The following is a 134,557-nucleotide window of genomic DNA, read 5'->3' as shown; positions in this document are numbered from 1 at the left end:
CCCAGTTTTTGAGATCTAAATGAAGTTCGAAATCGCCGTTAGGGGCGCTTGTGATGATTGGGATACTAAATACACAACTTCTTATGGCAAGAATAACTATTTTGTTATAAATTATAGAGCCAAGTTAATATTTGGGCATATTTTACCAGAGTTAGCTTTTAGAAACGTGGTTTTCTAATTGGGCAATGTGCGTGGCTAAAATTGTGAATACAAAACCTTAAATTTGAGTTTGAAAGGTAAGTTAGAAGTTAGGTTATATTAGATACCGGTTTAATATATCCTTTTCCTAAGTTGATATTATAAAAATGTTTTATTATGTGGTTCTTTTTAATGCATACACGACCGAAGAAACATATAAGCTGCTAAAATAAATCTTCCCTAGAACTGTTGTACAAAAAGATAGAAGTTCCAGCAACAAATTTATCACCAGTTCAACCTTTGATTTGATGTAAACAGTAATTGTTTCTTGATAGAAATACCCGAATGAAATAGTTTATGAATTGTGATTATTGTTAATTGTTTATTAATAGTTTGTTGATTAAGTTTTAAAAGGTTCATGGTTTTCATTAAAACATTTGAAATTGACATGTTTACATGCAGTTTAGTGTGATACCATTTTAATAAAACATTAAAATCTTCGAACTAGTAGTGGTTTTATGACGATTGACAGATTGAATAACGAAAATTAAGAGTATTTTATCAGGAATAACTTAATCATAAATGGAAACTGAAGTCGAACGTTACCATTGCACCCTTTGTTCGGTGTTATCTATTCCATAACTTTTTATAGCTGAAACTAGAGAGTGGGTATATTGAGCTGAAACGTTTCCTGTGTTCAATAGCGTTTTTTCTAGCGTTGAATTGTAAGTTTTAATGTCATTAGCAAAGGTTTGCAAATTGTCACTGTTTTGTGAACATTAAATTTCAAGATATATTATATTCAATGTCTCAGAATGTCACCTAATAATAATTGTAAAGGTTTTTCTATTGATATTCACTTTATTAATATAAGGTGGGTTTGTAAATAAAATGTTAATGGATAAATGAAGTAACCTCAGTTTATCTTCAAAGAAACACAAGAAAATACAGGTTGTGAATATGTATATACACTGACTTATTTCATCAATATAAATATTTATTTAGCAATATTAATACATTACAACTTTTGTTTCTATTAACTAATTCCACTAAATTTAATAAATAAAATATACAATATATAAATTTAATATACAATTTAGCACTTAGATATTAAATATCTATATGTACTATGCCAAAAAATAAAACAGGAACATCATATTATATCAAGAACTTTTCCCTTTGATGATATTTTTGTTGTTGACAGATTAGACTGATAGTCAAAAACAAAAAATCAATAATATTATGATAGTTGAAACCATTTTTTTTTCAATTTGTTGCAATTAGATTTATTAGTAGAGGTAAAAATCAAGTGTAACTTTTCATACACAGCTGCTGTGTGCATCTGCCATTTGTTTAATTCCATTCCAGTCAATGGTCTTCCATTTAAATCGCTTCAATCTGCAAACCTAAAATTTATTTGTTTTTTGAATGCGTAATTTGAGACAGTGGATAAATAATTAAGACGTAAATAGTTTGAGCCACATGGTTGCTTTATTTTCAGCAAGTCTTTACCTACAGCATACTTCAACTCCATGCATTATGCTAACCATAAGAGAAAATAAAAAATGTATATATTACTAGTCTAAATATTGAGAATTAGGTATACTGAGAATTATTATATCTAATAAGTAAAAATAAAAACAACTAATAATATTACCATAGCTTAATTTCAGAACAGACTCCCATTCTATTGACAGATATTAATATGTTTTCAAGTTCTTCAAAACTAGATATTTCTGAACTTTTCTCTTCAAAAGTAATTTCTGTTTTCCCAAATAAAACAAATAGAGTAAATTAAAACACAACTTTATACCAACAAAAATAAATACTTAATATCTACAACTTATAGACACTTATCAACACAAATTATAATTTTTTTTTTTGGCAAGTAAGTATCATCCCACTCAGCAAAGACTATTTCATTTGAACCTGAAATAAATGTACCTGCCCATCGCTTGTTTGGTGTGCCAACTGCAGCCAAACTATTTTTCAAGTGTGAACATAGTAACTCTACTGTCTGTAACATCAACTGGCACATTAGTAATATCACGAAGAATTTCATTCTCATTCTCAAAGTTAGGTTCTGAAGTTTGATTTTCAACATGATTAATAGGCAGACCTTTTACTTTTTTGAATTAGAAACTTTTTCAGTTGCTTCTCTCCTTACACATGGTGGTTTCCTCTTTCTTTTATTACTGAAATGTGAAGGCGGAGTTAGGAAAAATTATTGGAATTGAACCCTCCTTTAATAATGGTCTACCCCGCTCAATTCTACTGATAGTTCAGTCAGTTAATTTGATCTCATAATGAGTAAAAATATCTTCATCTAGAAAATGTAGTTCACAAACAGCATCTTTGCTGCTAAGTGTCTTGTCTGATCTAGGTATCGCCTTTTGCCACTGCCGTAGCAAGCTAGGATCCTAATAAAAGATATATAATTGTTAAATAAAATAAAAAAAAACATTTTCACTATTAAAGCTGTTATTTTGAAATACGAATCTTGAAGTATAAATATTTAATATTTCACTCAATAGCACTGTTCAAACTGTAGTTAATATAGGTACATGTCAACAGGTAATTTTAGCACCTAGTAAGTATTAGTGTTTAATTTTATAACAAGGCCTCTTAGGTTATGTTATACACATGTTGATTTTAGGCTATATTTCCTATTAATTTGGTTTATAATTTAATCTGTTCACTGACAGTATATAATTTTAATGTTTTTCTTAACATCTATCCATAATTTTATAAATAAATAGTCATACTACTTACATTAGAAGCTTTGAAAAGGCTTGGGTTTCTTTCACACCGTTCTTTATTTGCCTTGTTTTTATTGGGATTCCCACTTGTACAGCCAGGTACAAAGCAATTTCTACTACGACTCATTGTTGTACTGCACAAAAATTCAATTAGAATTAACTATATTTATTAAAAAGCTTACAATTAAATCGTATACTAACAATGAAAATGTAGTATCCCAGTCGATCGCAGTGCCTCTGCTGTCAAACCGAGGAAGCTGCTTAAAAGTGGGGACAGAAATTTCAAATTTGCCCATTGCCGATAAATCTCCTTTTTTAAGCCCTCCATAGTCTGTAGCGTTGGGTCTTATGACTCTTTTTAGTGAGCGCGCTCACTTCGTTCAGCTCACTAATATATATATACTATCCAGTTTGTATGTTAATGGAAATTCTTGCTTTGCTATCATCACTATGGAGGGCTTAAAAAAGGAGATTTATCGGCAATGGGCAAATTTGAAATTTCTGTCCCCACTTTTAAGCAGCTTCCTCGGTTTGACAGCAGAGGCACTGCGATCGACTGGGATACTACATTTTCATTGTTAGTATACGATTTAATTGTGTTTTTAATAAAATTTATAGTTAATTTACTGAATTTTAGCAATTTAACAATGAGTCGTGGTAGAAATTGCTTTGTACCTGGCTGTACAAGTGGGAATCCCAATAAAAACAAGGCAGATAAAGAACGGGGTGAAATAAACCCAAGCCTTTTCAAAGCCCCTAATGTAAGTAATATGACTATTTATTTATAAAAATTATGGATAGATGTTAAGAAAACATTAAAATTATACTGTCGGTGTAGATAAGTATAAACCAAATTAATAGGAAATATAACCCTAATAACTCAGCTGTGTGTCTTTATAACCTAGGAGACTACTAAAATTAAAATAATTAATACTTACTAGTGCTAAATCTGTTGACTTTAATATTAACAGTTTGGGCTGTTATTGGTGAATGATAAATATTTGCTCAGATGTGATCTCAAATAACAGCTGTGGTGAATGTTTTATTTTGTTAACAATTATATATCTTTATTAGGATCCTAGCTTGATACAGCAGTGGCAAGTGACTGCAGATCAGGCTAAGATTGCTGGCAACAAGATACTGTTTGTGAACATTTTCTAGATGAAGATATTATGACTCATTATGAATCAAGTAACTGTGAGGAACATCAATGTCGTGGCCAGTGCATTTCAGTATTAAGGAGTTTCAATTCAAATTTCTGAAATAAAGAAAGAGAAGGCTCCACAATGATAACAGAAGATGGCTGGTTCTAGTGAAAAGAGATAAAGGTCTGCCTGTGTTGAAAATCTCAGAGACTCTTTGAAGATGAGTAATTCGTGTTTAATATTGCCAGTTGATACAGACAGTGGAGACCTATGTTCTAGAGTGAAAAATAGTTAAATATCGAATTATTAAATTTGTTATAAAAGAATTATTTGGATTTTTGACTAGCCGTGTAAGGCAACACTCGTGAGAATAATAAGAAATAATTTGAAAATTATTGTATTGTGGTTGATACTTTTGATTTATTGTTTTTTTTTTTTTTTTTTTTTTTATTTTTTTTATGAATAAACTCTTTAAATTAATATTTTTGTTTTAATTATTTTGTAGCTAGGTATTTTTTAGAATGCATTTTTTTAAATTGTAATTTTTGTGTTCTTGATATGTATGATGTTTCCTGTTTTGTTTTGGCATAGTACATATAGATATTTAATATCTAAGTGCTAAATTGTATATTAAATTTATATATTGTATATTTTATTTATTAAATTTAATTGGAATTAGTTAATAGAAACAAAAGTTATAATGTATTAATATTGCTAAAATAAATATTTATATGATGAAATAAGTCAGCGTATATACATATTCACAACTCTGTATTTTTGTGCTTTTTAGAAATAAACTAGGTATTTATTTCATTAATATTTTATTTACAAACCACCTTATATTAATAAAGAAGTGAATATCAATAGAAAAACCTTTACAATTATTAGGTGACATTGAATATAATATATCTTGAATTTAATTGTCTGAAACAGTGACAATTTGCAAAACTTTACTAATGACATTTAAAACACAATTCAACGCTGAAAAACGCTATTGAACACAGGAAACGTTTCAGCTCAATATACCTACTCTCTAGTTTCAGCTATAAAAAGTTATGGAATAGATAACACCGATCAAAGGGTGCAATGGTAACGTTAGTCTTCAGTTTCCATTTTATGATTAAGTTATTTCCTGATAAAATACTCTTAATTTTCGTTATTCAATCTGTCAATCTCCATAAAACCACTACTAGTTCGAGAAGATTTTAGTATTTATTAAAGTAGTCACACTAAACTGCGTAACAAACATGTCAATTTCAAATGTTTTAATGAAAAACTATGAACCTTTAAACTGCATCAACAAAACTATTAATAAAACACTAACACAAACACCATAAAACTTCTTTCATTTCGCATTTTCTCATCAAAAGAAACAATTGTTTATCAAATCAAAGGTTGAACTGGTGATAAATTTGTTGCTGGAACTTCTATCTTTTTTATACAACAGTTCTAGGGAAGATTTATTTTAGCAGCTTATATGTTTCTTCGGTCGTGTATGCACTAAAAGAACTCACATAATAAAACATTTTTTATAATATCAAGCAGGAAAAGGATATATTAAACCGGCATGCAATATAACTAACTAACTTTTTCAAACTCAAATTTAAGGTTTTGTATTCACAATTTAGCCGCACATTTGCTCAATTAGAAAAAACCACGTTTCTAAAAGCTAACTCTGGTAAAATATGCCCAAATATTAACTTGGCTCTATAATTTATAACAAAATAGTTATTCTTGCCATAAGAAGCTGTGTATTTCTAGTATCCCAATCATCACAAGCGCCCCTAACGGCGATTTTCGAACTTCATTTAGATCTCAAAAACTGGGCCCATAATTTTTGCGTTCGATTCGCCTCCTCCTTTTAGACTCCATACTACAGACAAAAGACAAGTCACCCCCATGTCACCCCATGGTACAAACCTTAGATTAAGAATAAAGTACAACAGGGTTGCCACAAGAAAATTTTTGATTGTGCAGAACTTGACCATAAAAATGTGTAGCATTGTGTAGCAATCCATGACCATGACCCATGACCAATAATTGTAAACTATCCAATTAGACCAAGAATAAGACGTAAAATCGCCAAATTTTAAAGCATAATTACGAGTCTCGATAAGAGTCTCACTTCCACTCGTTTGTATACGTCAATATATTCATTTCCCATTTCACTTCTTCTCATGCCAGCAAATATTGCAATGACGTCAAAATTGACGAAACTTTTTATTTTATGAAAAAATTAGACCGGTTAAAGTCTGTTTTAAAACTGTAAAACAATTCAAGGACTGTTTAATGCCAATTTTGTCCATAGAAACTGCAGTCCTTGCTGATATGGGAGGAAAAGTGAAATAGGGATTGAATATTATTCACGTATGCTAACGAGTGGACCGAACTACTGTGAAATTTGGCCTCTGAATTTGGCCAAAGTACGTGTTATGTATTATTTAAGGAATTAAACAGTCCTGTCTATTTACCGTTTTTGACTCGACCAATGCGTGACCGAAATGATGTTTGTCAGTTCAAAATTTAGAGTTTACTTGCGGCCTCTTTTAATGTAACTCAAACAACTTAAATAACCTAGATAGCAAAAAGCAAAAAAACAGCTTTTGTCAGCTGATTTACTGTTTTGGTATTATTTTTTATAATAAATATGTAAATTGTCAAAATGTGTAGCACAGGCCATTGTGGTGTAGCTGTGCAGTCATGGAAGCAAATGTGTAGCAAAATACACAATTGTGTAGCTTGTGGCAACCCTGAAGTACAAACACAGGTACAAAGAAAACAAGGTATGATCGATAGCGGCCCTAATTTCATTCAGTTTGCGCATACCACCTGTGACGTCATACGCCATACAAAAAATATCCATATTGTCAAAGAATATCTTAATACAAACAAAACTATAATATTCTTTGATATTGTTCAATTGCCACTAATAAAAAAGACATAAAATAGGGAAGAATTAGGACATAACCCCAAAAGTTATGTCAGATCATCGAGCTTGATATTTGAAAAGTTATGATATATTTATTATGTGTTCATGTGTTTGACAATTTGAAATTAGCGCGAAGAGCTTGCCGACCAATAGTGCCGTTTATCACCTGTGACGTAGTGACCAACCTGCGCAATATCATACCTTGTTTTCTTTGTATTATGGAGTGTAGAGGTAAGGAGAAACAACTCCGTGCATTAAAATATGGTCAAAAAAAGGGAAGAATTAGGATGGCGCTGCTGTAGCAAAAACCTAAAATTTAAGACATGCGCCGAACATTTTTAGAACAGCTGATTCAAAGAACATTTGATCGTCTAATGCATAGATAAAAGAAAAAAAAAAAATTTTTCAAAAAAAATACAAATTTATTTTTAATGTCAGCATGAAATAAAATTACAGATTTTTATTCAGCAGCAATAGACTAGGCTCTTTTTTTATTGCTCTCATAAGTTATTTCGCAAATGTCATTCAAGACGACGAAAACATTATTCTGATCGTTTAGCTAAAATTAATGTTTTATAATTAAATTTGAAAAAAATTATTTAAAGTAATAAAAAAAAAAAAAAGGTTTTAAAAATAAATATAAATGTTTTTTTTTTTTATTAAAGTTTTTAATACCAAACATTTATTTAGTATAAAAGTAAGTCAACATGTGGTTTTTATTAATCAATTATTAAAGCAATAGACTGAGCCTCTTTTTTATTTTTTCGTAAATTAATTAAAGTTATTTGCGTAAAATTCTCATTCAAGATGAAAAAAAGCTTTAGTTTAAAATTATGTTAATTATTAGGAAAAACTTTTTTGTTTTTTGTGTGGTATTAATAAAGTTATGTTATAGTAATTATAGTATAATTATAACAGTTATTATTATTTATTTAGTTAATAAAAATTAAGCCAATATAATGTAATTTTAATAACTGTAGCAAGTATTTATTTCGTTTTGCCAATCGTAGTTGCCTTCATTAGTGGTGGATTTTAAATGTTGTGTCGGATGGTTACTATTATACTACTTCTAGACAAGATTGTGTGCAGGATTAATGCTTCTTTTTACTCCCAGCTAATTCCTGGCTTGTGGTTGGGGTGGTAATATAATTTTATAGCCGCTTCCAGATCCTCATGTCTTCCTTGTAGTTCACCCAATAGAATCGTTCTCGCAGCTTCCTCCCAAGTTGGTAGTTGCTGTTCATTCAGATAGTGGATTTTTTAAATATATTTGGTAGTCGGATGGTTTAACTATCGTAACAATAACTACTTTTAATAATTCTTTTCTCAATCCCTTTGCACTATAATTTGCATCCCACGTATTGTAATATTTTTTCCTTTTGAATTTCGTTTCCTATTGTCCCACGGCTTGAGACGTAATGTTATAGCCCTTCCAGATCCTCATGTATATCCCTTTTCCTTGTAGTCCACCCAATAGAACTTTTCTCTTAGCTTCCTCTCAAGTTGGTTCATTAAGAATAGTGGATTTTAACCATGTTTTGTACTCGGATGGTTTAACACTGTACTGTAGACAATCATAAATAAAATTGTATACCCAACACATATTGGCCAAACTTCAACAGACTGTAATATCCATAAACCTCATCAGAAGAAAAAATTATTTTTTGGTCTAAAATGTTTTTATTTTTCGTTATTAGAATAAATTTACCTGGAATTTGTTAAATTCATTACAACATTGAATAAAAGATGCAAAGTGTTTATACATACTATAATAGATAATCTTCAATTTAAAAAGTTATGTGATAGACTCTGCTTGTAGGATCTAGACTGATAAACTCAATTTCTTTAATTGATATAACCAATAAAGTAGTAATGCTGAAATTTTTGGTTTTTGGATTTGTGCAATAAGGTCATTATTTCCATTTATTGATGCTGTTATTGCTCTACAAAATTTTGAATCTTAATCAAGGGATGTTTATGTGTATAATATTACTATTTTATGTGTATAATAATACTTGTAATGATCGAAAAACACGGCGTGCAGTTGGCTTGGAAATGAATCATCTCGATGACATTCTCCATATCATTTTACATATAAAAAGAAGCAATCCTTCAATTCATAGTCATCGCTTGACGCTGTTTTTTATTCAATCAAATTGTACTTTACGTAATATAATTATTCATTTAAATGGTTCCTGTTTTAGTTGCTTGTGTTCATATTTTGGTTTTTTATTCTGTTGTTGCTCTACAAAATGTTAATATTTATGTGTATAACATTAATCTCTTTTTTTATAGATAAATACTATGTGTATAATATTCATTTAATGGTGCCCTTCTTGCTTGTTGCTGTTGTTGCACCTCAGAATTTAAATTAACCTGAGGAAGTAGGTAGAGCTTCATCCTCCAACATTTTCTTATGTAAATACTGCAAGTGGACAGTATTTCTGATGACAATTTTATCAATAAACTTTAAACATTTGTCTTTAAAACGAAACTGCCATACCTTATCTGTAGATTTCAAAGCAATATCTAAATGCTTTTGACCTTCGCTGTAATCTAATTCTTGTTTGAAAATCAATACCTAATACACTAATATTATCCTGATGATTTTGATTTTTGATAGATTATTAAAAATACAAAGCACTTACAGTTTAACTATATTTTTGAAGTACCTACAACTTTATTTATTTCCTACTTTTATTTGTTTATAAAAATGCAACAATTTTAAAAAACTTAAAAAAAAAATAAAATCATTAAAATTAAATTTATTAAAAAAAAAAAAAAAAAAAAAAAAAAGTAAAAAAAATATAACTTTGTAACATATATTCGATAACTTAACGAAAATGTTTACTACACTTTTGATTGACTCTAAATTTTTACATATTAATACAAATAATACAATACTGGAAGTTATGAATAATGTATTTTACAGGCTTTGCCTTTGTTCTTTATTTTTCCGTCAGCTATTTCCAATCAATCTTCCCGGGAAATGATTTGATAAAATTAAAAAAATTGTTAAATTAATAAATAAAGACAAAATATTGATAAACAATAATTATTTATATTCTAAAATAAAAACAAAAACTTTTTTTGGGTTGTTTGATAATATTTTATTTTTATTCTCTGATCTATGGTTACTTTTCATTTTTTAGATTTATGCGTTTTTAGCGCCACTGTGGTCATTTGGCGAACCCTTATTCTTCCCATTTTGTGACCACTTTTTCAATAAAAGTCCCATAAGAGTTATTTCTCCTTACCTCTACACTCCATACTTTGTATCAAGCCCCGGGGTGCAACTTTGTTCAAGTTAGCAACCGATCGTTTAGAAACGATGTCGAAACCAGATCGGGGTAAAGGTGTGGATCCGGTGGCTGACCTTGAAGCCCATATTTGCTGCTTTTGATCATCGATACTACGCAAGCGCACATCTTCGATGTTGCCAAATTGCAGTTTATTTTCGAATTATTTGCAGTTGAAATTTTTTTTTTGGGTGTTAATCAATAATAATACAAATTCTATAATTAATTTTATATTTCAGATTTTATCATTGATACTCGAAAATTAAAAGGTAAGAAGGATAATTAAGGATTGTGAAATGAAAAAGTATTTATAATATATAAAATTGTAATAATAAATAACATTTATTTATAATGTTTACATTAAATTTAAAATTTTATCTTTACGCGATTTTTTCTGTAATGGTTTTTAAAAAAACTTATTAAGAATTATTTTATTTCTTTCCAAGTTAATTTAATTTCTACTTATTTACAGGCAACAATATTTTTGATTAATATAATGTATTGATGTTTTTTTTGGAAAGTACTACCATGACGGGTCTTATTATAGAACAATAAACGTCAATCGGAGATAGAGGTAACATTTTACCTATTATATAATGGTTACTAATATAATATACTTTGATTATAATTATGTTTGTATCAAATAAATTTCTTAAAAATATAAAGCATAGAATATCAAGTTAGTGGATTTTATCGAAGAGTGTGTTTGAATAAGACTAAAATAACTTTAAATGTTTTATCTTTGTCTCTTTAGAAGGGAGATGGTTTGTATCGTAAAATACATTACAGTATTTAATATCGTGTACTTTGTTATTTCTTTTGCTTAATTTACTGTAATTTCTTGTTTCCTATAATTCCAAATCTTGACAATTAATGTGGTGAAGGTTGAGTTTTTTGATCTTATTAGTTTTATAAGATAATAATAATAATGAAATACAAAGACTAAATTAAGAATTAGTTTGTGATAAAAGATACTAAGATCTTTCTTATAATTTTGTTATGTCTTCATCTTAATACTGTATTATGCTTGGTCTGGAAAATAAATGTTAAATATCTTAATTTTGCATATCCTATTCAACTTCCAATTAGGAAAAATATGGTTTATAAATTATATTTTTAATTGTTATTTTATTTGAGTCCTTTTTTGTTTATACATTATAAAATGTAGCAGAAAAATTAATACAATATATGTATAAGCAGAATTAAACAAGGTAACTGTTAATGTTTGCTGAAGCTGATTCTACACAAATTTAATTACGGAGGCTAAAAGGCCTTTTAAGGGCTCCGTAGTTTTGATGGAATGTTAAAAAAAATCTATTATGAACATGACATGGAGCTTACAGCATTTAAAAAATTTAAAGAAAAAAAAAATTTGGAATTTTTAATAGGCACTATTTTAAACGTAGCATAATAATCTGTAGGAATCCTAGAGTTTTATTTCTAATATTTTAATTGAACTGAAAATACATAATAATAAGCGTTCACGTGTTGTGCGAAATATTAAAATAATATACCGCGTACTATCATTGAAAAAAAAAATAGCGTCAGCAATGACTATGAAATGAAGATCGCTGTCATTTTATGGAAATATCCTCAATCGTCATTTCCCAGACAACTGGACGCCGTTTTTTCGATCATACGGTATATATTGACAAAAAAACACTGAAAAGCACATATTTGTTTTCAACTGAAAATAATTCCAAATAACTCACAATCTGGCAACATCGAAGATGTGCGCATGCGTAGTGTCTGTGACTATATGCAGCAAAAACTCGTTTCAAGGTCAGCCACCGGATCCACACCATTACCATTTGCTGTGTAAAGTTAATAGACATATTTTTTAATACATTAAATTATATTAAAGTAATAAAAAATATGTTGGTAAAGGTGTGGATCCGGTGGCTGACCTTGAAGCCCATATTTGCTGCTTTTGATCATCGATACTACGCAAGCGCACATCGTCGATGTTGCCAAATTGCAGTTTATTTTCGAATTATTTGCAGTTGAAATTTTTTTTTGCGTGTTAATCAATAATAATACAAATTCTATAATTTCAGATTTGAAACATGAACAAAGTTGCACCCCCGTTCTCAGAACAGCGACACGTCAAGAGGACCAATGAGATTTGTACAAAATTCAAACAGCTGTCAATTTTAAATTTAGTACAGCTCCCATTGGTTGTTTGAAATGTCAAACTGTGTCGCCAGCGACAAGGCCGACAAGACGTCGTTCTGAGAACAGGGCTTCATCAAAGAGTAGATAAGACTACTACTCTTTGACTATGGTTTGTTCAAAAAGCGGCACGCGGCGTAGTACAAGGCTTGATCATTTTTTAAGAAATTTTTGATTGTTAATTTTATTTTTCTGCAAACTAAACAGTTGTTTTTTATTAAAAAATAGCAGACAAAGGTAAGAAAGGTAATGTCCATGCCTAAGTTTTTATTTCACTGGCTATTCTTTCTAGAAATTATACCATCCAGCCCTCCTATTTAATTATTAAATGAAAGTGTGAAAGAGATATCAAGGTCTATTCTGTTAAAATATCATCCGACCAGTCTAGGCCCTGTTGTGAACCAGAAGGTGTGCTAAGTTGGATGTTGGATATAGAATGGAAGGAATATCATGGCCGAGAACAAGGCATAATTGTATGCCCCTTGATGTAGGGGGGTAGGTTTGTTTCTAATAGGCAGTAAAACCAAAAATTCTACTGTGAATCTTCATATTCTAGGCCTGTAAAGATAAATAATTCCTGGAGCCATCTCGAGGTATAGTACTCAAGTCGGATCGAATCAATAGATAGCACAATGAAAAGAAATAATAGCCATCATAAAACTGTAAATATGTATATAACTAGTACAATGTAGCTATTTAACTGTAAGTACAATGTAGCTAGATATTTAGTAGAATAGGGGTATTATAAATTAATACAAAATACAATAATTGGTCACTCTTTCCATTCCCATTCAATTCTTCCCATTTAATCATTTTCCCATAAAAAAAGGAAAATTAAAATTAAGAGTGCCCTTAACCAAAAATAGTGAAATAAATGGAGATAGTCAAATTTTATATTAGCGTGTAAGACTTTGAATAAAAAGGTGTAAAAGGATTATAAATGCTGTATTTATATCCTTTAATATCATGATAATATAAAAATTGAGTAGGTATCTCCATTTATTTCACTGTTTTTGGTTAAGGGCACCCTTAGTTTTAATTGCCTTAAAAATAATAAGTATAATAATAATTTAAATCTCCCGCTCTTTCATAGTTCGTACCTGTAGCCAAGTAGAGGGCGCTAAAAGCGCAATCTCCCAATATTTTACCACGCGATTCACCACTCTCTAAACTATTAACTTTCTCTATGGTGGAACCGCTTTTGCTATTTCACTTTCCCGCCCCTGGTGAATACCATAGAGAAGCTGGTAAAGGTGTGGATCCGCTGGCTGACCTTGAAGCCCATATTTACTGCATTTGATCATCGATACTACGCAAGCGCACATCGTCGAGGTTGCCAAATTGCAGTTTATTTTCGAATTATTTGCAGTTGAAAATTTTTTTTGAGTGTTAATCAATAATAATACAAATTCTATAATTAATTTTATAATTTCAGATTTATCTTATCATTTTATATATCAGATATCCAAAATTAAGGAATGATATATAAAATTGAATATATAAAATTGTAATAATAATAAAACATTTATTTATATATTTACATTAGAATTAAAAATTATCATTTACTGATTTTTTCTTAATGGTTTTAAACTTCTTAGAATTATTTTATTTCTTTCAAGTTATTTAATTTCTAGTTATTTACAGGCAACAATAGTTTTGATTATATATAGGTATTGATGTATTGAAGTACTACCATGACGAGTCTTATAGAACAATACACGTCAATGGGAGATAGAGGTAACATTTTACCTATAATGTTACTAATATAATATACTTTGATTATAATGTTGGTATCATAATTTCTTAAACATATCAAGTTAGTGGATTAATAGCAATTTTAGACATATATTTTTTATCGAAGAGTTGTGGTGATAAGACTAAAATAAGCTTTATGTTTTATCTTTTTCTCTTTAGAAGGGAGATGGTTTGTGTCGTAGAATACTTTACAGTATTTAATGTCGTATACTTTGATATTCTTTTCTTAATTTACTGTAATTTCTTGTTTCCTATAATGCCAAATCTTGACAATACGGTGAAGGTTGAGTTTTGATCTTATTAGTTTTATCACAGATAACACATAATCTTTTTTATGTGTTATCTGTGGTTTTATACCTGTGTTTATACAAGCCCAAATTAAGACTTAGTTTGTGATTTATATTAAGATCTTTCTTATATTTGTTGTCTCAATCTTAATACTATATTATGCTTTGTCTGGAAAATAAATGTTAAAATATCTTAATTTTGCATATATCCTATTCCATCCTTCCATTAGGAAAAAAATGGTTTATAAATCATATATCACATATGCTAAGAAAATCACATAAATTAGGTGTAAGAATAGAGAAATCTTAAGGTAGCAGAAAAATTAATGCAATATATGTATAAGCAGATTAAACAAGGTAACTGTTAATGTTGCTGAAGCTGATTCTACCATTTTAATTACGGAGGCTAAAAGGCCTTTTAAATTAAGGCCTCCGTAGTTTTGATGGAATGTTAAAAAAACTATTATGAACATGACATGGAGCTACAGCATTTAAAAATTAAAAAAAAAGAAAAAACTTGGACACATCCCTTTTAATTTCCCGAATTTTTAATAAAGCCCTTTTTAAACGTAGCATAATAATCTAGAGCAAATAGATTAATTATAGGAATCTAGAGTTTTATTTCTATTCAGGTATTGTGCGAAATATTAAAATAATAACATAAATAATATACCGCGTACTATGATTGAAAAAAAATAGCGTCAGGGATGACTATGAAATGAAGATCGCTGTCATTTTATATGGGAAATGTCCTTAATCGTCATTTCCCAGCCAACTGGACGCCGTTTTTTCGGTCATACGGTATATATTGACAAAAAAACACTGAAAAGCACATATTTGTTTTCTACTGAAAATAATTCCAAAATAACTTGCAATCTGGCAACATCGAAGATGTGCGCATGCGTAGTGTCTGTGACTATATGCAGCAAAAACTCGTTTCAAGGTCAGCCACCGGAACCACACCATTACCAATTGTACCGAGAAGCTTTATATTTTTCTATGATGACTTTATATTTCTTATATATATATATATATCTATATTCTCTGTGGTTCAGTTAATGATTCTATGGTGAACACTATGCTTGACAGGCTTGACTGTGGGCTTGACACTTGACACATGCTTGACACCTGGACAGTCGTTTTTCTATGTCTGTATCAGTCGCTTTGGTGTTACTTTATGTCAGTCGCGGTCGTGTGATAACTGGTGATAGCGTACGAAGGTGTGACATTTTCTCTTTTTAAAGACCAGAAGTATCTACTGATCGCTACGGTTCATGCTCGAATACCAGTGATATCGTGGCGTTTTACGCGCGGTCGTGATATTTTAATGGATGCCTGTTTAACTTGGTTGATGCCGGAACAGGACGGACCAGCTAAGATTCTCTGGCTCAGAGTGTGGCAAACTCAACAAGAAATTGAGAGTATGAACTTGAAAGATAGTGACAATGATGCAGAGGGTATAACGAATGGTTTTAATAATCATCCGAACACGATTATGAATGGTAAAACGGATAGAAGTGAAAATAACGCCCGCGTCAGGCGAACCAGGAGTGAGAACCGTCAGAGGCCTTTGCACAGGAAATTCGTTACAGATTTTGGGGGTTGTCCATGGAGATTGGACAAATTTCAATATTCTAGAGGTCTTATAGGGTGAGTAGGACTTTATAAATAAAAAAAACGTGGTTTATTAACCAATATGTGTAATCGTCACTTCGTTATACTTCGGCGTCTGACATAAGATGGAAGATGGCTTTCATGCAACGTTGTCAGATTTGTCATTCTAGAAATATTAAAACTTTTCTGATTTATTTTTTAACACAACAATAGAGGATTTTTGTGCTTAACATACTTAATATGAAATGTATCAATGTATCAAACATATCATATATGTCTAAAGATAAAAATAGCACCCATTTCTTTCCAGCAATAGACAAATTGGTAACCGACAATTTTTAGTAAGTAAGGCTTAATGCTTTTCATTGCGTATCTGTTATTTGCGATGTGTGTTTAGTAAGAAAATATTTCTAATATTTGTTAAGTCAGTGTCTAAGTCAACAAATAATTTGTAATTTGGCAACATCGGTTTGAGGTTTATGCCCGTTTATGTGAATTTGACACTTAATTTTTTTGTAAACATTGCTTGTCAACTAGATATAATAAAATTATTAAAATGCACCTAGCATTTAAATGGAATTCATATCTTCAGTATTAATTTTAAATATACATTTTATGTAGGTATAAATGTAGCAGGGTACAAAAAAAGGAGGTAATTTGATATGATTTAAATAAGAACATAGGTATATGTATACTGCAACGTTGCCGATGTAAAAAACAGCGGTACTATTTTTTTAAGATATTTTTTTATATTTAAATTCCGAAGATTGTATGCGACAAAATTATTTTCAATTTTGTCGCGTATCTATGTGGATTAGATTTGTCGTTTTATGCGATTTTTTAAGCTCCAATTAATTTTAAGTTTTAAACTTTATTTTAATCGTGTAAATATGGGTTGTTTTAGTATCGATTTTACCATTGACAGTGAAGAAATCTTACTGTATAAGACTTGTATTAGGTAATGTGTTTTTGTCTACCAAACTAAAATACCTAAACGTATTTGAAGTTTTTTTTTTAAATCTGGCAACATTGTTGCTTTAAATGCCGTCTTTCAATAAGCAAATTTTTCATTATTTCCAAATGGTAGCTCTAGCGATGGCTATGAAATGAACATCGATGACATTTCCCATATAAAATGACAGCGCTTTTCATTTCATAGCCATCGCTGATGCCGTTTTTATTCGATCATACGGTATTTGATTCATTTATCTTGAATACAATTTTTACAGCATATTTTACCAGATAGTAGAGAAAATTTAGTGTGTGCAATTCTTTCAAAAAAACTGCTGTGATTATTGTATTACATGAGATTTCAATTAAAAAGAGCACTTTTTATAAGTTGATTAATATTCAAAGATTATCAAAATAATATCAATGTTGCAATATTTTGTAAATTTTAATGTGTTTCTTTTTTGTAGAACCGAGTGTAGAACATACCTATTTTTATTTTTTGTGTTCTCTAGGCTCTAGAGACAAAACAAAAAATAAAAGTAGTCTAGAGCAGAGCAATATAAATTTTGGTGGTTCGTTTTTAGAGTGAAAGTGTTTCTGTTGGCTGGCTAACGCAATAGGAGAAATTTCAAGAAAAGTTTATTTACTACTATTATACCAGTCACTTATATAGTTTTAAAAGAAAGCGTTTGAAAATAACTGATACTCTTTGTTTATATACGTACTAGGTATTTGTTTATACATATATATATACAGGGTGTCTCAGATTTTAATCGGGAAAATTTAATAGACGATAGAACTTTATAAGTTTATATCAACTTGTAAGATTTAAAGTTTCCTTTTTGAGATACAGGGTACCATTAGAATACCAATTATAATATTAATTACCAATTAGAATTAAATTTTTTTCGCAAGAAGTAAGCAAGATAGACAAAAAGTCAGGAGACAAAAAATAATATTTTTAATTATTAAATCCAAAAATAATATTAAACTTCTAAAAAAGCAGTGGCGTGCCTATTTTTTCATTTAAAATAATTTAACAGTGATGCCCCACCGCTGCCCCTGGCGATTATACTTAAATCTAATTACATACATCAAATTAAGTCCCATAGTAAGTATTATTGTATTATAAACGGGTCAAGTTATATCAAAATTGATTAAATAGTTTTTCAAATATCTTAATTTTTTTTTCTTTTATAAGTAACTTTAACACCCTGTATCTCGAAAAGGAAGCTTTAAATCTTACAAGTTGACATGAACTTATTGTTTTATTTTTGCAAGTTCTATCGTCTATTAAATTTTCCCGATTAAAATCTGAGACACCCTGTATATATAAAATTAAAAATCACTAAATCAGAATATTGACTTCATAATAAAAGTGTTTATTTGATATTCTGTTCTCTTATAATATGTTAAATAGATATCAGCAGAGACATCTTGGTACATATTTTGAAGATTTTTTCTCATGTTTTCACTCCCATGTTTTTTGTTTGTGTACCACACATTAGGTACATACCTAAATACTTGTTATTTCCTATTTGAGCGTATCCCTCTTGGATTTGTGTTTTGTTTTCTGGTTCTGGCAAACTCTCTTTGAAGAAATAGTATTAGTTAATTAAGCACTTTACTCTTTTTTTTTGTGGTACGAGGCTTAAGTAAATTAGCACTGGAGCTAAACATCGCCCTTTTATCACTTTGTACAGTTTTGTAATCTTATAATTGTTCTTTATAATTAGCTTTATAATTAATTGCTCTTTGTACAGGGTGTCTATTAAAGAGACCATGAGAAATTGATGGAAATTATTTACAAGTTTGTAGAAAGGCCGCTAGAGGGCGCAACTGCTATTAGAAAAATAAGAAAAAGGAGTTTTACACAATTTCGCCTAGATAACAGGTACTATAAATAATAGCTTCATAATCTTCAGTAAATTTTGAATATTTTTTGTTTGAACCATTTTGCCTTATCTGCCAAAATAAAGTGGTGGAGGAAGATTAGATCTGTTTTTATTTAAATATTAATAACTCCGTACTGGATGAACGGGGGCTCGTTTAAAAGAGCGTTTCTTACTCTATATTATTATACCATATAAATAGTAATAATAAGCTTTTGAATGTAGACGCTAGGGGGCACTGTTTTACAATTTATCAAACATTGCGTATTTTTACAAAAAAATTAAATGCGATAGTATATGTAATTTTAGCTCATAATAAAGACTAATAAAAGCTTAAAATGTCAAATGTTTAGCGGCCGTTCTACAGACTTGAAAATAATTTCCAGCAATTTTTCATGGTCTCATGGTCTCTTTAGCTACAAATATTTTTTTCCGCAAGCCCTATAGCTAATAATTTCCTAGATACAGCCGAGAGCTATTCTTAGTGGGACACCCTGTACAATTTTCTTTTTTGATAAAGGCTATATTAATTTATTTATCCAGGGACCATATTTTTTTTTGTTGATATAAACGTTTAATTGTTACTTGACTAATCCGAACAGAATTATTGCCATTTACTTTCATTTTTGGAGTATACGCGCACCCTAATTACAATTATACATTAAAATTTGTTATATTTTAATGTATAATTGATAATCTATTTTATTACTATTGTAATGTACATAGGTGCAATAGTTTTTTCTTATTTTTTAGACTTCATGAAGAGATCGAACATTTTTACAATTATATGAGCCCCACAGATGCTGAACACAAAGTGAGGGCAGGAGTGGTGTCCAGAATCGAAGATATTATTGTTTCCAAATGGCCCGAAGCCCAAGTTGAAGTGTTCGGTTCCTATCGTACAGGGCTGTACTTGCCAACGAGCGACATAGATCTTGTAGTCATAGGTAAGCAAAGGTGGAACTCTGTAACGAAATAGCGATCGGTAGCGATAAAGAATACTGTCGCTTGCCGTTTAGTTTATACGGCCAAGGTCAGTATTCTTCATCGCTACCGATCACTATTTAGTTACAGAGTTGTATCACTAACCATTCAAATCACCATTGTCTCGTTTAAATAATATACAGGGTGTGCCTGCCTGAGCTTGCATTAGAAATTTCTAGAGAACTAAATATCTAGATCAGAGCTTTTTCGCATATCAATATTTCACGACAAGATCCGATAATTAAAAATATTTGCAGTATGGCGCCACATCCGGGACTTGATAGGAAGTTTTTTATTTTAAATGGATATCTTAATTAATATCCCCATTTTATTTTTAGACTTAAATTCTCTGTAAAAATGGATGACTTTTGATATCAAACACTCTATATCGAAATTTAGCCATTTTTGAAAAAAAAAGTTATTTCAAATTTTTAGAGCTACTAACTGTAAAAGATATGTTATCAGTGATGGGCAAACACCCGATATATTGAAATTTGGATAAATACCCAAGCTCTTGCACCCAGTATACCCAGTGGGTAAATACAGGGTATATTGAATTTGGTTAAATACCATTATTTATCCGGTATTAGAGAGTAAATCTTAAGTCTTAAGTTAAGGTAGTATCAGACATAGCTACTTTTGTTGCGCAGCACATTAAAAAACTGCGCAACTTGATCTGCTGCAAGTGTGAATACATAGGCACCCTGCAACGTTGCGATCGCAGCTTGGTTGCGTAGGCTACTTTTTTGTTGCGCGCAGTTTAAGAAATAGCCGTGTGTGAACAGTTGTTGAGGAAGGTTGCAAGTGCAGCAAAAGATTACTAATCAGTTGAAACTTTTACTGCCGACATCGGTGCAGTATTTTGTTGGTATGCCCGAAATGTACACACTTTTTTTCAGTTAACTCCAGTATTTAAGAAGATTACTAATCAGTTGAAACTTTTACTGCCGACATCGGTGCAGTATTTTGTTGGTATGCCCGAAATGTACACACTTTTTTTTCAGTTAACTCCAGGATTTATATGTAGGTATTTAGTAAAGAATTAACCGACAAATTGCAATGTTGTCCAAGTCAAAACAAGCGATTTGGAACAGAGAACAAGTAAAATGTTTAATAGTAGCGGTAGAAGCAAGGGAGTGTTTATGGAACGTAAACACTATCACAACCAAACGAAAAGACTAGCCGCTATTTCGGAAATTTCTTCTGAATTACATATGCCCGATGAAGACAAAAAAAATAAAATCCGAATTCGCGGACTTACTTTTTCTGATTTAGTTCCCTTAGTAATTTTGCCAAAGAAAAAGTGCCACTCGTCTTGAGCATGCAATTCAGGAAGTAAATTATTGAATGCACCCAACTGTTGGCGCTTTCTTATCCATTCCCTGACCCACACTCTTGTTTTTTTTTTGTCGCCGCTTTTGTTTTGCCGCCAAAGTCACATATATGCCGCTGCTAACGCTAACACTGTCTCGTCATCCATTTAAAAAAAACGCAACCGTCTCCCAAAAGGTACACATACGATACCTTGAGCTGTGGTGTACCTACTGTTGAATGTTGCCCCTCCAAGGCTGCGGCTACTAAAATATGTGGCATAAGTAGCGCTTTGGTGTGAACATATGAAAAGCATGTTGTGTCGACCTGCAACTTATAATAAAAACTGCGCGTTTTGGGCTACTTTCTGCTGGTGAACACTGCATGCAACTTTTGCAGCGGCGGCAAAAAAATTGCGCAACAAAAGTAGCTGTGTCTGATACTACCTTTATTTCTAAAATGAAAATGATTTAAATCTTAAATCAATTTTAACATAAGGTTCAAATGATTTAAGTGTTAAGTCTTTGACTTAAATCATTTTATTTCAAGTCAGAAATCAAGTCATTTTTGTAAAGATTTAACTCAATATAACGTTATAAATCGTTTTTATGTATTTTTTATAAGTTAATATTAATTTTTTTGTATTACCGCTTACCGATTTTCTTATGATCTGTATTAGGTATTAATTTTTTGTAGGTACAGATAAGAAATAAAACCACTTAAAATAAAACGATTTATTTTCACAATATGTAACTACAAACAATAAAAACTAAAAAATATAAACATCAGGAACATAAAAGTACTCTCTCTCTCTGTCTTTATTCCTACAAGAGGAATGTAGTGGTCAGGTGATGTGTGAGGTTTGTCTCCATATGCACCCCTGTCTAACACCACAGGTAGGCTGGAAGTCTTCCGAAGTAACGCCATTGATGGTAATTCTACTTTTGGTATTTACATAGAGATTCTGGATCAATGAAATCGAATGAAGAGGCACGCCCATTTCTTTAAGAACCATCCATAGTTTTGACCATTTGACTTTGTCAAAAGCTTTTCGATAGTCTATGAAAGAAATATAGAACGGATTGTTAAATTCTCGGGCCTTTTCGATAATCTGACGGACATTCAAAATTTGTTCACCTGTTCCTCGACCTCTTGTGAATCCTGCTTGCTCTGGAGGGATTTGTGGTTGAATATATGGTTTTAACCTTTCGTTAATGATATGAAGAAGAATCTTACTGGCATGTGAAATTAGCGCAATGGTACGAAAGTTGTCGCATTTGGCTGGAGATCCTTTTTTGTGGATGGTTATTATGGAACAATCGGTCCAATCTGATGGCCATTGGTGAGTATGCCATATCATATTACATAACTTGTCCACACCAAAATCTCCCGACGCTTGGAGCATTTCGGCCGTGATGTGATCTGGTCCCGGGGCTGTATGATGTTTTAGGTTTTTTATTGCTGCTTCAATTTCCGATTTCAGTATGTCTGGTTCTTCACTAATTATATCACTGTGGAAAGAGCAACTACGCTGAGGATCTTTTTCTTTATACAGTGTTCCGCAGTATGTTCGCCATCGTTCCACTATTTCGTTAATTTCGGTTTTAAGTTGTCCTCGATCGTCTTCTATTGCCCATGTTTTTGGCTTGAATTCTCTTGTGAGGTACTTTATCTTTTTAAATAGGTCTCCTGGTTGATTTGTGAAAGCGTGAGATTCTATTTCCTGCATATTTTTCATAGTAGTTGTTTTTGTCGATGGTGGAACTGTGTTTGATCTCTGTATTTATTTTTCTATATTTATCTTTTTCATCTTGTGTTTTTATACCACTTTGCACTAATGTTCGTCTTTATTCAATTTTTAGCAATGTGCTGTCAGAAATTCAATGTTTGTTTTTTTGTCTTTTGTTTAGTTGTCGAGAAGTGGCATTACTCAGACAATTTTTAAAGTCTATCCAAATCTGTTGGGGTTGGGTGTTCTCGTTAATGTTCCACGATGTTTTCAGTAGTTCTTGTTGGAAATGTGTTACGTCGGGGATCTCCATCTGATTTGGTCTTGGTTTTCTTACAACATTTTTTAACTTTATACGAATCTTTGCTGCCAGTAACTTATGATCCGAGCCACATATTGCTCCGGGGTAAGTCCGTACTGTCCTGAACGAGGTTCTCCATCTCGAGTTAGAGAGAATATAATCTATCTGGTTGCGTACTAAAAGTACTACTTATATAAAATTAATTTTTTTGTAAGTCTCATTTCTTTCGAGATGTGTTTGAAAAAATAATATATATATTGACTAAAGAATATCGACTCCAAACTGCATTCTTTGAAGCCAAGCCGGTGAAATGGGTATATAAGTCTTCTGAAGGAATTCGGATAAGTCCCTCAGTTAGCTGTGCTCAAGCGTAGTGCGCAAGCCGCTGTTCATTCGTACGGCTTCGTCCAACTTCGTACACCTTTCGTTTGCGTTCCCGTTCGACAAATGGCTAATCCTCAGAGTAAGGGCTAATCGATATTCGGAAGTTTGGAGTTGCGCTGTTGCGCCAGTATCTGCCTAACAGACGAACTTATGTGAAATGTACATGGACCGGTTTTATCTAGTTGTCTCTAACTCGGCTTCAACTCCAACACATTGCAGGGATAGGCGATAATCTGTATATATTTGATATGTATATGGAAAAAATGTGTTTATTTTTTAAAGATTGATGCTAGGGGGTATGCCCCCTAGCGGACAAACGAAGCACTTTTGTAAAGTTAAATTGTGTCCAATGAACTTATTTTGATTTCAAAAATATGTAGTAGTCCTATATCCGCGGAGTATTGGAACACTTTGTATATAATTTCGATTTCATTCTTTGATAGATTATTGTTAACTTTGATTAACGTCTTATTTTTTGCTGTTGCTAAAATGTCACATTTTCCGATAACTATTACCACTCTTTCCGTAGTATTGAACTAAATAAATGTCCTTCCTTAACATTTTAAGACAGCAAAAAATATGACATTAATTAAAATTCTATTATAAATTCTATCAATAACAATTTATCCATAATCCATTCCATAATCTATCAAAGAATGAAAACGAAATTAGTACCATGGAAACGCGTTTTGATTGTTTGAATTGTTGTAAAAATTCAACTATTTTATCCCGTTCTTTTTAAATTTTCTCCAAAACGGTTTCGTTCGAAAAAAAATGTCCTCAAAATGTCAATAATAAACAAGTTGTTCCTCTTGTAAAGACAATCTTTAGACAAGCTTTGTCCATTTTAATTAGAGCCGAGAACAATGCAAATTAGTGTTAGAATCTTATCCCCATTCGTTAATTTTTAAAGAAATATATTAAGCGTGGACCCCATTAGGCCACACCCCACGCCATGCCACCAACCCCAACTCCACGTCTTGAAGATCTGTGCGTATGTTTTTCCATGTGCTGCGTACATACTAGGGCTAAGGCCACCCCACGCCACGCCATGCCACGCTATCACACTGTTAGTTCCTGATCGACGTCGAATTTAGTGGCGTCCTAATGAACACAGACCTATAAGTACCGGAGCAACACACTCTACTATGACGCGACTCTCTAAACGGCGGCGACGTCGTTACAGGCGTCCCGATGATCACAGCTAAATATTTCTTGGAATGGCGTCCGTTTTGACAACGAAACATGAACCTCGGATCGGCGTCGACATTAAAAGCGTCCCGTGATACACAAACGCGGGTTCTGGATCGACCGCGAAATGAACAGTGACCCGAGGGATACACAAACGCGAGCCCTGGATCGAGCGCGAAACTAACAGCGTCCTGTGGGATATACACACACGCGAGCCCTGGATCGATCGCGAAATTAACAGCGTCCCGAGGGATACACAAACGCGAGTCCCGGATCGATCGCGAAACTAACAGCGTCCTGTAGGATATACACACACGCGAGCCCTGGATCGATCGTGACGTTAGCGACGTCTCGGCGAGTTGTACGTCGTTTGGATAAGCGCAGCCCGCACACACACGGCCCGGTCAGGACAACCTCGGGATTTCGGCGAGATCCCGTCCAGCGTCACTGATGCAGGGTGTCGTCCGGACGACACACCTAGAAAATACGGGAGCTACAAAACCAGCCTCTGGATTTGGGCGAAGTCCTGTTTTAGCTCCGTGAACATTCGCGACCCGTGTGTTTACTGAACTACCTTAACCGTTATCTGTCTCACTCTCCTTCCTTTCTCTAACAAAAGAAATCGTTCCTCGCGTCCACGTGATCCGATCAACCAGGCCCCTACCTCCTAAGAGGACTGTTGGCCCACCTGAACGAATACAAGTTTTGCTAGCTTTCCGTGTTCGCGCGTTCCGGTCAAATAGCCCCCCACCTCGCTAGAGGACGGTTGGTCTACCTGAGCGAATACAAATATCTCCGCTCCTCGCGTCCACGTGATCCGATCAACCAGGCCCCTACCTCCTAAGAGGACTGTTGGCCCACCTGAACGAATACAAGTTTTGCTAGCTTTCCGTGTTCGCGCGTTCCGGTCAAATAGCCCCCCACCTCGCTAGAGGACGGTTGGTCTACCTGAGCGAATATAACTATCTCTGTCTCCCTTATCCCTGTAACGCGTCAAGGCAGTAAAGTAAACGGTATTAACAATAAAAAGAATACGACCTACTCTCGATCACGTTGGCGGTGGGTGCTTATCTTATACAGTACGGCGGCAGGCGGCTGGCAGCAGGGCACTTGGCAGGGCACTCCGGTCTCGAACCTCACTGTTTCACGTGCGACCACAAACTGTCTCTCTAGAGCTGCTGTAGCCGAGGTACTCGACTGACGCTCCCCTCCACTCAACCTGCACTGGTAGGGAGAGCGGCGCAGACGTCTCGGTTTCTCGCACCGAACCACAGCGACCAAAACCGATCAAAACTCTCTTACAAAATGGCAATTAAATATTTAACTTATTTGATTCAACAATAGAAACACTAATGAAGTTCATTACAATAATGAGCTAACAATAAAATACATTGACTGTCATTATTAAAAGAAAATAAAGTCCCTATTATTCTAGTATAATATTAACACAATATACAGGGTGTCCTAGAAATTTTATGAACTTCATTACAAATTTGTATCTTTTGAAAAAGGTAATAGATCTAATTCAGAGGCGAAAGAATAAGTAAATATCTGCAAAATGTTAAAAGAGCTGGTACAAATGTAAGAACTTGACAATGACAACGCTGTTTCCGATACGCTTCAGTCCATCCGCTAAAAAATGTATGGAAGGAAAGGATATGGAACGGAAAGGAAACGGAACGGATAGTGTGCAGTATCATATACATTTACATGATATAATATTTTATGTAAACGGAAGGAAAACGGAAGGGAGCTGATATGGAAAGTATAGTGAGAATCAACCTTAAACCATAGTATAAGGAACTTAAACCTCGTCCAAAAAAGTATAATTTTTACTCCTTATAACACTTTACACTATTGTTCGGAAATAATTTTAAGTCGAGAATGAAATTAGTATTATGTAATTTTAAAGGGTAAAGTACTTAATGCAGATCGAAATGTCGGTAGAAATTGGGAAAGAATTAGAAGATAAATTGGGAAAGGCAGAAGTTATCTTGATCAACATTCAGCTGTTTCAAAAAAGATATAAAACAGTATATTTTCTGACGATTATAGATTCTCGGGAATGAAGATATAGTCTAACATTAGAAGAACCTAGTTCTGCAGTAGAGTTTGCAAATGAAATGTATTCGAACAACGGATTTTTGTCACTTGTACATAAATTCCCAAATAAATTCGTGCCGTTTAAAGGTCTAATGTATTTACACGAAATTACTTCAAAAAATCGGTCTAACATTTTAATTGATGAATAGATGTGTAGTAGCTATAATATGTGTTATACAAATAATTTTTTATATATTTTATAACATTTACAAGTAATAAACAAACATATTACAAATTTTCGATTTATTAAAAGTATAGTGTGACCAACGGATCTGTAGCTACGGGGTATCGGCAGGGGAACGCAGTTGTAAACAAGACACGCCCAATTTCATTCATAAAATAGGCATGGGCGTACGGTGTTTTATGAAAATAATGTGTATCATAAATATAATATTCAGATTAATATTTTTTTTTCAAAAAACTTTATCCTGTTTGAATCGTTACTGTTGAGTTAGCAGATAAACACACTAAAAGCTTTTATTAAAGCTCCCTTAAATATTTTGAATAATTTTATTATTATGTGTTGTTAATATAATAGAAGAAATAATTACAGCTGGGGGTTGGAACCTTTGGTGTTACACAGCAAAATAAAACACTAAATCAGCACAATACACCAAAACACTTTTACTTTTACACTGGGCGCACGTTTCGCTAACCATGTTAACATCATCAGCAGATGATCAAGACTGAGTCTTTAGGTATATTATATATCTGTGCTAACTATATTTTTTTCTACAATACATAATTTTAGATATAACTATTTCCAGCAAAAAAAAATCTTGAAAATAGTTAACTTTGGAAGCGCAAACAAAACATAATTTTACTCACCCAGTAGATCCAATATTGCCTATTACACCAAATATGGTATCGCTCCCCCAGCAGTTTTTAAAGGTTAGGTCATTGTCTACCCATATGTTTCATCCAAATAGATAATACTTGGCTATATTTTCGAATTTCGCGTATATATTTATATCTCTCTCTGCAATATAATGGGCCGCTCCATTAATATTTATCTGTTATTTTGACATTTACGCCAAAAAATTAATTTGATTTTAATAATCCCCTAAGCGTTTCCCTGCAAAAGGAAAATTCGATTTTTCCTGCAATTTTTGCAAATGCTTTCTAATTGCGGGGACGAGTTTGAATTCGAGATAAAATCTATTTATCAAATTTCTGACCACTTCGAAAAAGTCGTCGAGCTTTTCGACAGCAGTCTCACGTGGTCGTTTCTTTCCAGAGCTGGATATCATTTTATCGGGGTTAGTTTTCAGCCTTTTTTTATCTTCTGTGTGATTTTTTTATAGCCGATACGCTAACTCCGGTATAAAAAAATATCCGCTCAAGTTTACGTTTAAGCGGCAACTTGAGCGAACTCTCTCTAGCTTCTTCATCGCAAACCGTATTATGAACACAAGGAAATAAACCAAATGAGATTTCATCCACGTTATTATTAACTTACCTATATAAATTAGCTATTATTTCTCTTGTTTGACTATGTAGCGTGTTACCCTTAACAAATTTATTCATTTTAAAATACAAATATACGATCAAGCTTGATATTAATAATTAAAAACTACGAACGAAAAACATTATAACAAGATAACAAAACAATAAAACACAACTTAACTATGAAATATACGAAAAATATAGGAATAAAGTTTAGGATAACCGGTATAAAATAATGAAATAAAGTAATAATGATCAAAAAATGACACCGCCACTGGATATTTCAATAGTATTCAATATTCCTACTCTTTCAGAAGAGACCCTGAAGTTGGGGATAAAGCAAGCGAATAGGAAAGGCGTAAAAGCCATGGCAACCGCGTGGTAACAAATCCTGTGACGTACTCTCGCCAATCATGTTCGATGAATAGGCGGCCATGCGCGGCGATGCCGGTTTGCCAATGATATCGTTGAAAAATCTTCAACTTTCATAATAAGCAGATTATACAGAATGACAGAAATAAGTTATTAAATAAAACATATCGAACAATATGAACTACGTTAAAATTCCTTAGTAATATACGTCAGAATATATGCTAAACACATTATATATAATAAAAATATATTAAATTTATAGTTCATGTCTGGCAATTTTGCAATTTTATAGATAAACGTGGCAATGTCGATTTTTTTTTCTCGCATTCTTTCCGTAGCTTCAGATCCGCTGGTCAAACAGTATTTAGACGTTACAATAGCAAGTGTAAAAATTTATTTCATGAATGGGGTATATCTGTTATAGAAATATTAGTTTTTTAGTTTTCTAGGACACATTTTTATAGCTTTTACAGTTATTTTTCGATTTATTATAAAGTTCTAAAAAAAGTTGATTTTTTTTAAAATTTAAATCACATGATTAAAATAAAAAAAATCACTTGATTTAAATCATGCCAACTTTTTACAATGCCGCCGTATTAGGCTACGATCTAAACATTTTGGTTCTCTAGAAACGTCCTATTCCTATGCAAGCTCAGCCAGGGACCATCCCCTATCCTATGCATAGTTTAAACTAATGACCGTGACATTTGACGGTATTCTTTCTTAATAAATGGTTATTTTCTTTTATCTATGATTCATAATTTGTTTTTAAAAAACAAAAGAAAACAAAACATCCAAATTAAAAAAGTTATAGCTTGTTAAAATGAGGTGAAAATAAAACGCTAACAGTGCTACGGGGTGGCTCATATTGGACACTTGTAAAGAGAAAATTTTCCTTCTTAAAGGAGGAGCAAAATGTTAGTGTCTGGGGCATTGGCTACAGGGAGGGCCCGGTACCCACTCTAGGTACTGCTGAACACCCCCAAGAGAAATCTTGAATTTTGACCCCTGGCTAATTATTAATTTTGATTTGCTTGTGATGTAGTAAAAATTTCTTTTTCTAGTTTTGTTTAGTTAATATGTTCAAAAAATGTGTGTTAGTTTTTATTTTTTTACAAAATTTGTAAATATTTAAGAAATCCACAGGGACACGAGATAATCTATCAAATTTGAGTCTATCAAATTTGTTGATAGAGAAATTCATTTTATTCAAAAAATGTCTTAATTTTTTAATATTTTTATTCTTCATTTTTTAAAAATCAAAAACCCTAGGCACCCCCTGGGCTCAACCCTAGCCAAACCAAAACAATGGTAAAAACTTGTGAGTTATATTTTTCATCAAGAACCTTTTCATATGGAGCGACTTTTGTCGACTTGACCTCGACGCATGGTTTTGTACAGGGTCTCCCATTTTGATTGAAATCATACGATATCTCTGTTATTAGTGAATATAGAAGGATGCGGACTGCACAAACCTGTCCCATTTTTTTGTCAAACGTTACAAAATTTTCTAGTACTCGTCACTCGTTGTTTCTGAGTTACATTGTCTTTTTGAAAATTATGCAACTTGGGACACTCCCCGTATCTCTGTTATTGCGAAAGTTATCGAGAAGGTGAAGGCTGTTTATTGTTGAACTTTTTATGTAGAATACAGTGGCGTAGTATGTTATTCTACGAAAATGATATTTTTGAAGATATGAACTAAAGGTATGTTTTCTTAAATAGAACACCCTGTACTTATTTCCACTCTGTATTTATTTCCACTATTTAGTCCAATATTTAAAAAAAATATTTAAAATATATTTTTTATTCAGTAGGTCGTGATTGATAATAAAAGAAACAAAAGAATTACGAAAAGTATACTGCTTTCTGTGTCTTGTTTTATTTTGGGAGCCACATATAATATATTCTTGCAATATATCAGGGAAACTTAACACCCTACCGTTATTTGTAAATCTTGGAAGATATCTTACAAGAACTTTTAGAGGATATTCGTTTAGCTAATTTAGGTGAAATATACTTTCAGCGAGATGAGGCTTCAATACTTTCAAAATATGATAATTTTTTAAATAAGACTACGGCACTGTATTCTACGTAAAAAGTTCTACAAGAAACAGTTTTGAACGAAGTCCGAAACGAAGAGGGCTGTGCAAATTTTGTTAACAGCATCTTCCGTTGATACAAAAAAAGGTGGGCCCAGCATCCTCTTATCTAGACTAAGAACGGAGTTTGATTGGCATTATTTCAACCAAAATGGGACACCCTGTACATTATAAATAGAGTGTACACACGGAGTGACACGGTTTGAAGCGGTGCTGGTTCGTCGGCTCGACACTTGATTTTACCGATCAGCCCATGCTTTCGAATGTCGTTGTTTACACTCTATTTCTACCTTTCTATCGTTAAAGTTTGGTCTTTGTGAAGCTTAGAACGGGGGAGAGCAACAGAGCATATGCGGTGAGACAGTAGCAATCAACTCATCTATCGACAAATGTTGACACGCCATCGTTTCTAGTGTGAACGTGCCTCGACTGTCAAATCGACAGTAGAGTTGACAAATGTTTCGAAGTGCTTTAAAGAATACCCCTGTGTTAACCCCTGTTTAAGGAACTTTTAAAAACTCTGTGTTTTTAAAAGGAAAGAATTTTTGGAAGGGTAATTTTAAGATCTTTACGATTCAAAATACCGGGTGCGTCTCAAAAGTAGCTCACCCCTATAACTTTCTTATTTTTTTAGATACATAAAAAACTAGATTTGGTATGTTAGTATATGACATAAATTTGGGATTGATTGACGTATTCAACTGTTTTTGGTCACTTCATGTTTTAAAGCACAAAACACATACACAAGGAGAAGTGCGAGCGCCTTGCTAAATATTGGAAAGTGAAAATGACGTTTAAATTTGACACTGTTGACAAGTCTACTGCTACTAGCGCCCCCAATATCGCTTGTAGGAACTACGGACTATATTGTCACGCATGGCGGGAAGTTTAAAAAATAAAAAATTTTAATTCTTCATTTATTTTTAATTATGACATAGGTAAAAACACAAAAAATACACCATTTTTTAAAAATATGTTTAATATCAATATCAAATATACAACAGAAATTAATTTCACCACAATAAATTAATAAAATTAAAAGAATAATGTTACAAGTAGATCAAGAGACAAAATTAATTATAACAAAACTGAAAAAAATGGCGTCATAGATGGCTTAGAAATGAAGATACATATATCATAATTTTGAAAGTAAAATTATATAGGAAATGTCATCGATCATCATTTTTAAGCCAACTGGACGATTATTTCAAACATACAAGCTGAGTTCGTTCATAGTGCTCTGAGAAATCTAGATAAACAAAGAATAATAAATTAAAAGTATTCCAGGGGAAAAGAGAAGAAAAACCTGTATCGTCTCTGATATCTGTCAGGGTATTGTTGAAAGTGTCATCTTTTTGCTCGAAGTTTTCAGGTCGATTAAAAAGATGACATTTACAACAATACTTTGCCGTAACTTTTACAAATATCAAAGAGAAAGTACAGGTATTGCCTCTCTTTTCCTCTGGAATGCTTTATATCTGTTGTTCTTTGTTTATCTATATTTCTCAGAGCATAATGCCGAACACGACTACAGTATATAATAATTTCAATATCCTAAGTGGAAAGAAAAAAGATCACCTTTCTGTTTTGTACTATGGTCCCTTTCTTCCGATGGCTCATCTCGTTGATATTTAGGAAGGTATCCATAAAATATATATTTTATTATCGGTCCTGGGATGAAAAAATATAAAATTCAATTTGATTTGATGATCCTTTTCTGTCGCCTAAATCAGGAGAATGACAATGAGCATGTTAAGATGAAAAAAAACTTATTTATCAACACTTACCTACACGTTAGTCCAAGGAGTTTTATCAAAAACCTATATTTGCCTAAATAATTTATGTATTAAATTTACAAAGCAAACTGCAGCGTGTAAACAAAAAAATAAAATCGCGACAAGTCAACGTTAACGACCCGACAAGGAGAAAAGTGGTGTTCGAATAACAAATTATGGGTCACCAAAAATTGTTTTTGTCTCCTTTCAACGCACACTTTAGAAAGAAAAAGAGATGAACTGTTATACTGAAAGAATGTCGAGGTTTTATCTGTCACTCTTGTCAATAATTTATCGGCAAGGAAGATTCCTAGAAAATCGCTTGTAGTCAAGTTTTCAACCATTGCCAGTTCTCCCATAAGAAGTGTCATCCACCTTTTTAAAGTGTAAGAACTCTATTTTTCTATGCTACGTTTTCTTTATCTGACGTAATAACAAACAGACATTTCAAAAGCCGGAGCGCAATGGAATTTCGAACGTAAACAAAAACAAGCCCAAAATTCATGGTACCTGCACTTTTCAAAAAGGTTTCAAATAACACGCAATACAGTATCGCCGTCGAAAACAGTATTAGATAGAGTCAGAGAAAGAAGTGGTACGCGCTTATTAAATTAAAACTATTAAAGTTTCTGAGGTTTAATTAAGGTTTTGTGGTAGTTCTGAGTTCCATTGCCGTGCCGAATAAGAAGTTTAATCAAGGTGTGTTTATTTTATCTCACTTAGCAACTAGTTGGTTACTGTTTATTGTTTTTATTGGGATATATTATATTTCTGAATCTTAGGTATATTTTAATATATTTGATTGAATATTAAGAAAATATGATTTGCAGATGATAATATTGAAGTATATCTTTACAGTGATTTATTTATATTTTGTCTAAGTGACTTTAATAGAAGATAAGAATATATTTCTGTATTTGTATTATCGAATTGATCTTGAATGAATTATGTTTAGCTTTATTATTTTCTACAGTTAGCCTTTGTGGCGTAGTGACCCTGTGTAGCGTAGATAGCCTTGAAAAGTAGTTCGTCCTGTAGCGTAATTAGCCTTGACAAGTAGTTAGTCCCGTAGCGTAATTAAACTTGAAGAGTAGTTAGCCCCGTAGTGTAGTTTGACTATTAACTTGTACATTTTTTTAGCCTGTGTGGCACTTTGATAGCCTGTGTGGCATTTTGATAGCCTGTGTGGCACTTTGATAACCTGTGTGGCATTTTTAGCCTGTGTGGCACTTTGATAGCCTGTGTGGCATTTTTTAGCCTGTGTGGCACTTTGATAGCCTGTGTGGCATTTTGATAGCCTGTGTGGCACTTTGATAGCCTGTGTGGCACTTTGATAGCCTGTGTGGCATTTTTTTAGCCTGTGTGGCATGTTTTTTTAATAGTCTGTGTGACTAGCCTGTGTGGCATTTTATTATTTTATTTAAACTTGTATTTTTAAGTTGGACTATCATTCAAGTACCTGTTTAATTTTAAATTCACTTTATTTTAATAATAACTGGTAACATTGTTGCTCACACCAATTTTTTTCTCTTTAATTGCAGGTAGGTCATCTCGGTAGCCAGGTCATACAAGACTTTTGTTGCTATACAACATTTGTCCATTTGCAGCGCCCAGATCAAAGTCGGCTATTACCATTAGTAACGTACCATCTATTAGTATTATTTTTATTTTATATTATTAGTTGTATTTTATTATACAACATTTACGCCCTTTAAATTTGTTTTATGGTTTTTATTTTTAATTTGAGTTGACCGCTTGAAAAAAAAATTTGGCACCGTCGGTATATTTCTACTTTATTACATAGAAAATGACACTTTGCGTAGAATGACATATCATATGACAAATTTTGGCATTTTTACTTTAAAAAAATCGTATTTTAAATATCAATCTAGAGCGCCATGGATGTGTTAAAATAAAAACAATATTTTTTAATCAAGGAGCCTTGGAAAAATAGTTTTGATAGTCTAATATTTTTCGTGTCTTGTCCTGGCCGGTTAAAAGATGCCCAAATCGTATTTTTAATCATATCTCATTTTTTTTCAAATAGAACAAGGGTGGCTCATTAGCATATTTGAAAAAATCATTTTTTTACGAATAAGTTCGTACCACACACTTGGTATTTCGAGTCAAATTGTCGTTATGAACCGCATGTTACAATTTCAAATAAACCATATGCGAAAATGTCAAAAGTTGACATATGATATGTCATTCTATTCAGAGTGTCATTTTCTATCTAATAAAATATATACATATAAATAAACAAAGGATGTTATCGTGGGGACTGTAATAAAAAGAAGAAAGAATTTATTGGGCAAGTCTACAGTAAGATTAGTCATGAGACATGACTAAAACATGACTACCCGTAGACACTCAGTGTTTCTGCGTTCCGGCTTCGTCAATACGGGAGGAATCAGCAACGATGAACTAGCGTTCCTGAAAAAAAGAAAGGAAGCTAACGAGGCAAAGGCGCCATTTGCAGCCTGGTTAGGCAGTAGCTTACAATTTGAAGCGTTACCACCGCAAATGGCGCCTTGTGCCTCGTTTGCTTCCCTTCTTTTTTTCAGGATCGCTACTTCATCGTTGCTGATTCCTCCCGTATTGACGAAGCCGGAAGGCAGAAACACTGAGTGTCTACGGGTAGTCATGTTTTAGTCATGTCTCATGACTAATCTTACTGTAGACTTGCCCAATAAATTATTTCTTCTACATATTGTCAAGGTCAAGGTGTATTACTGGTTGCATAACTGTATTACTGCTACATAACCGCAACGTGCATTGAGGAACCTGGCGTATTCGCCAGAAAGTAAAAGAAATTCTACAGAATACTAGAATAGAATTTTCCGGAAGATCCACAGCTATATAAAAGGGCGCGCTATCGGCTGTGGGGACAGTTGAAGTCTGAAGTTTGATAATACCGCGATTTAAATTGTGAAATACCGTTAGAGTAATAGTAGTTGCATAATTTGTGTTGTAAATAGTATAAGTTGTGTGTACAGAGTGAGACAAATAAATTCGTTAAGTATTTTATCATGAGTTTAAGTAGTGGACCCACGGAATCTGTAACAATTGGTGTCGGAAGTGCGATTCAAGAGGATTTTAAGAAGAAATTAAGTGGATTGGAAGATTTTTAGTCCGAATCAGAGTATTTTTATGGTTCAAGGTATTTTTATGGTTCATTTTTATGGTACAAGGGAGCAATCGAAGAAAATGGAAGAAGTAAGCAAATTATTGGGCGATTTTATGGAGAATATGAGAAGAGAGAAGGCAGAAGAACAAGAAAGACTACAAGAAAGACTACGTAAAGAACGCCAAGAAGAACAAGAGAGGCTGCGAAAAGAAAAAGAAGAAGATCAAGAAAGACTCCGTAAAGAACGAGAAGAAGAGTGAGCCCGACTAGATAAAGAGAAAGCAGAAGAGCAAGACCGCTTACTGAAAATTCTAGAAAATCAAGACAAAATTTTCGAAGATTTGAAAATCCAACGACAACAAGACAAACAAGAAGAACAAGACCGGCTTGAGAAAATTTTCGAAGATTTGAAAGTTCAACGACAGCAAGACAAACAAGAAGAACAGGACCGGCTTCAGAAAACCTTAGAAAATCAGGAAATTCGACTTCAGAAAAGCTTCGGGGACATGGAAAAAAAGCAACAAGCAATGTTGGAAATGCGTTGCCAGGAACAGCAGAACCACTTCCAAGAAGCCGTAGAAGATCTGGAGGAACGCCTTCAGCGGAAAATGGAAAAATTAGAGACGGACCTACAGAAGACCAAGGTACAAGTAAGGACACCTGTCGTTCCGGGAACTGCGAACCTTAAGGCCCCGACCTACGATGGACAAACGACATGGACAATGTACCACCGTCAGTTTGAAGCAGCGGCTGCTGCCAATGGATGAACTGATCAAGAGAAAGCAGCGGCACTTGTCATCGCGTTGCGTGGCCCTGCCCTGGAACTGCTGCAAACTATTCCTGCAGCCCAACAGCAGGAGTACGAAACCTTGGTTGCTGCATTGGACCGAAGATATGGCGACCAACATCGACGTCAACTTTACCAGGCCCAGATCAAGACATGCATGCAGAGGTCCGCAGGAATTTGAGAGTCTGCAGGAATTTGAAGCAGACTTACGTCGGCTGGTACGCCTAGCATATCCAGAAGCACGGAAGGGTTTAGGGAGGAACTCGCTGCCCAGTGTTTTATCAGCGGACTGAGGGACAACGAATTACAGAGGGCGTTGCAAATATCCCGTTTTTCTACCAGCAGCGAAGTACTCGTCAGGGCGCTGGAAATTGAAGCTGCTTTTAGCGCCATCCCTAGACCGAAGATAAGATCGGTAACGGTCGAGGAACAACCCGAAAGTACTCATAGAGGTATGGAGGAGGTGTATCAGAAATTCGATAAACTATGTGAGTTACTAATGAACAAGGTAGCCAGCAACACCCGAAGATTCCAGGATATTAGGTGCTATGGATGTGGCAGGAATGGCCACATCAAACGGGATTGTCACATCCAAATGCGATTCCATTCACCATCCAGAGAAAATAGGCACATCGGAAGATCCCAGGACATAAGTTGCTATAGATGTGGCAGGAATGGCCACATCCAACGGGATTGTCGCATCCAAATACGATTCCATTCACCATCCAGAGAAAATAGGCACATCGGAAGATCCCAGGACATAAGTTGCTATAGATGTGGCAGGAATGGCCACATCAAACGGGATTTCCGCGTCCAAATGCGATCCAGAGAACATAGGCACCAGGAAATCAATACTAATGAGTGAGTATTGGCTGAAGAAAACAGAGCCTCTTGGATGTTTTTCATTAGGAGTCTAGAAAAAACCGCTGACAGTTTGGTGATCAACGGGAAGGTCAATGGTAGAAGAATTCGAATGACTGTGGACACAGGCGCTATGGTATCGTTGATGCGGACTAACTCAGTGCAAGGATTAAAAATGATGCCTCTTAGAAGAAGAGTGTATTTACGTACAGTTACGGGGGAAATGGCCGTTGTACGGGGAGAGGCTTTCATGGAACTGGAGTTAGGGAATTTGAAGTTTCGGCATAGCGTTTTAGTGGCAGGCATTGAAGATGATTTTATCATGGGTATGGATGTGATCAGTCAACATGGTTTTTCGTTCGATCACCATAGAAACATCCTGAAAATCGGAAATGAGGAATTTGCTCTATCTAAAGAGAAAAGACCAGGAAATATGCAAGCAAGATCAGCGGAAATTGTGATGATACCTGGTGATGCCAAGAAGACTGTGTTCGGGAAAATGGAGAAAACCTCTGGATGCCGTGTAGGACGGGTACAAATTATCGACAACGAGCCAGATCGACGACGAGCTACCTTGGACAAGAAAATGAAACATCGCGAAAGCACTATCAGAGTAAGTAATTTTAAACTATGAACTGACGCACAATGGACGACGACACAATTAAGGAAAGATCAAATGGAAGATCCAGACATCGGAGCAATACTACGGCTCAAGGAAGGTAACGGCGAGAGACCACCGTGCCAGGATATTGCGGACAGAGGGCTGGTTTTCAAAGCTCTCTGGGCTCAGTGGAATTCACTGGTGATTGAGAATGGATTGTTAAAGCGCACGTGGGAAAGTGCGGATGGCAGGACAATAACAACTCAGTTACTGGTACCAAGGAAGAAAGTTACCCAGGTATTGGAAGAAATTCACGGTGGTAAAACTGGAGCCCATCTTGGAGTAAACAATACCTTGAGCAAGCTGAGAGACCGTTTTTACTGGGTGGATTATTGCGAGGATGTTAAGAAATGGTGTCAACGTTGTAAGATTTGCGCAGCTAGACAAGGACCAAGTACTCGATCTGGAGGAAAAATGGAACAAGATAACGTTGGACTGTCGTTCGAAAGAATCGTTAGGAAGGAAAGATTACTGGACGTTCATAGGGCCGTTAGAAGTAAGATTGCGCTAGCCAGTGACCGGATGAAAGCTCGTTACGACCTCAGAGCTAATTCTACGGGATTTCAACAGGATGATATGTGATATGTGACCCACAGCGCAAGAAAGGAAGGTCTCCAACGTTAACTACAGCATGGGAAGGTCCTTATACCGTCATCAAGAGGGTAAATGATGTTGTGTACCGGATTCAACGTAGCCCTAGAAGCAAGATGAAAATAGTACATCTGGATCGATTGAAGAGATACCGGACAGGAAACCTTGATCGGGACGATCAAATTTGAGAAGGGGGCAATGTCAAGGTCAAGGTGTATTACTGGTTGCATAACTGTATTACTGCTACATAACCGCAACGTGCATTGAGGAACCTGGCGCATTCGCCAGAAAGTAAAAGAAATTCTACAGAATACTAGAATAGAATTTTCCGGAAGATCCACAGCTATATAAAAGGGCGCGCTATCGGCTGTGGGGACAGTTGAAGTCTGAAGTTTGATAATACTGCGCTTTAAATTGTGAAATACCTTTAGAGTAATAGTAGTTGCATAAATTGTGTTGTAAATAGTATAAGTTGTGTGTACAGAGTCAGACAAATAAATTCGTTAAATATTTTATCGTGAGTTTAAATAGTGGACCCACGAAATAATAACAATATAAATATATATATATATATAGAAATATACCGAGGGTGCCATTTAAAAATCAAAAGTTGTAGTCATTTCCGGTGGAACAGGAAGTGATCGAAAACAATTGAATACGTCAATCAATCCTAATTTATGTCATCTACTAACATACCAAATTTCGTTTTTTTTATCTGAAGAAATAAAAAAGTTATAGCAGTGAGCCACTTTTGAGACGCACCCGGTATATAGGGTATCCCATATAAAAATCGATTTTCCAAATAATAAATATTAGTAAAATTAAACTATTGATTTACAAAAATATTAAACCATTAACCAATAAAATATTACCCATCTAAGTAAAAATGTGCTGTGGGAATGTTTTCATAGAAACACAAAAACACACTCTGAAACGGTATTGACAATTGACACTGACATCAGTTTTTGTCTATCTCCTTTAAAAAGGAGGTTTTCTTTAGAAGTGTCGAATTTGGCGAACTCTGTACAATGTTTTTCAAACTGTATTGTTTCATCTTTAGGGAAATGGTCAAATCTACCTCTGCGTACGTTGGAAAGAGAGTTTTTAGAAAAGGGTGTTGCGCAGGAGGACAGCATAAAGGTTTTGGATAAGGCTTCTGTCCCCATTGTCAAACTCGTAGATAAAAAGACTGATATAAAGGTGAGTAATAAACATTTTTCACTTGATTGTCTCTAGATTATAAAACTAATTTTTTTCTACAGGTGGACATATCTTTTAATATGTCTAATGGTGTGAAAAGCGCCGAACTTATAAAGACCTACGTCGAACAATTCCCGGTACTTCCCAAATTGGTTTATGTACTGAAGCAGTTTCTACTCGAAAGAGAACTTAACGAAGTTTTCACCGGAGGCATCAGCAGTTATAGTCTCATACTGATGTGCATCAGTTTTCTCCAAGTAAGACATTAGACAAGTAAAATTAGGGTTCAAATCTATTTCTTTTTCTACGTAGCTACATCCCAGACACGACGGCGTACGACAAACCAACGCTAATTTGGGAGTTTTACTCATTGAATTCTTTGAACTGTATGGTAGAAAGTTCAATTTCATCAATACTGGAATTAGAATACGAGATGGAGGGAAATATATTAACAAAGTATGTAGACAATGCATAAAAATACTTTCTTATTTTTTTAAATATGTTTTCTCTTGGTTTTATGTCAGTAATAATTTTCCTTTTATTTCATTAAGTACATTTATTTTTTTATACACCCTCTTACGTTTCGACCATTTTTTTGGCCTTCATCAGAGTCTACAATTTTTACATTAAACGAATTTTTAAAAAATCATTAAATATACAATAAAAATATTTTTGTTTTACTTACCCAAGAACGTAGATCATAGAAAGAAACTTTATAAAAAACAATCACGGAACACATTTAATAAACAGGACGGTTTGGTTTGGTTGCGAATTTTCAAACATATTTTTTAATTTTACTATAGGGCCAACGACCTACATACAATAACTAATATTATAATATAGAAACATATAGTTTGCTCAGCCTATTTACATCTTTTTTGTCGTTTATTGATTTTGCGTTTTTTTGTATTTCTACCATTTCGAGAAATTCCCTCTTTTTTGTCATAGATTCAGTTCTCAAAATCTTAGTCTGGCTGTAATTAAATGTATGTTCTTTACTATTTTCATGATTTGTCAGTGCAGTCTGGTTTTTTTTATCATATTTGTGGCCCTTAATTCGATTTTCCAGATATTGACTAGTTTGGCCGATGTATACTGCATCACAATCATTGCATGGTATTTGATATACGATATTACCACAAACTAACTTAAACAGATGCGACACCTTATGGGAAATTTTGTGTTCAAAAAGACCTATGTTCGGAAGTGCGACGACAGAGCGGCGATACCGTCGATGAAGGCAAAATATTCGGCCAAACAAACAGCCGTGGTGACTTCAAATCATAGACTTAAAAATAAAATATAGACTACACTATTTACATCTCAACGCGGACAAACAACCTTTTTTGTACACATGTTTACTTCTGGGTACAGTCGACCGAGCCTTCCTCATCCAGCCTATGTTGTCACGTCTTTAATATTATCAATATTTTTTTTCTTGTTATACACATATATTGAGATATTAATACTACAGTTTAATAAAGTAGGTTTTAATATTCCGTAGATGTATTAAATAGTCCTTATACTACTAAATTATAAGTCGGATACTGTTTAATAAGGATAAGTTCTTTACAATATGACAACACCGATTAGAGGCGAGGGAGCCTATTCATTCATTTATTACCTTGTAGTACGTGTCGCACGTGTGCGGTAAAGCTTTGTTGCCGCTATCTCCCCGGCTGTATTAACGCATTTTCTTAGCTTGTAGTCCTTAAGTGTTTATTTTATTGACTTTTTTCTGTTCAAAAACTATAAAATATGGTTCGCCAGTGCCAAATTTAAAGAAATTTGACTTAAATAATCCATTTAAGTCTTGAAACGACTTTTGACCGGTAGGCAACTCTCAATTTACCCATTGGCAGTCAGTGGCGTTGTTGTAGAAAGGCACTTATTTAGATAATATTTTAGTAAAATGTAAAATCTGAATTTTTTCTTTTTACATTACATTATTTACTTACTTACATTGTAACAAAATCATAATTATAACCCTGTTAATAATTAATAATGTTTTTATTAAAATATATTCCGGTTTATTCTAAAATTATCTTCAGAATCTAAAATAACGTACAAGAATTTTAAAATGATATTACATTATGAAATATTTTTTAATACCGTCAGTCTCAAAAGTGGCTCAACCCTATAACTTTTTTATTTTTCAGATAAAAACAGATTTGTATGTTAGTAGGTATATGACATAAATTAGATTTATTGACGTATTCAATTGTTTCTGGTCTCTTCCTGTTTCACCGAAATGATTACATCTTTTGATTTTTAAAGGCACCCTCGGTATATTGCTACTTTATTCGATAAAAAATGACACTCTGAATAGAATGACATATCATATGTCAACTTTTGACATTGTCGCTTAAAAACATATCCTATTTTAAATTTCAATCCAGTTTTTTCAATCCACCAAGTTTTAATCAAAGGAGCCTTTGAAAAATAGTTTTGATCGTCTAATAGGTTTCGTGTCTTGTCTAGGCCGGTTAAAAGATGTACAAATCATATTTTTAATCATACATATATCAATTTTTTCAAATGGAACAAGGGTGACTCATTAGCATATTTGGAAAAAGCATTTTTTTATGAATATATTGATACCACACACTTGGTATTTCGAGTCAAATTGTCGTTATGAACCGCGTGTTACAATTACAATTAAACCATATGCGAAAATGTCAAAAGTTGACATATGATATGTCATTCTATTCATTTTCTATCGAATAAAGTAGAAATATACCGAGGGTGCCGTTTAAAAATTGAAAGTTATAGTCATTTCCGGTGAAACAGGAAGTGACCAAAAACAATTGAATGCGTCAATCAATCCTAATTTATGCCATATACTAACATACTAAATCTTATTTTTTTATTTGAAAATATAAAAAAATTATGGGGATGAGCCACTTTTGAGACGCACCCGGTATAATAAAGACAGTACCGAGTTAAATAAATGTAGTTTTTATTTTATCCACTTTACCTTACCATCCTATCACCTTCCTTGCTTTAATGGAACAGATTTATGTTTTCTCTAATTTACATAATAAGACATCACTTAACCAGAAAAAAAATTACAACAATCATATTTTTTTTTCTCTCCCTGTCGCCGTTTCTATTATATCTGTGGAATAGATCCTGTTTTGATTAATATTAGGGGTTGTATAAAAAAAAAATGTTTGACTAAAATTAATAATTTATTATTAATTTCAAAAATTACCTAATTTCGATTATAAAATTTCTTCTATAACGTGTATTTTATTATTTTTATCCTGTTTGGACTCTAAGACGTTTTTTCTAAACTTTTATTTAAAAAACCTGTCCTAAATCTTAATAAAATATAAAAAAGTTTAAATACGATATATTTTTAATTTAATTATAGCTTCATTAAAATAAAAAAATTACCCGGCTATGATACGGAGAGTTCAGGTGTACTTGAGAAACGAAAGACAGTGTTGTGTTTCTCGGCAGAGTCGTCAGGGAACGACCGTTACGACAGAGACAACCTATCTATCGCTCGTGTCGCACTCGTTATAACCTAAAACAATAACACAACAATAACAAGACAGTGTCTGACCGCATGTTCCAGCTATTTATGAATGAGATGCTCAGTCTATATTTTATTTTAAGTCTATGCTTCAAATGCGTTCCCGCACATCCCCTTCTCTAAGCTTCCATTTCTTTCGCTCTTTCTCGCATTTAACCTTGCCTTTGATACACCGCGCCGCCTCGTCTGGCCGTCGCAGCCGACGTACGATTATAAAGTCAAAGCGAGATTGCCAGCTTGAATTTTTTTTATGTGAGAATTAAATATTATATGTACTTGTATTAGCGCTTTCTCCTGGATAATAATAAATAACTATAATTACATGATGTTAGGAAATATTAGCTAATATTTATTTGTAAAGTATGAGAAATTTACAAACTTTAACAATGGGTTAAGATCAATACATATGTATAAAGAAAATTACGATATCTTTAAAATTAAAAATGATATAAAATATCAGAAATATAAAATTCTTAAAGAATAGGATCTTTGTTGTCAGCTTGCCGTTTGTATTTAGCTGTACTGCCAGCTGTTAATTTCAAATATTAATCTAAAGTCTGTCTAGTATTAGACAGCTTAAATTATCTTTAATTATTTTTATATCCTGCTTGTTAATAGTTTTATGCACTACTATCATTTTATTTGATATTTTAAATTGATTTAAAATTTAGCAGCTGATCTTTTATATAGCAAATAGGTACTTTTATGATACAGACACGGCATATTGTTTGCATGTGCCGTGATACCGATATAGTTTATACAAATTGGTAAGTAGAATTGGCAACAGTGTCCTAGAAAAAGAATATGGGAATCTAAGATGGGAATATTGAAGGCTTTCAGAGGATTTTTAAATCAGTTTCTTCAGTTGTTTCACATGGATATTACATACATCATTATTATTAGCTGTTTCGATTTTAATTTTCTGTTGGGTTTTGTTGGTTTACATTTAGTTAGTTCACGGTGTTCTTAGTATTGTTTTAGTTAATTCAGCTATTCAGTTTAAGTTTCTTGTTTTGATTTTATTTAAAATGCTTTTAAAAAAATACAAGAAGATACATTTTTTAGATTTTCTAGGACTAAATTATATCAAAAACTGTGGGTGTTTTTTTCCGAAAATACCTAGATTTTCTAATACGAAAAAAGCGAATAGACATACAGTTCGATCAAATAATCGACTTATTAACTACATAAACTTTGTAAAAATATTATACTTCTATGCCAGGTAGTAATAAATTTTCATACCAACTTTCACCCCTATATCATCCCCGAGATGAGGAATTTTCAAAAATTTCCATTAACATACAAACTGGATAAAATGTTCTCACATTTATGTCCTGAGCCTGAGAAAAAACAATATGGCGATATTATTATATAACTTGGTAATATTTGACGGGTAGTTTCATCTCGTTGGAATTTGACTTTCGAAAAATCTGTTTGTCAAAAATAATTTTTTTTACGTCAAGCAGTTAAGCAGAATCGTAGTTAATCAATTACCCAACTTTTTGGAACACCCAGTATGATTTTTTAAAAAAATTCAAAATATGTAAAAAAACAAAATAAATTATGCGTGTCCAAGCGTTTTCCCGAAAGACTAACCGTTTTTTAAATAACAAATATTGTAATATTTGAGGGGCATTTTCACCCTCTTGGAATCGAGAAACCCCTCCTTATGGAATCTCTACACCCCACAGTCAATCCGTTTGCCAAAAATCATCAGCTTTAAACGTCAAGCAGTTTAAGCAGAATCGTGATTACTCAATGGTCATATTTTATGAAACACCCTGTATAATTTTTTAAAAAATCTTAAAATATGTAAAACAACAAAATAAAATATACGTTTTTAAGAGCTTTTCCGAAAAACTCATCGGTTTTTAAATAAAAATATTCTAATATTTGAGGGGTGGTTTCACCCCTTAGAATTCGAGTTTCGAAAATCCCTTCTTATCGAACCTCTACACCCTAAAGTCAATCCGTTTTCCAAAAATCAGCTTTTACGTCAAGCGCTTTAAGCAGGATCGTGATTAATCAATGACCAGATTTTTCGAAACACCCTGTATACATTTTTAAAAAAATCTTAAATTATGTAAAAAACAAAATAACATATACGTGTTTAAGCGTTTTTCCGAAACTTGACCGTTTTTAAATAAAAAATATTGTAATATTTGAGGGATGGTTTCACCCCTTTGAACTGGAATTTCGAAAATTTCTTCTTTTCGAACCTCTACACCCTAGAATCAACCTGTATGCCAAAATTGAGCTTCTTACGTTGAGTGGTTTGAGCAGGATCGTGATTAATCAGTGAGTCAGTCACTTAAGAATTTTATATATTAGTAGGTATAGATTGTGAATGTATCAAAATTGAAAAAAACTAATGAAATTAAAATCATCTCTATTTGATTCCGAACTACAAAATTCCCTCTCTATTTTCTACACGAAGGAGGCGTGGCTTCTTAGTAAACGAATGGAGGTTACTTTGCTGGTCCGCTGTAAAATTCGCCTATATGACAAATCTAACGGAAAAATTTGCCTGGCGCATTCGCCAAAATGTAATTTTCACATTTGCATTGTTTGTCGCATCTGTTTAGGTTAGTCTGTGATATTACTTTTCTTGTTTTTAGGCGTTTTCGTTTTTAATTTACTGAAATTTTTATTTAACAGGTTGTAGCCACGGTGACATATGTTAATTTGGTATTTTTTAAATGTTTTTTGGAGTTGTTGAGATAACCCTTTTATGTATGAAACAGATATGGATTTATTGTCTTTTTTCTTCTTATTTGCATTTGCAGTGTTTGTGTTGTAAAATTTACGTATTCTGGATTTAAATATTTTATTAACTAAATTTTCGGGGTAGTTGTTTAATTTTAAGGCATCTTTGGCTTTTTTATAGCTGTTTTTCTAAATTCTGGATCGGATAATTGTATAGCACGATCTGCCAAACCTATAACCACTGATTTTTTCTGCGAAATTGGGTGATTGGATGAAAAATTTAAATATCGCGATGACCATGTCTTTTTGGTATGCCATTCCGTTTTTAATTTTCTTGAATTATGGTGTATGGTGACATCTAAGAAATTTATTTTTGAATTTTCATCCGTTTCTAAGGTAAATTTAATATTTTCATGATATTTATTGAATTCGCTTATTATACTGTTTATCTTATTTTTGGGTATAGCAGTTATAATATCATCGACATATCTATAAAAGAACGGCACCTTAAAATTCAAGTTACCCAATACACTCTCCTCCAAATCCTCCATTACAATTTGAGCTATTATACTTGATATTGATGCTCCCATAGCGCATCTCTCGATTTGCTGGTATATGTCGTTATTATATAAGAAATATGTAGAATTTAATGTTAGTTCAACTGCGTTTATAAATTCATTTTTTGGGATATTTGTATGATTTTTAATTTGATTCCATTTCTTTTTAATTATATCTGTTGCAAGTTTTATTGGAATGCTCGTATATAATGAGATTACATCTAAAGAAATTAATTTATATCCTATTGGCACAGAATATCTAGCTACGCAACAGAAGCCTCGTTACATGTATAAAATTGTAGGTAGCAAAAGGAGACAGGCTTTAAAAGCCTGTCTCCAAATCAGATATTTTGATGTGGTAGTTTCGCTACTACATAATAGAGGGCAATAAATTTAAAAGAAAACAGTTTTCTACAAACAAAATTTAAAAGAATTTTGTGCAGTGTTGCCATTGTGTAATTCATTATCGTAATACTTCCTGATAAAGCCTACCTTCAAATTTGCTACATCATTTAAACATATTAAAATAGATCAGAGCTGTTTTTTTCAGTTTGCCATGTTAGTTGGAATTAAATCTTATGAGCTAAATTACAATCACTTCCTGACGTTTGATTGTATAATTGAATCCTGAATTTTCATTGTAATTCGGCGACAATATAATAAGTATTGTTCTACTATTATGATACCACTTGCTGACGTTCAGTTGTGTTCATACCAAGTTCATATCGTATAATCGGGAAAAAACGGCGTTAGCGATAGCTATGAAATGAATATCGCTGTCATTTTATATCTAAATTTATATGGGAAATGTCATCGATCGTCCTTTTTCAGCCAACTGGACGCCGTTTTTTTCAGAAGCATATCAAGTGATACCATAATATAGTACTATATTACGATACATAGCGTTCGATTGGGCTTAAACTTGGTATACTATATCTTCAGTGACATTGTAATATCATGGTACCATGGAGCATATAAAGTGGTACCTTCTATAGTACCATATTTGATGACATAGCAATATTAGGTACATGGCGGCAATAGGGCTTAAACTTGGTATACTACGTATTTTCGGTGATATTGTAATATTATGGTACCATGGAGCATAATACGAGGTACCATAATATAGTACCATATTACGATGCCATTTTTTTTTCCACAATAAGGGGCCGTCCTCTGCCGGAAACACTGCGACCTGTGAGGTCTATTGTGTTTGTCCCCTTTCTATATCTGCACCCATTCTCCTATCCCTGTGCCCTGCACTAACTTATGCAGGTCCTTGATAGGATGGGAGCATAGTTCCTCCGGTTCTAGCCTAGCTTTCCCAAATAAAGTGTCGCTTGCGATCCAGAGCCTCGCAGTGACATATTATGTGCTCCACTGTTTCAGGATCTTTATCGCAGAGTCTGCAGCAAAGACTTCCTTGATACAGATTGAGCTTGTTCAGGTAACACTTGACAGCCATATGTCCTGTCAAGAGGCCTGTTGTAATCCGCAATTTATTCCTGCTAAGCATTAGCAGTTCTTTTGCGGTTTTGGAGCTAGGTCCTTGGATAAAAGCCTTGCTGTACGTATCTTCGGTTACATTGTAATATGATGGTACTATGATGCATATAAAGTGGTACCTTAATATAGTACCATATTTCAATACCATTTCCTGGCGTTCGATTGAGCTGATATTTGATATATACTTGCGTATTTTTGATGACATTGCATTATTATGGTACCATTAACTGGTACCATAATATAGTACTATATTAGATACATGGCGTTCGATTGGGCTTAAACTTGGGATACTACGTATTTTCGGTGACATTGTAATATGATGGTACTATGATGCATATAAAGTGGTACCTTAATATAGTACCATATTACGATACCATTTCCTGGCGTTCGATTGGGCTCTAACTTGGTATACTACGTATCTTCGGTTACATTGTAATATGATTGAACTATGATGTATATAAAGTGGTACCTTAATATAGTACCATATTACGATACCATGTCATGGCGTTCGATTGTTCTTAAATTTGGTATACTACGGATCTTCGAGATATTGCAATATTATGGTACCCTTTCAAGCATATCGAGTGGTACCATAATATAGTACACTATTATGATATTATTTCCTGGAGTTCGATTGGGCCCAAATTTGGTATACTTGCGTTTCTTTATAAAGATTTGTTTAATTAATAATTTTAATTTATTTTACGAATTTTAATTTATTTTAATTTATTGTTCGATGTCGTGACAGCAACTTTTATGCCGAACTAATATATTATTAATTGTACCTGTGTCACTTTTTTTAAAATCTACCTAGGTCTATATAAATAACGTGGCAAACGGAAGAAATTTGTTATTATAGTATTTTTTAGTCAGTTAACATTTTTTGTACTGCATTTTAATAAATTATTTCCATTATTATTAAACTTATATTTCATTACTAACGTTCCAGCATTAATAAATATCACTATCAATCGCCCTGTCTATTATTAATTTTAAAGGTAATTAAAGGTATTTTCTTAGTTAACATTATAAGGTAGTGTATATAAAAAATGTATATGTTTTGTAATAATATACTTAAAACTATTTTAATAGCCAAAGGAATAATTAATATAAGTGTATCTGACAAGAAAAGATGAATAGAAAAAAACACATACTGCATTATACATAATAAAAAGAATGGGATGCCAATTCAAGTCTTAGCCGAGCTATAAGGCCGTCGACGAGCCGTCGATCCAAAACCGAAAGTTCAAAATTTCTAATTATATTCTGATTATGACATTGTCGCGCCATCTAGTATTCTATTTGTGCAATTTTAGCTCTTTCATTTCGAGTATTTTTCTGTTGCGTAGCTAGATATTCTGTGCTATTGGTATATCTATATTTTTAATTTTTTCTTTAAAATCTTTTGAATCTTTTATATAATAGTTGTTTTTATGTGCTATATTATTTAAGATCCCTTTTAAACATTTTGAACGTTTTTCATAAGGAGACTGAACGCAAGATACAATAGGTCTCAGTGGAACATTGTCTTTGTGAAGCTTTGGTAAATCGTATATTAGACATGGTCATCGCGATATTTAAATTTTTCATCCAATCACCCAGTTCCGCAGAAAAAATCAGTAGTTATAGGTTTGGCAGATCGTACTATACAATTATCCGATCCAGAATTTAGAAAAACAGCTATAAAAAAAGCCAAAGATGCCTTAAAATTAAACAACTACCCCGAAAATTTAGTTAATAAAATATTTAAATCCAGAAAACATAAATTTTACAACACAAACACTGCAAATGCAAATAAGAAGAAAAAAGACAATAAATTCATATCTGTTCCATACATAAAAGGGTTATCTCAACAACTACAAAAAACATTTAAAAAATACCAAATTAACATATGTCACCGTGGCTACAACCTGTTAAATAAAAATTTCAGTAAATTAAAAACGAAAACGCCTAAAAACAAAAAAAGTAATATCGTATATCAAATACCATGCAATGATTGTGATGCAGTATACATCGGCCAAACTAGTCAATATCTGGAAAATCGAATTAAGGGCCACAAATATGATAAAAAAAACCAGACTGCACTGACAAATCATGAAAATAGTAAAGAACATACATTTAATTACAGCCAAACGAAGATTTTGAGAACTGAATCTATGACAAAAAAGAGGGAATTCCTCGAAATGGTAGAAATACAAAAAAACGCAAAATCAATAAACGACAAAAAAGATGTAAATAGGCTGAGCAAACTATATGTTTCTATATTATAATATTATTGTACGTAGGTCGTTGGCCCTATAGTAAAATTAAAAAATATGTTTGAAAATTCGCAACCGTCCTGTTTGTTAAATGTGTTCCGTGATTGTTTTTTATAAAGTTTCTTTCTATGATCTACGTTCTTGGATAAGTAAAACAAAAATATTTTTATTGTATATTTAATGATTTTTTAAAAATTCGTTTAATGTAAAAATTGTAGACTCTGATGGTCGAAACGTAAGACGGTGTATAAAAAATAAATGTACTTAATGAAATAAAAGGAAAATTATTACTGACCTAAAACCAAGAGAAAACATATATAAAAATATAATTTTAAAGGTCAAAGAACATAAAAAAAAACAAAAAAATACTTTCTTTTATGTCATTGGTGCAAAAAATAGTATAATGCTTGTTCTCGTATAGGAGGAAATGCAAAAGGATATGGTAGATGGTCACAGACCCAGTATGTTGTGCATAGAAGACCCTTTGCTACCGTCAAATGATATTGGACGTAGCAGTTATGGTATACTGCTGGTAAGAATATGAACAGTTTTATTCTAAATACTCCTCTCTTAGCCAAAATGGAATATTCAGACTAGTTAAATTGTGCCAAATAGAACCCTAGCGGTAAAGTTTTGAGGCAGCTTTGATTTTCTATATATTTTTGGGCTGTTGAATTCAAATCTCAGGTTTCCCAACAAAATTTCTTGACGGGACACAACATTGCAATAAATTAAAAAATATTTTTCAAGGGATTTTTTCCTAACTCAGAAAATATGTAATCCAAATTAAAATAATAACTTTTTCTATAATTTTTGTTATTTATTTTTTTCTCTATTGGCTCAAGATCTATAGTCTGGCTAACGAGAGAATCACTGACAGAGTAGACAAATTGTATTTTCTGTCATTCTTTGGATGTCGACTGTTGAAGTAATTCCTTGATTATACATAGTTGAACATTTTCATTTTCTTACTCTGTGAAACCTACTTTAAAAGAGGCTTCATTTGTTGCTGACATAATCGTATTTTTTTCTAGTTTTATTTTAAATTCTATCTAAATTACTATATGTGAAAATATATTGAGCGCCTACCTACGTGCGCACGTGTTTTAATGCTCTTGTTCATTCTTATTATTTTTATTAAAGGCGCTCCATATGATTTACGCCAAGGCGGTTTGATTTACTTTATATTTTCTCTAAAGGTGCGTCCAAACTTGAGCATTTTAGCCCGAACGAACAACGAACTGAGCACGCAGGAACGAGCAGAACGAATAGGCCGAAAGAAAAGCATTGCGTTCGCACGAATGACAAAAAGGGAGATATTCTGTTTATTTTTCTACTGATCTAAACCACACTTTTCCAAATTTGATACCGGTAAATCATCAGCTAATTATTATTATTTCTGAACTTCATTGTTGCAATTAATGTATTTTTCCACTGGATTTATGATTTTAGATCTTTATTGGGACAGGTGAGGTAGGGATGTTCGGTCCTAAGATTTCAGTACCAGTATCCGGTACAACGAATTACCAGTCCTACAACCGTCCAAGAATTAGGTCGATGGGACCGATACTGAACCGGTATACCGGAAGACCCAACTACCGGAATATCGGAAAGATCGAAATAACAGTTTTGATTGCTGTGCCAGTGGGCATATACTACATGATACCGTATTAAAAAATGTAAATATATCAGACAATTATTACTTTAATTGTTACAGAGGGTTTGTTTACGTTCTGCCCTCGTAGCCTTCGAGAAGCCGTGACATTTTAATACGACCACCCAGTACGTGTCTGTAATACTGCTGTGTTAACGAACAACCCCTTATCTGACGGATTAAAAAAGTTAACATCTTGTTTGTTAATATTGGTAAATAAACACTTTTATATAATATAACCGTCGGATATACGCTTGAGAGTATATTTCATTATACTACAAAAAGTAGCTTTCAAAAATAAAGCTAAAGGTGTTTTTTTCTTTTTATTTATCTACTTGGAAAATAATAGGTCAGAATGTTGTATGATTCTTGTATTTCTATGTGAGTTTTGTTATGAGAAAGAAATAATTAAACTATAAGGAGATAATATAATTTAAGATAAATACTTGTTATATTTATTGCATACAAAAATCTATATTATAAAAAAAACTTTCTATTTAAGTTGCCGTTGTTAATAAAAAATAAATTAGAAAATATGAAAGGAAATGCTAAACATTATTTTTTATACTAACCTAATACTTATTAAGATTATACATAGAGTAGGGGAACATATCGTCCTATTCCTGCCAAAAGTCACTAACTAACATTTTTCCGAACAACCAAATTCAATCACTAACTATGTTTTGAATCGGAGAATCGATTGCAAAAGTCATTAACTACGATTTCTGGCTATTTATGTTTTATTTTAATACCGAATAGTTACTAACTATAACATCTTTATGCAATGAAATTCTTCTTTAGACGCATTTTTTTCGGAAGTAATAAAAAGTAAGTTAGTGACTTTTGGCAGCAATGGGACGATATTCAGTTTTGTATAAAATTCGGTACCGAAATCGTTTTATACAGGTTTTTTGATTTGCATATTATCATGCACCTATTTTTCTGTACTGATTGAAAACGGTCTTCCGATAACGGTTTTCCGGTATCGGTTCCTAAACTGGTCTTCCGGTATACCGGTTTTGTAAAAGACGATACCGATACCGGAATATTTCAAAAGTACCGGTCCTGGGGCGCTATTCTGTAAAATCGTCGGTATCGGTAAGTTACGACAGCTCTCGATACGTATTTGTATATAGTAAAAATGTGTTAATCGTTGTTGTCATAGTTACCGATCGGTCCTATGGCAGATATCGTAAATTTGTACCGACGAAAATCGGTATCTCTACCGTGCCCTTGTCAACCTCACGGTAGAGATACCGAGAGTCGTCGGTATAAATTTGCGATATCTGTCATAGGGCCGATCGGTAACTATGACAACAACAATTAACACATATTTACTCAGTGCCTTCTAGTAAAAGATCAGCCTGGGGGCGGACTTTTGTTTACTTCATCAGCTGTACATACTTAGATAATGGGTTAGATTCCGTTTCATATTTTGTCGGTTGATTTTTGGTTTTAACTTTTTGATTTTTGGTATTATTTATTATTGTAGTGCAAAAAACTAATTATTTTGGTGTTTAAGTGACAGAAACTACTACCAGATATATGGTCACTCTCGGTTTCGCATAAAAAAATAGAAATTTTAAAAATTACACGTTGTGCAAGTGATTTAACCTAAAAGTGCCCATACATTTTTTACTTATCGTGATTTTTGTGTTTTTTAAGACTCTAACAATTCATCAATAAAACTTAAGTGGAGTGTGTTTTTGGTGCTATGCCTCATCTTTGTTGTGTTCCTGGTCTGGTGGAAAGGATAGTTATACTAGGCAGCCTAAAGTATCCGGAAGAGCAAGAAAAGTGGGTACGGGTTATAAATCAAGAGAATTCTATTGAAAATATCTTTAATAAATTTAAAAATAATATTCTCCCATGATGGTATTAATGAAAACTGGACAATTATGTTTATTTTATTCATATTGGTGGAATCTCCACCCAAGTGTTGTTGGTATGTTGGTTCAGCTCGATAGATTCAAACACGTAAGTAGGTATTATGATCTAGGGAAAAATAAAGAATATGTGTATTAAAGATTATTATTTTGAGTTCAAATTTTAAAAAAGATTTTTGTAAAGACAAGACTGATACAGTTTAAAAGAAGAATGTGTTTTTGTTTGATAATATATAATGTATGTCAAGCATAACATATATTGGTTCCGTAATTTTTAATGAATAGTGTTGATTATTTATAATACCAAATTAATATCAAATATTTAAGTGATGGCTGAATACAATATTAATAAAATAACAATAAAATTGGTATATTTGCATAATACAAAATTAAGTTTTAAGAATAAAGGTGTTACTAAAAATACTAAGAAATTCATATTTCTTTGTTTTAATTGGTCTAATGTTATTTACATTTTACGTAAGAATTATACCGTATCATCGAAAAAATCGGCGTCTAGTTGGCTTGGAAATGAACATCGATGACATTCCCTAAATAACTGTACACATAAAATAATTAACTAGAATTTTACAATCTTGGAAAATTTGATATTCTTGAACCTTGTTTCTAAATATTCTAAATTTTTTGATTTTCTTGGGATTTAGGTTCGGGAAAAACGCTGATTAAATTTTCATTTGGTTTTTCATTATTTTTATTTGGTTTAAAAAAAACGTTTCGGTTAACATTATAGCCTTCATCAGTGTTGTGTCATATGAAAAAAATAGTGTCGAATATAATCCAAAAAATTACATATAAAATATTCACACCACGCACATAATGTTTACTGCGTACTCCATAGTCAATGTAGATAATTTTAGTGTTAAGAATAATAATTTTAAAAAATATGTGGTCATCTTTTGATAAGTTTATATTAGTTTATTAATTGCAGTAAATATTATGAGGTGTGAATTATATTGTATATGTAATTTTTTGGATTATATTCGACACTATTTTTCTCATATGACACAACACTGATGAAGGCTATAATTAGCCGAAACGTTATTTTAAACCAAATAAAAATAATGAAACCCAAATGAAAACTTAAATCAGCGTTTTCCCGCACCTAAAAATCCCAAGAAAATCAAAAATTTTAGAATAATTTTATATATAAAATGCCAGCGATCTTCATTTCATAGCCATCCCTGACGCCTTTTTTTAGATAATATTGTATTATTTGTAAATATAATTTTTCGAACATTGATACTTGCAAAATATACATATAAATTTTGTGAATGCAAATAATAATACATCACTATTAGTAGATATTGAATGTTTTTGTTAAATTAGATCGATTTTCAAACCCTAAAATTTAAAATATATTTCATTTTACCCAATATCTTATGTACCTATACATTATTTGTATATTGTAAAATATTTGCTGCATTTGTATGGTTTATAGTTTATTTGCCAAAGTATTTATTACTATAAATAGGTATATATGTTGTAGTTATTAACTGTATATTATGTATATTTCATGTAAACTATATCATTTTTAAAATACATACCAAAAGTCTGAGGAATGATTATGTTTTCCATGTATTCTACAACATATTTATTAATCCGTTATATCTAACTAGCGTGACGTCATAAATCTCGCCCGCTGGCTGATCTTTTAATAGAAGGCACTGATTTACTATATGCAAATACGTACCGATAGCTATCGGTAACTCACCGATTCCGACGATTGTACAGAATAGCGCCCCTGGTACCGGTATACCGGAGGTCTAAGGTGAGGAAGTAGTTTGTGATCAACATCATTTTCATCAACCGAGTTAGTAATTTCAAAATATTGTTTATTTAAAACTAAATTGTTTCAGGTACCTACGTACTTTATTACAAGATTTTCCCAGTTTTGTATTACAATAATTTTTGTAAATACTTCTATTTTTGTGAATATTTTAGTTACTTTTACTCTTAATTTTTTTGAAAATTAATGTGCCTATAAAACTATTTCAAGGAGGTTTTTTCGAAGAAACTATTTCAAAGTAGGTTATGTATATTAGCTTTATTAATAAATACCGCATGTTCGAAAAAAAGGCGTCCAGTTGGCTGGGAAATGACGATCGATGACATTTCCCATATAAATTTACATATAAAATGACAGCGATCTTCATTTCATAGCCATCGCTGACGGCGGGTTTTCTTTTTGATCATACGGTACCTATCTTATAGTTTGAATTAATTTTTATGAATTTATTTTTATCTGTATTGTAAAATCTGTGATGGAACCATTTGACACTACAATATTTTAACCCCTTTTTATATAATACCCTTGTATATGAATTTTTAAAGTAGCTCAACCTAAGACGTTTATGGATATAAAGCACCAGATGGCGGGGCGTATTTCACAGTCTTTTACTACAGAAAAATATTTTTTTTTTACTCTGAATTTAGAAGCGGCCAATAAAAACAGAGAAAATAAAAATCGATAATTTTCGGACTGTGCCAATTGGTTACTAATCGACCAGATATTTTTTGTATATTAGATATGCTATAAAAGCTGGTAATTATACAATTCGACCATTGTAAATACCCGACAAATTCCGCAAGGCCGACGAGGTCGATGTTTTTCACTGATAAGAAAAAAAATGTTTGTTTAGATAATTTTCGAGATATTTTTTCTTTCTGAATGCACATTTTAAAGTATTTTATATTCTTTGTCCGTTTGATCTATTACACTGGTCGCACGTGTCGAAGTTTTGTTTCTTGTAGTTTTAAAACATTTTCTTGTTTCTTTGTAGTTGTAATGTAAAATTAGATTAATTTATTAAGTTTGATTATAATGTTTAGTGTAGACTACCAGAAGTAATTTAGTAGTGTTTTTATATTTTATTTTGAAGTTGTAGATGAAGGGGTAATTTGCTTAATTTTTCTTTATGTTTGATTAATTAATAAGTTTGATAATTTGTTTAGTGTAGAATACAAGAAGTAGTTTGTGTAGTGTTCTTGTAAGAGATTATATTCATTTATTTTGTAGTTGAGTAGAAGGTGAAGGTATTTGGGTATTTTTTTCTTTTTGTTTTTCTTCTAATAATTATAGTAGTGCTTTTAAATAGTGTGATAGATACATTATAATCTTCCTTCAACTTCGTTTAAAAGTGCGTTATCATATAATTTTGGTTTTCTGGTAGTTGAATATACGAAAAAAAATCTGATAAAATTTATTTTAAATTAAATTAATCTAGTCTTATTAATCAAATTAAACTAGTCAAATAATATTAATTGCAATCAATTATTAAAAAATATTAATAATTTTGGAAAATAACTTTTGAACTGGAGTATTATTGATAAAATTTAGCCAATTTTTTTTAACTAGTAGACGTATTTCAATATGATCTTATCATTTATCACTGTATAATAACTTTGTTGTGGCAGAAAAATATACCAGTTACTTTCAAAATGTTATTTCTTTTCAAATGTCACAAAAGTATTAATTTTTGCGACGTGATTGACAATATAAAAGTCATTTTAACGCCTAGGCATAAAAGTAAAGCACTTTTACGCCGAAGCATAAAAGTATGAAAATATATTATTAAAATGGCATAAGTCTCAAATTCAACGAGCCGTAACCATAGTTTCTCGATATATAATTACTCATGGTACAAAGAAAACTTGAAAACAAGGTGTAATCGATAGCGACTCCAATTTCGTTCAGTTTGCGCATATCGCCTGTGACGTCATATGCCATACAAAAAAATATCCTTATTGTTCAATTGCCACTAATAAAAAAAGACTTAAAATAGGGAAGAATTCGGACATAATCCCTAAAGTTATGTAAAATCATCGAGATTGACATTTGAAAAGTTATGACACATACACATTTATTATGTATCATCTGTTTGAAAATTTGAAATTGGCGCGTGGAGCTTGCCGACCAATAGTGCCGTTTATCACCTGTGACGTGGTGACCAACCTGCGCAATATCATACCTTGTTTTCTTTGTATCATGATAATTACTTACAAGGTATGAGTTTTAAATCTTTTATATTATTTGGAACGGTTGAAATTGTTTAAAAAATTATTTGTGGCGTTTAAAAAAAAAAGCATGCTTTATTCGGAGTAAAAATGACTTTTTGTGCTTCGGCTGTATGTCAAACGTACAGTCTCGCCACGAAAACTGTCATTTTTACTCCTAATAAAACAATATGCTAGAAAGTTTTATGGGTTTTGTGAGTTAAAAAATAATGATATTTTCAGTTTCTATAATTCTTGATCGAAAATAAACGGCGTCAGTGATGGCTATGAAATAAGATCGCTGTCATTTTTAAATTTATATGGGAAATGTCGATCGTCATTTCCCAGCCAACTGGACGCCGTTTTTTTTTCATATGGTACAAAGTTAAAACAAATTTGACTCTGATCATGTTTTACGCTAAAAAATATTTATTTCGTGTAATAAAGATTTAAATGGTGTATTAAGTACATAATATTTATTTAAATGTCAAATAATATTATTGAAGCAAGTGCCAAGTTTTATTTTTAATTAAGAAAAAATTTAATCAAGAATGTATAAAAGTTTTGTTTTAAAAAAAAATTATCGTAAATTCGTAAAACCTCAATTTAGAATAAAATGATCTAAGAATGAAATAAAATTTCATAGCCCTGTGTCAAATCGAAATAAAGTATGTGTATGTAACTTTTTTTAAATATTAATAATTACCATTAATTAGCATTAATGTACACCTATTGAAATAATAATTTATTTGTTAAGACGGTTTAGAATCCTTAAAATAACAGCAAAAATAATCGAAAATCAACAATGAAATAATAGTTTTGTTTAAATTTCTTAATCAGTTGAGCCCTATTATAATTCGCAAAAATCCGAGCTATATTATTACATTACTCTGAGGGGAATACCGCAAATAATCGATATTTTTGACTCCGCCCCTAATCACATGCTTCATTCCTTTAAAGCTTCACGATTTGTTCACCAGAGGCAGCACATTTTGTCGAGAGGTTGATCAACTTTAAGAATATATAAACAAGGATAATACCTATCCTTTATTGATTATTTTCTTTGTTTCCAGAATAGTTACGAACCAGTCAGAGACAATCAGATGTGAGAAAGTAAGTTTTTATACTAATTTCGGAAAATCTGATTGTTTCTGATTGTTTTGTATCTACATTTCAACTTACATAAAAATAATAAAATATGGTATATTCCAATTCCAGTTTATTTGAAATTTTGAAAATCGTGTGCCTGACATTTATTAAATAAATAAATTATTTTATTTTATTTATACTTCCTATTAATTTTGATAAGTAGCAGTAACGATAAAAATACACTGAAATTTTATCCCTAAAGAATTTTACCCCTGAAAAACCCTGTACAGATTTTCCCCCTAAATTTAGGGATAAAAACCCTAGGTTGGTAACACTGACTAACTGAATAATTCGGCAAACTCTAAATCCTTTTGAGCAATTCCGATTTACCGACACGGTCCGCAAAACGTTTGGCGCGTTCGGTTTGTTCGGGCTAAAATGCTCAAGTCTGGACGCACCTTTATGGATGCTAAAGGTTGTGCCTTTGCGAATCCTCCATGTACGCTACAGACCGCAATGCTTGGAGGGCCATACGTAAGGAAGAGATAGAATGAGGAAGTAATGCGTGATTTAATTTTGTCCGCGTCGCGCCTCGACAGAAGTGTCTAGCCCAACAAGAAACTATTAAGCTTGACCAATCAGGTTGGTTAGCGTGGTTGTTTGGAGGGTGTTAATTCATTTGTGTTTGTCAAAAACTCTAACGTGATTGGTCGGGCTTAATAGTTGCCTGCTGGGGCTAGACACAAAAAGACACACTGAAAAAAAATCCCCAATTTATATAAAAACTAATTATTTTGATTTCTTAATTACTTATGCTATTCTTATTATGTTGTAAATTTTTGCTTTGCACCACTGTCTCCGGTAGATTCTCATATGTGAGAGTGGATCAGAAATGTAATCAGTCGTTTCTTTAATAATTTTAATAAGTTATTTATATAAATTACCTTTTATGTTTTAAATTAGATCTTATTGTATGCTTATATAATATATTCAGGTATAGTTTTAGATACAATATTGCATAAAATATTCGTTTATGTAGTTTTATTGAGTGTTGGACAAGCATTTACAAAAGTCATTGATTATATCTACTATTGCGTTGGGATTACAACCATACCATAAAATTGAAAAAAAAACGGCGTTAGCGACGTCTATGATGTGAAAATCGCCGTCATCTTATATGTAAAATTATATGGGGAATGTTATTGATGGTCATTTCCAAGTCAACTAGACGCTGTTTTTTTATCATACAGTACATGATATATTTCCTTGAGAAACTCTAAAACTTAAGAATTGATTTTTATTAATAATATTTTCAACCAACTGCCAAGTAGCTCTAATTTTTTATTAGATGAATTCATAAATAATTGTATGTTGATGAAATTTTGAATATAAGAATGATATAAATTCAAACTACCTCAAAACTTTCCTCCCAAAAATACAAGTTGACTAGACTATCATTGGTATAAGCATTTTAAAGAATTTGTCATTTTAAGGTGAAAAAGGCTTTCGAGTACGCTTATACCATTCTTACCAACGTGGTCCATCCCATGTCGGTACACAACGACTGCTACAATCAAAGTATCTTGGGGCGTATCGTTAGAGTAAGGGATAATGTTGTCCAGCACAGAAGGAAGATTGAAGACATCATAAGGGGCACTCAGATAGGGAGTTCCATGATAATAGGATCTACCGGGGCACTCGTGGCCAAACCCTCTAGATCCTCCAGTACAGGTAGCACCAGCAGTGCGGAAGAAAGCGGGGTCAGTTCAGAGGTAACGCTAAAGATGTTCAAAAGTATCGTCATTTTAAAATATCGATATCAATTTTTTAGGGATCAGATCGGCCCTCGAGAGACCATTCTCCTAACATGAGTTATTCATCCAATCGAGTGATGAACAATCGGAACAAAATCCGGAACTTACCCAATAAGAAGTATGAGTCTAGAGTGCCGGGTAACATTTACCATCCAACATACAATCACAACCATCGGACGATTCAGAACAATCCGCAGGCGATGAATAAACGAAAAAAAGGAGAAAGGCAATAGTGTACATATTAGACTAGTTGTACATAGGTTTAAACGTAGGCATGTAGCGCAAAAAAACATGATTTTACCGGAAAAAACGCGCTAACGTTAGCTTTTAGAGATAAAACTTTATTTATTTAAGTTTCTAAGATGTATGGTTTTTCTTTTCTCGACAATTGAAGGAAACTTTAAAAGTAGTTCGAATTTGTGCCATGGTAGGCATAGAAATAACATTTTTTACAGATTAATTTATGAATATATTTGAAATTCATAAATGCTATTTTTAAAGTTTTCTCTATCTGTGTGTAGATTTAGTTATCCCTTCACTCTACACTCGCTGGTACTGTAGACAACTTTTAGGTTATTCCATGATGTTTGTTCAGGAAGGTGTGACATACTAACTGGTGTGAGTACATGAACAAATCTTTTGACAAAAACCACAAATCTGTTCTCGAAACCAAGAGATTAATTTGCATTTTCCCTGTTATTACATTTTTTCGATTTTTTTACACTTACTGCACTGAAATACACTCGGTTTTTATCATACAGCACTAAAATAAAGTTTTCTCGTCGTCCATTTTGGGTCCTAATTCATAAATCATTTCTTCACTCTACCTATAAAAGTGTCATTTAACACCTATAGTCAATTTGAAACTTACTTAACGTTGTTCGTTTTTGATGCTGTATAAACTTATACCTACCTGGCATAAAAAAATAAATCTAGACCTAAAATGTCCGACCAGAATATTTACTGCTAATGTTCCATTTTTTCATGGACGTCAACATTCTAAATTCATTCTTGGCGCGTTTGACGAGTGTAGATAATTTGTTTCGCAAAAAAAATCTAAACGATTGAGGGTCCCACTGTTGTAGTTTTTAATATTTGTAAATATGTAAATATACATATTATAGAAAAAGAGAAAAAAAAAACACATAAAGATAAGTATGTTTAGGTTTAGAAATATGTGGTTATAAAAATATAGAAACCTTGCTATAAAAATGTGATATATATATATTTGATAATTTTTAAGTGGATTTATATTTTTTCGTTTTTTTTTCTGTGTGTGCCTGTATATTTGTTTTTAAAGGATACATTTTTTAGTTCTATGTCTAATTTGACGGCCATATTTGTGTTTTTAATTGTCTTTTTTTAAACAAAGGATCACTTAATAATTTTTTTAATGTCATTAAGTCATAATTTAGAGAAGTTTTGATGTCTTGAAAACGAAATGTATAAAAAAAATAATTGATGTTAATGTCTTAAATGATATTTCTTTGGCATAGATCATATAGTTTGTAAGTTCGCCTGTTTATCTTATTACGTAATGTTATTTGGAAATTTTCACCACTTTGATAGGTGTATATAATTATATAGACCTATTTCAGTTTTAAGTACAAATTTAAATTAAAAAAAATAGAAAAAAAATGAAAAAAAAAAGATAAATTTCTATTTGATATTGTAATGTGCGCCAAGAAACCGTTCATTGTAAGTAACAGATCTTATTTGTTAAAATGTAAAAAATACATTACTTGAGCGCCTTCTTCTTGTTTAATTTACAAATCCCTGATATTTTTTTTGACTAATTTTTACATTAGTTGTTACAGCGCTTTCAGATGTTAAGACCATAGTTAAGACGCTGTTTTTTCGATCGCTCTATAGCGATATTTTATGACATTTCCGCTAATTTGTGTTTAAAAAACGAGAGGAAAAAAAGACTAAAAAATACACAATTTATTTCATTTTTGTTCATCATGAAAATGATTTATTCTATACAGTACGCTCCCGGATTCGGATTGCCTTTCCGAGAGGAAAAGCTTTTTTATTTTGAGAAAAATGCATTCTTCATAAAAATGTTTGTACTTATATTTATTGTATACGTAATTTCCATACCATTTTAGAGAAAAATTAAAATGAAAATATAGTTGAATTTTTTTCTAACAATAGTCCTACAAATCAAAACGCATTTTTCTCAAAATGTCAATAATAAAAAAAAATCCTCTTGTAAAGACAGTCCGGGGACATACTGTAGATAATATACAAAAGGAAATTAGACAGTATTTAACAAAAATTAATAATATTAACAACAAAAATTACTGAATTTTAAAGAAGAACCGGAAGACATCTACAATGAAACAGCATTTTTTTAATAATTACATAACCCTTTACACTAAATTAGATCTTAAATAGACAACTGATAAATTATATAAATTAAGTAGTGTTTCTTACGATTTTAGATACAAATAAAGAGAGCCCTTTAATATCTTCATGAAGCTTAATTCCCGTTTTGTATAGAGGATATTACATATACACATGGTCATTTTTTATAGCATGACTTAAGCTGCTGAAAACTTAAACAGCTATGGCCTTTTCTTGAGATAATTTTTTTATAAGAATCCTGCTACTAAAATATGAACGGCTGTATTGAAATAAGTATAATCTCAAAAAATATAACACAATATAATAAAATTTATCTTTGAGCAGTTCGTTTTTAATATGAGTGAAGTTTTTGGCATTTTTTCTATCAAAAAGTAATTTAGTAAAACAAGAATAATGTCTTTACATGTACAAAATGCACCTAGTAAAACTTTTTCGACTGGCTATCCTTGCTGTCCCTAAAATAAACACATGCGTTTAAAAAACACAAAGAATTTCTGACTTCCATTGTCTTTATTTATTTTAACTTAAACAACGTTTGGGTCAGATGTATCACTAACCCTTATTAAGTGTCAACTAAGCCACAATAGGCCCTCGCGGCCGCAGTGGAGGGTCCCATGGGACCCACTCTTAGTCAAGTAAGTGTAGACTAATCTAAATTCTAAAACTACTGAGCTTTTATACTAGAACCAGGCATTCACCCAGTAAATAAAGAAAATGGAACTCCAATATTATTTTAATTTCAATACTGAATTACTGTCTACCACATTCAACGAAATCACAAAAATATTTTATATACATTATTATTTAAGATTTTTATTTAGAATAACTCACCTGTATAAGTTATATCCTAGAATAATAGCTAGTTGAAGTACCACAACGAATAATATGGTAGTTAGTGACACACAGCTGATTTGAGGACATTTATATCCTTGGCCTAATTGACTTGCTACCTAAAAAAATTGCTGATGTAACAAAATTATACCTTTAATGCGAATAATTCAAACATACCTGTGCCACATTAGATTTAACGTGATTGATTCCATCTCTAACTTCATTTATGATTGACTGAGTATCATATCCCACTGCTTGCACTTGAGCAGTAGGTGCTTTAGCTTGATTATTGATCACAGTGTCAATTCTTTGTTTGGCTTCAAGAATAAACTGCCTAAAATAATTCAACTGGTAAAAAATAAACTATTTCTAAAGTATTCTAATGACCTTAGCTCTCTTATACTATTAACCATTTGATTTTGGTTATTGAACATTGCATCAACTTCGTGCCTTCTAATTGTGTCAACAAAGCCACTTGCCTGGGCTGGTGGGGAACTCTGACCTTGTGCAGGAGGAATGTTTGAACCTACTGCACCAGTTTGTTGTGTTATTAAGCCTATTGTTCTCTCCTGCAAGGTTAATATTAAAGCATACACTCTTACAGTGAACTAATACAACTAGTATTTACTTGTTTTCCAACCACTTCATCCAATTTTCTGTTCAATTCCTTCATAACTTCATAGATTTGATTTTGACCTTGGAAGATTTGTCTCAATTCTCTCTGATTGTCAGATTCAAACCAATCTTCAAGATCTGGTTCTTTCTGTAAAAATCAAAATATAAGGATATATCAGGAAAACAATTAGTAGAAATTACTTAATGTTTTAATTTTATTTACCTCATTGGGATGATCCTTTCTATATTCCTCTTTCTGTTGTTCTAATTTCTTCTGATATTCCAAATACTCCTGCTGAAGTCTCTGTTGGTCATCAGTCAACACTAAGAAAAAATTGATCAAGTCATACAAAATTTATAAATATCATTAAAGTAATGATTAAAGTACCTGGTTGCCCGGGCACTGAGCTGGAAGCTCCAAAGCTGCTAGTTAGGAAATGAATGACATCATGATCATCTGCCAGACCTCCAGTGGCAGCTGATAATCCAAAATAGCCACTCTTTGGTAGAAAAACGTTTTCAACTCTGAAACACATCTCATAATCCTGCTCATTGTTTGTCATGCCATTGTGAAACAGTAATGTTAGAATATTATTATGAAATTCAATCCTAGCTCGAGTTGGAAAAGGTTTATTACGGAAATCTCTCAAGCATCCAGCCAATTGCTGAGTTGTACCATCACTAAAAAAATACTTAAACATAAAACCGTTTGTAAGATAATTTAAATAGTTTATTTTACCTATGATGCTCAAATTTCTTGTTTCCGTCGTTCACTACAGCGTAGATATAAGGGTTATTATGCTTATTGTCATTGTCAAATGAATCAAAAAATATGCCTAAACCAACCCATTGATCTGAAGATCCAAAAACATCACCATCATATGAGCCTTTGGCTTGTGTATACCAGAATGCCTGAAATATAGTTTATTGAAAACTATTTAAGGTAAAAAAAGTTAATAATGGTATATACCATTCCATCGGCACCTATTCTACCTCGCCCACTGATTCTGAAAGCAATATCTACTTCCCATTCATTGAAATTAAGAGGATTCTTAGTCCATATTGCCCCTTTTTGGCTTCTCAAGGATGGTGCCAATCTCACATTTTCTGAACTAGCTATCGCATCTGTTACAAACATTATTCTTTAATAGTTTATATATTTTCATATATATAAAGCAAAAATCAAATACGTTTTTAAAACTTATTTGGAAAAAATCCAGTGCAGTTTAGTCTGAAATAGCATGGTCACAAAACTATTTTCAATATAACCAAAATAAAAGTGTACAAACAAATTTATAGATTAAATGAGTAATAATTCATTATTACTTTATAATTTCAGCTTAAAATAGCTTCATTCACACATAAAATTAGAAAAAATTGTTATTTTACATATGTTTTTTTGGTTATATACGTGTCAAGCAGAAACTACTCGAGAAGTACGTTAAATAATCGATCTAAATAATTCCGTAGGTTAAAAAGAGACAGACATTTAAGTCCTCTCGTAACTAGAAGAAAAAATCATTGACGTGTCTAAAAGAAGCCTACTTACTGCCACCGTATTCCCAAAAAGGAACAGAACCATCTTTCTGCGCTAGATATGGAGGTTTAAATGAATATTTATATTCAAATCTCTTCTGTACGTTCGTAGAATTCACTAAATCTCGAGCTATTAGGAAAACTAGCACGAAAATATTTAAAAACTTAAATAATCCCTCCATGTTTACATCTAGTTGACAAGTTGGTCAGCCGTCAGCCGGTAACTGCCAACCACAGAATAAGTAACTAGGTGCCAACCAGGGATATATACCTAGGATTTGCCTAGGATATATAGAACAGAGAAGAACTTTTTATTAGAGAATAACGGCATACGGTCGAGTCGGCCGCTGCTGGCACTTATACGTAGACGTAAAGAATCTTTTACGTGTATAAAAAATATAAGAAATGCGCATGCGTACGTAAACGTTTACGTGTTTGTAGCAGAGATATGGAAGTGGGAGAATGAGCTTCGACGAGTGCGCATCCAAATTTTTGTCGACGACAAGATGGCAGACATCTTCCAGGTCTCGCTGTCACTTCCCCTCTTTAATTGACATCTGTTTGTTTTGTTTTTTTTTCGTTTGTGTGGTTATCTAGTTAAAATTTATTATTATCTCAATTATTCTAAACACTAATTCAAAAAGGCTTGTTGTATATTGTCATAGTCATTCTAAGAAAGCTAATACGTCAAAAAAATGGATTAGTTTCTCTCTCATGTGTATGTTTCTATACAATATAATCGTGGTTTATAGATGATCCAAAATCCGTTTATTTCTTTAGTTTTCCTAAAGCAGGATTTGTAAAAATCAGATTTAGAATTGGGAAATGGCCAAAACCAAGAAAGTGTGATGTGGGCCATTTGAAGAGGAGAAAATGTTTTACATGTGGGAGGGGAAGAAGATACTAACTAAATGCCTCGTGCTTCTAAAAGAAAGTGCACTGGTTATAGTGTCCATGAAAGCATAAGTTCATGGTACTAGAAATATGTCACAACATTGTAATTACCTAGGCAAACAGATTGGAACCTTACCTGATGTAAGAAGATTTCATTTGAGGAAAAGAAAAACATAAGATAGGTATTTTAATCAACAGCAAAATTTAAGATTTTATTTCACAAAGTTTGCCTTAGGCAGTTGTAGCTCTCGAGAAAGCAATATTTCAACATTAGCAGCAGCAGGTTCAGAGGCTGCAGAGGAGTGAATTCAGTTAATTAGATTTCCATAAATTCAGCCAAGCAGGTGGCTGAAGGTACTTTTCAAATATAGCATCGAAGTTCTATAGTCAATATTTTATATTCCTAAACGTAAAGTTTGGAAATAACAAGGAACATTGGACTGAAAAAAATGGCAAGATTTATATAGGAAGAAAGGGCATTATGCCAATAAGAAAAATTAAACTGTAGGAGTAAAGTTCTTATTTAAAACTGCTATGGGGCATAAGTATTAATTTGTATCCGTACCACAAATCAATTGAGGAAAACCAGTATAACATTCATAACTGTTAACGACACATTTGTAAAGAGTGTTAAAGAGACTATTAGTCATGAAGCTTACAGTGTTACTTTGTTTCAATATTACACTTTTATTCTTGTAAAATCTATGATGAAGTTCAAAAGCATTTTGCAATGGCCTTAAATTGTGAGTTGTGAGCCAGGATTTATAGTAAAGGTATTTGATGCAATGAAACTTAATCGGTACCTTCCAGTATGTATTTTAGTAAGGGGATTGTCAATCCCATGTTTTTAAATAGATAAAATACAGGCCAAAGTTGACAATATTACAGTTGAGAAGAAACTATTTTATCTTAAAAAAAAATTTCTTAAAATTCTGAGATCATATAATCTAATTTTCTTAATAATAAATTAGGTATATGTACATACAGAATTTTGTTATGGACAAATAAGGATCGACAAGCTTCTTTTGTGCAAAAAATAAATGATTTTTTCTAGTATTACGACAAACCATAATGTGTTTTACAAACTTACCGGTAACAGTTTTTGTTTATAATAAAATATTTAGGAATAATTTGGGTTGTTTATCAATATATTAATGACTTGAATTTTGACAAATCGAATTTGTATCAAAATAATTTTACGAAATATAAAATTGATGTTCTATTACAAGATTGAGTTTTTATTGTCGACAAAAACCAGGATAAATACTAATAATAATACCCTTAATAAAATCAATGATGTTTATGTATTATGAAAATATTTGTTAGAGGACATGTTATGTAACAGTTTTTGAAACATAATTTGAAGGGACGAATAAAAAAAATAAAACAAAAACATATTTTTTCTAGGTTTATATTAAAAATACAAGGTAGGTAATCATCAAAAATAATTATGAACCAAATGTTTTTTATGAATATACAACTTGAACAAAAAGTTGTTTAGAACAATTTTTACCAAATTTGCAAAAATTTTAAATTGAAACGCGTAATTCAGTACAAGTAAACATGAAATATTGTAAATACTTATTTAATATCATTTCGAGTGTTTTACGACGAAAAGGTCATCTGTCCGTAGCGTCTTTTGTCAGAATATTCGTATATTTAGTGTATTATATACCAATATTGTACGCAGTTTTGAAACTGATAATTAAATAAATCATATTAATGTTAACTAACCATAACATAAATGATAGAATTTCTCACTAAATTTAAAAGGTCGATTTATAAACTCTACAGCGCTGGTTTTGGATTTGCGTTGGAGTGTTGATTTGTTACAAGGTCGACTGTCTGTAGCGCCGCAAAATCGTAATTTTATAAACTCTAGAGGTGGGCCAGTCTGGCGATTTTTGTGGAGCTTGGCTAAGGCTCCAGTGACTGCTCCAATAAAAGCACTGTATAGTGGCTTTTCGAGCAATTAACCTATAAATTAAAATGTAGTCGAGAAATAATGGTTCGGAAAATCGCACTTCGGTGTCTGCACCGTCTTCGTTGTAATGGATAAAAAAGTACAGGACTATAGGTGCGATTAAGGCGATAGGCAACATCATCGTCTAGTTTCATTTATTTATATCGTATGATCGAAAAACGGCGTCAGCGATAGCTATGAAATGAAGATTGCTGGCATTTTATATGTAAAATTTATGGGGAATGTTATCGATTGTCATTTCCAAGCCAACTGGACGCCGTTTTTTATTTCGATCAGTAGTGGCGATTTTAACGTCTGTGCAATCGGGGTAAGTCACCGACGGGCCCCAAGCCTCCCGGGCCCTTGCGAACAAGATTCGAACTTTTCCGAACTACGGGCCCCTAGAGCTCTTAAAATCGCGGCTGTACGGTACTATACTGATGTCTTAGTTTGATAGATGTTGCTATATTTTTTTAGTCTATTCAGAAGAATTTGAGTGTTTCTAAGTACCAAGCACTTTGCTATAAATATCTTAAAGAGTCTGTTCATTTTCACAGAGTGGTGGCCCATGGTAAAAACTTAATGTTATATTCAATTCAAAGTCGAAACTGTCAAAAAAATCTTTATTAGTGACCGGTTTCGGCTATTTAGCCATCATCAGACCTTAAAAATAGATATAAATAATAAAACTTATATGAATGTATAAGATCAAATAAAAGATTTAGGATATACAACAAAACACAGATACAAAATTAACTAACAAATAAACATACTAACAAGTTAAAAATTACCTTTGTCAAAAACATCTGTTTGTGATTATATATAATACATAAATATTCATTTGATTCATGAAAGAAAAAAGGAACGCTACGTTCCCGTTCCTTCGGTAAACTCCCAACAGAATGAAAAGGAATATAATTAATATACTTATGTCTAGCCGACTGCGACCTGTGACGATTCTCCGACTCGCGTCAATAAATACAAGAAGAAGTGTCAAGTCAATGTTAAATTATGGAAACAGCGTGGCTGCCTGGGTAACTAATTTTCAGATATGGCGGCTGGGACATTTGACATGACTATGACATGACATAGACATGACTTATGATGACAATTTCAATTTTATGAAATTTATTTCCGTTTCCGGTTTTTAATGGCGGGCTGTTCGGGAGGTTTAAATGAGGGTTAATATACTTTTTACTCTTTCTAGTAGTAAATAATACAACAAAATTACTCAAATATTTATTTGGAATTTAGAACAATGTAAATATGCAAATCAACACAATTAAAGAGCTATAAACCAATAAACTACTGTATCAATATTAAATATTTAAATAATATCAGAGATGCTGTGTTAAAGCGAATTAGTAAAGTAACAGTGCATTGACTTACAGAAACTTGAAGATAAATAAATGTTTTCACAGCTTCACGGATAAATAACTGGAAGCAGGAAAAAGGCAACCGGAACCCACACAAAACCTGGAATCAAAAAAAATATGTAAAAAATATAAATATAGGTACCTACATAAGACTTTTGTGAATTAAATCAAACAGGACTTGAATGAAAATAAAATGAATAAAAAATATGATACATATACATCTAATACCTCATTTGTATTTTAAAAATAATCTACATACATAGATTTATAGCATTATTGCTATGAAAATACATAATAGGTACCTATGTGATATGTAATTACGCATTTCTGTTCATCTTGTAGAAAATTAATGTAGGCTAATAATAGTTCAATAATCATAATTTACCTTGTATAACTTGCTTTCAATTGCTCAAAATCACCGATCAGTCTTTAAAGTAGAGATACGGAAAAATCCTTGGCAAAGAATATCCCAAGATCTTTGGGTTTAAAGCTAAAAAAATATAAAAACAGTTAATATATTACCTATTTATATATATAATATGGCCCATACCTACTACACGCAGAAACGTCGATTTCATCATTTTCTTCATGTAATTAATATCATATATACTTTATTAAAGTGTTAACAAGGAACTTTATATTAAAAAACATCTTTGTACTTATAAATTTCAGCCGAAATATCAGAAACAAACTTCCAATCAAATCTAAACAGCAAAAATTAAAATGGCGCCCGACCTTGCCAGAGGACTCGGGAGCTGACGCTGACACACAGACAAAAGACAAAAGAACAGGACGCCGACGTGCATAAAAATGTTCCGTGGCAGAAATTGACAGAAATCATATAGAAATATTCAGATTTTTGTCTAGGACAGTCTAGAAGGCCATGCTTTCTGCCTGGGTAGAACCGCGCCCAACTGTTTCCAATTCTTTTTTCCGGTTTTACTCTGTCACCCCCTGCTGTGGGTGGGACTGGACGTCTGATCAAGGGATGGGTTAGAGCATTTTCAGAATTTACACTCATTGTTCACATTGCCCTATTGCCACTCACGAGCGCAGATGTCCCGAACTTGTGCAACCGTCTGAAAATGTCACCGGGTGGATTTCTCTTTGAACTGGAGCAAATAAAGATAATTGCGACGTTGTGAGCCGCGCAGATAAAAGTGAAGTGGACTGCGGATTTCACAACCCATCTAATTCTAATAAACCCGGATTTAAGACAGCTGGCTTTGTATTGCCTTTGGGCATCTGAACCTATAGCCTTTGTTTTCATTTCACTTAAGAGTAGCAGAGTCTATAGGTGCGTTTTAGAGACGAAAGTGTTTAAAGTTTTGGTTCTTTTGTCTGAGATTTTAATCATGGATTTGAAAGTAATGGTCTCATTGAAATTACCCTATTAGGGTTGCTAATATTGGAGGACCAAATTTGGAAATCTTTACAGTATACCCCAAAAACTATGTAAAACAACAGCAACACGTGATCGCCTTTACTCAACGGCCATTGTAACGTCAGTCATTGTTACGTAAGCATGGACGGCGAACTGCCGCGAACGGTGGTAAAAGTTAAACATAATCTAAGTCCGCTGATTTGGCAACCGGCGCCAAAGCCAACGCTACAACCGTGTTTATAAACAAGCTCTGTATGGTAATATATACAGTTTTGTGAATTAAGCGGCGGCGGCCAACGTACAAAAGCCAAATCCAACCGTGAGTTTATAAATCCCACTTAAATTGCCCCCTCGTATGGTTGAAACAGCAAATTGATATTTGATTACTTTAATTGATTACCACCTATATACAAAATGACACGAAGACCTTGAATATGGCGCCCAACTTTTGATTAGACCTTTCTGCGTAGGCTCTCTATTAGTAAGACTTCACCTATTGGGCGTGGACTCCTTTGCTTCTATCGCATCAGCTTTCAAAAATATAACAATTTAGATATTGGTTGATCCTGTTCTATATCTTTGTCGGTTTGATTTTAATTTTGAACTCTTTGATTCTTTGTGGACATTTATTACTGTAGTGCAAAAACCAATTATTTGGTGTTTGAAGGACATAAACTATTAGATATATGTAGAATACCTTGGTTTATTACTAAAAATAGAATTTTAAAATTCATATATCGTTGTGTAAGATTTAACCTAAAGTGCCCATACATTTTTATTTATCGTGATTTTTAGGTAGGTTTTTAAGACTCTAATTAATTCATCAATAAAGCTTATGGAGTGTGTTTTGGTGCTAGGCTCCCATCTTGTTGTGTTCTGGTGGAAAGGGATAGTTACTATGGATAGTTATTATACTCAGGGTAGCCTTAAAGTGTCCAGAAGAGGAAAAGGGTAATGAGTTATAAATCGGGCAGAGAATCATTTGTCCTTGAATTTTAAAAATAATATCTCACATTTTGCATCTAAAACCATAAATATGTTTATTCTATTCCATACAATGTATTCCAATTCCAAGCTGTTTGTCCTCAGTCAGATCAAAACACGTAAAATATCTAGGGAAAATAAAGAATATGTGTACTAGGGATCGAAAGATGGTTATTCCTTTGATGCCCAAATCAAAGATTTTGCAGCACGCGACCTGAAGAAGAACAATGCTTTCTTGTTTTGAGTGATATATACGTTAAGCATATATTTTGTTCGTAATTCCCAGCCTAATAAATAGTACCGACTTATTTGAGACACTTTCAAATAATATCAGTTTATTTGGTTGATGGTTTAATAATGGAGAATAAATGAATAACAAAACAGATTAAAGGGAATAAACAGTCTTGGTATAATGGCAGCCATTGCAACAATAGTCTGGTTTCTTGTTTTGAATTGGTTCATCGGTTTCATACTCTTTACAAGAATCATCGTATCATCGAATGCACCATGTTCAGTTTGTTTGGAATGAAGATCGATATATTCCTGAAACATCAAAGCAATACAACATTGAATTTAGACTATAATCTGAATTCCGAGATTTTGAAGTCCCGATTCCTATAAATATTCCAAATTTGATTTTGAATTGAAGTTCGGAAAACCGATTGATTTTGGCCTATTTCTTTGGCTATTTATTTTGAAATCTAAGCTCCTAGTCATCATTAGCTCCATCATAAATGGTGAGGAAAAAAATGGATGTCGAATAATCCAAAATGGTGATAATCACCATGGCACGTTTTAACAATTCAGAATGGGATATTTTAGTGCTAGAATATCAATTCTAGGTCATTTGGATAAGTTTTGTTATTTATTAATTGTACCATTAAGAGGAATCATATTGATGTAATTTTGATTATGGTCTGATACTATTTTCTCATGGAATAAGTGCTATGGTTAATGGAAACGTCTTAAACCAATGAAAATGAATGAAAACCAAATGAATCGAATTCCTGAATCAAACCAAGAACCGGAATCATCCATGATCTCATTTTATATTGATTCCTTTAGATACGGTGGTTTATCAGGGCCAATTCGAACACGATAATTGCAAAAATATATTATAAATCTTATGGAATGGAATGACCAATGGCTAGTGGATACAATATCTTGTTAAATGGATCGATTCTTTAGTCCCAACAGGTCATATCATCCATCATCTTGTCAACCCTGCATTATTTCAGAAAACATTCGGTCACTCTGTATGGTCCATAGTTTTGATCAAGTACTAATACTGCTAACAGGGTATGCTTTTCAGTAGTTGTCAATCAGCTATGTATTCATCAACCATATATTCATTCTTAAACCAAAATCCGAGAATAACTATGTTCTCCATGGCCCCACACAGCCATATTTGACAATCCAGCAGGATCCTGACCCCAGTGCATACAACCTCCCAAAGTGGTTGATCCTTTAAGAACAACCATTCGCGCAATGCCGATTTTTCCATCTCTCATCCTCCGAGTCCTCCGTCGGAATGACTCCAATCGTGCCGTCAGTTTCAGCCGCTTATTAGCCGCAGCGAAATAATAAAACCGGTTCCAGCTCACCGCATCGATGACGTCGATCCGCCGCGTTCTTCGGAGCAGGAGCCCGTCACCGAAGGCAATATTTAGCCATTAACGCGCTGGCTGGTAATCGTTCCAGGTTCAATTTATCGTCCTTCTCGGAATATCCTGCCGCATGCGTTAACTCTGCCGCATGCGTTCGCAGCCGATTCTTCGGCCTGATACCGCTGCCAAAACACTTAGCATTGTGGATCGTATCCGTTTCGCAAGAAATTTCTTTTAAGTCCTTATCCCGGATAAGCATAATGACGAATGCTTGTTTCAACAATGCCTACCAAAGAGGCTGAAAATTTTGGCCGAGGTCACCAATTTTCGTATGTACCGAACTTTCACTAATAAAATCCTCGGTATTCTATTCTATCTTCGAGTTTCGGAAAAGTTCAATTTCGATTTCATGCTATTATATGTAATATCGTTTCATACAAATTTCTGAAAACGCAAAATGCCAGTTTTAAATAATTAAAATAAAAGGTATTTTATAATCTCTGGTCTCTGTAACCCCTTTATTAACCTATAATGCTCGGGCTATGTCGAGATGAGTGCTACAAAATGGAACCGATCATTACAAGGAACTGGGCTTCTTTTCGTTAGTATATTCTGTGGTGCAGTTTACAGTGCAAGTAGGTGCAACTTTGTTCTATGTTCTTCAAAGCGATATAAAGTAATTTTGTAGCTTTGATGCACTATGCGTTCAGTGAAGTACTATCGATTTGTAGCGATATTCTGATTCTCGCTTCTTGTGGCGAGGCGACAGTCTAATACGTGCGTAAGAGTGTGATAGGATACCATATTTCCGCAGCATTTGAGCGACACTAGTTTCGTACGAACATAGTATCGATCTGGTCGAGATCGCTTCTAAACGATCATTGCTAACTTGAATTAAAGTCGTGCACCCTGGTTTGTTTTCGCTGCTTTATTGGTAGCATAGAATACTTTAGCTACGTAAGATATTCTTCTAGCGTAGCTAGATATCCTTGTACAGAACGCCATCCAGCATTAATACATTCTCGACATCGTTCGCAACTCTGCGTATACGCATCACGTGTATTGTTATAAACAGGGTATCCCAGAGATAAGTGCAAGTATTTTAAAAAGGGTGGTAGATCTCGATAAAAACATATATTTTTCTTTATCGTTTTTCAAGTCCAAAATAATGGAGTTATTTTACTTTGAAAATTTCAAAAAAAATATTTTCTGCTAAAATTTTGAGAACCTTCTTCTTCATGTGCCTTCTCCTCATCGGAGGTTGGCGACCATCAATTGGAATTCCTCCTTGTCTTGAGCCAAACGGATAATTGCACTGGCCTCTCCTATATTAAACCACTGGCGCAAGTTCCGCAACCAGGAAAACCGTTTACGCCCGATGCCTCGTCGTCCTTCAATCTTTCCCTCAACGATCAGCTGTAGGAAACTATATTTGTTATTTCGAAAAATATGACCAAAATATGCTGCTTTCCGTCGTTTTATTGTAGTCAATAGTTCTTGGTCCTTATACATCTTTTCCAATACTTCGAGATTTGTTTGAGAACCACTGGATCTTTTCTGGATTTTCTTTCTTGTAAATTTAATATACTACCTATGTTGCCATATTATCAAGAAATTATTTTTTTTAAATAAAAACTAAAAAAAAATGCAAAAAAATTCCAAAAATATTTTCAAAAAATTCCGAATTTTCAAAAAAAAATATTTAGAAAAAAACCTCATAGGCGTGTTTCTGGGGTTGAACTATACTACCAGTTAAGTTAAAATACTTGCACTTATTTCTGGGATACCCTGTATATGGTTACATAGTAGCGCCGCGCGCAATAATTGGTTCGCTCTTATGGACGTACGTGGCCAAACCTGTATATTATTATATCGGGGAAAATTAATGTATCAGTTAATATTTTTTAGTAAATCTATAAATATTTAGGCGTTTGGAGTTGCCAAATATATAAAAACAGTTCTTTATCGTTAGACGTTTTCAATTATACAGGTAAAGTAACGATGGTTCATTAGAGTTTAAAAGCGCAATTTATTTACCAATATTAATAAGTATTACTTTATAAAGGTATTTAGGAAAAATTAAAAAACAACAAACAGAATGAACAACGGTTAGAAGATATGCGGTAAATCGTTGATAAGTTAATAAAGATACAGGGTGGCCCATAAGTGTGAGAAAGTTCAATATCGTCGTTGCGTAGACGAAAATATGAAAAAAGTATTATATAAATACAGTATGATCGAAAAAAAACGGCGTCCAGTTGGCTGGGAAATGACGATCGATGACATTTCCCATACAAATTTACATATAAAATGACAGCGCTCTTCATTTCATAGCCATCGTTGACGCCGTTTTTTCTCGACCATACGGTATTTGCATGTTTTATTAAGGTGCATATACTAAAAATATTTTGTTGTATAAAGGGTATCAAAAAAAGTAATGATAAAGCGTTGTCTTTTTTAAATCACAGCTCCCATTTTTCTGTACATAATTCGATTCAGCATAAAATTGTGCATATAGGACACTATTTTTATTTGGAAAACTATGCGGTGTTGCCATGCTATTTCTTCTTTATTAAAATTTTGGTTAATAATAGTAGGTACCTACATATATCCGAAAATTGGTTAAAACCTGAAGTTAATTTATATTTGTTAATATCTAGTACTATACTATGTTAATACCCTGAACTTTACCAATATTTTCTTAACACCAAAGAAACGAGAATAAATTTGTGAAGAAAAACTCACATTAATGTGTGCCGGTTATTTTTTTATGGCGTGGCTAACAATGTAATATTTAAAATACTCTATTTCAATTTTTTAAATGCACATTTCTTAGCCATGCAACATTTATATAAAACTTTTGTTTACGAAGACAATTTATGCTGAATAGCAGATATTAGCAGCTAATTTGACATGGTTCTTAAAAAAGACATTATGAAGTTTCATTTAAGTTAAAAACAATCACTTAGTTCAGCTTCGATATCCTTGATTTAGTTATGTATTAAAATATATTTCACAGGTACAATATAATTTTGATATTTTCAAATGGTTAGTACTATTTTTTTTCATTTTATCTGTCAAAAACTGATATTATATGAGGAAAGTATACGTGCAGTATGGTCTAATTATAAAATTCACTATTTAATATTATTTTGAAAACACTAAGTGAGTAATTTATTCATTGTCGATACAAAAACAGTTATATATGCTTTTTTAGACTATTGCATATAAAATGTTATCACATAAGTGCTCTAAAGTGCATGATTTTCCAAAATATATTTTTATAACAAACCTTTCATGTTTTTAAATATATATTATAAAATATTTGATCATATATGATCAAAATAATTTTTTTCGATATATTGAGTTTTGGCCAAATTTTTATAAGGGAGTGAACTACTGTGCGCCGCGCCGCCTCGCGCTTATAACCTTGAAAAATTAAAGCGTGTTATCAAATCGGCTAGTTCACAGTGAAAGCAGGCAGGCACCATCAACAGACGACACTAAAACTCACCATACCCTAGACAAGGTAAGAGAGTGTCTCTTTCCTTCTCTAAGGACAAAATACTCGGAAGCTGAACCGCGCAACCGCGGTATACGTCAAACTCAGCTGAACTTTGCCGTTGATGGACTTTGTAAACAACGGCACTTTATATCAGAGTAAATATGGCCCTATTTAAAAACAAAGTTAAAAACTCAACAGCATTCCTGTAGTTTTAAATAATACAAAAAATACCTACTAAAAGCATTTAAAGATGATTTACAATTTGTAAATGCATTTTGGGGATCCAGCGATTCATAGAACTTTGATAATTAATATTACAGACTGGATTATTTTTAATTTGTGTTGTTTCACTTAATTTTGTGAAAAACACTATAATAAGAAGAAACGTATTATTTGCCCACTGTGTACTCTAATATGGTAGTCTGTATATAGTTTGTGGAAGTTGCCGTATATTGCAACAACATTTGAAGGTAAACACCATGAAGTAAAATTGGAAATGGAAACACATAACTTTGCCTATGACTTTGATACTAAGGAAAGCTATAAACTGTGGTATGAAAAACAGAAGATCAAGATAAATTATGCATTCGCCAAGAAAATATAATGAGTATGTGGAAAAAAAACTTACAATTATTATCGTAATCATAGGTAAAATAGATTGGGTTAGATATAGTTCAGTAAAAAGACCATATAATGAGCCATAAAAGGAAAATGGATAAGCAAGAATTATTCCCAACAAAGTGAAAGAGGTTATTGGTTTAAGGCTTTATTTCGTTTGTTTTTGGTCTTACTTAAGTAAATATGTATTGACTGTTGGTTAAGGGTTTTATATTTATTTTGTACTACTTATGCTACTAACCTGTATAATGTGGTATTGTTTATTGTTAAAATTATTGTATTGTATTGTTGTAATTACTGTATTTTCTTGACATAGAACAGCCATAAGTTTCTGATAAGAAACTGCAACATTCTAATAAAGTCTGTGATTATTAGAACTATAAATGTTTTTTTATTTCTAATATGTTACAGTAATTAAGCTAACAAATTTTCCCAAAATGTTTATTTCCCCATGAAAATGTGATTCAATTTAAGAACTGATATTTTAATAAAAGATTTGAGAGTAGAATCTACATATATAAAATGCTAATGTTTATCTGTGTCGTCTCTACTGAAGTAATGACTTGCTCTAGAAAGTTGCTATTTTTACTAAAAGATAGCTAATTGACTCTTCTAAAAACTGTCGTCGCCGGACTTTTTGTTTTTCATTTAATTAAAAAAAAATAAAAAGTATTTTTTTCTGATGTCGTGGCGGATGCGCCAGGCTTCAACCAGTTTGAGAATAGTGAGCTCTCTCCAAGTAAAGCTATGGTTCTCACTTATGCATCAAATTAGATAGTGATTATGCAATCTGCAAATGAAACAATTTTTAATTTACACCAATAATCAATGCAACTTTGACTAAAATCACTTTAGTAAGGCTAATCACTAGGCTTTATAGGTATATTACCAAATATCAGCCAGATATAGATCAATTTTTAAATATAGCCATATTTCTAAAAATAGTCAAAAACTATAAAAAACAAAATGAACAACCAAAACAGTCAACTACTATTAACAATTTCGCATAATAAAATTATTGTCTGTGATTACTGTTCGATTCTCGATTATTCATAATGTTCAAAATTCCCGCAAAGCGCTTCTCGCCGAACAAAACCGAACTCTCCGTGTAGGATCCGAATGCTTCCGAGGTTTTGGTGAGTTTTAGTGTCGTCTACCATCAACCAGCGTTCATCGGCGTTCTCGCTTTTACCGGAACGAAAATTTATTTATTTCTGCTTTTGCAGGCGCCGACGGCGCACAGAGGGTATTAAGAACTAAAAGTTGGCCAAAATTATGTTTTATGACTTTTTTGCTTTTTTGCTAGTAATATTAATTATTAATTAGAGGACAGGTTGCTAATATGGAACCCCATTTTGTTTTTCCCACACAATATTTTTTCCTCTACTCTGAAACCCTTTCCACCGATCAAATAGGGCCATTCTGTGCAAAACCATGCAATTGGATGAGGATGCTAGAACAAGAAAGTAATTTGTATATTATAGACGATATTTGAGCGAGGATGGGTGTTAATAGGGTAAAGACTATTTCCTTTAAGAATCTATTTAAATCAATGCTTTTTTTGGCAGTCGCAAATATTGGGAAGATTTTTGTGCATATTCCAATGCTGGAGACTTTAAGCATTGAACGGATACTAATTTCCATGTGGAATATTGCCGAATAGTCTTACACCTTATAAAAATGCCACTGATTTTTTAAATATAAAACATAAAAAAATAGAATAGAAGGAAACGTTTCAAAATAAAAAATATGGCATAAAACAGAACAAAGCAAACAAACAAAGCTGGCTCTGTATCCATCATGACAGTTATTATGAACAATTTGCAAAAAAAGCACTACAAACAATTCCACTATTTTTATAATCTTAGAAATATTCAGAATACACTTACTTTTATGGGTTATCAGATAAGTCATACTTTTAACTGAAATATATTATTTATTTGATAGTCAATTTACGACTTAAAAAAGCTAATAACTAATAAACGTGCTTACATTTAGTATTTATAGATTTGTATTAAGTTAAGATAAAAAATGAAAATAAAAAAATATCACTTTTGGCCAGGTTTATAAACCAAATACATCTATGTGCGGCCCCGGCGAGGCGGGCGCGGCGTTTGAATATGGTTTGGTTAGGTTAGGTTAGTTAATCAGGTAAATTTCCTCTTAATTGGTTTCGTACTCCGGAATCCTTCCTCGTGATCTGAGCGAAATAGCCATATACACACTAATGCGGATGTACATACGCAAAGTTACGCAATCTGTGTATTGTTATGGGCTGGCTTTTAGGAGGATGCGAGCGATATTTGGTAAGATGCGTGGTTAGGTTAAGGTTAGTTAATCAGGTTAAATTTCCTCTTAATTATCTACTTCCGAATCCTTCTCGCATCTCCAGAAAAATAGCCATATACAATACACGTGATGCATATACGCAAAGTTACATCTGTGTATTACGCTTTAAAGAAGATGCGAGCAATATTGAAGATGCGAGTGGTCAAGAATAGGTCCCTAGAGACGGCGCTTGGCTGCCGGAAAGCAGAAACCTGCCTCCACTATGTTCGCTGCATCTTAGGTTGCCTAGTATAACCTATAAAATAATTAACTAGAAAGAAGTGTCAACTCTGGTGTTAAATCGTGGAATACCGATACGCCACCGAAAAGCCTTCGTTGTCGTCTGGAGGAACTAATTTTCCAAATTGACAGGTTGACATGATAAGGACATGATGTATTTAATTTCTACTCTGTTTCGCTGGCCCAATGGCGGGTCCCTTTCAGTCTGGGAGTCTGCATTTTGTATTTTATCATAACAAAACCAAAAATTCATTTATTCATATATTTATTTGAAATATGGAAACAACGTGACTTTCAAAACAAATATAAAAATATAGAGGATTGTAATTTCAGCCACCAATTAGTTAAGTATATGTTCTTTGAACACCGTAAATTAGTTAAGGCAAGCATTGACTTTACAGTAATCTAGAAATAAACACACGTATCTTCGTAGACTTCAAGGACACAGAAAACGGACACAGGAACATGAAAAACGGGGAAAGCCCTATACAAAACCTGAAACAGAAAAATGCAATTCTTTTGAGACAAAATTAATAAATGTAAAAATATCATTGTGGTATAAAAAACATAAATATACTGTTTTAAAAAAAGCGTCCGTTATTCCTAAAGAGGTCTGTCAGCTTATAAATCAAAAGAAGCAAAAGAGACTTTCGCGAATGGATAACATAATCAGATTATCAGTCCGGATTTATTGTACCATTGGATAAACGCACATAAATTGGAGATAAATCCACTGCTAAGGTATTTAAAGAATAGGTATCTATTATTTTTGCTGGAAAGCAGAAACTCTTTCTGCCTCACTATGTTCGATACCCTTAGGCTGCCTAGTATAACTATCCTCCACCAGGAACACAACAAAAGATGAGGCCATCGAAAGTGTAATCCTTTACTCACCTTTTATTCAAAGTCTTACATTGGACATACCTTACTACCTTCTGCAGAAACGCTCTCTCCAGGATTCTTCATAAAATTTAATTCATTCTCCATTTATTTCACTACCATTTGGTTAAGGGCACTCTGTAATTTTAATATTAAAATTTTTACTTCCGGAAAACGAAATTAAATGGGAATCGAATTGAATGGGAATGGAATAGAATGACCAATTATTGTATTTGTATTAATTTATAATACTCTATTCTACTAAATATCTAGCTACATTGCACTGTACAGTTAAATATTAGTTAGACAAGAACAACGCTGTCTTGTCTAGGGCGGGCTACAATTCTGTGAGGAGAATGACACTCAATGACTGTTTCCACTTTCCTCGATTTCACTGTCACTCTGTATAACTATCCTTCCACCAGGAACACAACAAAGAGTTGTTTCATAGAGAAAGTTAATAGTTTAGAGAGTGGGTGAATCGCGTGGTAAAATGTTGGGAGAGATTGCGCTTTTAGCGCCCTCTATAGCTACCGGTACGAAACTATGAAAGAGCAGGGAGATTTAAATTATTATTATACTTATTATTTTTAAGGCAATTAAAACTAAGAGTGCCCTTAACCAAAAACAGTATAAATGGAATATACTCCCATTATTTTGCATTCAGGGTCCAGGTTCTATTAAAAATATGAAGTAATGGAGATACCTACTCCAATTCTTTTATATTATCATGATACTAAAGGATATAAATACAGCATTTATAATCCTTTTACACCCTTTTATTCAAAGTCTTACATCAGCTAATATAAAATTTGACTATCTCCATTTATTTCACTATTTTTGGTTAGAGGCACTCTTAATTTTAATTTTCCTTTTTATGGGAAAACGATTAAATGGGAAGAATTGAATGGGAATGGAAAGAGTGACCAATTATTGTATTTTGTATTAATTTATAATACCCCTATTCTACTAAATATCTAGCTACATTGTACTTACAGTTAAATAGCTACATTGTACTAGTTATATACATATTTACAGTTTTATGATGGCTATTATTTCTTTTCATCGTGCTATCAACTGATTCGCTCCGACTTGAGTACTATACCTCGAGATGGCTCCAGGAATTATTTATCTTTACAGGCCTAGGATATGAAGATTCACAGTAGAATTTTTGGTTTTACTGCCTATTAGAAACAAACCTACCCCCTACATAAAGGGACATACAATTATGCCTTGTTCTCGGCCATGATATTCCTTCCATTCTATATCCAACATCCAACTTAGCAGACCTTCTGGTTCACAACAGGGCCTAGACTGGCCGGATAATATTTTAACAGAATAGCCCCAATAATTTCTAGAAAGAATAACCTGTGAAATAAAAACTTCTGCATGCACATTACCTTTCTTACCTTTGTCTGCTATTTTTTAATAAAAAACAACTGTTTAGTTTGCACAAAAATAAAATTAACAATCAAAAATTTCTTAAAAAATGATCAAGCGTTTGTACTACGCCGTGTGCCGGTTTTTGAACAAACAACAAACAAAAAAATGAGGTTAGCGGCGTTGCCAATGTCAATTTTCTAAACTATCCAAAAATCTAAATTAAACTCGCCAATTTGGGGAGAAAAATGTCCAGATTCACCAAAAATTCCCCATATGATTATTTTAACAAAAAAAAATAATTTTAATAAAAATACAATATTTATTATACATATTAGAGGGATTAAACTGTAAATTGACTCCTTGTTTTTTAATCCCTTCCCTAGTAGTCATTAAATAATTTGAGGTCACTAAATTTTCTTTCAACTGAAGCATTTGCAAAGGGAAGCATAAGTAAAAAGCAGATTATAATTTTTAAGTTGGGAAAGATATAGGTATCGTCCCGCTCCGTTTTTAAAGCTAAAAATTTTACGCCATTTTCAATCAGCAATAAAATGTTGAAACTCCCCTTATTTTCGCCGCCTATTGCTAATCCCCACAAAATTCCCAATCGGCTCCGGATTCCCCAAAATTAGGGAAATTCCCCACAAATTGGCAACGCTGGAGGTTAGCGTGTTCTTTCTGAATATGCTAAGACTAACGGACTAGTGTCGAAACACAGATAGCTAGATGGACGTATTTCGGCACTTGCGTCGATGCGCTACAGGTACATTTGCCTGCGCGTCGTATGTCTTCTGGCAGTCTTTTAATTTTTCTGTTTGTCTATGGATGAGGCATAGCACCAAAAACACACTCCACTTAGGGTGCAGCCACACTATCCTAAAAACGGCGAATCGGCGTAACGGCGTAACGACCTTGAATAGATTTCCAGTAATTCTATTGGCTGAAAAATTCATCTGTCAGAAATTTTATCTGTCAAATTCATCTGTCAAAAATTTCAGCCAATAGAATTACTGGAAATCAATTCAAGGTCATTACGCCGTTACGCCGATACGCCGTTTTTAGGATAGTCTGGCTGCACCCTTAAGGATACATTAAAATACGCAACCAACCGTCCAATCAGATGAAAGAGGTCCGTACCCAAATACGTTCAAATAAAAGTTAAATACGTTCAAGTAAATTTAAACGTATTTGTCCGTACCCTATCGTTGGGTATTGTGCAATCACGTGATGCTCATGTCGTATGACGGTTAAATCTTTGGTTAGAATTTTTGTTGTTGTTTTTACCTGTTTTTACAGTTTTTACTTTATTTTTCTATTTACATCAGATTTATATTTTGTAATTGCCTATCAGACAATACGTATTTAGTAATAAGAATTAGGATCGTGTTTTTTTTTTAAATCCTGGATATTAATTGGAACCCTTGATAACATTACTGCTTTTGATATAAAAAGTGCATTTTTGATTATTTACTTGGGCTAGGATATTAAAATATCGGTTGGATTGTACGACATAAATAGATGTAGGTATGATTATTTATACTCTGTTTTTTTTCTCAGGTAAGATTTCGACAGACGATGACAGAAGAAAAGCAGATGACGTCCCATACCAATCTATTTATTTTACTAAAAAAAGTTTCTAATAATTTTTAAGTTATCTATGGATGGGTTTAAATATAAATCCGTCATGCGTCGTGTCTTGTTGTTTTTAACCAGTTTTATTGGTTTATTTAAAAAATGACAGATCGTATTTCAATTTTATTGGTTTGACGAGGTTTAACGGAACGATGAACGATAAACGGACGCCGATGCGTATGAACTCGCCTTTAGATTTTTGTCATTTTTGACGCTTGTCAAAGTCTTGCCAAATTATAGATTATATTTTGTGTCAACTTTGTTAAATTCAACACCCTGCGGGCATAGAATATACTAACGAAAAAAGCCCAAGTTCCTGGGTAAATTTAAATTCCCTTCCATTTTTCGTAACAGCATCTCTGACACCAACTGACATTATAGGTTAATAAAGGGTGCAGGGCCGGGACTTGTAAAATACACTTTTTCACATAGTTATTTTTATTCGCTATTTGCAGTTTTATTTTTAAAACATATTATGTGAAACAATCGAATAATATGTCTTAATAAATAAAATTACAAACAGGAAACAAAAGGAATTGACCTCATAACATACAGTCTAACCAAATTCCACTGTACAAGGGAACTCTAACAAAAACAAGGCAAATAACTGGGGTGGGGAAGAAACCCAAAGCCTTCTTTCAAAGTTTATTGATAAAAAGGAGTGGAGGCTATATACAAATTGATAAATATATTAAGTATAACCTCTTTTGTTAACATTGAAACAAACATTAACAAATCATAACATATCCCAGATCCTTAAACTAAAAAAAATTACTATTACATAAAAACAGGTGATACAATACTTCAAATTAATTTTAACATAATATCAAAAGTGAAAAAATCAAACTGCAAACACAACCACACTTATCACAATTAGAAATTAACTTTAATTACACGGCAAATGTCAAAGAAAGACTGATCATTCTGATTGGTCCTGATTATCCACGTCGTAGCTCACGTCAGCAATGGTAAAGCAAAATCCCTGTCAAAATTTTTGACGATCCAGCGCCATCATCCGTCATATTTGGAAACTTGTAAGGGGCCCAGGGCCATGTAAGTGAAATATTAAAAATAGTTCCAGCAAAAGTTTTCCAATTATGACGGATGATGGCGCTGGTCGTCAAAGTACTTGGACAGGGATTTTGCTTACCGACAATACGGACGTGAGCTACGACTGGACCAGGGCCAATCAGAATGATCAGTCTTTCTTGGACATTTGCCGCGGAAGTGTGTTAATTTCTGTTGTGATAGAATGTGATTTGTGTTTGCAGTTTGATTTTCGGTTTTGATATTATGTTAAAATTAATTTTAAGTATTGTATCACCTGTTTTATGTAATAGTACTTTTTTAGTTCTATGATCTGATATGTTATGATTTGTTAATGTTTGTTTAATGTTATACCAATTTTGATATTATGTTAAGAGTAATTTTAAGTATTGTATCACCTGTTTTTTATGTAATAGTACTTTTTAGTTCTATGATCTGATATGTTATGATTTGTTAATGTTTGTTTACATCGGCTTATACCAAAGAGGTTATACTTAATATACTTATCCAATTTGCATAGCCTAATTTTTATTGCTATCCAATAAACTTTTGTAGATTTTCAGATTATTTAATTCCTTTTTGTTTCAATTTGTAACCGTTGTATTTTTAAGACATATTATGTGATTATTTCACATATATGTTTAAAAATAAATTACAAATAACGAATAAAATAATTAAAATAAAGATTAAAATTCCCCCGGCCCACACCCTTGGCTAACCTATAATGTCAGCTATGTCGAGAGATGGCGTTACGAAAAATGGAACCGATTTATTGCAAGGAAACTTTGGGCTTCTTTATTCGTTAGTATTCTGTGCATGTCTCTGCCTGCAGGGTCTGGTCCACTTTTAGGTATATCGCCAATCTTGAAGTTATTGATGTAAATTTGATATTAATATGTTCTACAATTAATATTTTAACGTTTTAAGTACGGATCGTCGGCTAAATGTTTGAGATCACTTCACTATTGATACTTAAAATTGTCTTTTTGGGTTAAATTTGCGATAAGTTTTCAATCAAAAAGCGATAATTATGACAGATTGGAGAGAATGTGTTTTCACTGGTTGTGATTATTTTCGTTTAACTTTTTTGAGATCACTTCACTATTGATACTTAAAATTATTATTTTAGGTTAAATTTACGATAAGTTTTCAATGTGTGTGCGACGAGTATTATGACAGATGGTGGGAGAGAATGTGTTTTACTGGTTGTATTATTGCGTTTAACTTTAAAACAACGTTGCCAATGCTAAATCGGATATTGTTTTATTTATACTTTCCTATTAATTTTGAAAATAGCGGTAGCGATATTAAGCTGATTGATAAGAATAGATATTATACTTTGATCTGTGTTAAAGGTTGAGAAAGAGAGGATCACAATGGTAAAAACGTCCGCCGTAACTGAGTTTTGATTGCATTGGTTTTAACTTTTTTGCGGACGGTGGATCGAACCTCGGTAGACATAAAACTTTTTTATTTTTTACAGCTGTTTTATTTTTTAAAACTGTTTTTATTTTTTTATTTATTTAGAGTCGTTGGTAACGGCGATCAAAATACACCATCAGGTTAGTCTTTGGTGTGAGTTTTTTGTATTTATAGATTGCAATGCAAAACCTGATCGATTTTGGCATAACTCATGCAGCATGCGCGGAAGCAAGAGCAAAAGTGGAGTGGCTCACTAGCTTCTAGTAAACCAATGCTATTAAAACTCCTTCGTGCAATTTTGTGGTTACATATTTAGCTGTCCCCAGCTTTTGGCCAGGTCATTTATTTAAAATCCGTAATTACCTGAAAAATACAAGATATGGCAACGTTGCAAAATGTTTCACTGAAAAACCATGAACCTTTAAAATCAACAAAACCATTAATAAAAACACTAACACAATCACAACTTATAACCATTCTCATCGGCATTTCACCACCACTGTTTACATCAAATCGCATTGAACTTGGTGATAAACTTGTTGCTGGAACTTCTATCTTCGCACAATTTTATTGATTCCCTGTTGCTTATTGTCAGCTTTCGTAATAGGTCATTTATTTAAAATCCGTAATTACCCGAAAAATACAAAGATAGCAACGTTGCAAAATTTTCAAATTGTTAGATTAGGTTTAGAGAATATATTTGTCTCTCTCATTGCATAGAAGAGAGAAAAGAAGGATATATGAAATGTCAAACTTCCATCTTCCATCTGGTCTCCAATTTTCTTTGTTAAGAAAAGTGTTTTTCAGTAAAATTTTGGACATTTTCTATCCTCAATCAAGTGTGGCTTTGAAGATAAACTATAATATAATGAAAATATAGTGAAATTATTACTTTAGAAGGCCAAAATAAATAAAAATTCAATGTTGAAATACCCCACCCAGCACCCCTTTTCGCACCCCCCAATCCCGTAAAATTCTGGGGTTGTTTATGGACGTCCGCACTTTTTTCGTTAGAAATGTCATTATAAGTGTTCTTCTCAATTCTGTATAGAAAATTTTAAAATTTTGATGTACCTAAAGTGGACAAGACCCTACCCTGCGTTTTGGAAGATGCATGCATTTTGATTCGTATTATTACGTGTGTTTTGTGTCTTTTGAAGTCAAGTGGAGGAAAAATCGAGTGAAAATTAACTGTAGGCCCAGAGCACAGTTTATGGTTAATACACGCTGCCCAGGCAGAAAGTCTTATACACCAATGAAGTTGCCATCGATAAAGTTTGTATACCATTTCGTCGTAGATAAGTGCATTTCGTATATAAGGATCAAACTAAACACATACTAAAAACTGGAGTAGCTGTAAAATATCGACATCACACGATAGGTAAATAATGGATTTTAGTACTGGTGCAGAAAAATAATGTCAAAAGGTACTGGTTTAAAAAAATTAAGATTAAAGGTAATTAATCCACCTTTAAGGTATAAAATTTGGTAGGTGTTATTATTAATAAAATAGTTGTTGTATTTACCTATGTTGTTTTATTTATACCTGTGGAATATTACAAATTTGTATTTGTACATAAGTTATATTGATAAATATAATCATAAATGCGGGTAGTTTCATAAAGCTTGAAAGTAAATAATAGTTATTTTTTATATTTTTTTGGTATGTAGTGCCTTGTTCTTGTTTGTTTTGTATTAACACATACCGTTTTTATTAAATAAAATAACTCGATTACATTTTTTCAGTTTTATACAATTTTGAAGTAATCACTTGTCATCTTGTCAATCAAATTTTAAATATTTCCTGCTATGCGTTCCAGTTGTACCAACTTATTTCTTTGTAAAATAAAATAAACTACTTTGAAATTAAAATGACAGACACATCTATCACTGTCAAGGATCTTCTCGTTGGACAGACTTATATATAGTATATGTATGTATTTATAAAGCTTACTATCTGTTTTGCATTTTCAGTTTTTGATCAGACATTTAATTTTATTTGTGAAATGCCCACAAAAAAGCTTCCCATGATTCAACATCAGTGTGTTTGCTGCATAATGGATCATTCCTGCTGAATTTTTAGATCATTTGAAGACTACACGGAAAAAACCAGATAATATGTTACATTTTCATAGAAATTGATAGCGAGACAATTTTATAGGCAAGTGTTAGCATTATTCGAGGCACCATCAAAGAAAGCAATAATAATATGCTTAGTCCCAGAGATATTACAGCTTAGTTATTTTGCCCTACAGGAGAAAAACCAGAGTAGTTCACTCGTAATTGCATTTTCTCGGCTCCAGTTAAAATGAACAAAGCTGGTTTTTCCTGTGGTCTTCATTTGAAATAACGTAAATAAATGTTTATACATATGTATGTGATGATTAAATTGGTGTTAAGGAAATAAAAATGTTTTCGATATTAATATATATTTTTCGATATTAATATATACCTAGGTATAGGTATATGTATATTTATTTTGAAATAAATTACACTTTTAACAGTTTAATGGAGTTTTTAAAGCCAGTTATAATATTTATATTTTAAAAACTTGAAATCATAATGTGGATGTAATCACGCATTAAACCACAGACTAACTTATATAAGTCAAAAAGTAGATTTTAGTGTTAACTTTATATAACTTGTAAGTAAAATAATATATAAAACAAATATGAAAAAACCAACAATTCTAATGTATATATTAAAATACAGTACAATAATAGGTATCTGATATCCTCACTTAACGTAGAATAATATTCTACCCAACTCAATACTATGTCCAACATGAGTTTCAAATATATCGGGCCCTAATCGTTCCTGAAAATAGTATTTTTTTACATTGTTATACCATATTCTAAACTATTTAATATTTCAGTCACTTAAAAAGTTAATTTGTATTGAATAATTGCCTACCATTAAAGCAAATTTGGACTAGTATTCTTAATGGGCATATTCTGTGTATGGATATAGGTACTTCCTCCAGATTTTGGGTTCAACCAATTTATTCTTAAAACCTGAAACATCTACATATAAAAAATAGACAGGTTACTAATTATAATAAAATTTACCCTTAGAATTATACTTCTTTAACAAATAATTTCCATTGGTATACTTTTCCATGACAAGTAATCAACTTCCTAACATTTTTTAATTGATGTAATACTTCCTCACGATGCGAAAAGAAAATCTTTTCTTTAGCACACAAAGGACAAACGATATGTTGGCTTACTTTCAGATTAGTTACTTTTCCATAGATATCCTCATGTCAATTCAAAGACGATGAACATGAAAATGATCATCACATGAAACATCACAAACTAAAAACCTAATAAACAAGTTTATATCGAATATAGAAATAATTTAGTGTTCTTACCTATTGTCGTCCAAATCCACGTTAATAGATAATTAATTTTTTGGAATTTTATCTTTTATTTTTAAATATATCTTTCGAACTACTGGTTTTAGTAATTATTAAATTAAACGAACTAAAAAGTCAAAAATAATAAATAATAAACAATTAATTCTCTTGTCAATTGTCAATTTTCTCCAGGCACCGAACATTACCGATAACGCACGATCTACGACGATTACTCCTTTGATCTGATTGAACGGTTCAATGACGGTTGGTTGCGTATTTTAATGTATCCTCTCCACTTAAGCTTTATTGATGAATTGTTAGAGTCTTAAAAAACACACACAAAAACCACGATAAGTAAAAAATGTGTGGGCACTTTTAGGTTAAATCACTTACACAACGTGTAATTTTTCAATTTTTCTATTTTTTTATGCGAAACCGAGAGTGACCATATATCTGGTAGTAGTTTATGTCACTTAAACACCAAAATAATTAGTTTTTTGCACTACAATAATAAATAAAACCAAAAATCAACCGACAAAATATGAAACGGAATCTAACCCAATATCTAAGTATGTACAGCTGATGAAGTAAACAAAAGTCCGCCCCGAGGCTGATCTTTTAAAGAACGGCAGTGGTTCAATTTAATATTTCGACTGAAATTTATAAATATAAAGGTAATAAAGTATATAATATATATATCACATGAAGAATCCTGGAGAAAATGACGTTTCTGCAATAGTAGGTATGTCCCATGTATATGAAAAATAGGTAGTAAATAAACACTGTTTGTACATTTTTTAGATGCAAGAAAATGGTGTTATAATCTCTTTGATCGGCGATTTTTTTGAAAATGGAAACAATTTACAGCAAGGTAAGATCATTTTTAACTATAGCCAACATCATTTATCTCCAATATGTGCGATTTATTGTCAATAATGCAATAAATCGGACTGATAATCTGATTATGTTATCCGACTAAAAGTCTCTTTTTGCTTCTTTTTGATTTATAAGCCAGGTCTCTTTGGGAATAATGGACGCTTTTTTAAACAGTATATTTATATTTTATACCTATTGATATTTTTAGATTGTTAATTTTAGTATAAAAAAATTTGTTTTTCTGTTTTCAGGTTTTTGTATAAGGCTCCCGTTTTCATGTCCCTGTGTCCGTTTTCTGTCCTTGAAGTCTGCGAATACGTGTGTTTATTTACAAATTACTGTAAGTCATGCTTATACCTTAACTAATTTACGTTAAAAGTACATATAATTAACTAATTGGTATTGAAACAATACAATCCTCTATATTTTTATGTTTATTTAGTCACGTTGTTCCATACTTCAAATAAATATATGTGAATAAATTATTTTTTGGTTTTATTTATGAAAAGAAAAAATACAAAATACATTTGAACTGAAAGAGGGCCCGCCATTGAATAACCGGAAACGGAAATGAAAATTAAGCCATCATGTCCTTATCATGTCAACCTGTCAATTGGAAAATTAGTTCTCCAGACGACAACGAAGGCTTTCGGTGGCGTATCGTGTTTCCACGATTTAACACAGAGTTGACACTTCTTTCTAGTTAATTATTTTATGAGTATAACCTTATACAACCCTCAAACCTACCATCTTTCTGGGGAAGAGGTGTAGTAAACTTCTCCTACTCGGCCGAGAAGGTAGCACAAGGGAACTATCACAAAACACATACACAAGAAGAAGTGCGAGCGCCTTGCTAAATATTGGAAAGTGAAATTGACGTTTAAATTTGACTCTGTTGACAAGTCTACTGCTACTAGCGCCCCCAATTTCGCTTGTAGGAACTACGGACTAAATTGTCACGCATGGCGGGAAGTTTAAAAAGATAAAAAAATTTATTTCTTCATTTATTTTTAATTATGACATAGATAAAAACACAAAAATACACCATTTTTAAAAATATGAACTTTAATATCAATATCAAATATACAACAGAAATTAATTTCACCACAATAAATTAATAAAATTAAAAGAATAATGTTACAAGTAGATCAAGAGACAAAATTAATTATAACAAAACTGAAAAAAATGGCGTCATAGATGGCTTAGAAATGAAGATACATATATCATAATTTTGAAAGTAAAATTATATAGGAAATGTCATCAATCATCATTTTTAAGCCAACTCAACGATTATTTCAAACATACACGCTGAGTTCGTTCATAGTGCTCTGAGAAATCTAGATAAACAAAGAATAATAAATTAAAAGTATTCCATGGAAAAAGAGAGGAAAACCTGTATCGTCTCTGATATCTGTCGGGTATTGTTGAAAGCAATTATAAATAAAACAATTTTAAGAAAATTTCGAATATTTATCAGCTGTTATCATAAGAGTTAAAACAAACCAAAAAGCAAATAACATAATTAGAGTTGAGGGTTGGAACCGGGGTGTTACAACAGCAAAATAAAACACTAATTTACCACAATACCCCAAAACACTTTACTTCTGCAGTGCATCAGCAGATGATTAAAACTAAGAATGCAGATGATTAAAACTATGTAACTGTATGTTAAAGAATCATAGTTTACATAAAAAAACATATTACATTTAAAGATAACACAACTTATTAGCGTCGCTAATATATTATATTTGCGATAAAATATTATTTAATTTTCTATTACAGAGTTTTAATTTTCTAAATATTTTTTATTAAACGCTAACAACCTGCATCTATTTTAAGTTTTAATAATATTTAGTTCTTAGTTCTGAAAATTAGTTCTTTCTTTAAGTAATATTAGCTTTTTTCGTTTTCCTGTTGTTACCGATTCTGAACCGTCCTAGAAATCTGCAGCGCATGCGCAAATTAAATAATGTCTTCATATTTCCTTCTGCGCATACGCATCACAGTTCTAGGACGGTTCAGAATCGGTAATAACAGGAAAACGAAAAAAGCTATTGTATGATCGAATAAAAACGGCGTCAACCATGACTATGAAATGAAGATCGCTGTCATTTTATATGTAAAATTATATGGGAAATGTCATCGATCGTCATTTCCAAGCCAACTGGACGCCGTTTTTTTTTCGATCATACGGTATTATAAGGTAAGGATAAAATATACCTAGATTAATTAATTCAAAAAGATTAATTATGTACACAAATAAAAAAATAGTAAGATTTCAGGACTTTATCATTAACAATGGCAACGCTGGCCGTATTCCGAAAACACGTTGAGATCAAGTGATGACAGCTTAGACAAGGAAAGAGAGGGGACAGGTAACACGGCCGCTGAAAGTGAGGCCACTTGTCACCACTCGAAATTCTCCAATGGCGTAGCATCAGAAATTAGCTTGTACCTAGACCTTTGCCTAGACGATACAAAATATTTATTAAAAAGTAAACTAATATATCGTTCATTTTTGAGTAATGCATATACAATCTTGTATTTTATAGTCTCACCTTTATAATATTAGAATATCTAAGTCGACAATGCAAAATTTATTTAACAGTCACAGTGGACTGATTATCAAGACAATTATTTATTTATTAACGTGTGTATAATGTATAATTAAATAAAAAATAATGTAATAACATATGTTTTAAACGTGTATATACATATATACTGTATGATCGAAAAAAACGGCGTCTTGTTTGTTTGGAAATGACAATTTCACAACTGAATATTAAAAATTACATTATTAATTGAATATTGAATCCGTAAGCAAGTGTGGAGAGAATTGGCTAGATTCATTATTATACCGTTTAATCGAAAAAAAAACGACGTCCAGTTGGCTTGTAAATTACGATCGATTACATTCCCCATATAATTCTACATATAAAATTACATAAAAACTATACAAAATGACATCGAAAAAAGACGGCGTCAGCGATGGCTATGAAATGAAGATCGCTGTCATTTTATATGTAAATTTATATGGGGAATGTCGTCGATCGTCATTTACAAGCCAACTGGACGTCATTTTTTTGCGATCAAACGGTATAATAATGAATATAGACAATCCCCATCACACTTGCTTACGGATTCAATGAATAATGTAATTTTTAATATTTGTTACCTTCAATCATAAGAATATTCTAATTTTCTACAAAAAAAATAAACAATTCTAGAAGCTTTGTGTTATTTTATTTATTTTTAAAATTTTATTAATTACTTACTGAAACTGTTATTATACACCTAAATTAGCAAATTTTTTGAAAGAATATTTAAAAAAATATAGTAACAAGTAGTCCACGACAAGTTTGTCCACCCCCAGCAAATCTTGGCAGGTAAATTTAAGTTTTATATAACAACTATACATATAGATTTTTTATCACTAGAATTTTTCATTTTTTTATAGTTTTTTTTTATATTTTACTATTTGATAATAATACTTTATACATTTTTTTACATGTAAAATATGTAAAAAAATGTTTGTTGCAGAAATTGTATTTCTCTAATTATAATTCCTTACGCCACTGGAGAAATCCATGCTGAGTAGCATTATTTTATAGTTTCAAACATTAATTATAATACAGGATATTGAAAATACTACTTGGAATTATTAAAAATAGTTTTGGTAGGATGTGGTACAAGACGTATTAAAAGCATTTTACATATTTTTACTGCTATAATGACAAAAATGTACATTTTATGACCACATAACAAAAGTTGTGTATCGATTTTTACCTGTGAAATGTAATTCCAGCCTTTTTTTTCTCGCTTCGGCTTTTGCAGCCATACCACGGCACATAAAACAATCGGCACGCCAACTCTACTCAGATTCCATTGTTTAAAATTTCTATAAAATTTGACCTTGTCGGCGCCATTATGGTTTCCTAGTCAGGGCCGGTTTAAAACGTATTAAAAAATTTATTTCAGAAAATACGACAGGGTCGTATTAAAAAAATGCTGTAATTGACTGAAACTGAATTTTATTTACAATACTTTTGTCCAAACAAATGAATCGTTAACCGCGCATACTTCTCGAAAAGTAAAAATGAAAAAATCAATTAAATATTTCACTGTAGAGAATAGATAATTAAAATTAAAAAACATGCAACTAACAAAAACATGCCAGGAGTTACAAACAAGAATTAAAAAAATACCAATAAAATATTTGTTGAACAATATATAGAGGCTACGAACAAATTATGCCCATCAATGGGCGTAGCAAATTTTATTAATATTCAAATTTCACAAATTAATAAATCCACAATTTTTTTTGAGAAACTTCTATTTTTTTCATGGCAGGAAACAAAGTAGGTACCGCATTGTATTTTATACGGTTACAAAGTGAATTGGTAAACATTTTAAATTCAAAATGATTAGAACACAACCTGTACCTTTTCTGGGCCTTATTTATATCTTCAACCAAGTCTTCTCTATTAGATGCAATTGCCCATGTTCTTGCCCTAAAATGATGTATTGTTAACATTGTTACTAATCTATTGTTATTTTTCGATATACTCATTTTATTTATTTTTATATAATTTAATTTAAATTAATAATATAATTATTTTTTAAATTTAATGTTGAATGTCTAGATACAACATTAAAATTTTATAAATATTTAACATTTTAATCTTGCTAATATTTTATATACATATAGGGTGAGTCTTGAATAAGTGCAAATATTTTCAGGGGTGGTATATTTCGACCCCAGGAACACGTTTATGAGTTTTTTTCGCTAAAAAAAGATATTGAAAATCGTGCATTTTCTTTTAACTTCCTTGTATATTTTTCGAAAACTTTTTAGAACTGCCTGTTCACCGCAAATTTTCCCACGGTATAATTTCTTAATCTCTGATATTACCATAGTTGCGGCTTTACTCTATGGTTGCGGCACTAAAAGGGATGCAAATACAGAAAAAATTCGGTGGCTCTCAACTCAACATTTAAAAAAAAATTTTTTTTTAAACTTAAATAACTCGGTTATTTTGGATTTATCTGAAAAAGTAAGGAGAAAATATGTTTCTTTTATCGAGATCTGCCAGCCCTGAAAATATTTGCACTTATTTAAGACTCATCCTATATATAAGTTTGTTAACATTTAATATAGATGCTGAACTTGTATATTTTTAATTAGATCTTTCTATTTAGCTGAATGTCCTAATATGTATACTACTGTTTTTTTAACTAAAATATGTTAAAATAATTAATCACATATGTATATACATATGTGAAACAGAAAGAAACTTTATTGCAGTTTAGTCCTCTACTCGGGCAGTTTTTTGCTGCACAACTTCGCCCAGGCATTTTAAAAACACGTAAAAATTAAAGATTTAAAAATGTTCAGAAATACAAAAATAAATTATATAACACAAGAAACGAAAATAAACTAGAAAAACCAAATATATAACACAATAAACAAAAATAAAACAACAACTATAAAATATAACTCAAGAAATAAACAAAATAAATTAATCCGTACGCTACTGACTCGAATCAGCCGAAAGTGTGCGCAGTCGATGAAAGAAACTACGACACTGGTTATTTTCTGTTGATGGAAAACCTAATGGCGGCGTGCGCGACGGTATGCGCGTAGCGTTCCCGCCAAAGAGAGTTAGCCTGCCGTGTGATTTATATGCCGTGGCCATACGCTGAACATCTCTCCATACTAAACAACACAGTTTATAAATTTAAAACAAAACAGTATTCCCAAAAAACATAAAAATTCGCTTGGTGTCACCCTGGTGTCACCTTGAAACCTTGTCACCAAAGTATGGCCGCCGATCAAATTTTGGCCTCAAAAATTTCTCACTGGAGAATGGGCCCCTCTCTTTCCTTGTCTAAGGATGACAGTTAGCCGGTTTACCTCCTACTCCAAATTTTTAGGCGGGATTCGTTTTGTCCAAATACGTTTAAAATAAAGCATACGGAGGGTACCGCTTAAATTCCTGTCCCGATATTGAAGGATGGCTATAGAATTTCAATGCATTTCCTACATAAGTCTATCCTTGGTTTGTAGGAGGTTTGATTAAACAAGGATGAACCTATGTCTTGAACATTCGACTCGATTTTCTGTCCTCCTTCAATACTGGGACGTAAATCCTCTCATTGCTCTTATGGGGAGGCCGTCGTATATTTTATTTAAACGTATTTGGTTTTGTCGCTTCTCTACGATTGTTCTTCTCAGGGTACCCTACGCCGGTGGATGACACTTCTTATGGGAGAACTGGCAATGGTTGAAAACTTGGCTACAAGCGATTTTCTAGGAATCTTCCTTATCGATAAATTATTGACAAGAGTGACAGATAAAACCTTGACATTCTTTCAGTATAACAGTTCACCTCTTTTTCTTTCTAAAGTGTGCGTTGAAAGGAGACAAAAACAATTTTTGGTGACCCATAATTTGTTATTCGAACACCACTTTTTTCCTTGTCGGGTCGTTGACGTTGACTTGTCGCCATTTTATTTTCTTTTGTTTACACGCTGCAGTTTGCTTTAATACATAATATATTTAGGCAAATATAGGTTTTTGATAAAACTCCTTGGACTAACGTGTAGGTAAGTGTTGATAAATACGTTTTTTTTCATCTTAACATGCTCATTGTCGTTCTCCTGATTTTAGGTGACAGAAAAGGATCATCAAATCAAATTGAATTTTATATTTTCCTTCCTATTTATCCTTCCTAAATATCAACGAGATGAGCCATCGGAAGAAAGGGACCATAGTACAAAACAGAAAGGTGATCTTTTTTCTTTCCACTTCGGATATTGAAATTATTATATACTGTAGTCGTGTTCGGCATTATGCTCTGAGAAATATAGATAAACAAAGAACAACAGATATAAAGCATCCCAGAGGAAAAGAGAGGCAATACCTGTATGTACTCTCTCTGATATTTGTGAAAGTTACAGCAAAGTATTGTTGTAAATGTCATCTTTTTGATCGACCTGAAAACTTCGAGCAAAAAGATGACACTTTCAACAATACCCTGACAGATATCAGAGACGATACAGGTTTTTCCTCTCTTTTCCCCTGGAATACTTTTAATTTATTATTCTTTGTTTATCTAGATTTCTCAGAGCACTATGAACGAACTCAGCTTGTATGTTTGAAATAATCGTCCAGTTGGCTTAAAAATGATGATCGAAGACATTTCCCATATAATTTTACTTTCAAAATTATGATATATCTTTTATTTCTAAGCCATCTATGACGCCATTTTTTTCAGTTTTGTTATAATTAATTTTGTCTCTTGATCTACTTGTAACATTATTCTTTTAATTTTATTAATTTATTGTGGTGAAATTAATTTCTGTTGTATATTTGATATTGATATTAAACATATTTTTAAAAATTGGTGTATTTTTTGTGGTTTTGTGTATGTCATAATTAAAAATAAATGAAGAAATAAATTTTTTTATCTTTTTAAACTTCCCGCCATGCGTGACAATTTAGTCCGTAGTTCCTACAAGCGATATTGGGGGCGCTAGTAGCAGTAGACTTGTCAACATTTGTCGTAGACTTGTCAAATTTAAACGTCAATTTCACTTTCCAATATTTAGCAAGGCGCTCGCACTTCTCCTTGTGTATGTGTTTTGTGGCCTAAAGTGTCCGGAAGAGCAAGAAAAGTGGGGAGTTATAAATCAAGAGAATTCTATTGAAAATATCTTTAATAAATTTAAAAATAATATTCTCCCATGATGGTATTAATGAAAACTGGACAATTATGTTTATTTTATTCATATTGTGGAATCTCCACTCCAAGTGTTGTTGGTTCAGCTTAGATAGATTCAAACACGTAAGTAGGTATTATGATCTAGGGAAAAATAAAGAATATGTGTATTAAAGATCACGAAAAAGATTATTATTTTGAGTTCAAATTTTAAAAAAGATTTTTGTAAAGACAAGACTGATACAGTTTAAAAGAAGAATGTGTTTTTGTTTGATAATATATAATGTATGTCAAGCATAACATATATTTGTTCAATTTTTTAATGAATAGTGTTGATTATTTATAATACCAAATTAATATCAAATATTTAAGTGATGGCTGAATACAATATGAATAAAATAACAATAAAATTGGTATATTTGCATAATACAAAATTAAGTTTTTAAGAATAAAGGTGTTACTAAAAATACTAAGAAATTCATATTTCTTTGTTTTAATTGGTCTAGTGTTATTTACATTTTACGTAAGAATTATACCGTATCATCGAAAAAAATCGGCGTCTAGTTGGCTTGGAAATGAACATCGATGACATTCCTAAATAACTGTACACATAAAATAATTAACTAGAATTTTACAATCTTGGAAAATTTGATATTCTTGAACCTTGTTTCTAAATATTCCTAAATTTTTTGATTTTCTTGGGATTTAGGTTCGGGAAAAACGCTGATTAAGTTTTCATTTGGTTTTCAATATTTTTTATTTGGTTTAAAAAAACGTTTCGGCTAACATTATAGCCTTCATCAGTGTTGTGTCATATGAAAAAAATAGTGTCGAATATAATCCAAAAATTACATATAAAATATTCACACCACGCACATAATGTTTACTGCGTACTCCATAGTCAATGTAGATAATTTTAGTGTTAAGAATAATAATTTTAAAAATATGTGGTCATCTTTTGATAAGTTTATATTAGTTTATTAATTGCAGTAAACATTATGAGGTGTGAATTATATTGTATATCTAATTTTTTGGATTATATTCGACACTCATTTTTCTCTCAACACTACTGATGAAGGCTATAAGCAAGAAACGTTTTTTTAAAACAAATAAGCATAATGAAAAGCTATCAAAATGCTTAACTCAGTTTTTCCCGAACCTAAAAATCAAAAGAAAATCAAAATTTTAGAATAATTTTATATAAAAATGCCAGCGATCTTCATTTTCATAGCCATCGCTGACGCCTTTTTTAGATAATATTGTATTATTTGTAAATATAATTTTTCGAACATTGATACTTGCAAAATATACATATAAATTTTGTGAATGCAAATAATAATACATCACTATTAGTAGATATTGAATGTTTTTTGTTAAATTAGATCGATTTTCAAACCCCAAAATTTAAAATATATTTACATTTTACCCATTATCTTATGTACCTATACATTATTTGTATATTGTAAAACATTTGCTGCATTTGTATGGTTCATAGATGGTTCATAGTTTATTTGCCAAAGTATTTATTACTACAAATAGGTATATGTTTTAATTATTAACTGTATATTATGTATATTTAATATAAACTATATCATTTTTAAAATACAAACCAAAAATCTGAGGAATAATTATGTTTTCCATGTATTCTACAACATATTTATTAATCCGTTATATCTAACTAGCGTGACGTCATAAATCTCGCCCGCTGGCTGATCTTTTAATAGAAGGCACTGATTGAACTTCCAAAACGAAACTAAACGGAACGAATTAAAATGGTGTCGAATATTTTCGAATTTGTTCTAGAACAAATCTGAAGTTGTCTCTGAAACTGAAGTCTGTCAATTCTAAACTGTGAAGTTAGACAATAGTCAAAGAGTAGATAAGACTCTGGATAAGACTTATCTACTCTTTGCAATAGTTAGACCTTTGAATAAGAAGACTAAGGAAGGAGCATATCAAAAATCTGGTGGGCCTCAAATATGGCCGACTTAAATTCCGGTTTATCAGTGTCGTTCTAATTTTATTTAAAAAATATAAAACTATGATGTAGGGTAGCCTCAATAATTTTTTGTTTTATTTTACGTTGTGAATAAATGTTGGTAGTTATTAAAATTGTTATACAAATATATAATTCTAATAAAAATAGATAAGTTATAATAAGTATTTATTAACACAAACATCCGATACGCTACTGAAGCAGGTAAGTCAAATTAACATATCTAAATTCTTTGACATCTAATCTTTGACAAGTAATAAATAAAAGCTAAAATGCAAGAAAAATATATAATTTAGTTAATTTAAGTGAATTTCATAAATAATCGGTTTACTACACGTATGTATATTATATAGTCACTTACTAGCGAAAAGTTGTTCCATTATTTCACCCTATTTTTGCCGAGATATACCGCACGCTACACAACCAACTATTTTAGAGTCTTTTTCGATAAATCGCGATACTGTCACTGTTAATTTAAGTTCTGCCACAATTTCCATCTAGATTTACTACCTTTATACAACTATCAGTAGTAGAATAAATAATAAATAACATAAAATAAGCTCCGTAAAGACTGACAAATCCACAAAATTTCAAATCAAATTCAAATGCGTCAAATGAATCGTCAAACAGAACTGTCAAGGATCCCCACCCTAGAGAGCTTTTATGGTGGCTTTTCCGCCCACCATGCATAAATACATGGATAGCATTATTCTCCTTCTTAGCAGTGTTGTTACAATAGGTACAATTGTACTATTTTGGGTACATTTGATAGTCAAGGAGTACATAAGTACAATTGCAAGAAAAAATGTACAATTCTCGGTCGCTAGGAGCAGAGGCACAGAATTATACATCACTTGAAATGCTGTTCAAGCCTCACGGATGTCAGGAGGGGGGCTAATCACTGCGACCTTAGAGATCTATTGTGTCCCGACTTTGTCCCGATGTCAAACGTGACGTCACGCAATTAGTTCCCATTTAACCAATGCTATTCAAAGCTCTTTGTAGCTTCTGTATTGCTGTCCTCCATTTGCGAATTTCAAGTTCCAGAGCTTTACTCCCTGGGCTGCTCAGAACGGTTCTGAAAGGAGCTGTGCGAGATAGCCTGGTGCCTCCATATGGCGCGGAACCAGTTCTGAACTTTATGACTCAATTGAATGGAGGGAGAGTATCGCGTTCTTGAACAGTTCAGAGCTGCTCAACTGGGTGAAAGGAGGACAGCATATGGTGTATAATTTTGTGAGGGTGCATCCACATTATCCTAAAAAAAAGCGGATCGGCGGCGGCGTATCGGCGTAACGACCTTGAATCGATTTCCAGCAATTCTATTGGCTGAAAAATTCATCTGTCAAATTCACCTAGCAAAAATTTCAGCCAATAGAATTGCAGGAAATCGATTCAAGGTCGTTAAGCCAATACGCCGTTCCGCTGTTTTTAGGATAGTGTGGATGCACCCTACGTACCAAAACTTGGTAAAAAGGTAAATAGAGAGATCACATGACCCCACATTTTTGCACCAAAAATGTACAATCCCACTTAAAAAAGTACAATTTTGACACCATTTATAGTACAAAAATGTTTGCCCTTGTAACAACGCTGCCAGAGAAGAACAACTCTGTTCTAACCCAGAGACAACATGTTATTCAGTTAGTTATTCTATGATGTTATCTCTGTTCTAACCTTAGGTTCTAACTACAATCCACAATCTTTTAGAATATTTATATGATATTTTGAAACTAGAAGTTCGTTATTATAGTTTAGTTCCTGTAATAATTATCAAAATTTGATGAAAATGAAACCGATCACATGACCCCACATTTTTGCACCAAAAATGTACAATCCCACTTAAAAAAGTACAATTTCGACACCATTTATAGTACAAAAATTTTTGCCCTTTTAACAACGCTGCTTCTTAGGCCCGTATTTGGCCCGTATTTATAGTTGCATCTCGAGACGCCAAGACGGTCTTGGGCTCTCGAGAGCGGAATCCACAGAATACACAAGCAAACGTCATTTTGGAGATTGTCATTTTGGATAGTTTATGTTATCTGTGGATAGTTTCTTAACCTAACTTTTTTAGTAAACAAAATAAATCCCTTGTAAATCCGTTTTGTCTGATTAAACAGTTTTGAATATGTTAGAAGAGTTTGAGGATATTTTTGGACCATGTGGAAGAAGAAAATCGTCTTCGAGTTCCAAAAAGATATTACGGGATGCAGGAAATCCAATAGAAATGTTTAGCGAGGGGGGATTTATGCCGATATAGGTTTAACAAGGCTACAATTACAGAAACTATTTTACCTCTTATAAATTGAAGACTTGCAAAAACCTACCAATCGTGGTTTACCCATTCTCCCCGTTATTCAATTACTAATTTGTTTACGGTTTTATACGACTTGTAGTTTTCAGATATTAAATGGAGACATGCTTGGTATTAGCCAACCTACAATAAGCCAGATTATCAAGAGGGTGTCCATTTTAATAGCAGAACATTTGGGTGAATTTGTATGATGCAACCATAAATGGTTGAACAGCATTATTATTCCAATGATACTGCCTTCAGCTTGTGCAGATGATAACAACAAATGGGATACATATATTAAGAATATAGAAAGAGCTATAAATACATCTGTGAATAAATCCACTGGCGAAAAAAACTCCTGAATTATTATATGGATATATTCCGAAGATTGAAGATGGATAAGTGAGATTATTGACGGTAGAGAATGAAAAGTATTCAATTACCTGAAAAATTGAGAAAAGAGGTCAAAGAACATATAGAAATGGAACAAAGGAAGTATAAAAAAATTATGATAAACATATAGATTTAAAGGTATCACAAAGATAGGAGACATGGTCTATATGAAAAGTGCTACTAAATATAAGGGACTATTTACAGTGACACAAGTTCTACCCCATGACACAGAAAAACACATAAACAGAAGTATTTAGAAGAATATGTTTAATGTTTAATGAATACTACTTTTGGTTTATTTAGTTTTGAATAGTTTCATAAATTTTTAAAATCTTTAAATATCATAAATTTAGAATGAATATTTTTTTTATTGTTGTAGGTAATTTTTAAGTTAGTTTTGTTAATTAAGTCTTGGAGACTAAGACATAGTCAGGTTGGACGAGTGTCAGAGAATAAATTAAATTTATAAGTAAAGGCAAAAATTGTCAGTCACTGATTTACGTAGCAGACTAGAAAAAAAAGAATAGAGAAGAATGTCATCTAGACGAGAAGAAATAAGGAAGCAGTAAAAACGCAATAATCATAGAATGTGTATTGTGAAATATTATTCTAAATAAAACTATAAAACATGGAGTATCAACTTTATATAGAGTGGTCAACTCAATAAGAATACAGAATTTACACCAAGGAATAAAATCTTGAAAATTATAGGTATACGGTATACATCCAATATTGTATATTATGTGATATGATATTTATATAAATATTCATGATGAAGAAAATAAAAAGACAATTTTTTTAGTTTTAATGTATTAGTGGGAAAATTCTGTGTGACCAGTTAAAACAAGCACTTAACTGTCTGGTCATAGTGAGCGTAAAACTACTAAGAAATCATATGTTATTTAAGTATAGAAAAACAGTATTTTTATGATAACTAATAATAGACTATAAGAAATTACTTAAAATATGTTACATGTAAATATATAAACACTAACTTAACACTAATAGAAAAGTAAATAAAATTATTATATAGGTACTAGTTACCTGGAACATTACTTAACATATTACATAATTACTAGATATACATATATTAATACAATAAATACATAACATTTCTTCAAAAATCTAACCCTCTTCCTTTTTATTTATAATTGGAATGTGTAAATTAGCATCTTCAAAATTATCTAAATTTTCCCTTAAACCAATATTATGAAGAACAGCTGTTGCACAAATAATAGCAACAGTTGTTTTGTAAACCTCAGAGAAATGGAAGACGTTTTTACCAAGTCCCCTTCATCATTTTGCTTTCTTCTATGGGCAAAGTTATACCTGGTTTCTTGTTGATTACCTAGCTGTAGAACAGAAGTCAATAGAATTGGCCTACATCTATATGCATTGTCTCCAAGAAGTAAATCACGAATATCACGCCTTTCCATTAGAATTCTTAAATTACTTCGATTGAATATAACACTATCATGACTTGACCCTGGATATCCAACTATAATATCCATAATTTCCCTTTTGGGACCTGAACATTTAGACTAAAAAAAATTTTTGCGATTTTGAAATACTTCCACATTATTGCATTATTCTTGATTATCTGGCTTATTGTAGGTTGGCTAACACCACGCAAGTCTCCATTTACCATCTGAAAATTACAAGTCGTATAAAACTGTAAACAAATTAGTAATTGAACAACGGGGAGAATGGGTAAACCACGATTGGTAGGTTTTTGCAAGTCTTCAATTTATAAGAGGTAAAATAGTTTCTGTAATTGTAGCCTTGTTAAACCTATATTGGTATAAATCCCCTCTCGCTAAACATTTCTATTGGATTTCCTGCATCCCGTATATACCTTTTTGGAACTCGAAGACGATTTTCTTCTTCCACATGGTCCAAAATATCCTCAAACTCTTCTAACATATTCAAAACTGTTTAATCAGACAAAACGGATTTACAAGGGATTTATTTTGTTTACTAAAAAAGTTAGGTTAAGAAACTATCCACAGATCACATAAACTATCCAAAATGAAAATCGCAATCTCCAAAATGACGTTTGCTCGTGTATTCTGTGGATTCCGCTCTCGAGAGCCCAAGACCGTCTTGGCGTCTCGAGATGCAACTATAAATACCAGCCATGTCTTCTTATTCAAAGAGTTAGACAAAAACAATGCTGTCATTGTCTAGGCGGCCCAATGCCTTCTATTAAAAGATCAGCCTGCGGGCGGACTTTTGTTTACTTCATCAGCTGTACATACTTAGATATTGGGTTAGATTCCGTTTCATATTTTGTCGGTTGATTTTTGGTTTTAACTCTTTGATTTTTGGTATTATTTATTATTGTAGTGCAAAAAACTAATTATTTTGGTGTTGAAGTGACATAAACTACTACCAGATATATGGTCACTCTCGGTTTCGCACAAAAAAAATAGAAATTTTAAAAATTACGTTGTGCAAGTGATTTAACCTAAAAGTGCCCATACATTTTTACTTATCGTGATTTTTTGTGTTGTGTTTTAAGACTCTAACAATTCATCAATAAAGCTTAAGTGGAGTGTGTTATTGGTGCTATGCCTCATCTTTGTTGTGTTCCTGGTGGAAAGGATGGTTACTAAGGATAGTTATTATACTAGGCAGCCTAAAGTGTCCGGAAGAGCAAGAAAAGTGGGTACGAGTTATAAATCAAGAGAATTTTATTGAAAATATCTTTAATAAATTTAAAAATAATATTCTCCCATGATGGTGTATTAATAGAAAACTGGACAATTATGTTTATTTTATTCATATTGTGGAATCTCCACTCCAAGTGTTGCTGGTTCAGCTTCGATAGATTCAAACACGTAAGTAGGTATTATGATCTAGGGAAAAATAAAGAATATGTGTATTAGAGATCATGAAAAAGATTATTATTTTGAGTTCAAATTTTAAAAAGATTTTTTGTAAAGACAAGACTGATACAGTTTAAAAAGAAGAATGTGTTTTTTGTTTGATAATATATAATGTATGTTAAGCATAACATATATTTGTTCAGTAATTTTTAATGAATAGTATTGATTATTTATAATACCAAATTAATATCAAATATTTAAGTGATGGCTGAATACAATATGAATAAAATAACAATAAAATTGGTATATTTGCATAATACAAAATTAAGTTTTAAGAATAAAGGTGTTACTAAAAATACTAAGAAATTCATATTTCTTTGTTTTAATTGGTCTAATGTTATTTACATTTTACGTAAGAATTATACCGTATCATCGAAAAAAATCGGCGTCTAGTTGGCTTGGAAATGAACATCGATGACATTCCTAAATAACTGTACACATAAAATAATTAACTAGAATTTTACAATCTTGGAAAATTTGATGTTCTTGAACCTTGATTCTAAATATTCTAAATTTTTTGATTTTCTTCGAATTTAGGTTCGGGAAAAACGCTGATTGATTTTCATTTGGTTTTTCATTATTTTTATTTGGTTTAAAAAAAAAACGGTTCGGCTAACATTATAGCCTCCATCAGTGTTGTGTCATATGAAAAAAAAATGTTAATCGAATATAATCCAAAATTGCATATAAAATATGCACACCACACACATAATGTTTACTGCGTACTCCATAGTCAATGTAGATAATTTTAGTGTTAAGAATAATAATTTTTAAAAATATGTGGTCATCTTTTGATAAGTTTATATTAGTTTATTAATTGCAGTAAACATTATGAGGTGTGAATTATATTGTATATGTAATTTTTTGGATTATATTCGACACGATTTTTCTCATATGACACAACACCGTGAAGGCTATAGTTAGCCGAAACGTTTTTTTTTAAACCAAATAAAAGTAATGAAAACCCAAATGAAAACTTAATCTGCGTTTTTCCCGAACCTAAAATCCCAAAGAAAATCAAAATTTTAGAATAATTTAACATATAAAATGCCAGCGATCTTCATTTCATAGCCATCGCTGACGCCTTTTTAGATAATATTGTATTATTTGTAAATATAATTTTTCGAACATTGATACTTGCAAAATATACATATAAATTTTGTGAATGCAAATAATACATCACTATTAGTAGATATTCAATGTTTTTGTTAAATTAGATCGATTTTCAAACCCCAAAATTTAAAATATATTTACATTTTACCCATTATCTTATGTACCTATACATTGTTGTACATTGTAAAACATTTGCTGCATATGTATGGTTCATAGTTTATTTGCCAAGAAAGTATTTATTACTATAAATAGGTATATATGTTGTAGTTATTAACTGTATATTATGTATATTTCATTTAAACTATATCATTTTTAAAATACAAACCAAAAATCTGAGGAATAATTATGTTTTCCATGTATTCTACAACATATTTATTAATCCGTTATATCTAACTAGCGTGACGTCATAAATCTCGCCCGCAGGCTGATCTTTTAATAGAAGGCATTGGGCGGCCATACTTGTCGTGAGGAGAATGACAGGAATGACACTTGAATGACACTAATGACTGTTTCCAATCTGTCACATGACTGTCACCCCCCTGAGGCACGAGGCACGTGTGAATTTGTACTTTAAAAAAAGTTTCGTCTTGGGTTCGTCTTTTTGGCTTAAAATATTGGATATAATAATAAAAGTGCACTATGGCGCTCTATAACTTCAAGAAAATTGCTGTGGTTCCTACCTCAAAGGTCGGTAGATATAAAATGTTATAAAGATTCAAATAAGTAACTTTACTCGTGTTTTTAGGATTTTATTGATATAATATTATCTAAAACTCAGAGAAAAACACCGACGGTGGTTCATAAGCAATATAAGATTACAAGGATTAGAGCATTTTATATGCGCAAAGTAAAATTTGCACAACAAAGTTTTCATGACAGATTAACACAAATTTTAACCGAATTTCCCAAACTCGATGATGTTCATCCATTTTATGCTGATTTAATGAACGTTCTTTACGATAAGGATCATTATAAGTTGGCCTTAGGGCAGATTAACACAGCTAGGCACTTGATTGATAATGTAGCTAGAGATTACGTTAGATTGTTGAAGTATGGAGATTCGTTGTATAGATGTAAACAACTTAAAAGAGCAGCTCTAGGTCGTATGGCTACTATTATGAAGAGACAAGGCTCAAACTTAACATATTTAGAACAAGTTAGACAGCATCTTGCTAGGTTACCCTCCATTGATCCTTACACAAGAACAATTTTAATTTGTGGTAATAAGATTTTTTTAACTATTTAATTGTTTTTAATTTGTGTTTATTTTCTTTTTAAGGATTCCCCAATGTAGGGAAGTCATCTTTTATAAATAAAATAACAAGAGCAGATGTTGAAGTCCAGCCATATGCTTTTACAACCAAAAGTTTATATGTAGGACATACAGATTACAAATATTTACGTTGGCAAGTTATTGACACCCCTGGAATATTAGATCATTCTCTGGAAGAAAGGAATGTTATCGAAATGCAGGCTGTTACAGCTTTAGCTCATCTAAGGGCTTGTGTATTGTATTTTATGGATTTATCAGGTAAGAGTATTTTATTTTGTTAATCTTATTATATTGCCAATATTAAATTATTGTAGAACAGTGTGGTCATACAATAGAAGAACAAGTAAAGTTGTTTGATTCCATCAAACCGCTTTTTGCAAACAAACCCCTTATAGTAGTAGTCAATAAAACTGATATTGTAAAACTGGAAGACCTTATTGCAGAAAAGAGAATAACTTTGAAGGAAATTGAAGAGGATTCTGAATTACAAATTATGGAAATGTCAACAGTAACGGAAGAAGGAGTTATGGAAGTTAAGATAGAGGCTTGTGAAAAATTATTGAGCTTTAGGGTTGATCAGAAAATGAGAACTAAAAAGGTTATATGAGAAAACTACACACATATAATTTATAATAACTAATAAGTATTATATTTCATATAGGTGGATGGAATTTTAAATCGTCTTCATGTGGCCATGCCTAAACCAAGGGACAATAAAGAGAGGCCCCCTTGTATTCCTGAAAGTGTGTTGGTTAAGATGCAACAACAACAAGAAAAAAAGAAACGTAAATTGGCTAGAGATATTGAATTAGAAGAAGGAGATGACTTTGTTGTGAACCTAGCTAAAGAATACACTGATATTCCAGAAGGTTGTATACAATTTTAATTTATTTTTTCTAACTGAAGTTCTTATAGATGAAAGGTATGATATTATTCCTGAAATTTGGGAAGGACATAATGTTGCTGATTACATTGATCCTGATATATTTGACAAATTAGAAGAACTAGAAAAGGAAGAGGAAATTCGGGAACAGACAGGAATGTATGTCATACCAAAAATTGAACTCGATGAAACTATGCAAGAAATTAAAAAACTTGCTTTGCAAATTAGGTAAATTATTTAAAAGTTCAGAAAAGTAATTAAAGTAAACACCCCCTTCTTTTAAGACATAAGAAGGCAATTCTTAAAGATGAAGCTAGAATTAATAAACAGAGTAGGAAACCAGTAATACCTAGAACATCTGGTGCTAAAGTAAGTTTAACATGCAAATTTGGATAATGGTACTAATTTTTATTATATAGGTTAAAGAGCGTTCTGTGTCTAAACTAAGAAAAAGTATGGAAAACTTGGGGGTCAATATGTCCAGTACTAAAGAATTTAACTTTACGAAAACAAAACAGAGAGTAAGATCTGTTGGTAAGTAACAGATCAAAAATTGTATTATTTTTGTTTGACATCATACAAGGTTTTGCTTACATTTTTTAGGGCCTGCTTCTAAGAAAGCTCGTATGGAAGTAGATGTTCTGAACCCATTAAATAAGGCAAGGGTTTTGGTTAAACCACCAAGAAATGACCAAGGAATTAAAGATATAGCTGTAAGATTAAAAAAAATAGCCACATTATATTTTAAAATTATTTTTTATAGATGAAGAAGAAGCTACAACAAATTGCTCATAGAGCTATTAGCAAGAAAGTTGCCAAAATGGGACTCAAAGGTGAAGCTGACAGATTTATTGGAAACAAGATGCCTAAGCATCTGTTTTCTGGAAAACGAGGTACAGGAAAAACAGACAGAAGATAATTATAATATTTTCGTTGCCTATTAATTTTCAATATATATTCTGTTATTGATTATATTAAATATAAAAAAGTTGAAACTTATAGAATTATTATTTATTTGGCGAGGTCAAGCCACAGGTAGATAAGATACTATCAAAATACATAAGATAATAAGATTGTATAGAAGCTAGTCACATGTATAATAGTTTGTGGCAATTAGTGGCCAGGTGGCAATCCTGATGAATATTCAAGTTCTATATTCTATACAGAGAAGAACAATCGTAGACAAACGACAAAAACCGTCGGCACTAGAGGTGGGTTGTGAAATCGCAGTCCGCTACTTTGTCACAGCTCCACCAACGTCGCAGTATGTGACTGCTCCAGTTCCAAGAAAATCGCAGTGACATTTCGGAGCAGTTTACAAGTTTAGGACATCTGCGCTCGTGAGTAGCAATAGGAGCAATAGCAGACAATAGTGTAAATTCTGAAAATGCTCCTAGCCCCGTCGCCCGGTCAGACTGTTCCAGTCACAGTCGTCGCAGGTCGCAGTCGACTGGAGCATAGTATATTGAGTATATTCTGTGTACTGGAGCTGTTGGGAGTTTGGGAACGGGAAACGTAGCAGCGTTCGCTTTTTCTTTCATGAATCTAAATAAGATATTTATGTATTATATATTAATCACAAACAGATGTTTTTGACAAAGGTAATTTTTAACTTGTTAGTATGTTTATTTGTTAGTTAATTTTGTATCTGTGTTTTGTTGTATATCCTAAATCTTTTATTTGATCTTATACATTCATATAAGTTTTATTATTTATATCTATTTTTAAGGTCTGATGATGGCTAAATAGCCGAAACCGGTCACTAATAAAGATTTTTTTGACAGTTTCGACTTTGAATTGAATATAACATTAAGTTTTTACCATGGGCCACCACTCTGTGAAAATGAACAGACTCTTTAAGATATTTATAGCAAAGTGCTTGGTACTTAGAAACACTCAAATTCTTCTGAATAGACTAAAAAAATATAGCAACATCTATCAAACTAAGACATCAGTATAGTACCGTACAGCCGCGATTTTAAGAGCTCTAGGGGCCCGTAGTTCGGAAAAGTTCGAATCTTGTTCGCAAGGGCCCGGGAGGCTTGGGGCCCGTCGGTGACTTACCCCGATTGCACAGACGTTAAAATCGCCACTACTGATCGAAATAAAAAACGGCGTCCAGTTGGCTTGGAAATGACAATCGATAACATTCCCCATAAATTTTACATATAAAATGCCAGCAATCTTCATTTCATAGCTATCGCTGACGCCGTTTTTTCGATCATACGATATAAATAAATAAAAACTAGACGATGATGTTGCCTATCATAATCACACCTATAGTCCTGTACTTTTTTAGTAAATGCAACGAACGGTGCCGAACACCGAGTGCGATTTTTCGGAGCAATTAACCTATAAAACTACATTTTTAATTTATAGGTTAATTGCTCCGAAAAATCGCTGCTACTTGTCACAGTGCTTTTATTGGAGCAGTCGCAGAGCGTAGCAGCTCCACAAAAATCGCAGACTGGCCCACCTCTAGTCGGCACTATTGAAGTGAGGAACAGGGGGGTGACAGCATGGAGCCAAAGAGTAGATAAGACAAGAGACGACAGTGAACAAAGAAGTCGAATTTCGCGAGAGAGACGCAGATATATTAAAATTTAAAGGTCCCATGGGTTCCTCCACAGAATATCTAGCTACGCAACAGAAGCCTCGTTACATGTATAAAATCGTAGGTCTCAAAAGGAGACAGGCTTTAAAAGCCTGTCTCCAAATCAGATATTTTGATGCGGTAGTTTCACTACTACATAACAGAGGGCGATAAATTTAAAAGAAAACAGTTTTCTACAAACGAAATTTAAAAGAATTTTATGCAGTGTTGCCATTGTGTAATTTATATTGTAATATTTCCTGATAAAGCCTAGCTTCAAATTTGCTACATCATTTAAACATATTAAAATAAATTAGAGCTCTTTTTTCAAACGTTTAAGTATTTAACTCGCCATGTTAGTTGGAGTTAAATCATACGAGCTGAATTAAAATCACTTCCTGACGTTTGATTCTAACTGAATCCTGAATTTTGATCGTAATTCGGCGACAATATAATAAGTATTATTCTACTATTATGACACCACTTCCTGACGTTCGATTGTGTTCATACCGTATGATCGGGAAAAAACGGCGTTAGCGATGGCTATGAAATGAAAATCGCTGTCATTTTATGTGTAAATTTATATGAGAAATGTCATCGATCGTCTTTTCCCAGCCAACTGGACGCCGTTTTTTTCGGTATCGCACGGTATTTGATATATACTTGCGTATTTTTCATGACATTGCAATATTATGGTACCATGAAGCATATCAAGTGATACCGTAATATAGTACATATATTACGATACATGGCGTTCGATTGGGCTTAAACTTGGTATATTACGTATCTTCAGTGACATTGTAATATTATGGTACCATGAAGCATATCAAGAGGTACCATAATGTAGTACCATATTACGATACCATTTCCTGGCGTTCGATTGGGCCCAACTTTGATATACTTGTGTTTCTTTATAAAGATTTGTTTAATTAATAATTTTAATTTATTTTAATAATTTTAATTTATTTTATGAATTTTAATCTATTGTACGATGTCGTGACAGCAACTTTTATGCCGAACTAATATATTATTAATTGTACCTGTGTCACTTTTTAAAATCTACCTAGGTCTATATAAATAACGTGGCAAACAGAAAAAAAATGTTATTATAGTATTTTTTTAGTCAATTAACATTTTTTGTACTGCATTTTGATAAATCATTTCCATTATTATTAAACGTATATTTCATTAGTAACGTTTCAGCATTAATAAATATCACTATCAATCGCCCTGTATATTATTAATTTTAAAGGTAGTTAAAGTTATTTTCTTAGTTAACATAATAAAGTGGTGTATATTAAAAATGTATTTTGAGAGCATATGTTTTCTAATATTACCTCAAAAATTAAAACCATTTTAAAAAAGCCAAATAAATAATTAATAAAGCAAGAATATTAATTTTAACTATAAACATGAGGACATACTATAGCTGTCTAGTTTACCAAAATATCTAAGTAATTATACCTCATAGTTTATGAATTATCGCTTGTCAAATTCCTTTAATTTCGATATTGACTCACTCACCGTCATCAAAATTCTAAGGTACTTCTAGAAGCGTTACAAACTTCAAATTTTGAATTTTAGGTAGCATTAAACTTATAATGGAAGGAAAAAATGAAAAATCTCGAAATATCCTTAAGGATTAAAAGTTATAGCAGTCTACCCGCTACCGGTAACTGACTTTCCGGCGATGGTAATAGAAGAACCGGTGATAGGATTGTTTTGAAAATGTGGATTTTTTTATAAAGGCACATGCTCCATCTATCTAAAATTTATCAGCGTTACAATGTTGCCGGATCATTTGAAAAGTGGTAGCATTTGTTATTTTAAATGGAACACCCAATATATTATTACATTTTTTGAAACTACTCTCATGTCTCATAATTTTTCTCTTATACTAACCTATACACCTATCTCTTATAGTTTTCTATATGAAAAATAAAATATGTGTAAAATTGACAAAAACATAATTTTGAATAAACATTGGTAAAATGTAAAATCATAACTTGAACATTTTTAAAGTTGAAATTTAGGTTATAACATAACGAAAGTCGGAAACAGAAGTCGTTAGAAAACTAGAATTAATGCATTGGATATTATCTGACTTTATACGATAATTCAAAGTTTATGAATTATTGCCTAGTCAAACTTATTAATATTGTTTGGATGATATATTGCCCGAAAAAAAAATAGGTGGGTAGCCTACAAAAAGAAATGAGATCCCATCAAAAACATAGAATGTAAAAAATGCCAAGTCTCGCAACACAATTCTTCCACTATAAAAAGTTGTGAGATCTCATGTAAAACCAAGTCAGTTTATTTTATTTAGTCTCTCTTTAAGCACCTACTGAACAATTTTGTTATAAATTGTTAGTATCAATATTAGACACCTTTATTTCTGTAATAATTATAATGACTTGGCAATTGCACGATATCATATAGTAATTAAAAAACTTTATTTTTAAGGGCACTGTTTAGATATACTGAGGAATCGAGAAAGTCTTACCTAAAATCCTTGGATACAATACTCCACCAGGAGCTACGATTATCTTTGGGTGCCTTTCGCACCACACCGGTGAAGAGTCTTTATGCCTTATCTGGATATTCTTCCTTGTATCACAGGAGAATTCTCCATACTCTTAATTATGGAATATCCATTAAGTCAAAGCCTTTTTTGATTGACTATGGCAAGTTCTTCGACTTACAAGACAGTGAAACGTATACCGTTCTTCTAAAATACCCACGCCCCATTAATATAAGATACCACCTATTTTCCTCCCAACAAAACATTCATAATATCCCTGTATCCACTTTTTCCGACACACTGCCCCCTCCATGGAAGGATACTATTTTAGTTAATATGGAACTTTGTACCATGATTACTTATGGAGCAGTTGCTTGGTATACAAAACTAGAGCAACGTACAGCAAGGCAAAACCTGTGCAAAGTACAGAGACTGGCATGTATCTGCATTACAGGTGCCATGAGAACATGTCCAACAGCAGCAATGGAGGTCATTCTAGACCTAACACCACTACACATTGTCGTCGGTAGTTATGCCAATGCGACAATGATTAGAATGGTTACTGATGGAAACAGTACTGGGAGAATTTTCAGGTCAGGGGCTTGGAACACCCTCAAAAAGAAAATTCCACTTCTCCAACTCCCAGTGGATGACATACCAAGAATTTTACAACTTTGAGAAACACCCTCACTGTAGTATTGAGTAATAAAAAAGGGATTGGAAGAAAGAAACACTTACTCAGCATATAAAAAAAGACCATACCATCAATGCGTATACTGATGCTTCCAAAACCAAAAGCAGGGACAGGGATAGGGAGTATTTGGGCCGAAAACTGAATACTCCGAACCAATGGGCACCTACCCCAGTATCCTTCAGGCAGAAATTTGCGCTATCGAAAGATGCGTACAATTTATCTTAGATAGGAACTATCGAAAACAGGAAATTGCTATTCTATCCGATAGTCAAGCAGCACCTAACGCGATCAACTCAGTAACCATCAATTCGAAGTTGGTCAAAGAATGCCTAGAGAAGCTCAACAAGTTAGGCAAAGAAAATAAAGTCCTCCTACTCTGGGTGCCTGCTCACCAAGGGATAGAAGGCAATGAAAAAGCAAATGATCTAGCTAGAAAAGGGGCGAACACTCCACTAACTGGACCAGAACCGTTCTGTTTTCCAAACGGGAACCAACTGAAAGCGGAACTGAAGAATCTGGAAGACTCCATCCGTAACTTGGAATGGGTGTCCTCCAACGGTCCTAAGACACTCCGAAAAAGTTCCTTAGAACTTATGACCGAGAAAAATCAAAGGTTTTTCTTGATTTAAGTAAAAACAATCTTCGGATTGTCACGGGGTTTCTAACAGGACACTGTCTCCTTAACGAACACCTCAGTAGGCTGAAACTGAGAAACAACGGCGAATGCAGAATTTGTGGGGGAAAATGGGGAAACACCAGAACACCTTTATCACTGATTGTGCCGAGACGACGACCATTCGTGTCATGAACCTTAGTACGTCTGATGTCGAGGATGGAGAGCTGGCCTCCGTGGAGCCGTCTCAGATACTGGCTTTTCTTAAAGCCCTGAGAGTGTATGATGAGTTATAACTCGTTATAACTCAAGAAAGGGGAACACACAATAGATCTATAAGGTCGCGGTGATTAACTCCCCTCCTAAACATTCTACATTCTTCTACATCATAGTTGTTATAAATAAATCAACTTCTATAAACTAGTTTCTAATGACCTACATATTCGAGAGGGTTACCACCCTTCCTAATGCACAAATTTATTTTTTGTTCAATCTTATTTATAGATTTTTGAACATAACTTCTTGTTATAGTTCCGAATGTTTATACTCTTTATTGTAAATGTTGAAATGTATAGATTTCACTTTTACAAATGACGCCAAGTAATGCCCATTTAGTTATTGCATTTGATTTACCGTATTCAATGTTTTACCCCACGTCATTGTTAAGTTTGGAAGCTTATCAATATTGTAACGATGAATAGATTAAATCTTTTAAAAAAACAGAGCCGGACTTGAAATTCGTTTAAATAAATTATGTTCAAATGTCCGAAACATAAAAAAATATTAAGTGTGGCACATCATTGTATTCAGGAGACCGAGTTCTTTCAAAATCTGAAATAAAAAATGCAGGTCCGTATTTAAAAAAAATAAGTTGGCCCCTGTATCTTACAAATTATCAGCTAATTTGAAAATCTAAAAATACTATCAAATAGCCCTAATAAAGTGGCAATGAGAATATTACAATTAGTTTTTTTCATTTTCCTAAAAGTAACGCCAGGAAAAATAAAAATGATTTTCAAAAAAATCCATTTGTTCCAAAAAAATCAGCAATCCTTGAAATTTTTAAAAAAATGTTGATTGCATCTTGGTGAACATCCTAAAACGCAACTTTGCCCCAATTTAACCATGTTCGTATCTATTACGGTTACCGAGATTCCAATGCTCGTACCTCGAATTTGTAGCACCCTGTATAAACTTACTGAAAGAAACTAAAACGTTAACTTTATGTGGATTCCTGGACACTCTGACATTGCTGGTAACGACCGAGCAGACAAACTGGCTAACGAGGCAACGCTCTGACAGAATATTGAAGGAACTCCATCCGTTGTCGATTTCAGAAATTTCCACAAAAGTGTTCTTCAGTATATTTCAAAATGAATGGGACATTCTCGAGGGAACTAATAAACTTAGATCACATATGCCACTTCTTCATCTGTATCAAAATATATATTCTCTTGAATGCGGATCTTTCTGTAAAGTTGTTAGAACCCTCAGAGGACACTCTTTACAGCCCGGTTGCTAATAAAAAATCAGATTACCTAATTTCTCTGGCATTTTAACAGCCGAACTCACAGCTATTTATCAGGCTCTTATCCAAATTCAGACATGCCACCGATTTGAAGCATTAATACTTATCTAATTCCACTTAGTTCCCTCAACAGTATTGCTTCTTTAAACCCCCTAAAAACTCTCTAACATGCAGCATTCGAAATATAGTATATAAACTTACTGGAAGAAACTAAAATGTTAACTTTATGTGGATTCCTGGACACTCTGACATTGCTGGTAACGACCGAGCAAACAAACTGTAATATAACGAGGCAACGCTCTTACAGAATATTGAAGGAACTCCATCCGTTGTCGATTTCAGAAATTTCCACAAAAAAGTGTTCTTAGGTATACTTCAAAATTAATGGGACATCCTCGAGGGAACTAATAAACTTAGATCACATATTCCACTTCGTCATCTGTATCAAAATATATATTCTCTTGAACGCGGATCTTTCTGTAAAGTTGTTAGAACCCTCACAGGACACTCATATCTTACCAAATCATATATTATCAGAAATGAACCCCTTCCGAAATGCACCTTATGCAATAACTTAATGTCAATGAGACACATTCTTTTTGAATGCTTACCTGTTGCCTCCCATAGGTCTAGATTCTTTAATGCTGTTACCTAATTGACGCGCTCTTTAAATCAATACATCTCTCTCTGATGTTGTAATGTTATATGTATTGTTGTAATGTTGTAGTATGTAGATACAACAACATTACAATACAAAATTGTAATGTTGTATTGTAATGTTGTTGTATGTATGTATGGTAATTGTGAAAAACCTCCGTCAATATTATATCTATTTTAGTATCTTTTTGCCACTTGGCAGAAATTTTTGAAAACTTTGGATGCAAAACAACTTCCTCGATTTTCGATTTATTTTTTTTTTCTATTTTCTTTCTATTTCTAAATTTTATTTTAAATCGTAGTAGATACATAAAATTTGTTAAATTATTGTTGTTTCAAAGTGTAATCCGGAATATTTTGCTTAATAGATAAAGTCCATTATTTAAGGTAGACCTTGAATGCAAAGAAAATTACCGTATAGCGACTATAAAATTACAGTCTTCAACTTGACACTCTGATGATAAAAGAAAAATAAAATGTGCTTTTAATTGATCAATTCAAGTCAAGGTAATCTTTTTCTATGAAAAAATGTATAGTTGTTATTTTCAAAAAAAAATACAATAAAGTAAGTATTCTTGTGTCACAATAATGCATTTCATATTATAAATAAAGATATATTATGTTTAAGTATAGCTACTGAAAATAATTTGCTATTTTTATATTAAGTCATAATACTTTATTTTCACAAGGAAATTGTTTACTTCGTGTTGCAAACTAAAATTTATGGTTTCAATTGGCTGTTTTCCTCATTTATTAATATTTCTTAACTTATTGGAAAATATTGATAAGTCCGTAACAACTACACTACACAGCAGTAAACACACAACAATTTAAAATGTATGCAATATGATCTAGAATATCATATAAATAATAAGCGATTATACAGATTATCCACGCACGATGCAAAAACCTGTTGTTAAATCGGTGTAATTGTTTATAATAAAATTTTGTAAAACTTTATTTTTTATAATAAATTAATATACAATTTTTAATTTGTATATACCGGGTGCGTCTCAAAAGTGACTCACCCCTATAACTTTTTTATTTTTTCAGATAAAAAAACGAGATTTGGTATTGTTGCGGACCCGTGTGGACTCGACCTAACCTAACTATATGTCCCGCCCTCAGATGACCTTAACATCGCATTAAAGAATAGACACAGTAATGATTCATTCGTTCGAGAAAAATCGAGTCCCACTGGAATGGACTAGTACATACGAGAACATTCGAAAACCTTCTACGCACCCTAACGATCTATGGATTCATTCTAGAGTTCTTTACCTGTCGGTATAAAAAGCCGGCGGCTGTGGCCTACAGAGGGGCAGTTATAAAATCGACAAGTGCAGTTGACGATTGCTAAAATTCAAAATAAATTCTTAGTTATAAATCGTTTGTAAATAGTTCTATAAGTCTTTTATCGTTATTGTTTTTTGTTAATTAGTGTTAAATAAATAGTGTTTAAATAAATTGTGACTTTCTATCCACACGGAACCGACGAAAACGTAACAATTGGTGTCAGATGTGGCGTGTGTGATAGACTAAAAAATAAATAAGACTGACAATGACTTCGAAAAAATTGTTGAAAGACTTGAAAGTGTCCGAACTGAAATGCATATTGGAAGAGAGAGAAGAGACAGATGGGAAGAAAAGCATTTTGCAAGCTAGACTGAGAGACGTTTTGGTGGAGGGAAGGGTGAGGATCCTGATTAATATTTTACTTCGAGCTGGAAGGTGACGTTGACTCGTCATTGAAAAATTTACAAGACAATTTAAACGACAATTTGAATAGTAAAATAATTAACTTAGAAGACAGTTTGAAAGATAAGATTATGGAAAATTCCCAGGAATTAATTAATATTTTAGAAGATAAGATCGCAGAAAATTCTAAAGACATACAGGCCAGCTTTAATAATAAAATGCTTAATTTAGAAGAAAAGATAACAGAAAATTCCAGGGAATTAGAAGAGAAGATAACAGATACACAAGACAAAATAACAGAGATTGAGGAAGATGTAAATAGAAAAATCGAAATTTTAAGAGAAGAAATAGCGAAGTCAAATTCACCAAAATGTCAAGAAACATCGGTGGGGCCGAAACTAGTCGAAAATAAGTATATCTCAAAGTCAGTTATTAAGCCTCCACAGTTTGACGGAAAAACCGCTTGGGCCAATTATGTTTGCCAGTTTGAGGCCGCTGCGAGAGCGAACTGATGGACAATCGCTGAAAAGGCTACCGCTTTGACTGTCACACTGCGAGGAGATGCGACTGATATCCTGCAGACATTGTCACCATCGGAACAGGGAGATTATCAGCAATTGGTACGACATTTAGAAATGAGGTACGGCCAAGCTCATTTGGAACATGTCTATCATTCCCAGCTAAAAAATCGCATTCAAAAGTCAAATGAGTCTCTGCAGGAGTTTGAAGCCGACGTAGCCCGCCTCGTTCGCCTTGCGTACCCTGCTATGCCCGAAAATGTTATGGAGCACTTAACAGTACAGGCTTTTATTGATGGTTTACGACAACGAGACAAGGCAAACACTTCTTTTAGCTCATCCAACGCATTTGGGAGATGCCCTAGCACGTGCCCTGGAATTTGAGGCCGCGAAAGAATGCTCTAGGTCTCTAGGATTTGTACGGGCTGTTGAGGAGAGTTCCGACGATTCCAAAGTGGAAAGGATTGTGCGGAAAGTACTGGATCAGTATATGAGCAAGAAGGGGGGACCGATTCGCTGTTGGAATTGCGGACAGATGGGAAATCGTTGCAAAGAAGAGAAAGAAGTGAAAGTCTTCAAGACTGTGGTTGGTGATAGTTGGCAAACCGAAGATCTTGCAAATGATCAAATCAGTGATCCAGAGTTGGGCTTGGTGATTAACTGGAAAAACGCGGACCAGAGACCAACGTGGGAGGAAGTTTTCAGATATTCGCCGAACGTGAAGTCGTACTGGTCCCAGTGGAATTCATTGGTAATAGATAACGGATTACTTCTGCCGTGTGATTGAGAGACCAGAGGGACAAGAAGAGAGAGAAGGCAGATCGTCATTCCAAAGAAGAGGGTCCCGGAAGTCTTGGCGGAAGTTCACAATGGAACCAGCGGAGGACATCTTGGTGTTACCAAGACACTTGGCAAGCTGCGTGAACGGTTCTACTGGGTGAACTGCAAAGAAGATGTGAGGGCCTGGTGTAAGAAATGTGACATTTGCGCAGCCATTAATGGGCCACAAAAGCGTGGTAAAGCCCCTATGCGCCAGTACAATGTTGGTAGTCCCTTCGAACGAATAGCGATCGACGTGGCTGGTCCTTTCCCGGAGACGAACGATGGCAACAAATACATTGTGGTAGTAATGGATTACTTCAGCAAATGGGTCGAGGCCTACGCGCGTTGCCAAATCAAGAAGCGTCCACGATTGCTGATGCCCTTGTTAAAGAATGGATCTGCAGGTTTGGGGTTCCCATGGAGCTTCATTCAGATCAGGGAAGAAACTTTGAGTCCAATCTGTTCCAAGGCGTCTGTGAAGTCCTGAACATCCGCAAGACCAGGACGACTGCTCTACATCCACAATCCGATGGGATGGTTGAACGCATCGAACGAACTATCAACCGTTATCTGGCCAAAGTAGTCTCTGACCACCAAAGAGACTGGGACAAATTTCTTCACCTGTTCCTGTTGGCCTACCGTTCATCCGTCCAAGAATCTACAGGGCACTCGTTGATCTAATTATTACTAATAAGAACAAACTCCAGTCAGCATCGTTATGGGACGGGAAGTGCGCCTACCCTGTTATCTGAAATTTGGTTGCCGACCGGGAGAAGAAGTCGCCGGAGAAGATTATGTCCACACACTACGTCAAAGGATGGACGACATTCATCAGAGAGTCCGCCTCAATATTCAAAGTGCTAGTGACCGAATAAAGGAACACTACGACATTCAAGCTGAGCATGGAGGATACCAACCAGGGAAGTTGGTGTGGCTATATAACCCGCAGAGACGTCGTGGGTTATCTCCTCGAAGCTACAATCCTCGTGGGGAAGGGCCATACGAAGTCATGGATAGGGATTAATGATCGTATACCGTATCAGAAAATTGCCAAAAGGGAAACCGAGGGTAGTCCATTTCAACCGTTTGAGCCCCTACCAAGGCGAAATAGAAGATCGTGCTGGGACCGTGAGAACCTGCAGCTTTGATCCCCTGATTCGGAGATGTCCTTTGACGATTTCATGGCCCGATACAACAGCAGTGAGAAGGCTCGCTATGGTGTAACCAAAGAAGATCAACGAGACCTCTTTCCATGCCTCCTGATTATTCGCTCGCTCATTGTGTGGCCTCGAGATTTTGCGGATGTCCAGAGGAATCGCTGCGACGTTCAATGAAGTTTGGGCGTGTCGGAGAACTACGCCGACAGGATCCAGAGGTTGGAAGAAGCGTCTTGAGGCTAACCGACAATGCACATGGTCAAACAAGGCACATCTTCTACCTGGTCACCAAGGAATGGTCCCCGGAGTAAGCCGACTTATCTCACCCTATGGAAGACCCCAGATTGAACTGAGAGAAGCCCTGCTAAACAACAACATTGCACTATTAGCCATTCCGAAGCTGGCGTGTGGACTCGATGGTTTGAGTTGGCGTACAATCCGGAACATGATCGAAGTCCTGTTCAGATTTACGGGAATCGAGATCCTCGTTTGCTGCTACAACCCAAAGCTGAGATCGGGAGAGAAAACTGTAGACTGCTATTTCTACCAGACTTCGCAATGTACCAGGGGTCAGCTTTGCAAATACTTTCATTCACCGTGTACAATCTCGGGACGAGCAATGTACCTAAGAAGGGAACTGGTGTTGCGGACCCGTGTGGACTCGACCTAACCTAACTATATGTCCCGCCCTCAGATGACCTTAACATCGCATTAAAGAATAGACACAGTAATGATTCATTCGTTCGAGAAAAATCGAGTCCCACTGGAATGGACTAGTACATACGAGAACATTCGAAAGCCTTCTCTGCGCACCTAACGATCTATGGACTATTCTAGAGTTCTTTACCCGTCGGTATAAAAGCCGGCGGCTGTGGCCTATAGAGGGCAGTTATAAATCGACAAGTGCAGTTGACGCGCTAAAATTCAAAATAAATTCTTAGTTATAAATCGTTTGTAAATAGTTCTATAAGTCTTTTATCGTTATTGTTTTTGTTAATTAGTGTTAAATAAATAGTGTTTAAATAAATTGTGACTTTCTATCCACACGGAACCGACGAAAAACGTAACAGTATGTTGGTACCATCCAATTGTTTTTGGTCACTTCCTGTTTCATCGGAAATTATTAATCATCTAGAACTTTTGATTTTTAAATGGCTTCCTCGGTATTTTTTACTTTATTCGATAGAAAATGACATTATGAATAGAATGACATATCATATGTCAACTTTTGACATTCTCGCTTAATAAAAAATCGTATTTTAAAATTCAATCTAGAGTTCCATGGCTATGATAAAAACACTAATTCTTAATGAAGAAGCCTTGGAAAAATAGATTTGATCGTCTAATGTTTTTAGTGTCTTGTCCTGGCTAGTTAGAAAATGCTCAAATCGTATTTTTAATCATATCTCAATTTTTTCAAATGGAACGAGGATGGCTCATTAGCATATTTGTAAAAAGCATTTTTTTACGAATAATTTGATACCACACACTTGGCATTTCGAGTCAAATTTGCGTTTTTTTTACGAACAGCAAGTTATAATTTCAAATAAACCATATGCTAAAATGTCAAAAGTTGACATATGATATGTCATTCTATTCAAAGTGTCATTTTCTATGGAATAAAGTAAAAAATACCGAGGGTGCCATTTAAAAATCAAAAGTTATAGTTCTTTCTGGTGAAATAGGAAGTAACCGACAACAATTGAATACGTCAATCAATCCTAATTTATGTCATATACAAATATACCAAATCTCGTTTTTTTAACTGAAAAAATAAAAAAGTTATAGGGGTGAGTCACTTTTGAGACGCACCCGGTATATCAGCGATATTTTGGGAATTGGGCAACTAAACAAGGGCTTAAAAATTAAACTAGTAGTAAACTGTATGTCTACTAACTGGATCTGTGTCTACGAAAGGAATTTCAAGAATGCCGACACAATATTGGAGTGTGATCAATTTACTACAATACTTTTTCAAGAATGACAATTTACTACAATAGATCGCTACCTATACCGGGTGCGCCTCAAAAGTGGCGCACCCCTATACATTTTTTATTTTTTCCGATAAAAAAACGAGATTTGGTATGTTAGTATATGACCGAGTATATGACATAAATTAGGATTGATTGACGTCTTCAATTATTTTCGGCCACTTTCTGTTTTACTGGAAATGACTACAACTTTTGATTTTTAAATGTCACCGTCGGTATTTTTTTACTTTATCTATGACTTTATCCGATAGAAAATGACACTCTGAATAGATTGACATATCATATGTCAACTTTTGACATTTTCGCTTTAAGCAAAATTCAACGGAAAATTTTTTCAGCTATGACAACATAGGTATTAGATTAAATTTACAAGAAAGAAAATCCAGAAAAGATCCAGTGGTTCTGAAAATTTTAGCAAAAAATCATTTTTTTAAAATTTTCAAAGTGAGATAACTCTGTTATTTTGGACTTATTTGAAAAACGATAAAGAGAAGATATGTTTCTTTTATCGAGATCTACCAGCCCTTAAAATACTTGCACTTACTTCTGGGATACCCTGTATAATAGACGGCGACTCTAAAGTTATTTTCACATTTTTTGAACTCCCCTGTAATTATTTTTTTTTATGAAAATGTCTCAAGAAGATAATAGTAATAGTAATAATACTGCTAAAATGGAAATTTTTGCTTAAAAAATTAATAAAATTTTTATCCTTATAAATATTTTTATATTAGAAATGAAAAGGATCGCAAAATAAAAATGGATTTAAAATAAGCAATACCTGTCTCTTTAGTTAGGTTTTTATATTTTGCACGGTAATTTGTAACGATTGATTGTCCATAGGCTGTTAACCTTTTTACCATTTTAACATTTGCAGCTATTCAAAAACGCATAGTCATAGCCGAAGTCTATGTTCCGATTTATTGAATGATCTATGCTCTTTATTCTGAAACTGTTTTTTATAGCGCACATTAATCAGGCATTCACCTCACATATCACAGTCGGTGTTAATAGGTACCAATAGTGCTAAAAACTTTATTCTCAAAGGTTATTTCAAATACATAAAAGATGTTTTAATTTTTATGTCATAATTTTCACAGAAGTTTTTCGCAGTTTTCTATTTCAAAGGAAAAATTTAATTCGCATCAAGAAGTCATATTAATTTTTTTCTTTTTATTGATTCTTCAAATTTTACAGAAAGTTTTCCAAATTTTTGACTGTTTATTTTGGATACCGTATTTTGGATATCGTATTGATTTAAATAATTGTGCAAATTTCATTATACATACATTTCTTTTTCGTCTAACTATATCCTTTTTTAAAACAATAATGAATGACAAGTTTTGTCAATCTCAATACCTATACATAGTTAGATTTTGCCATTTTGTATAGTTCTTGGCTTTTGATTACAGGGGGATATACCGGGTGTTTCTCAAAAGTGGCTCAACTCTATAACTTTTTTACTTTTTCAGATAAAAAAACGAGATTTGGTATGTTAGTATATGACATAAATTGGGATTGATTGACGTATTCAATTGTTTTCGGTCAGTCCCGGTTTCACCGGAAACGACTACAACTTTTGATTTTTAAATGGCACCCTCGGTATTTTTTACTTTATTCGATAGAAAATGACACTCTGAATCGAATGGCATATCATATGTCAACTTTTGACATTTTGGCATATGGTTTATTTGAAATTATAACATGTGGTTCATAACGACAATTTGACTCAAAATACCAAGTGTGTGGCATCAAATTATTCGTAAAAAAATGTTTTTTCCAACTATGCTAATGAACCACCCTCATTCCATTTGAGAAAATTGAGATATAATTAAAAATACGATATGGGCATCTTTTAATCGGCCAGGACAAGACACTAAAAATATTAGACGATCAAATCTATTTTTCCAAGGATCCTTGATTAAAAATTAGTGTTTTTAACACAGCCATGGACTCTAGATTGGAATTTAAAATAGAATTTGTTTTTGGGTGACTATGTCAAAAATTGACATATGATATGTCATTCGATTCAGAGTGTCATCTTCTATCGAATAAAGTAAAAAAATACCCAGGGTACGATTTAACAATCAAAAGTTGTAGTTATTTCCGGTGAAATCGGAAGTGACCGAAAACAATTGAATACGTCAATCAATCCCAATTTATGTCATATACTAACATATCAAATCTCGTTGTTTCATCTGAAAAAATAAAAAAGTTATAGGGGTGAGCCACTTTTGAGACGCACCCGGTATATGATAGTGCCATTTAGAAATCAAAAGTTGTAGTCATTTTCAACTGTGAAACAGGAAGTGACCGAAAACAATTGAATACATTAATCAATCCTGATTTATGTCATATACTAACGTACCAAATCTCGTTTATTTTTCTGAAGAAAAAAAAGTTATGGAGGTGAGCCACTTTTGAGAAACACCCGGTATACCGCTTGAATCGATAAATGTTTTTTTTGGTTGTTATTCATATTTTGGGGCTTATGAGTAAAAACTACTGAGAAGCTGGTTTTCATTTAATTTCCAGTAAAAGCAATGTTTGGAGACATGAAAAGTGACAAATCCATAGACATATCTTATATCTTTGTATTTACCATGGTATTACGCTATAGCTCATTACCCTTTGACCACAGATACTTGCTGTCAATGATCTTTAACCTCGAATTTGATTACACACAAATCCACGTCACAAAGAATTCGTCACTGAATTGCGGTAGGCCAGTATTTTATACAGCGCGTAATTGCCAATTGTAATAAATTCATTCATAATTAATAAATGAAAGCATATTCGGAAAAAAACACTTGAGCACGTCGATTGGAATTGTCATCGAAAAAAAACGGCGTCGAAGACGGTTGGAGAATGACAATCGATGGTAATTTTGGCATGGCCAATCTCTAGAAGTCATTTACTAAAAATTGATGTAAAACTTAAAAATTAACACGATTTATACAAGGATAAAAAAGATAGAGTTTCCAGATACACAAGATTAATATACCTACAGGGTGGTCCGAACTGTATTCCGGAAACTTCGGCAGCATATTCTGCAGATAAAAATAAGTAAAAAACGTCGTATAAATGTATGTCCAAAAATGGTTGGTTTCGGAGATACAGGGTGTAGAATTTTCATATTTATTTCGATTTTTTCGAAATAATTTTTGAAATAACGTCAATATTTGGATGAATATTGGTGTCTGGGAGTTTTTTGACATGAGAAATTTGATTTTGATGTTAATATGACTCCTATTTGTAGGGGGCGCTACCTACATGTGTTTTAATAGTTTTTAAAAGTAATAAATTTTCGTTCGTACCTACGAACCTACGTATAACACTACTGAGTGAAAAAATATACATCTCCGTGATTTTTTACGTAAAAAATATATCTTAGTAAATCTCCCGAGAAAACCGTTCTCGAGATATTTAGAATGGAAATAGTCAATACATGTCATTATTGACAACAAGTATACATGTTGAGTAGATAGTTATTTGACAAACGATTAATTTAAGAACTTTTTTATTTTTTTAAATTAATTATAAATTTTTCTTCGAAAAAATGATGAAAAAAGTTTCTGTTGTACTTTTGACACAAAAGCATTTCAAATTTCTGATTTCAATCTTATGCAACATTTATGTTTTATGTTAAATTACAATTTATGTCCATGATGACGATATGTCCTCAGTGACGATATGTATTGATAATTTCGATTCCAAATATCTGGAGAACCTCTCGTAGCGATTTTTTAGTTACGTTCTTTACGTAAAAAGGTTTCTTTTTACCTAAAAAAACGTCGTGAATGTATATTTTTTACTTAGTAGTTTTATACAGTGTATATTTTTTACTTAGTAGTTTTATACAGTGTATATTTTTTACTTAGTAGTTTTAGTGGCGCCCCTTAAACTAGGTGTCATATTGAAATTAAAATCAGGTACGGACAAAAAGTTATTACTCTTCAAACCATTTAAAAATATGTAGGTGGCGCCCTCTGCAAGTAGGAGTCATATTGACATCAAAATCAAATTCTCATATGAAAAAACTTCCAGACACCAATTTTCATCTAAATATTGACGTTACTTCAGAAATTAAGAAATTATTTGGAAAAGATCGAAATAAAAATGAAACTTCTACGCCCTCTATCTATCTACGAAACTAAGCATTTTACGATACATATTTTATATACGAACGAGAATATTTTTTATATACGAACTTTTTACTTATTTTTATCAGCAGAATATGCTGCCAATGTTTCCGGAATCTAGTTTGGTCCACTCTGTGTATTCCAGAAAATTATTTTTTGTCGAAACTATTTAAATAGCATTTTTATTTAATATAAAAATAAATTACAACTTTCTTAAGGCCAACTGGCAGTAAGTAAGCGCCATTAATAAATAAAGAAGTGTCAGGCCAAGTGATGACGTCTAGGGCTTGACCTCGTCAAAATGACCATCGATTTTCATTCCCCAGGCGTCTTTGGCGCTATTTTTTTTCGATCGTATGGTATTTTTATCTACAGGTATGAAATTCTAGGCAATTATTAAGTAATATTAGTATTAAATAATTATTAGTATTTCTAATAATTGATACGCATAGATGTGATCAAAGTAATTTCTTGCGCAAAAAAATTGCGGCGCAAATGTGATCTTAACCGCTTGTGTGCGCTACCGTGAGATACCGTGTGTTTTGTAACATTGTCAAGTCCCATTAAAGTGCGATTTTCTAGCGACGTCTGGCGCCCGCTTTCCACCGCACACTGGTTCGTTTTTACGAACGTACGTGGCTAAAATCTGTATCATTGAAAAGTAATGAATCACAAAATAGGGAAATGTGTGCAGGCGAGCCGCGGATACATTACTTTTCATTGATACAGGTTTTAGCCACGTACGTCCATAAAAACGAACCAGTGTGCGGCGAGACGCGGGCGCCAGACGTCCGTCGCTGGGAAATCGCACTTTTAAGGCGGGCGGCCACTGCGAGCGGAACTAAACTAAGCGAAGCTAAGATTTGTCAAAATCAGCTTCCATACTTTTTAATGCATCAGCGGGTACTTGAGCGAAACAAAACGAAAATATATGAACGAAGATTCCTCGCCTTTAAGGCAGGCGGCCACTGCGAGCGTAACTAAACTAAGCTAAAAATATGAAAACAAACGGTAACTAAATGGGAACTCCACTGGGAACGATTTTAGCTCAGTAGTCAGCTAAGTTAGCTGCGTTTTCGTATTGTATCTCTGCTATCATAGAACTAATCGCTGCGAAAAATTCGCTGGAACCTGTCACGAACTAAAACGAGCGAAACTCCCCAACTAAACTACGATTCGAATCTTCGTTCGTATATTTTCGTTTTGTTTCGCTAAGTAGCCGCTGATGCATTAAAAATATGGAAGCTGATTTTGACAAATCTTATCTTCGCTTAGTTTCGCTCGCAGTGGCCGCCCGCCTTTAAGGAGCCTACTCCAGCGGCACAGACGCGGTGCTGCACCGGCTATAAACCGCCCAAAAGCCGCCGCGTGTGTTTTGGCTTTAAAAACTCCGACATGTCCGGGTATATATTATAAATCCGGTGGTATACTTTCATACCGGTTTAGCTGTAAGTTTCATCGCCTTATTAGTTTTTCGTTAATCATTAAGCGTTCTAATAGAGGTATATTCTACATTCTAGAGTTAAGTAAAAACTGGGAAGTTCGCATATCTAAATTTAGGTATATGAAATATGAATTTATACAAATTTTACTTACCGTATTTTTACTCGAAATCTTTAAAAATTCTATAAAACGATTCGGCGATAATGGCAATATACATGATTCGATTCATATCCGAAATCTCCTGATAAATTGGTCTTATTCTGCCGAATGGCAGTTTCGATATGCAAATACATTTTCGAGAACATATTTATTATTGCTCGTTAATAACAGTTACATGACGGGATCGGAACGGAAACTGAATTGATTTTAGACATTACGGCAAGTACGACGTTGCATCTATTGCATAAAAAATATGGCCGGTTGCCAAAAGTCGTTAGTTTTAATAAGATTATTTTGAACCTTTTTAAATCACTGGTGAAGCTTTATATGAAAATGGGGTTTATTGATATACCGAGTTTGGAGAATATTTCAGTAAAATAGATTTTTCAGTTATATACAGGGTGTCAAAAAAAATAGTATATCTAACTTCGGTGGGTGATTCTACAGGTAAAAATAAAACAAAAAGGTGTATGTATGTCCGGTTTTACAGCGTCCTTCGTCGCCCTCCGGTCTCCATGTTCACCTCCGTCTGTTGTCTCAATCTCCTGGTAGTAAGTTCCTTTACAACACGGCTCTGTCGATTCCTTGATTCCAGGAAAGTTTAGGTCAGCCTCGTTTACGTCTGTCTGTGGGTATACGGGTACGTCTGTCTATAGTTGTCCACTGCAATACTTGCTTTGATATTCTATCGTCAGCCATTCGTTGTATATGGCCGTACCACTGCTTAGCGCTGTCGATTCCTTGATTCCAGGATAGTTTAGGTCAGCCTCGTTTACGTCTGTCTGTGGGTATACGGGTACGTCTGTCTATAGGTGTCCACTGCAATACTTGCTTTGATATTCTATCGTCAGCCATTCGTTGTATATGGCCGTACCACTGCATTTGTTTTTCTTGTATATCTTGTACAATGTTACCCTTCACCTTCATTTTCTCACGTATTCTCTCGTTCCTAATTCTGTCTAAACGGGAGATTCGGGCTGATCTTCGCCAGAAGTCCATTTCTGTCGACAACAACTTCTTTTTATGTTTTTTCGCTTAACTGCTATACCTCAGAGTAATAATAGTAATATAACATTACGCGCTTCAGAATCGCGTTATAGATCAGTTTTTTTCTGTGATCCGAGATATCCCTAGATCAAAGCACCGAGTTCAACGCTTCTATCACATTTCTGCTTTAACCAATCCCTTCTTCGATTTCCTTTTCGCATCTCCCTTTGCTTACGATTTTTACCCCTAAATACATATATTCTTCGCAAGCCACAACTTTCCCAACTCGCAACATGTATTTTGTCTTCCTCTTATTTAGCTCCAGTCCCCATTTCTCATATTCTTCTATCAGTTTTCTGGTCATGTATTCTAGGTCTTCTTTGCCTTGGGCCATTACTATCTGGTCATTGTCAAAAACAAGAAGTTCCCGTTAACATATGCGCCAAAATGCTTCCTGAAGAAGTTAAGCCCTCGAAAGAGTATATAAAAAATATATTTTGTTTATTTTTAAGAACATTGGTAAACCGTTTTTCCTGAAATTTGGTACTCTTACAGACATTTTAATGCCAAAGTGAATGGCGACCGTGTAAAATTCCTAACAACCCTGAAAATGCACTTTTCATTAGGGTAGAGACTACTGATGGTACTTCTTTTATCCTTATAGATACAGTAATTTCAACAAATGACAAGCTAGGACTTTTTATGTAAAAAAGGTGCTCTTCGTTTAGTTCAAAACGGTGAACGATTTTCAAGAAGATATTTGCGTTTAAAGGTTCCGATGCCATGATTTCATTCTAATAACTATTTAATCAAGATATTTAATTTATGTCAATAATGACAGGTATTGATATATATATATATATATATATATGAGGTATATTAGTTTCTGTTGAAACTGTTTTATTATCATTTTTTCGAAGAAAACCTTATGATTAATATAAATATTATGGTTAAAAAAATAAAAAGTTCCCAAATTTGTCATTTCAGTCAAATAACTATCTACTCGATATGTTCATTTTTTTGTCAATAATAACATGTATTGACTATTTCCATTTCAAATATCTTCAGAACGGTTGCTCGTAGCGATATTTACTAAGAGACATTTTTTACGTGGAAAATCACGAAAATGTATATTTTTTCACTCAGTAGTTTTATACAGGTACGGACGAAAAGTTATTACTCTTCAAAATAGTTAAAACACATGTAGGTAGCGCCCCCTACAAATAGGAGTCATATTGACATCAAAATCCAAATTTCTCTTGTCAAAAAACTTCCAGACACCAATTTTCATCCAAATATTGACGTTACTTCAGAAATTATTTGGAAAAAATCGAAATAAAAATGAAACTTCTACGCACCGTGTATCTCCGAAACTAAGCATTTTAGGACATACATTTATACGAACTTTGTTAATTATTTTTATCTGCAGAATACAAAGTATGCGGAATACAGTCCGGATCTCCCTGGAGGATAAAAAAGTAATTAACCTATCAAAAAGGTATTCAGATATTGACTACTACTTGATTGAATTTAGGTACATTATGTGTATTGTGATTATTGCTTAAAATTGAAGGAAGAATTGTAATATGCAATAATATACATGGGGTTGCATTTAAAAACAATTAAATTTTGATCTGGCACAATCCTCTGACCGACAGTGTATATTTAAATTTATTACGAGCTAATAGACATTTAAAAACTCTATAACTTTTGTATTTAACTTTTTGCGGTACCTTGTATACTTTACCTAGTAATTGACCGTTCCCATACATACCAGCCCCCTGTACATTTTTTTAAAGTATTTAATATTGTAAAAATACGTTTTGATAAGTTCTAATCTATTGCAATTCTGTAGAAAGTTTAGATAGCAATTATTTTTTTAATACGAGATATCTTTAATTACCTTATATTCTAACTATGTTATCGCTATGACTTGGCCAAGATGCAACATGGTCAAGGTTGAGAATTGAACTTGACATCAATAAGTTAAGTTCGTATCTATTTTTACTCTAACCTACATAAAGCATATCGCGCACTTATGCGAAGCGCGGCGCGGCGCAGCGCGGCGAATTTTTGATGGGTCCGCTAACTTATGCACGGTTTTGCGTACGCGGTTGGTATTTAAAGTTTAAAATTGTTTTGAGCTGACCCTTTCAATTTTAGTATTATCTCTGTGACGGTTTGATATAAAGGTGTATTAAATCTTCATTATGTCCTCACGTTCCAGCAGCAGTTCAGAGGGAGATTTTCTTATTTTATGTACAATAACTAAAGAAAAAGATATGGGTGAGAACAAAAAGAGAAAATTTTGGATTCATAACATTAATATAAAAAGAAATGCGTACGGAAAATACACCTTCATTCAGATTTAAAGCGGCCCTCACACGATCAATAATATTGTCAATATTTTTGATTATTGACAATATTATTGAGCGTTTGAACGTACATATTGATGTACTTTCAATATATTGATGGATTTTCGGGATCCTGAAAATACTCGACAATATTAAAGGCGGAGCTAGGCGTATTGACAATATATTGATCGTTAGGTCGCATGATTGACAAAATTTGACTAGTTTATTCGTAACCATGGCGGAAGACGGAACATCGCCGTCATTGTTTTCACCAGTTTTAGATCGCAATCATCAGGCTCCCGTTTCTTAACGTACTCTAGAAGATTTAGTTGGCCGAACCTTTCTCTTTTTCGATATCCATTTTTTATATAACGTCTT

General features: G+C 32.8%; 3 protein-coding genes and 3 long non-coding RNA genes across 7 annotated transcripts; 3 read left to right on the top strand and 3 right to left on the bottom strand.

The window, feature by feature from the left end:
• Positions 1-1,510: 1,510 nt before the first annotated feature.
• Positions 1,511-1,920, bottom strand: LOC115879522. Its single transcript, XR_004049722.1, has 2 exons — positions 1,796-1,920; positions 1,511-1,544 (listed from the first exon to the last, which is right to left on the bottom strand). It is a non-coding gene; the product is annotated as an uncharacterized LOC115879522 (long non-coding RNA).
• A 13,681-nt stretch (positions 1,921-15,601) lies between these two features.
• On the top strand, positions 15,602-62,636 carry LOC115879519 (terminal nucleotidyltransferase 4B-like). 2 transcript variants are annotated; one of them, XM_030896403.1, is made up of 8 exons: positions 15,602-16,134; positions 19,695-19,888; positions 39,727-39,866; positions 39,929-40,123; positions 40,179-40,322; positions 50,853-50,963; positions 60,565-60,843; positions 60,903-62,636. In XM_030896403.1, exons 1-8 carry the CDS (start codon positions 15,812-15,814, stop codon positions 61,116-61,118), a joined length of 1,602 nt encoding a protein of 533 aa, XP_030752263.1. In that variant the 5' UTR covers positions 15,602-15,811; the 3' UTR covers positions 61,119-62,636. The 2 variants fall into 2 exon arrangements, with proteins under 2 accessions (XP_030752263.1, XP_030752264.1); XM_030896404.1 differs by lacking the exon at positions 15,602-16,134 and adding an exon at positions 16,899-17,056.
• A 172-nt stretch (positions 62,637-62,808) lies between these two features.
• On the bottom strand, positions 62,809-66,632 carry LOC115879520 (protein ERGIC-53). The gene is made up of 10 exons (XM_030896405.1): positions 66,251-66,632; positions 65,672-65,826; positions 65,441-65,613; positions 65,090-65,382; positions 64,925-65,025; positions 64,715-64,849; positions 64,474-64,655; positions 64,264-64,420; positions 64,087-64,205; positions 62,809-63,710 (listed from the first exon to the last, which is right to left on the bottom strand). Exons 1-10 carry the CDS (start codon positions 66,417-66,419, stop codon positions 63,674-63,676), a joined length of 1,521 nt encoding a protein of 506 aa, XP_030752265.1. The 5' UTR covers positions 66,420-66,632; the 3' UTR covers positions 62,809-63,673.
• Positions 66,633-84,761: 18,129 nt separating this feature from the next.
• On the top strand, positions 84,762-89,601 carry LOC115879526. The gene is made up of 2 exons (XR_004049724.1): positions 84,762-84,922; positions 89,474-89,601. It is a non-coding gene; the product is annotated as an uncharacterized LOC115879526 (long non-coding RNA).
• Positions 89,602-90,173: 572 nt separating this feature from the next.
• Positions 90,174-90,983, bottom strand: LOC115879525. The gene is made up of 4 exons (XR_004049723.1): positions 90,873-90,983; positions 90,568-90,824; positions 90,413-90,513; positions 90,174-90,316 (listed from the first exon to the last, which is right to left on the bottom strand). It is a non-coding gene; the product is annotated as an uncharacterized LOC115879525 (long non-coding RNA).
• Positions 90,984-108,597: 17,614 nt separating this feature from the next.
• On the top strand, positions 108,598-111,298 carry LOC115879516 (nucleolar GTP-binding protein 1). Its single transcript, XM_030896401.1, has 10 exons — positions 108,598-108,830; positions 108,889-109,363; positions 109,423-109,674; positions 109,731-110,014; positions 110,078-110,285; positions 110,332-110,527; positions 110,584-110,668; positions 110,719-110,833; positions 110,903-111,012; positions 111,063-111,298. Exons 1-10 carry the CDS (start codon positions 108,783-108,785, stop codon positions 111,216-111,218), a joined length of 1,929 nt encoding a protein of 642 aa, XP_030752261.1. The 5' UTR covers positions 108,598-108,782; the 3' UTR covers positions 111,219-111,298.
• Positions 111,299-134,557: the final 23,259 nt, after the last annotated feature.

Source organism: Sitophilus oryzae, unplaced genomic scaffold, assembly GCF_002938485.1.
Source record: "Sitophilus oryzae breed Bouriz unplaced genomic scaffold, Soryzae_2.0 scaffold_1581_pilon_pilon, whole genome shotgun sequence".
NCBI classification, from domain to species: Eukaryota; Metazoa; Arthropoda; class Insecta; order Coleoptera; family Curculionidae; genus Sitophilus; species Sitophilus oryzae.
The sequence above is the reverse complement of the archived record's forward strand: the minus strand, read 5'-3'. Positions and strand labels throughout refer to the sequence as shown.

Excerpts from the sequence above, each read along its gene's own strand:
- LOC115879519 (XM_030896403.1), top strand. The coding sequence starts at position 15,812 with ATGGATGCCTGTTTAACTTGGTTGATGCCGGAACAGGACGGACCAGCT. Across the intron at positions 40,124-40,178 it reads TGTGCATCAGTTTTCTCCAA|CTACATCCCAGACACGACGG; the intron begins GTAAGACATTAG and ends TTTTCTACGTAG. Across the intron at positions 60,844-60,902 it reads AAAGCGGGGTCAGTTCAGAG|GGATCAGATCGGCCCTCGAG; the intron begins GTAACGCTAAAG and ends TCAATTTTTTAG.
- LOC115879520 (XM_030896405.1), bottom strand. The coding sequence starts at position 66,419 with ATGGAGGGATTATTTAAGTTTTTAAATATTTTCGTGCTAGTTTTCCTA. Across the intron at positions 64,850-64,924 it reads GAAAGGATCATCCCAATGAG|AAAGAACCAGATCTTGAAGA; the intron begins GTAAATAAAATT and ends TGATTTTTACAG. Across the intron at positions 64,421-64,473 it reads AATAGTATAAGAGAGCTAAG|GCAGTTTATTCTTGAAGCCA; the intron begins GTCATTAGAATA and ends GAATTATTTTAG.
- LOC115879516 (XM_030896401.1), top strand. The coding sequence starts at position 108,783 with ATGGCGCTCTATAACTTCAAGAAAATTGCTGTGGTTCCTACCTCAAAG. Across the intron at positions 108,831-108,888 it reads CTGTGGTTCCTACCTCAAAG|GATTTTATTGATATAATATT; the intron begins GTCGGTAGATAT and ends TCGTGTTTTTAG. Across the intron at positions 109,364-109,422 it reads AAGAACAATTTTAATTTGTG|GATTCCCCAATGTAGGGAAG; the intron begins GTAATAAGATTT and ends TTTCTTTTTAAG.